Source organism: Podarcis gaigeae (genome assembly GCF_964106915.1).
Source record: "Podarcis gaigeae genome assembly, chromosome: 11".
NCBI classification, from domain to species: domain Eukaryota; kingdom Metazoa; phylum Chordata; class Lepidosauria; order Squamata; family Lacertidae; genus Podarcis; species Podarcis gaigeae.
Window position 1 is genome coordinate 46,539,359 of NC_139687.1, and position 128,675 is coordinate 46,668,033.

Below are 128,675 nucleotides of genomic sequence, written 5' to 3' on the forward strand. Positions count from 1 at the left end.
ACAAGTTGGCTCCATCTTTCATTTGACAGCCCTTTGGATAGTTGAAGATGGCTATCATATCACCTCCCGGTCTTCTCATGTCACTGCTGTCCCTCTTATCTATAAAGTAATTCTAGCAGTGTGGACCTATCAGTTGGTTTAATATTTCACCAGATATACTCCTACCACTTCATTGCTATGAACCAAGGTGACCCACCTGAGTTCAGGTTTCTGAGTTCGGTTCATTCCAGGAGATGTGGCATTCTCCATTGCTTACTGCCCTCCCCCCAAAACTCCTCCCACAGGCTACAGGTACAGTAGTTCTCATTTTCTTTTCTTTTCTTTTCTTTAGATGATCATTATTGAATTTTTAGTTACATACTATACATACACATACATTATATTTCACATTTATTCTTGCTCTCTCGAGCTGACTTCCCTCCTTCCTTCTTCCGGCTTTTTTATGTTGCCTTTAACTTTTTGCATTGTCTCTGTCCATTTTATATACAATTGTTCTTCTTCAATCAGTAGTTCTCATTTTCATTACTTATTAAACAAGCCTTCATCTTCTTTTTTAATCCTCCCAATTTGCTATAATTATCTTAATGCATCTGCCTTAAATGCTCTTAAAAGACATGTATCTTTGAAGTGCATGTATCCCATGCCATATATCACTGAATAATGCTAAACCTGTATCATATATTCTTCATAACAGGTGATGGGCACAATCCTGTAACATATTGTTGTTGTTGTTTAGTCGCTTAGTCATGTCCGACTCTTCGTGACCCCATGGACAAGAGCATGCCAGGCACTTCTGTCTTCCACTGCCTCCTGCAGTTTGGTCAAATTCATGTTGGTAGCTTCAAGAACACTGTCCAACCATCTCGTCCTCTGTCATTCCCTTCTCCTTGCCCCCTCCATCTTTCCCAACATCAGGGTCTTTTCCAGGCCAAAATATTGCAGCCTCAGCTTCAGGATCTGTCCTTCCAGAAAGCACTCAGGGCTGATTTCCTTCCGAATGGATAGGTTTGATCTTCTTGCAGTCCATGGGACTCTCAAGAGTTTCCTCCAGCACCACAATTCAAAAGCATCAATTCTTCGGTGATCAGCCTTCTTTATGGTCCAGCTCTCATTTCCATACATCACTACGGGGAAAACCATAGCTTTAACTATCAGTGTTTAATTCCGACAGAATTCAGTGGCTCTACAAGTCTGAAAAAGATTAAGTCTGAGGTGACTTGTTAATATTTAGCCAAAAAAACTAAAAACTAAAAGGGTTTCAAAGCTCCAAACCATTCCAAAGGAGTTATCCCACTGCTGGATCAAAACAGTGGCACACATTATGAGAATGATATTGTTACTAACCCTGGAGAGACTGTATAGAGACAGCATATATATATGATAGATATCATACAGGCATATCATAGTGTTATGCCTGGATAGCTCATTTGGTTAGAGTGTGGTGCTAGCAATGCCAAGGTTGCAGGTTTGATCCCCATATGGAACAGCTGCATATTCCTGCACTGCGGGGATAGGACTAGAGATGATAATCAGGGTCCCATGCAACTCTACAGTTCTATGATTCTATGAAAATGGTGCTGCTCATAATCCTGGAGATAACATACAGACTTCATGATTAGCAGCCCCCATTTGTCCTTTAAAGCCTTCTAAGTTGGTGTCCACCACCGGATCTCATGGCAGGAAATTTCACAATCTGATTACACACAGCGTGTAGGACTACTTCCTCTTTGTCAGTCCCGGATGAACCCAATCACCAGATGAACCCAAGTTCTAGTATTCTGAGAAAAGAGTGATACAGGCTGCTTTGCAAAGAAGGAAGGTGGGGTTCGAGAGTTTATGGTCCTTCAGATGTTGTTGGGCTGCAACTTTCATCCACTCCAGCCAGCATGGCCAATGGTCAAGGATGATGAGGGGTTGTTGTCCAACAACATCTGGAGGGTCACAGTTTCCTCATAACTGGGATAAGGGATACTGAATCTGGGGTGGGGGCTGACCAGGGCTTAGCATCAGAACTTTCTGTTTCATGGCTCATGGGAGTGCCTCTGAGCATGTGTAGAATGTCTTTCATTTTCAGAAGCAGTGAGGGATTTGTGGCCTTCTAGATACTGCTGGTTTTCCCAGTAGTGATGTATGGAAGTGAGAGCTGGACCATAAAGGAGGCTGATCGCCGAAGAATTGATGCTTTTGAATTATGGTGCTGGAGAAGACTCTTGAGAGTCCCATGGACTGCAAGAAGATCAAAGCTATCCATTCTGAAGGAAATCAGCCCTGAGTGCTCACTGGAAGGACAAATCCTAAAGCTGAGACTCCAATACTTTGGCCAACTCATGGGAAGAGAAGACTCCCTGGAAAAGACCCTGATGTTGGGAAAGATGGAGGGCACGAGGAGAAGGGGACGACAGAGGACGAGATGGTTGGATAGTGTTCTCGAAGCTACCAGCATGAGTTTGACCAAACTGCAGGAGGCAGTGGAAGACAGGAGTGTCTGGTGTGCTCTGGTCCATGGGGTCACGAAGAGTCGGACACGACTAAACGACTAAACAACAACAAGATACTGCTGGAGTTCAACTCCCATCATCCCCAATCATTGGCTATGTTGGCTGGGATTGATGGGAACTGGAGTCCAGCAGCACCCAAAGGGTTGCAGATTCCCCACCTCTGCCTACATATATTTCTAGTGCTGGGGGCAGAGCAAGAGTTTCTTGTTTAGCCCTGGCTCAGCTCTGGAGGACATCAGCCTATACCTATTGTTTTGGCTGCTTTGTTAGGAAGATTACTGGATAATAGCCCAGAAAAGCTGATTAATGTTGCATCATTGAGCATAAATTGGTTAGGCAATTGTGCCCTGATAGCTGGCAATCTCTGTGTTTTTGAATGAGACACCCATCAAGAGTTTGTAGGAGGCAGCATCCCTGCAGCGGAGGAGGAGGTCCAGAGGCAAGGTGTGAAAAAGGTGTTTGCAGTTTGGAAGAGAGAGTTAGACACAATGAAAGAAAGAGAGGGGGGGGAACCCAAGTTTCCAACTGCAGGTATTGGAGTTAGCCAGAAGTGAGGGTGCAGTCTTGGAGAGCTGCCCAGGTTCCTCTCTGGGGGATCTCCTGCCTCAAAGGAGTGCCAGTTGCCTCCACTTGTGTTGTACCTGTAGATTAGTTAATAAGACACCATGAGTCTACAGTGCTCTCTCATCCAAAGAAAACTAATCCCTGCCCGGACCACTGCTCAGAGATGTGGGGAACATGTAACACTTATAGTAACAGTAGTAGTAGTAGTAATAGTAATGAGACAGCTAATTGATGCTTTTGAATTATGGTGCTGGAGGAGACTCTTGAGAGTCCCATGGACTGCAAGAAGATCAAACCTATCCATTCTTAAGGAAATCAGCCCTGAGTGCTCACTGGAAGGACAGATCATGAAGCTGAGGTTCCAATACTTTGGCCACCTCATGAGAAGAGAATACTCCCTGGGAAAGCCCCTGATGTTGGGAAAGATGGAGGGCACAAGGAGAAGGGGACAACAGAGGACGAGATGGTTGGATAGTGTTTTCGAAGTTACCAGCATGAGTTTGACCAAACTGCGGGAGGCAGTGGAAGACTGGAGGGCCTGGCGTGTTCTGGTCCATGGGGTCATGAAGAGTCGGACACGACTAAACGACTGAACGACAACAAGATACTGCTGGAGTTCAACTCCCATCATCCCCAATCATTGGCTATTTTGGCTGGGATTGATGGGAACTGGAGTCCAGCAGCACCCAAAGGGTTGCAGAGTGCTCTGGTCCATGGGGTCACGAAGAGTCGGACATGACCAAACGACTAAACAACAACAACCACCACCACTCTTGAGACAGTTGAAACCTCTATGCACATGGCACTATTTTGAGGGGGTTTGACTTAACCGGGTGTGTAGGAAAAAATGCCAGCAAGGTGGTTCTGATTACTTCTTCCCTCCCCCATAGAACCAAAGAAAGAATGGACATTTTTGCAATTTCCAGTGCACAGAACCTAGTGCGAATCAAATCCTATTACACAATCTGTATCCGCGGTTGAATTCCGATGCTATTTTATTTTTATTTGATTAATTGAAACACTGTACTTTTATTATATATTTCATTTGTATTAATGTATATTGTTGTTCGCTGCTTTGGGAACCTTGAGTTAAAATATAAATAAACCACACCATAATGACGATACACAACATTTGTATGGCACTTTTAAGTATTCAGAGTGTTTTACATGCATTTTCTAATAATCCTCAAAACAAGTAAATGCACACAAAGAGGAATTAGATGTGTGTTAGAAAATGCATGCAATTTAAATGCAAATTTTCCACCTTTAAAAATCCACAAAAAACCAGGACGGAATGGACCAATGACTGAGCATATGACAGGCACGGAACAGAAGCAAGCTGAAAAAACAGCCTTGTAAGGCAGGGATGGGAAAGGCACAGTTGGTGTCAGATCTTTTATCTCTCCCCCTTGCCAATGATCCCATGGGGCAACTTTGACAGGTGGGTGATGCCAAACTTGAATAAACTATTGGGAGGGCCCAGGTAAGCCCCTCTCCCACATAATCAATCAGAAGACCTGGCTGCACCCACCATTTGAATGACAATGTCCATTAACTTTGTAGAGGGCTGGTCCCCTCAAATGTTTTATGGGGAGCGAAGGGACCTTGGCCCCTAGGAGTTGGCTCCTAGCAATCACTTGCACGCAAACACACACACACACACACACACACACCAAATATCCCAAACTACGAATGACTTTTAACATTATGACCACAATCCTCAAGCCTTTTAGACTACAATCCTACACTCACCTATATGGGAGCAAGAATCACTGAACTCCTTTGAGAAGCCATTAATAGGATCGAGCTGTTACTCATCTACAGGCCCTTTTAAATCCCATTGAATTTTATGGAATACAATGAAGGATGCAGGGACACAGGTGGCAGACTTGCTGATCAGAAGGTTGGCGGTTCAAATCCCCGCGATGGGGTGAGCTCCTGTTGCTTGGTCCCTGCTCCTGCCAACCTAGCAGTTCGAAAGCACATCAAAGTGCAAGTAGATAAATAGGTACCACTCTGGCAGGAAGGTAAACGGCGTTTCTGTGTGCTGCTCTGGTTCTCCAGAAGCGGCTTAGTCATGCTGGCCACATGACCCAGAAGCTGTACGCTGGCTCCCTCAGCCAATAAAGCGAGATGAGTGCAGCAACCCCAGAGTCGTCCGGGGTCAGGAGTCCCTTTACCTTTAATGAAGGATGCTAGGTTGAAGAGTGCAAAGGAAAGAAAGCAAAGTGATTGGGGCCCTGATCCTGAACAGAGCATCTCAAAGAGCCAGGTTTTTTTGAAACCATTGAGGCTCCTAGCCTGTTTGTGTGAGCAAATGCACGTGGGGAGGGTGTCAAACTGGGTCTTTGACCCAGGTGAAATAAAGTCTAGTTCTGCCCCTGCATCTTCTCAAATGCATCTGCCCCCCCACCCTCCCTCTAGATTTCAAGGAAATGGCAGAAAGCCTGCCATACTAGGGAGGGGCCATAGCTCCGCGGTGGAGCACGTGGAATGTCCCAGGTTCAATCCCTGGTGCATCTGGGTAGGGCTGCCCTCTGCCTGAAACCCTGCAGAGCCACTGGCAGTTAGTGAAAATGATACAGAGCCAGATGGGCAATACTTAGAATCATAGAAATGTAGAGTTGAAGGGACCTTGAGGGGTCATCTAATCCAGCCCCGTGCAATGCAAGACTCTCAACCCACACCCCACCCATCCAATCTGAAACCAAACTGGATGGACCCTGCTTAGCTTTGCAAACCTGCTGGCAGTTTTATTGCTGCACCATTGGGGACTTGGTTTGGGCAGTTCCGTGGGCTCCTATGAATTTGTCCCATTCATAACGTCCAGATCCTAAACTCTGCCAAACGCTTCTACCCCCACCAGCCTCAGCCCCAGCTCCAGCTCCCCCTCCCCGCTTGCTCTAACCACTGACCCCTCCAGCCAGGACCGGATTTAGGTTTGATGAGGCCCTAAGCTACTGGAGGTATTGGGCCCTTTATATGTCCAGCTGTCCTTTGTGTGTTGAATATATGCTATATGGTAATTTATGGACCTAATATCTAAAGCCATTTGCACATGTTGCCATGCAACCAGTCCATGCAGAATGTAGGCACCCTATATATAGAAATTAGCAAACCAGTGATATTTTAGGGAGCAGGCAGGGCCCATTACTGACATCACAGGAGCCTACACAACACAAAACACTGTAGGTTTTATTTCATTTGTTTTTTATATTATATGTTGGAAATGTACATCAAGGGTTTCTTTTCCTTTAATTTTTTTTTGGGGGGGCCCAAGAGTGTGGGGCCCTAAGCTATAGCTTGTTTAGCTTATACGTAAATCCAGCACTGCCTCTAACCACTGACCCCTCCAGCGCGCGCGGCGCCGGACTGTTTCCCACCCCCACTCCCCATCTCCTTCCTCTCCGGGACGGAAGGAGTTAAGTTTGGGAGCGCAAGACACGTTGAGGGGGAGTCGCCCGAGCCGAGGCAGCAAAAACATCGGCGCGCATTCCTGGGCAGTGCTCAGCTGCCAGCAGCTGATTAAAACCATCTCTCTCGCTGTGAGTGGCTCAGGCCGCCGAAGGCTCGCGCGGGGCTCAATATTTAAGCGGAGCCGCCGCTGCGTCAGGGCGCTTGCCGGCTTCCCGTGGCGGGATCATGTGGGGAGAGGCGCGGCGCTGAGGCTGGTAAGGAACGCGCTTTCGGTAGGGGAGGCAGGCAGGGAGGCTCCGCTTTGCAGCGTCTGTTTGCAGCCACGACAGCGGCTTTTCGGAGGCGTCCGAGTGACATGTCCGCGTTTTGCCTTCCCCACTCCAAGAGGGAGGCACGACGAGACCGGCGGAGCTTCGGGATCGACCGGACGAGCTGCCTCGCAGCCAGGGAGCCTCCGAGGGGTGGCTGCTGTCGGCTCGAGGGGGCCTGTTCTGAACAGGGTTCACACGCACACGCAAACGCACACGCGCAAAAAACATACCCTACACACACGCTGGGTCTCGGTCGGTCCCCAAGGCAGCTGCGCCTCCAAAGGTCTCCAGGTGGCCTTGCCAGACTTGGGAGGCAGGAAACAATGGCTATATTTTGGCCTCTTGAATTGGGAATTTGCATTCCACTCTCTAATGCTGGGTTGCTTTCTGTAAAATAACTACAGTGTTTCCTTAGCTTGCTTTTTTTTAAAAAAAAAAAAAATCACCTTGCAGCCAAGAGTGCTGGGAGCTGCTATTATTATTATTATTATTATTATTATTATTATTATTATTATTACTACTACTACTACTACTACTACTACTACTATTTGAGTTTAATCTTGCCGCAATTGTATGGTGGAGTAATGGAATGAGTGGGGAGGGCGACAAAGTAGCCAGTTCTAAATGTGGTGTTTTGCCTGTAGTGTAAATGTAGCAATCCGGTTTGAGGATAATGTCCCTGCCACAGCTACCCCTTTAAGAGACCAGGACTCCCGGCATTTCTTAGGAAGGGGTGCGGGGAGAGCAGAATCCTAGGAAAATAAACAAGCAATGGAAAGGGGCTAGGTCAAGGCAGGCAAATGTATACAAAACAATAAATCTTGCCATTGAAATGGTCGTGCTGGAGAGCTTGGTTTGAGCAAGCTGAATAAAATAAGGGAGCAATTAAGCCGCGGAAAGTCGGAGGAAGCATCCCTTGAGACATTGCTATTCAGTTGGCACAAGGGCATCCTCCAGTCTGCACAGCACTATTCAGGGATGAGTGGAGCTAGAGTGCATCTGTTGTCCCATGTTGGCTATCTCTTGTTTGCATCTGCAGTGCTTCGCTGATTGGTTAGACTTGAACTGGGCCCTGGAAAATGTCATGGGTAATGGTTTTTGTGATCCCTGGCTTGTGTACTAAACGTGGCAGCTTTCCCTAGAGTAGGGCACCTTCCCAGGTGTCAAATGCTCCTGTAACTTCTTCCTTACCCAGGTGGAAACAGTGGTCCATTTAAAAGCAAGTGGGGAGACAATAGAAAGTAATAAGTCCCCAAACCCTGGCTGAATGGGTGGTTTAGTGTGTGACTTAACAGCTAACCCAAGGGCTTATCCCAGGAGTTCGTTGGTATAGGGTGGTTTGGAAAGGCAAGTTAATATTTTTAAACCTCTGGAGTTCTGGGATTGTGTTGCCTTTCTTCTCTCCCTCTCCCAGAGGTGGTAGGAAAAATAATTTCCTAGAGGATAAAATATTGGATTTAATACACATGCACCTGGAAGAGAATTTGTAGGGCAAGAAAATATGTACAGCAAAAATTTTTTTTAAAAAAATTACAGCACTCTGGAAAGCTGAATGAAATAATACTTGAAGCCATTATGGTTTCAGGGGAAAGGGGTTGATTCTTGTCAACTATGGTTGCGGGGAGGGAGATATTGAAAAGTATCTGAAGAACATAGGATTAATGTGGCCAACAGGTTCATGTCTTGTGTATGAAGAAAGGTTTGCCACTTTCTTGGCCTCCAGGATCAGCAGAGCATATACAAGCTTAGTTCCATACCAAGAAATCTCACCTTTCATGTCCAAAGCCTTGGCTGACTTGTTGAGGCACAAGACCAGTAAAACATGGCAACTCTAGAAGCATGCAGCCTCAAAACCCTTATTTATATCAATTTGCTTCACTGAGTTCCTTCAACTCGATTAGCAGTCATTCAGTCAGGCTATAGAAGGTGGATCTGCCAGACTTCCCCATCTGCTTTGCTGATAGACTAGTGACTTTTGGCAGTTCCTCCTTGAAATCTTTCTAGTGCCAGAGTTGGTTTCCTTCCTCCCAATCCCTTTCCCTTTTTGTAAGCATGGAGAGGGATTGTCATATGCTTGACCTTTGACTAAAGAGCAGGATCAATGTGCTGTAAAGAAATAAAATGGTTGGCCCCAGAAAGCCCTTGATGGAATGCCATCAGTATCGGCATGTAGACATCTTTCCAGCACTTGGTTTGAAACAGGGTGGTGGTGCTGCCAAACAATTATTGCCCTAAAATAGAAATGCATGTTTCTGCAGAAAAGGAACTAATGGAAGATGAGGAGCAGGTGAGTTGTATTCACAGGTGTAAGGAGGAGAGGTGTGGTAGGCTAATCACCAAATAGCCAAAAGCCATGGCTTCTGTTAATGGGATCAAGTGTAGATGGGCTGAAAGGAGGGTTTCATGTTCCACTTCTAGTAGTTTTAGTATAACTAATTGGCTGGACTGCCTATTTTTTAATTTTTTATTATTTTTTTTTGCTATACAGCTGCTTGTTTGAATGAAAGTAGAGTTTGCAGAGGTAGAAGCATTTCAGGAAAAGCTACTGCGACTTGCTTTTTTCCTCCTCCCTTCCAATCCCTATTCCTTTTCTGCTGTATCATTCTTAGATAGCAAATAGGTCAAACACTTATCATGGAGGCTTAAAAAAACAAAAATCTGCTTTGCAAGCAGAAAAAGTGAGAATGCCTAGACCTTTCTCTCTGCAGGTGTAATGCTTAACTGTGGTTAATAAACATTATGTCTTAACAGGACTGTAGAACTTGCAAGCAAGCCTCTGATCTAGGAGTCCAACTTGACTGAAATCCAGAACTTTTATTACCCCTTTAAGCTTAGGGGTGGGCTTAAAATTTCTGTGGCAGATAAAGCAAAGCCATTTTATTAATCAGCTGCACCTTTTGAGGAGCCATCTGAGATCTTGTGGAGTCACAGCATTCTTTAAGGCGGGGAAATGCCTAGTCATTCCTTAGGCCACAGCAAGAAGATGAAATGTCAAATGGGAATGCTTAACCTAATGAGTTATCTTATCACACTCTGTGCATCTGGGATAAGCAGAGTTCATCACCAGGCCAATCTTCTCTTGGAAAAAAACCACCCCAGCTCTTACTAAATGTATATGTGGATGTTGGAAGCATATGCATTAATCAACAGACACCTTCCGAAAGCATGAGGTTTTTAACCTGGTAGTATGCATGTTCATTACCCTAGCCACTGGGGGGGGGGGGTGTAGAATTCACTGACTGGTTGGCTAGATTGGTGCTCCCTGAGAAGGAAAAGAGCCCCTAATTAAATGTTCTCGAAAAATCCTTGCTTGAGGTTGTTTGTTCCAAGTGGGGCATGTCACTCAGCAGTGTTCTAATGGAATTATTTCAGATGGCTGAGGCAGAAGTTGCCTTTGGCAGAAATCTCATTTTATGGAAGTAAGGGGACCTCTGTAACGTGGCATGATGCCCCTAATCCTTCTGAGAAGTTGCCTTAACTGGAAATGAGGGTTTTGATGGGATGGCAGCTTGGATTAAGGGTGGGGAGGAGGAACAGAGACTTGCGCTGGGCTGAGACGACTTCCCGGAAAGTATTGAACTGCCCCATATTAATGACAAGAAGCTCTACAGAAATATTGTTACTTGATGGGAGAAGGTAGCAGATTGTGTGCTGTGTAGGCCTTGTGCTGCTCCTCTTTAAATATTTCAGAAAACTTGAAATTCTCAGAACTTTACTACTAACCTTGTAACAGGGCCAGCTAAGGACAAAACATTGGCAGTCAACTATCCATCACTGCCTGCTCAGCGGTTCAGAATGCAACTGAGTAATAAAATGGGGGGAGCTATTGAAGCATAGGTCTCAGTCAAAGGATGGTGCTCCTTACCCTGACTTGGAAGGAAAGGCATGTATGTTTTGCTGTATGCTCCAGGATGCACCAGCTGATAACCTCAGATGTTCTGTAAAGCTGTCTGGTGGCCACAGAAGTGGTCTTTGCCAGTGGGGTAGCGTGGGGGGTGCAGGGGGCCCGGCCGCACCAGGTGCAACATCTGGGGGGCGTGCTCGCACTCGCAGCTCTCTGCCCCTACTAAAATCCACGGGTTAGGGGGCGCAAATTACTTGCCTTGCCCCGGGTGCTGACAACCCACGCTACGCCACTGGTCTTTGTAAGGAACTGTGTGCGAGAGAATGCACCAGTTAGATCCTGTTATGTTAAAGCCAGCTTCTAAGTCCAGCCAGTTCCTCTTGCTTGGCAGGATAATCGTTGAAATGAAAGCTAACCGCAGTACCTACAAATTCCACTTGCAGTTGCAGAGCAGTTAACTTACAGGGGTGCTAATACACTGTTGCTTGGCTGCTGCTAATACTGTATACTCTTGATTGGCTACTGCCACGATCATCCTGAGATCTGCAAATTCTGTAATGCATTTGGTTCACACAACAATGTTATAATTCTGGGGCCCACATGCCAGCAATGAATAGACCTTGCATTATTTGATTCAAGGCCAAAAGCAAGAACTTTCTGGCGCTGACATAGCAGGCCATGTGACAAAGGCATAACAGAATTCCAGTGATGCATTCCTTCTGGATTAATACAGGCAAATCCTCCAATTTGGTCAAACTTCATTATGGCGTTCTAAACATAGCTGCTCACCCCAATCTGGAAACCACCCAGGGTATATTCCCTGGCTCTTGCTGCATAATCCTTATGTTTCTTCCCCATTAACCTGCCATAGCTGGGCTTGCAGCTATTGAGGGCTAGGGAGAATAGTCCCAGGCATAGGTCCTCCTTTTGAGAGAATCCTCTGTTTGAAGGGCTGTGGTCAACATCTAAAAGATGAAGAGCCATTGGAAGGGATAGCAAGGAACTTGGAAGTTTAGCAGCAGCAGTTAGTACCTGGACAGCAGACTGAGCACATATGCTAGTCTCCCGGTCTCTTTCCTAAGGCTGTAAATATATATTATAGTTCTAAGCTTGTGTGTTATAAACTGACTTTACTTCAATCATTTAACCCTAAACATTTTTTTCCAGGGGGACCATTTTATTAAGGGAAATACATGGCTATATACTGTTGAACTCCCTGATTGCTGAGCTTTCTCCATATATAACCTAGAAGGTTTGTGTTACTCTGTCACTGATGTTGTTGGCTGTGACAGCTAAAAATGTGGAACACTTGATAGGAAGCGCTAGCCGCATAATCACCCCATGGAAGTGAAAGCAGGACGTGGGAGGAGACCCAAATGGGATTCATCTAAGTGGTTGGCTAGTTCTTAGTGTTCTTACAACAGAGGAAAGATCTCTTGGTGTCAGGGTGGTTTTTGCAGCCAACACTGTCACAACAGCTTAGCCTTTTTAATGAAATGACTTGACTCTCTTCCACTGGAGTTTTTTACTTGCTAAAAGACTCTCTAGGCAGCTGTACTTCCAAGAATGTCTGTCCCATGATTTTGACTGGGATGCTTGACTCAAGCTGTGCACACAGCTTACACTTAAAGAACATGACTTCTCCAAAGAAATCTGGGAAGTTTGGTTTGCTAAGGGTGCTGGGAATTGTAGTGCTGTGAGAGGTAAAATTTCCAGGATTCTTTGGGGGGCGCCATGTGCTTTAAATGTGTGGGTGCTTAAGCCGCCTTAGTGTCTAGCAACCTGGGAGCCAGTTCACAGAAGTGCCTTAAAACTGTTAAACCATTGGCATCTTTCAATGAGAGATGACTCCCAGTCACCCAAGTCATTCTCATGGTAGCGTGATCAGAATTTCCTCTGCGTTTGGTGGGATTCTAGGCCTCAAGTTAAAAACCTTTTTTACAGGCAGCTGGAACTGAGTGCAAAATCCAGAGCTGTGCCAGTTGCAACAGACCTTGCCAAGTATAGTTTTGTGAAAGTGCTATGGGATGACTAAACAGTGTGGTAAGTGTGAAGCAACCTAGAACAGCAGCATCTGGGTTTAGTTGTACAGGTCTGCATGTAATATATAGCCGGGTGTTAATTCAGCCTTTTCTAGTGCAAAAAAGAAAGATAATGGCCCACCTGGAGCATTGTTGAGCATGTACATCATCAATGTTTCCCTGCCAATATTTCAGATCAAATATAGGCAAGTACCCATGACCGGGGCCCCTCCCACAATGAGCAGGAGGACCACAAAATGGGCATCAGTTTCAGGGCTGACTTATAATTATATTGTGATGTAGCTTGCAATGCCCTCTACAGAGGGGTCCCCCAGGAAGACCATTAAATCCAGAGTCTGAAATTGTCCAGCTGAGGCCCCAATTACAGTGCAATGCTGAAAGCTGCCCTTTGCACCCTCTGTTCTTTATCCCTGTACTGTGCCCTAGATCATCCTGCCCTGGTTCCTGAAGCAAGGAGTGTTGCAAAATGTACCCATAAACCTAACTTCAGTGGATCTGGTTGTCTCCAACAGAGAAGCTGCACCATGCTGTTGGATTTAAATAGGCTGTTGAAGTGAGTGGCTGGGAAACACCTAACCCATGTAATGGGGCCTTCTTGGTGGTGGAGCCCACCCTGTGGAATGCCCTCCCACCAGATGTCAAGGAAATAAACAACTATTTGACTTTTAGGAGACATCTGAAGGGAGTCCTGTTCAGGGGTGTAGGGGGAGTGTAGGGGGGTGGTGTCATCCTTGAGGGGGGTGACAAAATGGCACACTGAGGGGAGCAGCACTTACTGCGAGGCCTGGCCTGTAGCACACCTGAGGCACACGTCTCTCCTGGGAGTGACACGGTGGCTCAGGACCCCCGCTGCCTGAAACAGCAGTGTGGGGCTTGCGTCTGCCAGGTGGACTCCGTGGGAGCCTTGCCGTGGTGCCCCCATGCGCGGATCACCACAGTGCCCCCATGTGGCACCCCCATGTGCAGATTGCCATGGCACCCTCATGTGGTGCCCCCATGCATGAATCACTGCGGTACCCTGCCCCCACCGCTCTGGGTGTCAGAGCAGCTAGCTATGCCCCTGGACCTGTTTAGGGAAATTTTTAATGTTTAATGTTTTATTGTTTTTAATATTCTGCTGGAAGCCGCCCACAGTGGCTGGGGAGGCCCAGCCAGATGGGCGGGGTATAAGTAATTATTATTATTATTATTATTATTTATTATTATTATTATTTACATACATACAGGCATGCACCGCAATATGGCATTCCTGGTGTGTGCATATGTTGTTGTGTAGAACATTAATAGTCAAGAAACGCTTAACATCTTGAAAAATAGGAACAGTTACCAGAAAATAAGCATTTGGAACATATGGTATCTGTGCACTACAGACCTAAAATTTCCTCTGCCCAGGGGATTCCCATTAGCTGTAGTCTCACGGCTTCTAGAGAATCACTTGCATTAACTTTAGGTATAGGATGAGGAAGTTTGTGGCAGTCCAAATGTGCTGCAAGGAGGTTGCATTTGGTAATGATAAACTCGACATAATTTGGTAGGTGCCTTCTAAACCTTTTTTAGATCAGTCTTGGCTTTTAACTACTAGAAAGAACAAAGATGGCAGCAGAAGTTACCTGAATAATCCTGGTTTTATGTGGACACCGTGTAATCACCGTACCACAGATGTGGACAGCATGGGGTGCTCTCAACATAAGAAGCTGCCCTTGCACAGAATCAAACCATTGTTTCATCTAGCCCATTCTTGTCTATATTGACTTGCAGTAGTTCTCCAGGATTTCATAGTTTTCCCTCCCAGCCCTGTTTGGAGATGTCAGGGGTTGAATCTGGGAGCTTCTACATGCAAAGCAGATGCTTTGTCACTGAGCTCTTGCCCACGCACGGGTTTATCACCTCATCTGCTGTTTGAGGAAACAGTGTCATTCAGTTACATAGTGCTTTTTAAGAATACATGTATTCTAACGCGCCTTACAAAAAACAAAATGCAGTAAACAGCACTTAAAAGTAAAGCTAAGCTGGTATAACAGCCTTTCTCAACCTTGGGTCCTCAGATGTCATTGCATTACAATTCACATCATCCCTAGCTAGCAGGACCAGTGGTCAGGGATGATGGGAGTTGTAGTCCAACATCTGGGGACCCAAGGTTGAGAGAGGCTCTGGTATAGTGCACTGCCTTAGATCAGTGTTTCCCAACCTTGTGCCTCCAGATGTTTTTGGCCTACAACTCCCATCATCCCTAGCTAGCAAGACCAGTGGTCAGGGATGATGGGAGTTGTAGGCCAAAAACATCTGGAGGCACAAGGTTGGGAAACACTGCCTTAGATGATATCTTAAGTCATACTTGGAGTAAAGTAAAGGTAAAGGGACCCCTGACCATTAGGTCCAGTCGTGACCGACTCTGGGGTTGTGGCGCTCATCTCGCTTTATTGGCCGAGGGAGCTGGCGTACAGCTTCTGGGTCATGTGGCCAGCATGACTAAGCCACTTCTGGCAAACCAGAGCAGTGCACGGAAACGCCATTTACCTTCCCACGGGAGTGGTACCTATTTATCTACTTGCACTTTGACGTGCTTTCAAACTGCTAGTTTGGCAGGAGCAGGGACCGAACAACGGGAGCTCACCCTGTCGCGGGGATTCGAACTGCCAACGTTCTGATCCGCAAGTCCTAGGCTCTGTGGTTTAACCCACAGGGCCACCCACGTCTCAATACTCAATAGGAGTAGACCTATTGAAATAAATGAGCTTAAGTTATTCATGAATGAATGTTTAAGTCCACTGATCTAATGGGTCTACTGGTATTACTTGATTGGATACCATCCTGAGCTATGAATCAAGAATAATGTGGCTGATATCTTGCCTCTTCTGGGAACTTGCTAAGTAGACTTAGGAAAGCTGTTCTCTTTTGGCCTAAGTCTCCCCACCTGCAATTTAGGGGATAATAAGGTAGGTGTGCCTTACAGCAGCCTTTCCCAACCTGATGCCTCCAACTCATAGGATTCCCAACCAACTTGTGGTGAGCAGCAGGTTAGTCAAGGCTGCCTTACAGGATGGCTATAACTAGATTATAAAGTGTTTCTGAACACTTGAAAGCACTCAGAACAAATGTTTTTCAGTATTAAATATTGCATATACTAACTAAAAATTAAATCAATTTTTGGATCGGAATTTGGAGGAAGGTTTCATTTAAGCTCCCCACCCCCTCCAAAAAAAGTAATAAGCAGCTTGTATATTAAACTTACTCTATGCACCAATAATGGGAATCCTTTGACCCCACTCTTTCAGAGGATGTATGCTAATCGGCATTCAGGAATAGTGTACAAGAAATGCCTTGTGACTTCAGCATCAGCTTTGCAACTTGCCTCCCCCTTCCCCTTGAAATAGGTAGCTTCAGGAATGACTGTTCCCCCTCTCTTTGTCTTGCCTGGACCTATGCATACCATGACACTTAGTAGAATAGGCACAATAGATAATGCTGTCTTTGCAAATACTTGACATAATTGCTAGTGCTATATTCTACTCAAGTGGAATGCAACCAAGTAATACTGAATTCATGCACATGGCTGAGCAAAGGATAAAACTGTCAGTGTTATCTCTAGTGGGAGGTGCAGTTATTCCTTTCTATTCCGGATCACACTCCTTAGTTGCTGTTTCCAGGACATTGCAGGCCAGATGAAAAAAATGTTCCTTTGTAAAGTACAGTGAATCTATCTTAATACTGAAAGCCAGACCCTATGTGGGGATGGGTAAAGGAGAAATGTAGTTTCCCCCTGGTTGTTGGCAAATAATAACCTATTTTCTAATAGGTAGTAAAGTGCAGGTCTCCCCTTGTTGCTTGATGAAGGGAAAGTCTAACTGGCCTCAGGAAGTAGGGGTAGAGCAGATCCAGAAAATACTTGTTTTTAGAGGTCTTTCCTGTAGTACACATGAAAAGGATCTAGGGGTCTTAGTGGAGTGCAAGCTTAACATGAGTCAACAGCTGCAAAAAATGCTAATAGTCCCATGCTATTCTGCCTGGTCAGACCACGCCTGAAATACTGTGTCCAGTTCTGGGCACCACAATTTAAGAAGGATATTGACAAGTTGGAACATGTCTGGAAGGGTCTGGAAACCAAGACTTCTGAGGAACTGTTGAGAGAATTGAGAACGTTTAGCTTGGAAAAGAGGAGACTGAGAGGAGGGAGATGTGATAACCATCTTCAAATATCTCAAGGGCTGTCACATGGCAGAGGGAGCATGCTTGTTTTCTCCTGCTCTGAAAGGTAAGACCCAAACCAATGGCTTCAAATTGCAAGAAGGAGATTCCAACTAAACACCAGGAAGAACTTTCTGACAGTAAGAGCAGTTTGACAGTGGAACGAATTCCCTCCAAAGTTGGTGGACTCTCCTTGGAGGTTTTTAAGCAAAGGTTGGATGGCCATCTGTCAACTATGCATTTCAAGTGGTTGGACCAGATGACCCTCACACTACAATTCTATGATTCTATGAAATTGTGTACCCATGAAGTCAACTTTGGAAGTCCCAAGTAAAAGCCAGCTGAATAGCATGGGTTATTTAAAAGGTGATAGCATACTTCTTAGATCAGTCTTTCTCAACCTGTGGGTCCCCAGATGATGCTGAACTACAACTCCCATCACCCCTAGCAAGCAAGGCCAGAGCTCAGGGATGATGGGAGTTGTAGTCCAACATCTGGGGACCCACAGGTTGAGAGCCACTGCCTTAGATTGTGGCTTACTGCCCTCCTGCTTGCGGCTACTTTGCCATCTTTTAGGTAATACGTAGTTACTTAAAAACCCAGCTTGTGTATCTCAGATACATTTCTTGCCATCCACGAGTATCCAAAATAGCAACACTTAATCTCTTACCTTTTTAAAAGTCTCTAATGCTTTAAATGTAGTAATATAAAAGATTTTTAAGATCCTGTTCTGGATAAATGTATGGAAAGCAGATGTGTCTCTGAAAGTGCTTTTGGTTCTTGGAACTTAAAACCTCCTACCCTGTAGTACTTCATGAATTACAAGTGAGGCCTAGGATAAGGGCAACTCTATTGAGACCCTTACAATTTTCTGCAAGTATAAGGCTGTAAGCCTGGAATTGGGCACAGTGAGGCAGTGTCCTTGGGTAGAAGATAGCTGGGATGCTATGGTAAGGTTTTGAGGGAGAATTGTGTGGCATATGGCCTAGCTTGCACTGGAGGAGGATGCTGTTCCATTGCTATCGCTGAGGGTAAGGTAAGGACTGCCAGTCTATCCATAGAATGAGGAAGGACATCTTGTCCTTCACCAGTGGTGGCTGGCATCCATTGATTAGAACACAAAGGAGCCCAACAGTAAGCAGAGCCACACAAAGGAGCCCAACAGTAAGCAGAGGCGGACACAACGATTCTTTTCTCCCATTTTCCTCTACACAGCGTTCTACAAGGGCAACATTGAGGCTTGGGAGGAGGAAGTCACGGCCAGCTCCTGGACTGGTTGGGGTAGGAAAGAAGGCAGGTGGGGGCTGGCTGAGGTTGGTGGGCAGTGCCCCATTTGCCCAAATGGACAACCCACCACCCTCCTTCACATTTAGCAGTGAAACGCCTTGGGTTTGATCACCTGTGCTGGGGGAAACCAATGATGGTAACTTGCATAAGACATTTTCCCATCTGTCTAACATAACTTGTGATGGTAAACAACAAGTGCTGATATGAAGGCAGTGGGCAGATGGTTCATAGGGCTGTTGCTTGGTTAAAGGACACTTAATCAGCTGGCATGTTATTGACACAGTACATCTAAAAAGAAGGCTGCTCTTCTAGAAGCTGTGTGTGCATGATGGGCTGATGCCAGGGGTTAGCATTGTTGGGCACTTGCAGCCAGAGCAGCATAGCCCTCTTGGCAGTTTCTGCCCACTGTTCGTGTCTTCTCTCTTTATACACTGGCTTTGCTTAGTCAATTGTTACCAGGATTTATTTTCTCTCTGGAAGAAGAGTTTGGATTTGATATCCTGCTTTATCACTACCCGAAGGAGTCTCAAAGCAGCCAACATTCTCCTTTCCCTTCCTCCCCCACAACAAACACACTGTCAGGTGAGTGAGGCTGAGAGACTTCAGAGAAGTGTGACTAGCCCACTAGCAGCTGCATGTGGAGGAGCGGAGACGCAATCCCAGTTCACCAGATTACGAGACTACCACTCTTATCCACTACACCACACCGGCTCCCAGGACACCACCTGCATTATTTAAGTGGCTTTGCTAACAGTAGCAAGGTTAATACAGCCTAGTTATGTGGAGCCTCTGGCCCAGGAATAGCAAACATGGCATTCTCCAGAAGTCTACAACTTCCATTGACCCCTGCCAGTTTGGCCAGTGCTCAGAGTCGTAGTCCACAGCATCTGGAGGGCATCTCATCAGCTACCCCCAGCTCCAGCCTAAAGCCAAATACAGACCTCAGTCTAATCCCTGGCACTCACTACAGACCCACACCAAGCTTCCTTTCTTCAACTCACTGTTCTTGTTCCATTCCTTCCATGTTTGTACTGGCATCTGTGGTCACTTGTGCAGCATTGGTGAGAGGCAAAGGGGACTCCAGAGGAATGGGGCTGAACTGGCAATGGAAGATACTGCTCTTCCTCTGCCACTGGCAGCTTGCTGTATTTTCCTGCTGTGCACTGTGAAAGGGGGTTTGCCCGACTCAAGGCTGAGTTTTCAGCAGAATTTGTATTTGTAAGTGTCCTAGCAGGTCAAGGCACATGAATGTGCTATTCTGCTGCAGATCCAACTTGGCTAGGCTTCATACAAAATTGCAGCTCTTTGGGCATGGTTTTGCAACGTGGTGCTTCAGCCCTACTCCAAATACAACCCTGTGGGAAACTAAGCTTTGTGCAGACTTTTCAAGGGCCAAACAAGCCCCTGCAGTTACAGCTTGCTCAAAGTGGTATAGAATGGAGGTGAGGTGAGTCATCTTTGTCCTGTCAGGTTCAGCTGCTCATTCTTCAGTGAAGGATCTCCTGGCTCAGTGGCAGAGCACATGCTTTCCATATGTGAAAAGGCCACTATTTCAACCTCTGGTATCTCAGGATACCACAGTATTGGTATAGGCAGGTTCATGGATTGACTTTGTATTTGGCAAGATCCTCTGTGTGCTTGTGTATTAAGCTTCTTTGAGTGTTTGAAATATGGGGTATGCATCTAAAATGAATAAATAACACTTTCAGGAATGCCACCTTCTGGATCCAGTTTTTTCCAGACATTGGAGTGCTTATACTGTACATATGTGTCTGTTCCCTTTAGCTGACTGGTGTACTTGCAATGATAAATTCAGAAGTGCAAATTTTGCAGGACAGCTGTGTGTCTTTTTTGCATATTGCTTCACTTTGGGAAGTGTCAGCTGGGAAAGTCCACCTTTCCAAATGCAGACTGAAATACAAACAGAATCGAATTTCTCCCCCTCCCTAGGAAGAACATTAGGCTTCTCTCTTTTCTCCAAAAGGGTTTTGAGAAATGTGGGGTTGGTATATAACTGCATCTCTAAATCCCAGTGTATTGAAACCTATTGATCATCTGTGTCTCGGGCAAAAGAGGCTCCTTAGGACATAGAAACCTACTTGTCCTAGACTCGGGATAGTTTTGCATCTGGAAACTGGCAAGAAACTACCTGAAAGCTGGTGACTGACCTGCCCAGATAAAACTGGAAAAACATACTTTGGCACTCAGCTATTGGTTGGCGCTGGTGCGTTTTCTTGATCTGCTCACCAAAGGAAGTGCCAAGGCAAATCTTGCATGGCTTTATTTTCCAATGCTGGTGCAGCCCATAAGCAATTTGTGCTTGGGATTTATTGGGGGATTCCCGAAAAGTCTTGTGCCTCTTCAAAAAGTGTGACAGGCTTGCAGTGTGCTGGGTGAGCTGCGAGCATGCAGGCTGCAGACATGAGCAGGCCTGCTGGTTGTAATTGTACCAAGAAAGGGGAAGCAAAACAGACAGACCTAGCAATCATGGCTTTAAGACTACCTTTGGAGTCTGAATCTACAAAATGTTGTCCTGGAAGATCAGTCTTGCTTCTATTCTGCTTCACTTCTCCAGTCATATGAGCATTTGCTCAAATGCCGGTGGGCATGCCTTCAAAAGAGGAGATCCTTTGGGACCTTGAGGGAGATGTTGGGTAGAACTAGACAGAACACTGACTTTGGGTAGTTTATCACCTAGGCATCCATAGTCGTTTAAAACTGCTAAACGGATGACAGTGTTTTAAATGAGCACGCTTAACATAGCTGCATCTGTTTTGAGAAGAAAACAGTCACAAGACACTGATCTAGAACATGTTATGGCTCTAGGCCATGGACCCATGTGATGCCCCCCTGCAACCTACTGAAAGTAGCTGGCAGCCTTCTGGCTGCTTCTCCCAGTAGTGTTTACTCCAACTGAGAAGCAGTTGGGGGGGGAGAGAAAGTTGTGGGGGCCCTTCTCCTGCTATTCCTCCAAATGTAGAAACAACCAGTTGAATAACATCTGTGTTCTTTCCTTGACTCATACAACCGTTGGCATGCATGTGGTCATGAGACAACAGATCAGAATTTGTGCTTAATAGAAGAATGGAGAGTAACAGGATTGAGAACTTGCTCAGGTACAGCTACATTCTAAGGAGTGGTCACATGATGTCAAATCACCTTTTGAACCTCTGCCTTGTGCCTTGTTAACACATGGCACAAAGCAGAATTGCTTATTGTTATTATTATTTAAAAAAAAACACTGTTAAGGTACACCCCAAGTGGATTTAAGCCCATTTTGTGAACTCCATACCACCACACCTTAAAAAACAAAACAAAAACAGGCTCTCTCACCTTGGCAATTGTAGTATTTACAAAGGTGTTAAGACAGGTAGTAGTTTTACATCCTTGCAACATTTCAGTTGCAAAGATGATGAGGGACTTGGGTGCCATGGCCAAGCAAAAGAGTGCAAAGGTATGGACCATATTTGTGCCACCTCAACACAGATCTTCAGGCTGCCTGGCCTCTGACCATTCCCCCCTAATCTCATGGTGCCTGCTGGTGCAATGAGTTCCTTCAGCTGAAATTAAAGGAGCCTGAGAGCTCTACCTAGGAGGGAAACTGTGTTTCTTGGCCTCTGTCTACTTGGCTGAAGAGTATCAAAGGAATCTCAATCACTAAAATATTAACTTTGTGAAACGGCAACCTTTGTACCCCTAAACAACCTGGTCAGCATTCCGCTTGCTTCAGTTGAGTGATAACAAAGAGCAAGCAAGAAAGCATTCCATCTTGAAGAGAAAACGGGTCTCTAGAAAAATAAATGAAGCTGTTCATTTAATTTTATTTGTTTCTACAAATATTTATAGGTGGCTCCCTCATATAAAATATTCACATGGCACGCAACAAAAATTGCACACATAATAAAATGCTGTAACATACCTAATTATAAAACTGGCAGTGCATCTTGAAGATTTAAAACAAATTGAATAGGCTTGTTTTTCTAGATTAAAATGGGGGCTGTGGGAAGTAGACTATGGGGCAGATGGAAGTGTAGCCTTTGTGGTATTCTGGAGCAAGGAGGGGCTTGTGCAGATACTGACAAGTTCAGAATCCCTTCCAAATCCCACACTTAGGCTTGGAATTGGTCCACATCTGCTACACACCTCTGTGCAAAAGCATGTGGATGGCGCTGCTGCTGCCATTGCTTGTCCTAACCTGAGCATGCAGCTGTCTGGTGCTTAAAACAACTGTGTGTCTTACTCAGTATAGCTATGTTGATAGGGTACCTGCCTTGCATCCAATTCCCAGCGCTGTGTAGTAAGAATAGACTGCATAGTAAAACACTGAATTATATTCTCCGTAACGCTTGAATCTTAAGGTGCAGGGCTTGAAGTGTCTTGTGAAGGCTTTGGATTGTTTGAGGCTGTATGTTATCTGTTGAAACATCTTCCACAAATGGCTGAACCAGTGACTCACTGGTCCACTGATGCAGTGCTGTATTGCAACTTCAAGTCTGCAAAGCAGGGCTACTCAAAAGTAAACTCATACCCCAAGACCACAAGCATTTGATGCCTGCATCCCATGCCCTAAATACTTTGAAATACAGCCTCAACTAGAATTTCTAGGAGGTCAAGTTCAGCAAAAGCAACTCTGCCAACACCAGCCGGCATTTCAAAGCTGCACCAAATACCTGCAACAGGAATGAAGGCAGGGTCTCGTGCATATGGATATTGCATAGCTAGTAGTGACCTTCCTGGCCTGAAAACTGTAGGTGTCCAAAGGCTTGCAGCTGATCAATGCCTGTAGAACTAGTGGAGCCTTTCTGGTGCTGTACCACTGAAAGCCCAACCCACCTACCACATTCAAATAACACTCCCATAGTGTAAGAAACAGTGGGGGTGGTAGCTAGGGGATAAGAGTTCTCAAGGAGTGTACAGATGACCATTCCATGTTTTAAAATGGTGTAGCTATCCTAGGACTGCGTAATATTATTTCCCGTCCATGACTTCTAAGGAATTGGGATCTGCTGCATTTGTGTACCATAACTTACAAAGTTTCCCTAAACTAATGGCTAAAGGTAGCATTCTGAAGAGCCCTAGGGAAGCTTAATTAACTCCCTTGCACAAACCAGAATGAGTTCCCGATGTGCAGGAATGTGCAACCTCAGTAGCTACTTGAAGCATGTGTCTTGGTGACTGGTTTACTGCTGTTTGATCTCTCCTCTGCAACAGACCCCTGTCTTCAATTCACTTGGAGAAAGCCCCCCCCCCCCGCCTCAAAACCAGCGGAGTCTCAAAAGTGAATGAAAGACAGGATTATAGCTTGCAATGTTTGTGCCTTGGGTAGGTTAGTTGCTTGCTAGCAAATCTGTTAGCATGATGTTATTCTGCTAACAGATGGCAACGAACAGGAGATGGAAGGCCCAGCATCACTGATTCTACCCACGTTCATTCCTATGCAAGCTAATACTAGGCAAAGGCACATGCTTCGTTTGTGCAGCAGAATGTCTGGAGTATCTCCCTTCAGCATATCGGCTGCAGACTGTGATCTATAGTCAAATGAAGTGATTGGTGGATGTGTTTCATAAGGAATACATTTGAGAACCTCTATTTACCCAGCGGCAGGATGGCGGGGAGTGTGCAAGAGTCCTTGGTCCATGTGTGATGGTCTTAAAGTGCCTTGTCCTTTCGTATTGGTGGGGCTAGATTGTACACACATTCCCAGCCTCAACAGGTGTCCCCACTTAATCTAAATTCTACCACTACTGTAAATTCTGAATGGGGCCTGCTAAGCTCCCCAGGTTTGTACCCATATCGTGGATGCAACCATCATTCTGCAAAATGAAGGCGTTTGTTATACAGCATGCCAGGATCTTTGTAACTGAATCACATCAAGTCTTCATGAGTAATTCTTCACAGCGTCCTAAACTTATTGTTGAAGGAACATAAGCTCAGTGGCAGAGAACAGAATAATAAAAAAATTATATGTTGCCCTTCTGACTGGGTGGCTTTCAGAAAAAATATATAAAAGCAAAAAAAACAATTTTTAATTTATGTATATGTGTTGCATATATGTATATGTTTTGCATATAATAGGTCCAGTTTCAGTCACTGTGCAACTCCAGTTCAAAAGGCTCAAGTAACAGATAAGGACCGCCTTCTGTAGTGCTGTGCTGAATAAACAAATAGTCCTGATATAAAGTATCATTTTATTCTTGAAAATTATGCCTTGTAACTCTTCAATGCAACACAGTGGCAACACTGAATTTAATCCCGATTTTTGTCTCCTGAAGGTCAGAGTAGTATGCCTGTCCGCTGCTAGCTGGATTTCAGTCACGTTACCAAGTGCCGCATTTGCTCCTGGAGTTGAGACTGGCCTCTCTCACCATGTCAAACGAAGTGGAAGCAACTAGTGGAAACAGTCCGCCTGCCCAGCAACAGGCACCACCAAAAACACAGCCTTTCAAAAAGGAGAAGAAGAAAGGTAAGGCAGGAGTGGCGCCAGGAGGCAGGACAGCTCTCCAGCTCCTAAGGCAGAGGTTGGCAAACTAAGGTCCGTGGGCCAGATACGGCCCACTGGGCTCGTTAATCCTGCCCGCGAACCTTGCAGTCAGTCCTCACACTAAACAGGCATGGCACAGAGGCCAATCAGAAGCCACAGACTCCTCAGGGTGCCGCCCCTTCCTTCCCACTGAGGCGGCCAAGCAGGAGGAAGCAGCTGAGTGGGAAGGAAGCAGCAGTGGCGTGAGGCTGCCTCTGCCACCCAGGCCAGCAGCATGGCCTCTGTGCCCCGCTGAGACAGAGGACGCCAACATCGCCGAAGACTAGGCAGTGTCGGCGGCTGCAGCGTGAGTGGCATAGGTGGGCAGGCCTTTCAGGAGGGGAGTGCTTTCAGGAGGCGGTGGGTCCAGCCCCCCACAAGGTCTGACGGACAGTGGACCCACCCCCTCCTGGAAAAGTTTGCTGCACCCTGTCCTAAGGAGTTGCCAATAATTAAGAGTTGCTGAAAACAAGCAGCAGTTTGCTGTGGTAAATACTCGATGACAGGCAATTTAGTCAATTAGTTCTCAACATTGCAACCTTACGTTCACAAAGCCTGTCCATCATTAGTCCTTTTGATGGGTTAGTACACAAAATCGTGGAGACTCCCACCTGCCCAACTGGTTTTTGATTTAAAAGGAGTCATAAACCAGAGCGTTGAAATAAGCTGACAAGCAGGAGTTTGGCAGAAGGCTGCCACCTAGGGGCTTTGCCTTGGATTGCAAAGTCACAGATGGATCCGTGAGTAAGCAGACAGTGGGCAAGGAATCTGCCGCTAACTCTGGCTCTTTACACCTAAAATGTTTGTGAGTGACCCTACTCTTACCCAAGAGCATTCCACTGCCAGTGTGGGGATGAAACGGTGGCTACACACTGAATGTTGGTATAGCTGATGGTGAAACATACCACTATATTAAATTGCATTGTTAGGAATGAACAGAGATGCAGGTTCTGATTTTTTTATAGCCTGTGCAGGTCAAACAAAAGCACATGACCATAAAACTGGTTTTTCAGGACCGGAAAAGACAGAAGAATTCCTCTTGGCCAGATTTCAAGGTGATGGTGTAAGATACAAGGCCAAATTGATTGGTATTGATGATGTCCCAGAAGCAAGGGGAGACAAGATGAGTCAGGATTCAATGATGAAGCTGAAGGTGAGTCTGTCGTATTTCCTGCTTCTTCATTTTTTTATGGTGCCAGATGATGACTGTAGCTTCATGGGGGCTAGGGATTACTAATGGCATCCTTGCAAAACTGCAGTTCCTAGAAGTTATTTTAGCAATGACAACCTTTCCTCAGGTATCTTAAACTAGTGGAGAATGGATCCAAGCACATACCTGCAGGTTGCTTATAGTGCCGATTTAGATAACAATATCTATAAAGTGGCAAAGTCGAAAATTTCAGGTTATGTGGAAACATTGCTAGAACATTGTGCTGTAGATGGAACTTGCATGCTGTTTTGGGGCTCAGGTTTGTTCCATTTAGCTTCTTAGGTGGAATGTCACCACCTCATGTCAGAATTTTGTTCATTTCCTCCTGCAGAACAACTTCATTAAGACAAATGAGTTCTTGCTTATGTATTGAAACAGTGCTGGTAAATTCCTCCGAGACAGGACTTTTCATAACATTGTCCTCTCACAGTGTTGTCTGAAGGCCACACATGATGTCTTCATGTACTGAATGACCCTCTGAATAACCTCTAGGTGTGGTGGTAATGCCTGGAGGCTGCTTGTCAACAAACACTTTTGAGTTTCTAAGTTTTACTGACCTGGAATGCAAGACAACAGTTGCAAGACAATCCCCCACCGACCCAATCATGCAGTAAATCCTAAAATGTGAGGGAACTGGGGAGCAGTATATAGCTGGTATTCGACTTGGCATTTTCATAACTCAGATATAGGGAAATTCAGATATGCTGAAATGAAGATTGCATTATCCACTGGTCAGTGGCCATGTTGGCTAATGGAGAGTTGGAGTCAAACATCTGGGAGGGAAATGGATTCTCCATCCCTTACCCTAAGTGATAGCCGTAAGCTGCAATAAGTTTATATTGACAGTACGACTTGAATACCAAAGTGTCTTTGCTGTTCCAATTGTAGGGAATGGCGGTAGCAGCCCGTTCTCAAGGACAGCACAAACAGAAAGTATGGGTGAACATCTCTCTTGCTGGCATCAAAGTCATAGATGAGAAGACAGGGGTAAGTTCAGAGGAGGTCAAGCTTGAATCCATTAGTAGAAACTGTCCATTCTCTCTAAGCAAAAAAAAAAAAAAAAAAGGGGTGCCAATCTAACCTAAAACTTGTTGGGGTGAAGAAATTTCTAAAAACACACTGAATCAAACAGCAGCTTTCCCACTGGAAACATTTCAAAGAAATGCAGAAACTGGCCCAGGCCAGTTAAGTTATCCATTTAGTTAATTACCCATCCAGGTGAAGTATCGCATAATGGACCAAGCTCTAGTGCCAAACCTCTAGTGTGGGGACTGCTGTAGCTTTTCTAGCAAACCTTGACTCATCTCACAGGTCATTTCAGCCCTATCTAGGAAATTCTGGCTGATGAACACCAAGTGAAAATGTTAATTGGGGCATTCTGTTTTTCTTGGGCTAAAGGCTATGTAAGAAACAGGCAGCTTCCAATCCCTACTGGAGTGTATTTGTTTGTGTGTGTGTCAATGACTTACTTCAGATACTGTCCAGAGTTGCACGCCTCACACAGAGAGCCTAAAATATTTGAGCTCTATTGATGCTGACTACTTGGTTGAATGGGGAGTGCTGAAACAAAAGCGATCTGGACTGGCAGCAATCTTTATGGGGAAGTCAAATTTAAAACATGAACAAATTGTTCTCATATCAGTGCTCTCTGCTGCACCATAGAACAGGACTAGAATCATGGGCTTGGAAGGTTGACTTTGGACTTGGGGTAGAGGATTCTTGACTTGTGTAAGAGCAGTTCAGTGGGACCAATGACATAAAAGGGTAGTGATCTCTGTTGTAGATCTTCAAACAGAAGAAGAATAGGCACCTGCCGGGGGATGCTCTGCCTCTGGGTTGAGTAAAGAGTGGCCTACAAGACTACCAGTGCAAGGTTTACACATTTTCAAGAGTTAAAAATCTGGTACCATGTCATCCATTTTGATTCCAGGTTATTGAGCATGAACATCCAGTCAACAAAATATCCTTTATAGCCCGGGATGTGACTGACAACCGTGCCTTTGGCTACGTTTGTGGAGGAGAAGGGCAGCACCAGTTCTTCGCCATCAAAACAGCACAGCAGGTAAAACTTTACATCGTGGGACCAGGGGTGCCAATGTGCTGCTCTTCAAAGTAGCATTCTGGGTGCATGTTCAATGCTGCACAGTACAAAATTGCAAATGGAAGCTGTCGCTCTCTACTTAAATTGCAGGATTGACAAAATTTTCAAGGGTGCTTAAAACTGGGGAATCGGTTGCCACAAGTGTTTTGGCCACCAACTTGGAAGCTTAGATGTACTGTTAAATTGCTTATCTCTGAGGCTTGGCATTTGCTACATATCTAATAGGTTGCAGGGATTGGAGAAATGTTGAGCAAGACCAGTGTGGTGTAGTGGTTAGGGACTAAGACCTGGGAGACCAGGGTTTAAATCCCCACTCGGTCATGAAGCTCATTGGGGAGCCATGGGCCAATCACCAACTCTTAGCCTGTTTGGGCATTTGTTGTTGTTTAGTCATTTAGTCGTGTCCGACTATTCATGACCCCATGGACCAGAGCACGCCAGGCACTCCTGTCTTCCACTGCCTCCCGCAGTTTGGTCAGACTCATGCTGGTAGCTTCGAGAACAGTGTCCAACCACCTCGTCCTCTGTCGTCCCCTTCTCCTTGTGTCTTTCCCAACATCAGGGTCTTTTCCAGGGAGTCTTCTCTTCTCATGAGGTGGCCAAAGTATTGGAGCCTCAGCTTCAGGATCTGTCCTTCCAGTGAGCACTCAGGGCTGATTTCCTTCAGAATGGATGCATTTGATCTTCTTGCATTCCATGGGACTCTCAAGAGTCTCCTCCAGCACCATAATTCAAAAGCATCAATTCTTTGGTGATCAGCCTTCTTTATGGTTCAGCTCTCATTGCCATACATCACTACAGGGCGAACCATAGCTTTAACTATATGGATCTTTGTCAGCAAGGTGATGTCTCTGCTTTTTAAGGTGCTATCTAGGTTTGTCATTGCTTTTCTCCCAAGAAGAAGGCATCTTTTAATTTTGTGACTGCTGTCACCACCTGCAGTGATCATGGAGCCCAAGAAAGTAAAATCTAGGGAACTCTAATCACAGCAGGGAAATGGAACACTGGGAGAAAATGCCACTAGTATAGGCCTTGAATTCTGTTCCTTGAATTCTATTCCACTCCATTTGGAAATGAGCTGAATTGTGAATTCTGCCACAAAGTGGAAATCTAAGTCCTGTCCATTCACTCACTCACTGCCTGTTACTCTCTTCTAGGCTGAACCTCTAGTAGTAGATTTGAAGGATCTATTCCAAGTAATCTATAACATGAAGAAAAAAGAAGAGGGTGACAAGCGAAAGGTAATGCTGCCTCTTGTTAAGTTTTCAGATTTTTATGCTGCTCAGTAGCCATACCTAAGATAAATGAAACCTGCTATTGATCTAAAGTGGCAGTGACTGAACCATGAACTTGGTTGATCTAAGATAAATCTGACACAGCTGGAAGGAGTCTGTCTAAACTTGGCAATACTACTTACTCCCAGATAAGTCCACTCTTCAAGTACAAAAGATCAGTCAACAAGGTAATGGGGTAAAAAGGAAAATGAATTCATCTATTTGGGTTGGAAGATCTGTTCCAGGGTGAGGGTGTGAAAAGGAAGTAGGAAACAAGGTCAGCAACCCTAAAAGTATCAGTCTAGCCTGAAGGAAATTGAGCACAGGTTAAAGGACAGACTAGGAAGCTTGGAGGTTCCTCAGTCTGCTCCTTCCCATGCAGACAGAGCTGTAGAACATACCTTGCACTAAGCAGATCCCATCCATAAGTTGTGCATGCTCTAGTTCAGGTAGCAGGTGATGGGGCAAACATTGGCCTTGGACAGTGTCTGGGCAACTGCTGCCCATCAGAGTAAGGTAAAGGTAAAGGTACCCCTGCCCGTACGGGCCAGTCGTGTCTGACTCTAGGGTTGTGCGCTCATCTCACTTAAGAGGTCGGGAGCCAGCGCTGTCCGGAGACACTTCCGGGTCACGTGGCCAGCGTGACGAAGCTGCTCTGGCGAGCCAGCACCAGCGCAGCACACGGAACCGCCGTTTACCTTCCCGCTATAAAGCGGTACCTATTTATCTACTTGCACTTAAGGGTGCTTTCGAACTGCTAGGTGGGCAGGAGCTGGGACTGAAAGATGGGAGCTCACCCTGCCGTGGGGATTCGAACTGCGGACCATACGATCAGCAAGTCCTAGGCACTGAGGTTTTACCCACAGCGCCACCCGCGTCCCACCCATCAGAGTAGACATGGACAAATATACAAAGCTTTCTATAAATGTTGATGGCGTGATGTCTTCTTCTTTTTTTTCAGAACGAAGAGGCCAATAAACCTTTTGAGGTAATAAACAAATAAGTCTTTAGGCCTGAAAATCAAATGCAATTGCCTGTTAGACTTTTAAGTACATTTGCTGCTTAATGTGTGAAAATGGGGAAAGCTTATTCTTATTGAGTATCTGAGACCAAAACACACACTCACTCACTCTCTCTCTCTCTCTCTCCCCCCCCCCCCCATCTCCTTTGTTCCAGAATGGCAGTGATGAAACAGCTACTGAACGAGCCGACAAGATAAAGATGGTATATGATTCCTTTTTTCTTCTGTATCATGCCTCCCCCTCCCCCCCAGGCACTGACCAGCCCTGGTTGACTTCAAAATAGTGGCCTCTTCTGCTTTGAGACCACACCCAAGGTTTCAAGAGAGGTTTCACAGATGAGCAGCCAGTTGATTGACTGAGCAAACTGAACTACAGAGAAGTAGACCACAGAGACTTAGGCTTCCAAGCATGCTCTTGGTTAGACTCAAATGACCTTGCAGGCTGAGGTGTATGATAGATTTTAATTTTCTGACCATTTTGTTCTTAAAGGGTGTGGAGCAGATGGATCTGTTTGGAGACATGTCTACTCCACCTGACCTGAACAGCCCCTCAGTGAGTAGAATTGGCTTTGTACTGTTGCTAGCTTTTTAAATGACTTGATGGTAGGAGGAATCTTCTAAGAACTGGCCTGTCTTGGATGCTTAGGGGTGGTTTCAGATGAGCAGTTGACTACCTACCCATATGATTGAACTTTTCCATATAGAAATGTGAACACAGTCCCACCCCCAAGAGTAAGGTGCTTGAAATTAGGCCCATTGGCCGTTTGTACCTATTAGGAATTGCCATGTTGGCAAGATGGCATTGGCTTAGGAGAGGGGTACCTAAAATGGTGACCTTCAACTCCCATCATCCCTGACCATTGGCCATGCTCACTGCAACTGGTGGGGAGTATCTGGAGGGCACCATACATGTTATCTTAGCTTAGTGGAAGAGAATATGCTTTAGAGATTGGCTCAGCCATACTAAATGCACTATTCAGGGATTCGAACACTGCCACCAGAATCAAAGCTGTGAATCAGTATTTTCAAATCCCTACATACATGTAGCTGGATGCATTGGGACAGGGAATGTATGCAAAAGTACAATGTGCTTCTCTATGATATTCCGAGCAAGGGTTGAGAAGGAAACTAGAAGTAGTGACGCACTGAGAATCCTGGTTGGATTTCTGTGCCCACAATTTCCGCCATGTTCAGGCTTCCTAGTCAAATGCCTTTGGGAAGATTGCAGCTCTTGGGAGCAAGTACTTGTGGTTTTGGGGTCCTATCCATGAGGAGGAGGAAGTTGATATCTGGGGCTACCCCCTGGGCTGAACCTAAATACAAAGGTAGGCCCATGGGGATTGGCCAAGAGCAGACTGAGGTTAGTGGTTTCCATTTGCCCTAATGAACCAGACTCCACTCAACATTGTGTAAGCATTCTTCCTTTACCACAATTTCAAAATTGATGCTCCTGATCTTCAAATCTCCTGGTTGATTGTCCAATAAGTGCACAAAATTCACTATAGGGTTACCTATCAAATGCGAGGGCACGGGAGTGTGTAGGTCATAGGTTTCTTATTTTAAGAATTGCTGGAGTCCATTGCCATTCTGCTTGCTCTGTGATTTTTAATAAGCACATGAGACTCTCTTGCACATTGTCTACAGTGTCTCTTCTGCTAATCAGTCTTCTCTCTCAAACCTAATAGGAGGAGGATAAAGAGATCCTGTTAGTGGATTTAAATTCTGAAATTGAGGCCCCTCCGACTTCTCTCAAAGAGGAGGATATTTTCTTGAATGACATCGCGCCTCCCCTACCACTGTCCAAGCTGCAGCCACCTTTCTTGCCTGACAATGCTTTCTCTGCAAATCTCAGCTTCTTCCCCACCCCAAATCCCGACCCTTTCAGGGATGACCCTTTCACGCAACCCGACCAATTGGCGCAGCCCCCAATCGATTCTTCTCTGAAGCCTCCCAGCCAGAAGATGGGAAGTGTTGTGACTAGCCCCATGGGGAGCAGTGGTATGAATGGGGATGTAGACTACTTTGGGCAAGAGTTTGACCAGATCTCCAACCGAACTGGCAAGCAGGAAATGCCAGCCAGCCAGTGGCTGCTTGAGAGTAAGCCTGCCCAACTAGCCGCGAGGACTCCAAATGGGGTGCCGGAGAGACAACAGAACGGCTTCCCTGCCACATCCCCAGTAAATGTCTTTCTGGAGAGCTCTTCCAAAGGATTACCGGTGCAAAATGGATTACGGCTAGACTCCGATAGCAACGGCCAATTGATGTCGCATGACTCTATCACGATTAGCCCACCTCCCCAAAGCACCAAGCCAGGAAGAGGAAGGAGGACTGTTAAGGTGAACAATGGTGCATGCACAGAGTGGTGACATGCATGTTTTCCTACTTGGACTAGGTGAAGGGATTTCCCTCCCCCTTCCTCAACAAAACCTCTGCTGGCAGAGAACTAGCTTGCCTTCGGTCCTCTTATAAGCTGTCGGTCATAGCCATAGCAAACCTTACACTCTGTGGCTTGGCTTTCTGTGTACATCAATCATTCTTTCTAATCCTAACTTTCCTCTCTCCTCCTAATGCTGCCATGTCTCTGTAGCTCTGGTAAGTAAGATGCTTAAACTCCTAATGCATGTGTTGAATGTAGTTTTGGGGAGATCATTGGTGTAGTTCAGTAACAAGGTGTCAAGGTATTGCATCAGCCTTGCATAAAATATCTCTATTTGGCTGCAGCCCTTCTTGGTTGCTACCATACAGAATTGACAAGAGAATATTGTTGATCAAAGGTGGGTAACTTGCTGCCCTCCAGAAGTCGCTGGACTACAAAACCCATTGTCCCTGACCGTTGACCATGCTGGCTGGGCCTGATGGGTACTGGAGTCTAAAACGTCAGGTTCTCCATCTCTGCTGTAGATGGGAGCCCACACTCACCTTTAATAATAATTGATTTAACTTAGATGCACGCTATAGGATTCTTCAGCCATTCAGCCTATAGGACAGTTTGGTGGGGTTGTAGTGCTTGTAAGAGCAACCTGGGCAATGTTTAACTTCCTGTACATATATAACCATTATGCCTGATGTGTCTTCCCCACCAACACATTTCCAGGGTTCAGCCAGTAGTGACCTGTTTGGCTCAGGCATCTTTGCTCCTGCAACAAGCACTCTGACAACTGCACTGCCGCCTCCACCTGCACAGACCAATCCTCTAGACCTCTTCAACACTAGTGCTCCTGTAGCAGCACCCATGCCTGCACTAGGTTAGTGAAGTCTGTTCTTTCCTTGAGGCAGGGATGGGGAATCCTGTTCTCGGACTACAAGTCCCATGAGCACCAGTCAGTGTGGCCAATGGGTTGTGGGGTTGTGCTCCCAACATCTGGAAGGCCATGTTGATGGATCTGTGTGTACCTGCATTGCCAAGCAATTTAATGTCTACAGTTTTCTGGGAATTTCAAGTGGGGAGAACACTGTAGCTGCTCAGACGCTAATAATAATAATAATAATAATAATAATAATAATAATAATTTATTTATACCCCGCCCATCTGGCTGGGCTTCCCCAGCCACTCTGGGTGGCTTCCAAAAAAATATATTAAAATACTGTAATACATCAAACAGGTTTGCAGGTTTCCCATCTGATTGGCCACTGTGAGAAGTATGCTGGCCTAGATAGGCCTATGCCCTGATCTAGCGGGGCTCTTGTGTCTTTAATACAGATAGATATAAACTTTGTGCTGGTATGTACAATAATAATAATTTATTACTTATACCCTGCCCATCTGGCCAGGTATCCCAGACACTCTGGATGGCTCCAAACAGAATATTAAAAACACAATAAAACATCAAACATTTTAAACTTCCCTAAGCTTCAGATCCTGAAGCTGAGGCTCCAATACTTTGGCCACCTCTTGAGAAGAGAAGACTCCCTGGAAAAGACCCTGATGTTGGGAAAGATGGAGGGCATAAGGAGAAGGGGACAACAGAGGACGAGATGCTTGGATAGTGTTCTTGAAGCTACGAACATGAGTTTGACCAAGCTGCGGGAGGCAGTGGAAGACAGGAGTGCCTGGCGTGCTCTGGTCCATGGGGTCACAAAGAGGCAGACACAGCTAAACCAACAACAAAGCAGAGCTGCCTTCAGATGTCTTATAAAAGTCATGTAGTTGTTTATTTACTTGACATCTGATGGGAGGGCCTTCCACAGGTTAGGCACCACCACCGAGAAGGCCCTCTGCATGGTTCCCTGTAACCTCACTTCTCTCAGGTAGAGAACCAACAGAAGGCCCTCAGAGCTGGACCTCAGTGTCTGGGCTGAACGATGGGGATGGAGATGCTCCTTCAGGTATACTGGGCCGAGGCTGTTTAGGGCTTTAAAGGTCAGCACCAACACTTTGAATTGTGCTTGGAAACGTACTTTTTTTTTCCCAACTAAGGTGTTTGTGGAGTTGCCTGATGAGAGAGCAGCATAACTTAATCGATGTGTGGGCTTTTTCTCCTCAGGTGGCCTTCCCACAACTGCTTCTCCAACACCAGCCTGGGGTCCCCAACCTGCAATCTTCAACCAGCCTTCTTCAGCCTTTCCTGGATCTGTTCTGGGTGTTCAGCCAGCAAGCTTCCCTCAGCCTCTTGGCTTTGACGCTGCTCCACAAGCTCCCAGCTGGAGTCAGCCACCATTGTCCTTGGGAGCCCCGATCCAGGCTCCAGCTCCCGATCTCTGGGGTCAGCCTGTACGGGGTCCTCCTCCTAATGCATGGGTCCAGCCCTCCAGCACTGGCAACCCTTTCCAGCCCACCATATTCCCACCTCCGCTCGCATCCCAGGGCCCCTCTCTGTTGCCTGCTAGAAGCCCTCCTCAGTTGCCTCCCAGAACTGCACCTCAGAAGGAGTTGCCCAAGAAGGAAAGCGACGCCTTCACTGCTTTGGATCCACTCGGTGATAAGGAATTAAAGGATGTAAAAGCCATGTTCAAAGACTTCCAGCTGGCGAAACTGCCCGCCGTGCCTGCGAGGAGGGCAGAGCAGCAGCAACAACAAGGTCTGTCGGAAGCTTCTGGAGCCTTTGCCAGTTATTTCAGTAACAAAGTGGGGGTTCCTCAAGAGTTGGCTGACCACGATGACTTTGAAGCTAGCTGGCTGGCTACAAAAACTGGTGGTAAATCTGCTATATTCCTTGAGGGAACCTTAAAGTTCTGACCTTTCTCCTCCCCCTCACAGAAGATGCATACAGTGGAACCTCTGTTGTCGAACGTAATCCGTTCCGGAAGACCGTTCTACTTCTGAAACGTCTGACAACCGAGGTGCAAAGGGCTGTTGGGAATTTCCATTGAGAAAATTGAAAAACATGCAGCGGAAGCTGTTTGGCTTCCAAGGCATGTTCGAAAACGGAAGCATTTACTTCCGGATTTTCGGCATTCGGCCTTCCAAACATTTGGCTTCTGAGGTGCTCAAAAACCAAGGTTCCACTGTATTTTAGTGGACATGATGCATATTTTTAAGTAGTCTCTGGAGCAGGTGGATGTGTGCTTTAACCTGGGATGGGCAGATGGTTAGCATCTTCTTTTTAGGCTTGTGGGCATGTTTGAAAACTGGAGGAACAATTGTGGGTGCCATGATACACCACAACTGAAGTAGAAAGCTTGCTTCAGTGACTAATTTCAGGGTGATGATGGTAAGAGGACTTTATAGGCCCCAGAGAAGGCCTCTGTGGGCACAGTCCGTCCGTCCCCAGGTGCCATATTGGCTGTGTAAACTAAATAGTGATGTACACTGATACACCTGCAATGTGTGCCCTGAGCAGAAAAACACAGCACTTGGTGCCAAGTGTGGCTGTGTTTGCTGTATTATGTGAAATGGGTGGCTTACAGTGTCTGGTGGTTTAAAAATAATTCTCTTCTACATTGCAGTGCCACCAAATCCTGTTCTCAGGCCAAACAATGTGCCAACTGCCAAGCCTGCTGAAGACCTATTTGAAAACCCTTTCAAGACAGACCCTTTCGCTGTTCCATCGCTAAACTCGGTAAGTGGCAGAGCAAACTCCACTTCTATCTATCCATGGCTGTACTTCTGTTGGCTGTAAATTATGGACCACTTCTTTCTCCAGAGTTGAAGCACCCCTGGGGTCCTATTGCCTTCTAACAAAAGCTGGCATTGTCCCCAGTTAACCCAAGTGCAGGTGGCAGGATAACTGTAAAATTATCTGTCTTGGCCCTTGCTATTCGACCATGACAGCATGATCAAAGGTGTTTATAGTGTAGCTTAAAGCTGGCAGTCTGTACAGATAACAGTGTATTAACAGCAACCGCTATGGCTTATTCATTGAAGGCTCCATGCATATATTTTTTTTTAAAAAAAGAGGGTAGATGTAAGAATAATCAAGCACCCTTCGACCCGTGGTTAGAATGGAAGGCATACTCAAGCAACGTGCTTGTTAGCCAACAGCCTGCAGACTGCACTGATCCTTGACCAACATAATTGGCAGGGGTTGTATGTTTGCATAATTCAGTGGCATGAGCAACACTTTGCTGTAAGACCAAACCACCATAGTATATGGTGTCATATTGGAAGCACTGTGCATTCTTTTTCCTCCTCCACCTCCCCTATCTCTCTCTGTCTGTATACACACACAAAATAACACAATACCCAACAGGCCCTTCACCTTGGAGGGTGTGGGCTCTCTCTCTCTCTCTGTGTGTGTGTGTGTGTGTGTGTGTGTGTGTGTGTGTGTGTGTGTACACACACACACAGAGAGAGAGAGAGAGAGAGAGAGAGAGAGAGAATAACACAATACCCAACACCCAGTTTCTGAAGGTGCCTTGAACGGAACTGTTGCTTGCATCGCCCGTCACCTGCAAGAGATCTGTACTCTAGATATTGCAGCTGGTGATGGGGGTTGATGTCCCAAGCACAACTCTCACTTAAGAAGCATGAACTGCCTCTGAACAAGCTGCTGCAACCTTGCTGGATGTGAGAAGCTTAGATCCTGCAGATCAAACAAGATATTTGCCAACTCAACACAACTGGCAAGCATAGGGTATTCAAGTATTTGCAACTTGCCTGCAAAAAGACTTCCCAATTGTGCATAAATAAAGCAGTCTCCTCCTTTCTAGACTGCCGTGCCACACCAGCTGGCTTCTGCTCCATTTGGCGATCCTTTTGGAAACCCGTTTGCGTAAGCTTGATAGGTAAGTGTCTCTTAGAGGGGTGGCTGTTGATCCTGAACCTGACACGATCTTAAAAAAAGGCAAAACGGGGGTCAGGCTCGGAGGTAAAAGAGGCAACTGTGTGGAGAGTCAGTGTGGGTTAGCGCTTAGTGTTGAGCTGGGATCTGGGAGACCAGGATTCAAACCACCACTCAAGCCGTAAAGTCATCTCCAGGGTGACCTTGGGCCAGTCACTATCTGTTAACCTGACCTACTTCACAAGGTTGCTGTGAGGATAAAATGGAGAGTGGGATGATGCCTGCATGCCACCTTGAGCTCCTTGGACGAAAGGTGGGATCTTAATGTACTAATAAATAAAACTTGTTCCGACTGGCTTGAGCTGAAGGGCCAAACTACAGTTACACTAATGCAGCCTTCCCAAACCTATTACCTACATTCCAGTTGTGTTGGACTATAACTCCCATCAGCCCAGGGAAGCACAGATGGGAGTTGTAGTCCAAAATACATTTTTTGCAAAGTGTGGGGTGCTATATAAGCACTCTTCCACCAGATGCTGCCAATCTGGATTGTGGCTCCCATGCCTGGGAGTTTCTCACACTGGAACAAATTACAGCTTGCCCCTGCAAAAGCAGCTACAGGGGTCCCAATTAAAAGCAAAGGCTTAAAGCCCCTTACCCTTACACCAGGGTCTATCCAGAATGTGGTTCTCATCCTGGCTATTTATGAAAGCAACCTTTTTTATCTAAATTCTATTAAGCTGCCCTTCAGCAAGAGTTATGGAGTAGTGTAGAAAAGTATGAAAAATAGTAATTCACACAATGTATTGATAGCTTAAAGCTGGCAGACTTAAACATGGTGAATTACTACAATAAAAAATAAAATAAAACCAAAACAACTAAAGGAAGACTAGAACAAACAAAAAAGAATCTAAACCTAAAATTCCAAGAATACCTGAGCCAAATAGACACTGCTTTGTAAAGGCCTTTTCTGTTGCAAGAAACAGAAGCTGATGTTTTCTAGAAAGTGTTCTCAGAGCAGGGATTCTCCAGAAGATCTTAAAACACAGGCAGGCTAGTGTGAACAGCTGCTCCTTCAGTAATTTGGTGTCGTGTCATTTAGGGCTTTATAAATGTTGGGACCTTGAGCTCCTTACATTGCACACAGATGTGAACAGGCTACCAAAGTCACAACTCTGGCTGTACCAATGGACATTCTAGTGGTTGAGTCCTGCACTAAGGGGCAGTCCCAAAGCATTATAGAAAACCAGCTGTGAGGTCATCGGAGTATGGAGCTATGGTTTAGGTTACGCCATCCACAAATGGTGGTAGCAGGCAAGCCAGGTCAGCTGGTAAAGGATCAAGAAGCACAAAAGATGCATACCGCATTGGTGGGGAGTAAGCCTTGCCCAGAGCAGGATGGACACCAGTTTTGGCCCTTAATATTGCTCAGTAGGGATATGGTGCTAAGTAAGGAGATGGCTATTAGCTCAGAAGATCTGCTTCACATGTGAATGGTCTTTGGTTCAGTCCCCAGCATCTTTAGGTAGGCCTGGAAAAGATTCCTTCCTGGAAATCTTCCTGGCAGCTGCCAGACTGTGTAGAATATACTGCACTATCTGGACCAATGGAGGAGGAGGAGGAGGAAGAAGAAGAAGAAGAAGAAGAAGAAGAAGAAGAAGAAGAAGAAGAAGAAGAAGAAGAAATAATTTATTTATACCCTGCCCATATGGCTGGGTTTCCCCAGCCACTCTGGGGAACAGAATATTAAAAACATGATAAAACATCAAACGTCAAAAAACGTACCTAAACAGGGCTGTCTTCAGATGTCTTCTAAAAGTCAGATAGTTGTTTATTTCCTTGAAATCTGGTGAGAGGGCGTTCCACAGGGCGGGTGCCAGTACCGAGAAGGCCCTCTGCCTGGTTCCCCGTAACCTCACTTCTCGCAGTGAGGGAACCGCCAGAAGGCCCTTGGCACTGGACCTTTGTGTCCTGGCAGAACGATGGGGGTGGAGACGCTCCTTCAGGTATACTGAGCCGAGGCCATTTAGGGCTTTAAAGGTCAGCATCAGCACTTTGAATTGTGCTCGGAAACGTACTGGGAGCCAGTCCAGCTGCTTAAGTAGCTACCTACATACCAGGTACAATTACAACAACATTCAGTGCTATCTTCATAGCAGCCATTTACAGGACTACTATATTCTGAGCCACATAATCCAAAAGCACCCCAACAAAAAATAAAGTGATGGTAAAGATTGACTTTTTGCATGCTGCTGCTGCTATATCTACTCCCATTTGCACATCCCATTCTTAACACATTACTTTTCAGTAGTTCCACATAGCAAACCCCAAGAGAGCAAGTTTCATGTGACTCAGCCCAGTGGTGCTAACCATCTCCCTCTCGTTCTCTTGACCCAGGAATGAGTGCAAACCAGCAGAGGAATAACTGGACTGCTCATGGTGCAAGGATGTGATGAATAACTGGATACCCTCCCCTGTTACTGTCTTCACTCTGCATGCATTATCTGCCTCATTCTTCGCCATCCACTTTTGGATTGAAGTACGGTGCAATGAATCCTTGGATTGTAGCCATCGGAAGCCAAGGAAGGAATCTGCTAGAGACCAAACTGGAATTGGGTGGCGAACTTCAGCCCAAGTGGATTTAAGTAACTGAACACTGTGGTGTCTCCTAGGCCTTCAGCCAACTTCACATTTTGTCAAGGCTTGGATGAACCTTGGCTGTCAATGGGGCTTTTATTGAACTTCCTTCTAGGATGAGAAACTGCACAGACTAATATTCACCTCCACACAAGGGGAAAGAAACAAGATATGAATTCGCAGCACTGAGTCACCTAGAACATAAAATGGTCTCTTGTACGTCTCCCAGCCTTAATTGCAAGCTTTAAAACCGGACAGAACTCATTTTCACACCCTATCTGCCTCCAGCAATGTCAAAGTGAAAACATGTTTGAATTGTTATGAAGATCATTCAATACAATCTTTGACTTGTAATGGGGAGGTTCCAAAAGTGTAATGACTGACTCTTAATGTTCATGCAGGCTGGCTGTTGTCATAGTCAAGAAACACACAAGCAACACCTTGGAAGTAATTTTTTTAAAAAAAAAATGCATCTAGTGTGTTGACTATTGACCCTCTAGCAAGATTCTTCAAACCAGGGTTGAAAAAGGATGGATGCAGAAATAGATGGGTGTCCTTTAAAGAAGGGGGTGGGTCCTGTGAATGTACTATCACTTGTAAAAATTGAAAAGCAACTGTACTTGGAGCAAGCAAAAATTGCAATCATGGCAATCAAGGTTTAGTATAGCTAGAACTCTATGCAGAGTGACAATGCATTAAAACAAGGGGCTTAATAACAAACTGAGCAGAACTGATGCAAGAGCATTGTGTCTCCTTTACAGCGTTTATCAGCACAAACTTGAAAATGGTATCCATGTTTAAATGGCTAGGTAAATGCATAATGGGAGATCTGCTTTCTAGTAAACACTTTGTCTGTAGTGACCTGTTCTGCCGGTGAGTTATGCAATCTGCTCTGTACATATTCTACTGCACTTTTCCTGTAATGCAAAACAAAGCTATCAATTTATATGTATTTGTCTCTGACTGGAAATGTAGGAATTTTTGGATTGTGTTACATTGTAAAAAGTAGTCAAATACTCTGACAATTAAATGTAACTTCATTTCAAAAGCGGCCTCTTCCTCTAGGAGTTTGGTGAAAACTTTTAACGTGGTTTTCCAGAAGCAGGGCACTTTGCTTTCATATGATAGTAGTTTTACTTGGGTAACCTAAGTCATTGAACAGGTGTGTAAAAGCATTTGTAACTAGAAGCTTATAAAAGCCCTGGGTCCTTGAATCACCTAGAATGTACACCCACATTGATAGAGTACTGCTTCCCTCAGTGCGCTGGTATGCAACTTAAGTGGGTACAGGGTGTCAAATCATAAGCCAACTTTTTGGGACCAGGGCACATTTGGAACTCTGAAAAATTGTGGGTGCCAGTCATAAAATGGCTGCCATAGTGAAATGCCACAACACAAAATGGCCGTCCCACTTTGGGACATGCATCTTCTGGGATGCGCTCCCGGGTGAGTCACATAACCTGCGCCGCGATCTCACTCCCCCCAAAAGCACTTTCTCGGGCAAGAGCGTGGCACCAAAAATGGCCTTTGTGATCTTGTGAGAAAAAGGGGAAGTCCTGTTTTTCCATGACATTTGGTTGGTATGTGCTCCCCACTAGCCACCTGCCCAGTTGGGGTGGGAGTGCACCTACATCAGCCACTGCCATTCATGGGGGAAGCTCCTTGCATCTCTCTGTTGCTAAAGAATGGATGGGATAGTGAGCTAAGCCTCCTAGAGCAAAATATACATAGGAGGCCTAGTTTGGTCAGAATTGAATATACACTTCTAGAGTTAACACTAAATACACTACTTCTGGTAAATGAGTCACCATAGCTGCTAGAGGGCTGTGAAAATTTGTGTCCTGGGCTTTTTAGATTTCTCTCCCCATGTGCTATCTGAAACCAAAGGAGCGAATTAGTTGCCAGATGTGAAATATATTGGCACTATTTTTAGCTCTCCTACCCCGCTATTGGGGTCCAAAGAACATTGGATTCAGTCCACAGGATGCGGGCTTAACTGACAACAGCAGTATGCCGCTATTGAAAATACGGCTCTCAGCTAGGTTCTCACTGCTGCCTCAAACTTGGCGTAAAGGCTTGCAACATAGCTGGTGGTACAACAATTAATATTTGGCTTAGACATCCATATTGCTGTGGGAATCACAAGGTTCTCTTTTTGAAGCATGTTTCCTGAGTACTCTGCACTGCTGGGGATTCCCTCCTCACCTTCCCTTTTGGCCCCAAAAGCTTCGCTCTAAGCTACAAAAAAAATTGTTCGAAGTTGCTTCCCCAGCTACCGAGTTCAGGATGAAGTAAGTGCCATAAACAACCAGCTAGTAAATGTTTAATTTTTCTTTTGATTGGACGTGATTGCTGAAGAATTGAATGTCCCTCTGTATCTCTGAAAAGTAAACAATCTTACTCCAAACAAGGGCATATTTAAAAGGGACTTTGTCAAACCTTCTGTACAATCAAGTTAAGCTTAAGATTAAAAAGGTAAAGGGACCCCTGACCATTAGGTCCAGTCGTGACCGACTCTGGGGTTGCGGCACTCATCTCGCTTTATTGGCTGAGGGAGCCAGCGTACAGCTTCCAGGTCATGTGGCCAGCATGACTAAGCCACTTCTGGAAATGCCGTTTACCTTCCCGCCAGAGCGGTACCTATTTATCTACTTGCACTTTGACATGCTTTTGAACAGCTAGGTTGGCAGGAGCAAGGACCGAGCAACGGGAGCTCACCCCGTCGTGGGGATTCGAACCGCCGACCTTCTGATCGGCAAGTCCTACGCTCTGTGGTTTAACGAACAGTGCCACCCGCGTCCCTTAATCTTAAGATTAGTACAGAACTATTCCTGCAGAAGTATGCAGGTATGGCACAGTGGCTCAGAAGGGAAGCCAGATCTTGCAGTGCCTTGAACTCACTCTAATCTCTGCTGACTGATACTCTGTGGTGGATTTATGGCAGGCTTCCTCAGACTTGGCCCTCCAGATGTTTTTGGACTACAACTCCCATGATCCCTAGCTAGCCGGACCAGTGGTCAGGGATGATGGGAATTGTAGTCTCAAAACATCTGGAGGGCCGAGGTTGAGGAAGCCTGATTTATAGCATCTCAAATGTGTTTTCATTGGCCTCTGTGCCACGTACAACTCCCTCTTGAATCAAGCAACTGCATGGATCCTGGTCAGCGATGCTCCAAGCCCCACCAATCTAACCTGCCCACCCTCTTTGGGGGGTGGTGAATATTCTACTAACCGTGGCACATTCTGATGTCTGGTTTCAGCATTTGTGTAACTCTGGAAGTGTATGCTCAATTTTGACCATACTATACCTCCTGATACTGTATGTATTTTCTCTAGGAGACTGACTTTGGTTAGAATCAAGTATACACTTCCAGAGTTAAATATATTACTTCTGATAAGTGAGCCTCCATGGTAGCTAGAGGGCTGTGAAAATTTGCATCCCCGGCTTTTTAGACTCTTCTCCCCATGTATTAAAGGTAAAGGACCCCTGGATGGTTAAGTCCAGTCAAAGGCGACTATGGGGTTGCAGTGCTCATCTCACTTTCAGGCTGAGGGAGCTGGCGTTTGTCCACAGACAGGCTTCCGGGTCATGTGGCCAGCATGACTAAACCGTTTCTGGTGCAACAGAACACCATGACGGAAACCAGAGCACACGGAAACGCCTTTTACCTTCCCGCCGCAGCGGTACCTATTTATCTACTTGCACTGGCATGCTTTCGAACTGCTAGGTTGGCGCGAGCTGGGACAGAGCAATGGGCGTTCACGCCGTTGTGGGGATTTGAACTGCCAACCTTCTGATCGGCAAGTCCAAGAGGCTCAGTGGTTTAGACCACAGCGCTACCTGCGTCCCCATGTACTGTCTGAAACCAAAGGGGTGCATTGGTTGCCAGGTGTGATTCCCGCCCTCCTCCCCAGCTTTATTACCCCACTATAACTAGCAAAAGGTTTTGGGCTGGCTCATAGAAGACCCTCTCCTTGTTTTGTCTTAGGTGGTCAGCACTTAACGGTAACTGATAATCCTGGTGCCGCACTAGGGACTTGTGAAATGCTCCAGTTAAGTGGTCTAACTTGTTTTTGGGTGTGCCTACTGTGTTCTTTTTTCCGCATTCTTGCAGAGGTTCCTGATGTGCTTTGCTTTTACAATAAAACAGTGCTGCTTTGTTCTCTCCCCCCCCCACCTTGTGCATAAGAACATAGGGTTCTGCCTTACATCAAGGCAAACCATTAGTTCCCCCCAGCTCCAAATTGTCCAGGCTGACTTACAGGCAGTGGGTCTGCAGGTTTTCGGATGCAGGGGATTCCCAGCCCTACCTGGAGATGGCAGGAACTGAACCCAGGACCCTCTGTATGCAAAGCACACACTCTGACCCTGAGCTACCACCCTATTGTGTAATGCGTGGAATTGGAGAGAGGAAGGGCAGGTGCCTGGGCTTTCTCTTCTACCCTTCTCTCTGCCTGGGGAATGCCCAGACCAGCTGATTTTCCAAATTCTTCACTGTCAACAAACTCCAGGGTGCTTCCCGAAAGTCAGCAGCAGGCTCTGCCTCCTTTTGGCAGGGGTTTTTGTTTGTTTTTCTGCTAATCAATAACAAAAAGGAAAGGACAAAAAGCTTCCCGTTTGGGTGCTACGGTTTTGGTGTCACAGTCGACAGCAGCACCATGAAAACTTTACTGCCTCTTATAGCGGCACTGTGCATCTTAGGAACAAATAGCTTTGTCTCACCAGGGAGGAAAAGGTAAGTGGACTTTAAAATGAATACGTAAATAAAATAAACCTGTGTCGCATTTCCCACAGCAAATGTAGAATTTGCTCTGATTACTCTTTGGAGCCTGAAGTTAGCGAATCTGAATGATTTCCAATTTCAGCATCAAGGTAGTATATGAGACTGCAGTTCTGCATATGCTTAGATTGTAATCAGCACCAATGAATTTAGTGGGAGTGGCTTCCAGTTCGAACATGAAAGGAAGATCCACTGTAAGGTTTCCCAGGAAGGAAACCTTTTATCATCTTGGGATGATAAAAAAGTCCTGTATTTTCAACTGCCCAGTCTAGTTTTGAAGACAGAAGCATCATAAGAAAGGAGAGCAATGACCTTAAAGTTCTCCATCAGCGGTGAGTGCAAACTGAGAAGGCACCAAGTCAAGTCACCTCATGGTCGCAGGCTTCCCACTATAGCAAGATAGGCTGTAAATTTTTCTGCCTTTGCCTCTGTGTCCATAAAAATCAGCATATGCAAATATATGTCCCTTTTCTCTTCTCTTTTGGGGCTTATTTTCCCCCCTTCCCCAATAACATTGCTTCTGATTTTTAGTTTACTGAATAGTACTGCATAAAAGCATCTTCTTGTTCTATACTAAGAGAGCGAAGAGAAGTGGACGTCAGGCCCATCGATTGCTTGCTGAGCCGCTGGAGCGAATGGGGACCGTGCAATGCATGTGCAAAGGAAAGAGTAAGTCATGGGTTTGTGATTGATAGCTCAGGAGGCTTTTGTTTGAAACAACAACGTGTTTTAGAGATGAGAATGTAAGATTAGCCTGAGGATCAGTGGCTTACCCAGTCCGGCATCCTATTCTCACAGTGGCCACTCAGATGCCTGCAGGAAACCCCCAAGCAGCACCCCAGCACAAGAGCAATTTCCCCTCCTGCAATTTCCAGCCCCTGGGATTCAGTATCAATGTCCGGACTTCTGGCAATGGCACACTTTGTAGAGCTCCAGTTTATATTGTTGTTGTTGTTGTTTAGTCGTTTAGTCATGTCCGACTCTTCGTGACCCCATGGACCAGAGCACGCCAGGCACTCCTGTCTTCCACTGCCTCCCGCAGTTTGGTCAAACTCATGCTGGTAGCTTCGAGAACACTGTCCAACCATCTGACCCCACTCGGTCATGAAGCTCATTGGGGAGCCATGGGCCAATCACCAACTCTCAGCCTGTTTGGGCATTTGTTGTTGTTTAGTCATTTAGTCGTGTCAGACTCTTCCTGACCCCATGGATCAGAGCATGCCAGGCACTCCTGTCTTCCACTGCCTCCCACAGTTTGGTCAAACTCATGTTGGTAGCTTGGAGAACACTGCCCAACCAACTCGTCCGCTGTCGTCCCCTTCTCCTTGTGCCTTCCATCTTTCCCAACATCAGGGTCTTTTCCAGGGAGTCTTCTCTTCTCATGAGGTGGCCAAAGTATTGGAGCCTCAGCTTTTGATCTTCTTGCAGTCCATGGGACTCTCAAGAGTCTCCTCCAGCACCATAATTCAAAAGCATCAATTCTTTGGTGATCAGCCTTCTTTATGGTCCAGCTCTCACTTCCATACATCACTACTGGGGAAACCATGGCTTTAACTATAAGGACCTTTGTTGGCAAGGCGATGTCTTTGCTTTTTTGTTTTTCCTTTGCTTTATATTGTGGTCTATCCTAATTGGTGATGGCTCTACATACTTCAACCCAGAAGTGACTCAGTAACTCCAAACTCCTGAATAAAATCTGTGTTGAATTTCCCGCAGCAAATGTAGAATTTGCTCTGATTACTCTTTGGAGCCTGAAGTTAGCGAATCTGAATGATTTCCAATTTCAGCATCAAGGCAGTATATGAGACTGCAGTTCTGCATATGCTTAGATTGTAATCAGCACCAATGAATTTAGTGGGAGTGGCTTCCAGTTCAAACATGAAAGGAAGATCCACTGTAAGGTTTCCCAGGAAGGAAACCTTTTATCATCTTGGGATGATAAAAAAGTCCTGTATTTTCAACTGCCCAGTCTAGTTTTAAAGACACAAGCATCATAAGAAAGGAGAGCAATGACCTTAAAGTTCTCCATCAGCGGTGAGTGCAAACTGAGAAGGCACCAAGTCAAGTCACCTCATGGTCGCAGGCTTCCCACTATAGCAAGATAGGCTGTAAATTTTTCTGCCTTTGCCTCTGTGTCCATAAAAATCAGCATTTTGCAAGAGTAAAGAGTAAAGTAAATGTTCATGACTTTGGGGGGACGGGACAGGGGGTAGCTTGTTTTGTTTTCTGACTTTGTAGAGCCACTGGATGATAATGAACTTAGTGGCACCATCCATAATCCGAATCAGAACAACAGTAAGGTACAAATTATTAGGGCTGTTGATATTTTTACCTCAGCGCAGGGGTTAGACTCTGTGTGGCATGTGCCTTTTCCAAACCCGATGTTTCAGTCCTATCCTCAAATCATCTGGCAATGTAGTCAACGTATATTTGGAGGATTGTAGCACAAAGAGTGCCACCTACTGGTGCACTGCACTATACTTTTAGAAGGTTTCTGTGTACAACAGTCTGCATACTGGATGTTCCTACAGCCCTACCGTTAGGCGAGGTGAGGCAGCAAATACTGGGTGACAGGTAGTGGTAGGAAGTTTGCCTTGTGCTCCTTGAGCTGGTCTGCTGCCCTCAAGTATGCCAAAGGACACTGTCCCTTTGCCACTGTTGAAGTAAAATTCAACTCCTAGTCTAGTAACAATAATAATTTTTATTTTATTTTATTTTATTTATTTTATATTATTTTATTTTTTATTACTCTACCCATCTGGCTGGGTTTTCCCAGCCACTCTGGGTGGCTCCCAACAGAATATTAAAAAAACAATAAAACATCAAACCATAGGGGTGGAGACGCTCCTTCAGGTATACTGGGCCACGGCCGTTTAGGGCTGTAAAGATCAGCACCAGTGGCGTAGCGTGGGTTGTCAGCACCCGGGGCAAGGCAAGTAATTTGCACCCCCTAACCCGTGGATTTGCGCCCCCTAACCCTAACCACCAGATGTTGCGCCCGGTGTGGCCGGGCCCCCCCTGCACCCCCCCACGCTACGCCACTGGTCAGCACCAACACTTTGAATTGTGCTCAGAAATGTAGTGGGCTTCTGAATGTGGAATATGAGGGCAGGGTTCCATCTTGTCCTTTGCTTTAAGCAGCAAAATGTCTTCAGGCATTCCTGGATGTATTAACATTGTAGAGAAAGTAGTCATTGGTATTTTCTAACCAGGCATGCCTTTTGATCAGTACACAACAAATGGCTTTAAAATAAGAAAAGCATCTACCACCACTCTCCCCAATTGTTGTTTGTGCCTTAGAAGTAGCAGGCTTTATTCTTTGTTTTACGTTTTTCAACCATAAAACTAAAACATTTTCATTGTCTGGGAGCTCAAAGCACAAAAGAATGGAGACTCCATTGTGGAAGTGCGATGAGTAGGCCTCCCTTTAATCTTGTGCATTATTCTCCCCCCCCCCCCAACCTCCCGTTTAGTTTCCATCAAAGTTATTTGGCATGTGCAAAGAAGGTACATCATTTTATGGCTGCATAGCCACACCAGTCCTTTTGAGCACCTGTAATTCTTCTTCCTTTCTTTTCTAAAGTATCGCTCGAGGAGTGTTGTGAGATTTGGACAATATGGAGGGAAGCCGTGTATTGAAGCTCTGGGAGACAGACAGTTCTGCCAGCCAGACACCCCCTGCCCTGAAGAGCTACCAGATTGTGGCAATGACTTCATGTGTGAAAATGGTATGCAGTTCCTTTGCATTGTTCTTTGAAACTGATTCCCACGGTGGATTATATTGGAGATCAAAACAAAAAAAATTCCTTCCAGTAGCACCTTAAAGACCAACTAAGTTAGTTCTTGGTATGAGCTTTCGTGTGCATGCACACTTCTTCAGATACATATTTTTTTTGTTTTGACTATGGCAGACCAACACAGCTACCTATCTATATTGGAGATCGTTAGTTGCTTAACGCAAGGCACCATCTTGTCATGATTTAGCAGCTCTCTGAAATACTCTTACGGAAGTCCCTTCTCATACGCATTCACCTGGTGCATATTTCACCTGGAAATGTTGTGCTCATTTTCCTGATTATAATGCCAGCGCTTCTGTTCTGTTTTCTAACATTCCTCTCACCCCTAGTATGTTGTGTAATTGTGGCTTTTTGGCCAATGTTGCCCTAATTTTCATTCGCACCAGAGGACATGGTGCCACACAACAGTCTATGTTTTTATTGATTTTTCAAATTTTAGCAAATCCACCCCAAATGATCCCCACCCCCATGCAAACAGCAGGAAAGAATTGTTTGCTGGTATACTACGCCAAATGTTGTCACTTCACTACCAGAAACAGTTGGTTTTTTCCCTGGAATCAAGTAACATGAAAATTAGCTCATAGTTACCTGAATTGGTATTGTACATTTTTGCTGGTTTGGTTGTCACTCCTAATCAAGATATTGTCTTTTATCATCATCGTCGTCGTCGTCGTCGTCGTCATCATCATCATCTATACCACCCCTCATCCTCAAAGGACAATTATACGTATGTGTGTGTGGTTGTATTTGTTTAATGTCTACATTTTCACAGTGACAATTTTTTAAACGTCGAAAGGGTAAAGCAGGTTTCCATTTCCTTTATGGTCAAAAAATCCACCAGTGGCACTGGGGGGAAACCCAACTTAGGTTTGGTTCAAGCCAAAAGACTGAGAGCAATAAGAACTGTTTAACAGCTAGAGATACTGTTCCTCATTCTACACTTAGGACACTGCATAAAAAAAAGGTTGGTGTGTAATACGGAAGACGATTGTGGAGACTTCTCCGACGAAGACAATTGCGAAGGTAATCCTCGTGCACCCTGTCGTGACCGTATAATTGATGTATCAGAGGTTGGAAGAACAGCTGGTCGTGGGTAAGTTCTGGGAAGTTATTGGGAGAATGATGGGAGATGTAGCAAATCTATTGGCAGGGCCGACCCTACCGTTAGGCAATTTGAGATGCCTACCTCTGGTGTTAGCTTATGAGGAGCAGTGGCAGCAGGTCCCTTGCCTGTTCCTCATGAGTTCCGTGGTCATTCTGCTCTGTTAGAGGGCAGGTCTCTGTGTGCCATGTGACGTGCCCAGCACTCCCTATGATAGCTAGCTTGCCCTCAGTTGTGATAAGGATGAATTACAGCTGTACCTCAGAAGTTGAACGGAATTCACTCCAGAAGTCCGTTCGACTTCCAAAACGTTCAGAAACCAAGGCACGGCTTCCGATTGGCTGCAGGAAGCTCCTGAAGCCAATTGGAAGCCACGTCAGGCATTTGGGTTCCAAAGAACGTTCACAAACTGGAGCAGTCACTTCTGGGTTTGCGGCGTTTGGGAGTCAAAACGTTCAAGTTGCAAGGCGTTTGTCAACCAAGGTGCAGCTGTATATTTGAATGGTATAGCAGGTTTTAAGTGACCAAGATCCTGGAAGACCCTAGTTTGTTGTGCGATGTTGTTACAGTGTCAACATTCTGGGCATGGAACCGAAGGAAAGCCCGTTTTACAATGAGTTTTACAACGGAGTCTGCGACAGAGTCCGCGATGGGAATACTGGAATATACTATCGCAAGCCATGGAATGTTGCTGTGCTCAATTATGATGTAAGCCCCTTTGTGCAAAGTGGAGAGTGTGCATTTGACTCCACGCTCATGTAGCTTTATCCAAAATGCATGCGCCTCCTGTACGTTGTTGTAAAATGCTACAGCCTGATGCTTCGCACTGACTGGAGTCCTACAGGCAATGCTAATTTGTCTCCAGCCAAGGTTTTTATTTTTAAAAAAGTTGTTGCTGTTTACCAATAATATTGCTGCTTTATTGTTTTAGTAAACCGCTTTGAGGTTTTCCATAATCAAGCGGTAAACGTACATTTAATGAAATGAAATTTAAACAAAGGGGTGAGCACCTTTGCATAAGGTAAAGACATCCCTGCCCCGTCAACCACCCTCCTGGTGCATACACAAACAGAAATGAATCTGACACTAATGGAGCTGTGCTGATGTGAACAGCTGGGGGAAAGAGCTGTGCAACACACCCAGGGGGCGGGAACAAATTTGCCGAGCTCTAAGGCTGTGATAGGGACGCAGGTGGTGCTGTGGGTTAAACCACAGAGCCTAGGACTTGCTGATCAGAAGGGTGGCAGTTCGAATCACCTCGACGGGGTGAGCTCCCATTGCTTGGTCCCTGCTCCTGCCAACCTAGCAGTTCGAAAGCACGTCAAAGTGCAATAGATAAATAGGTACCGCTCTGACAGGAAGGTAAACAGCGTTTCCGTGCACTGCTCTGGTGCACGGAACTGGTCTAAGAAGCGGCTTAGTCATGCTGTCCACATGACCCAGAAGCTGTATGCTGGCTCCCTTGGCCAATAAAGTGAGATGAGCGCCGCAACCCCAGAGTCGGTCACGACTGGACCTAATGGTCAGGGGTCCCTTTACCTTTACCTTTTAAGGCTGTGATAACCACACTCTTGCACACACAACTCTGCAATGGTATCAAAACGGTTTACAAACTCTGAAGGGTCGCTTTCACATGAAATGAGACCTCCAAACATCATTAATTCTTTTGTGTTTTGAGTTGATACCTAATCTCCAATCACTGCCACACTAATAATGATAATAATATTTTTTTATTTATACCCCGCCCTTCCTGGTTCAGAAAACCGGGCTCAGGGCGGCTAACAACAAATTTAAAACACTTAATTGATGCTACAAAAAAAACAGCATAAAATACGGTATAAAGCGTAAATAACAATAAAATCAAAAATCAATTTGGGGGGAGATCCATCCAATAAACGTTACCAGGGCTAGCTGGCTAAATTAGTGCTACTTGCCAGTGAGGAGACCAGGGGAGAACCAGCTGTGGGATCCCAGAGCGGGCAATCTTCACAAAAAGGGGAGGGAAGGAAGGGGAACAAAAGATCTGGATACTAAAGCTCTGGATAGGTGTATTATTTTCTGTGAGGCTTCTCCAGAACAGAAAAGCAGCACAAAAGGCTTAAAAGCGAATCAAAACGTTGTAGACAATGGGTGTTTCGCTCTCGTCTTCTTTTGGTCCAATGAGCTAGACGTCAGTCATTGCTATGGCTAAAAGGTAAAGCACTGAAGGAGGCTAGTTTCTCACAAAACAATTGAGAATAGCATCTGCACATTTTGTATTATATCTCAGGTATTGCAGATGCTGGAATCTAGGGGGTTATGGCTGATCTGAGGGCAACCAACATATTATTCCCACCACTGGGGGGATGCCCATGATTGTACAGATATATTTTAGTTTTAAATATTTTGTTAAAACTCGTACAGACTGATAACTCATGTTTTTAACGTGTCGGTGGCAGGAATTGTTTATTTGTTTATTTATCAGTTCTCCCCCACTCTGCCCCATCTTCCCCCCCTGTTTTGTTTTGGATCTTCTATGTTTTTGTTTTTACTTTGGGAATGTGCTGGCCTTTGCTTATATTTGCTTTTGCAGCCAGATAAATGGGTCATTACAACAAGTGTCCACTTGTTAGGGTTTAAGCCTCGTTTTAAATGTATTTGGCTTTTCAGTGTGCTTTAAACTGTTTTTAACTATTCTATGTGCAAACTGCCTTGAGAGAGTGGTTTAGAAAGCTATTAATAAATTAATAAGAATAACAAATAAGCAATAAAGTTGGTGTGAAATAATATAGATAGATAGGTATAGTTAGATTAGAGATAGATGATAGATGATGATAGATAGATGATAGATTAGATAGATAGATAGATAGATAATAGATAGATAGATAGATAATAGATAGATAGATAGATAGATAGATAGATAGATAGATAGATAGATATAGATATAGATAGATGATAGATAGAGATAGAATGAACTTTCAGAGGAAATGTAGGGACAAAATGAACAAATGAATGCACTTTATTTTAATTAATGCGCTTTTCTCTCTGTCCTGCCATACATTTTCAATTATTGGCTCTAAGTTTCTAATGTTATAACAGAGAGTGAAAACCATTCCTTCCATTGGGCTGCATATATTCCAGGCATATTGCCTACTAAATTGCCTGCTATATTTTTTTTTCCTCTTTCTAAGACAAAAGGAGACAAAAGATTTAGAAATGAAGTCTACGAGGACCAGGTGTCGGCAGTAAAGGAAATGTTCAGCGAAAGGCATAGGTCTGCTCACTCTAGCTTTTCTCTCAAATTGACGCCTACAGAGGTAGAAAATGCCACATCCGTCAGCTTCAGTTTGAGCATGAACACAGATTCATCCTCCAATGAAACTGTACATACATTCTTAAAGGATTCTAAAGGAAAGGTAAGCTATCCTAAACAAACAAACCCAAAATGGAGAGCCCTTCTGTGTTATTTGGGGGACTTGATATTAGCTGTTAGGAGTGTTTTATTTATTTATTTAGCAAAACTTGTGCAGTGGTACCTCAGTTTTTGAATGTAATCCATTCCGGAAGACCGTTCGAGTTCTGAAATGTTCGAAAACTGAAAACTCAATAACCGACAGGATCTTGCACTCAGCGGAAGCCACATGGCATGTTCGACTTCCGAGGCATGTTCGAAAACTGAAGCATTTACTTCCAGGTTTATGGCATTTGAAAACCGAAATGTTCGTCAACTGAGACGTTCGAAAACTGTGGTACCACTGTATATGGCTTAAGATACGTTTGTGCGTGTTTTCCTTAACAGTATAAAATATTTATTTAAAAAGCAATAAAAAACAGACTTTCTTTAAAAAGGAGACACAATGAAACAATCAAAATATAGATGAAATCAACAGGTTTTTTGAAGGGATACATGTGAAACTGACCACAGATCTATCCCTAGCTTAAAAAGTCCCAGGAAACAGAGCTGGGTAGAATATAGTACCTACATTTTGCCATTAAAATGTTACTGGTGGCCTTGCCCCTTGTCCTACTTTTTAATACAGATTTTATATTAAACTTTTATATAAAATTAATATTCTTTTTTTTAAAAAAAAAGTTTGTTTTAGGTTACTGTGTGACCTATTTACTTTACTATCTCATTCCTCCCGATCAGAGAGAGTAGGTTTCATAGGAGACAACTCCTCGGAGCCGAGGTACCTTCAAGCTCCTCCATTAAAATATTTGAAGGGGCTGGGCACCCCCAAAGTTGATGGGCACTGCCATTCAAAGGCACTGCATCTTGTGATCAATTATGTGCACAGGGCTTGCCTGGGCTCTCCCAATATTTTATTCAAGTTAGTATTTCAGTAGGTTCCAAGTCCCTCCAACCTATGGTGTGGCTGCTAATCTCCCCTAATAGTTTGAGGGGCCCAAAAAGGTTTCAAGGGGTGAGCTGTTTCCACATTCATTTTTGTTTCATCCTCCTTGGATATGTATGCAGAGTTTTTTTAGTCAGTCCATGTGGTTCCTAATCCCCTAGTTGAGGGGGTCCATTGAAACTAAGTTTTGTTTTGGGGAGTGTAAGACCGTCCCTTCCACCCTGATGCTTAGGAATATGTTTGGAGCCCTTTCCAGAAGCATGTTTGTATATATACCAATGAATCTTGAATGAGGAATGTGAAAGCTGTGGAGGTTTCCATCAACCTCAGCAAAATTGTCTAATGAAAACAAATTCCCTGCCACTTTGGGCCTTTGATAACTGTAAAGCAGGTGGGAATTCACCGGTGAAGCTTCACCAGGCAATATTTAATTTCCATAAAACCCTTCATCCAAAGATCACAGGGTGATTTACAATATAAAAATACAAACCATAATAAGAAATGAAAACAATAACCCATACCAGGGGTCAGCAAATTTTTTCAGCAGGGGTCTGGTCAACTGTCCCTCAGACCTTGTGGGGGGCCGGACTATATTTTGAAGGAAAAAAATGAACGAATTCCTATGCCCCAGAGAATTACCCAGAGATGCATTTTAAATAAAAGGAAACATTGTACTCATGTAAAAACACAGTGATTCCTGGACTGTCCATGGGCTGGATTGAGAAGGCAATTGGGCTGGATCTGGCCCCCAGGCCTTAGTTTGCCTACCCATGTCATACACGCATAGTTTAAAGGACCATAGTTTATTTAATTGGCCAAAGGCCTGGGGAAAAAAGAACGTTTTCACTTGGCACCTAAAGATATGTAAAGAAGGCACCAGGTGAGCCTCCCTGGGGAGAACATTCCACAAGTGGGAAGCCACCACAGAAAAGGCCTGCTCTCGTGTTGCTGTGCTCTGGACCTCTCACAGAGGAGGCACATGAAGAAGGGCCTCAGATGGTGATTGCAGGGTCCAGGTCAGTTTATATGGGGAGGCAGTAGAAGCTTCAACCATTCTGCTTTAAAGAGGAAAGTCGAAGAGGGATGGTTGGTAGATGTGACTTCTGGGGCAGCATTCTAACATGCTACCCTTATTGAGCACTGCAGGTTTTAATTTTGACAAGGAGTCAAGCCCCCAACAAGTTAACCCACTTGCGGAACAATAGTGCTTGAAATCCTTTCCAAAGGGAGGGTGCCATCAAACGGAAGACTTCCCTCCATAATGTCGGACACATTGTCACCCTAGAGATGGGAGAACATCTGGTCCTCTCGTTTTCCCAATGTCAGAAGGTTAACCCCATCGTTCTGCATTACAGCATCAAATATTTTTTCACGTGAAAGGAAACATCGAACTGGGAACCTTTCAAATGCGAAGGCGTGACGTCCGCCTGACCGACACATTCCTTGAAGATGTAAAATATCTGCCCAGTGCATATGACAAGGGAGAATATTTTAAATTTTTGGAAATGCACGGAACTCATTTTGCACAGAAGGGAACAGTTGGTGGGAAATATGAACTACTATATGTACTGGACAACCAAACAATGAATAGTGAAGGTAGGAACTGTTTCATTAATTTCAGAGGCTATACTCCAATCCAATTCAGGCTGGGTGCTACCCTATCTGATAATAATACTGAACTATGGACAAAAAAACCAAACAAACTAGCAAACATACTTTGACATAACCAATATCTATGGCAATAAACTATCACAAAAGGAATAATCCAAAACTGATAAGTGATTATTGGTCTGTTTGTGCAGCCTAAAGCAATGTCACTTCTTGTAGAGAAACCAGCAAACCAATCAGCTGGTGTTACCTTTGATGTATTAGCAAAGCTGGAATTTCCATCACAAGAGCTGAAAACTCTTATATTAGACTAGTCCTTAATTGCAAAATTGTGACTAATGTAATATAAAGACAGGAGGCGAGAAAAACAAAAAATGTGGCATTAGTCATTATGACAGGGACGCGGGTGGCACTGTGGGTTAAACCACAGAGCCTAGGGCTTGCCAATCAGAAGGTTGGCAGTTCGAATCCCCATGATGGGGTGAGCTCCTGTTGCTCTGCCCCGGCGGGAAGGTAAATGGTGTTTCCCTGCGCTGCTCTGGTTCGCCAGAAGCGGCTTAGTCATGCTGGCCACATGACCTGGAAGCTGTACGCCGGCTCCCTCGGCCAATAAAGCGAGATGAGCACTGCAACCCCAGAGTCGGCCGCGACTGGACCTAATGGTCAGGGGTCCCTTTACCTTTACCTTTAGTCATTATGACATGACTGGATATCACCCATAAATGAAAACTAAAAAGTCTTTGCTGCTTTTTCTTATGGGTACAACTTGATTGCCTTTCCGAATATAATTTCATGGTTCAAGAAATTTGTTAATGAGCCTTTCCCTCCTTCCATCTTTTATTGAATGTCTTTTTTAACTCTGTTTGCAGGAGTCACCGTCGAAGACGTAAAAGCTTGCCTGGGTTACAATACAGATTTTGGTTTAACAGCTGGCACATTTGACGTCAAGCATCGCGACAAAGGGAAAGACTGCAAAAGTAGCAAGATTAGAAATAGTAAATATATCTATATATTTAAAGATTTATGTTCAAAATACACAAAAAAGGGGACTATATATTTGGGGACACCCACTTCTGAAAATTTCATGTCCAAGCTGGCAGTGGTGGTGGCAAATGTGGCCCTGTTGCAAAGGTGGCCCTGTAGCAAGGAGGTGCACTTTCAACACTCATTTATCTTTACATCATCCATTCCAAAAGAAATTTAAAAGATGAGTAAGTAAAGTGATGGACTATGCTGAATCAGCAAAGTTAACAGCTAAAATAAGAGAACCTAACAATGACTGTTTTATGGAACAATGGAAGCCTTTTTTGGATTATTTAAAGAAATAATATAATATGATGAATTCACGAGCAGGATTTGAACTATTTATTGCATTATGGTTATGATATAAAAGAGGGAAGAAAGGGCGCAGCAAAGGAGGGGAATAGAAAAAAACAACACCATGGAAAATGGGATGGCAAGTCAATAAAACCAAATAAAAATTTATAATGTAGTGAAACAATGTGAAATTTGTGGAAATTTAATCAAATACATTTTTTAAAAGACATTTTAAAAAGGAGATTGCACAGTAGCACAGATTTGAGTGTCCCACAGTACATATGTTGTCATGAATTTGGCAAAAAGGGGGGGATTTGTTTGCTGTTCTGGGCCCTTCCAGATGTTTGTCTGCATAAGAAAGTCAGAATGATGGTGAGACAACATCCCGAGGGACCTTCGTTCATCCTTGTCCTGTTTCTTTCCTCTGCAGAGGACAACACCGATAACAACGGAATTATCCACAATGTGATATCTCTCGTTCATGGAGGGAAGGCTGAAGTTCTGGTTAGGCTGAAGGAAAAGCTGTCGCGAGGTCACAGCGTCGTTGATGTGGAAGACTATGTCCAGTGGGCAGTGACGCTCCCTGATGCTCCCACAGTGATACAATACGAAGTAAGTGGGTTTTCCTCCTAAACTGATGCGCATATTGGTATGTGGGAGAGCAGACATGGCTCATCCCTGGTGAGGATGCGCATCGCCCTTCCCTTCTCCTCAGATCTATTATTTTATGAGCAGGGAGGAGTAATAAACGCCATTCCTCCTCAGCTTGACTCTGCTGCAGTTGGTGACCAAGTGCCTTGGTTTGTGTGCAATGTGCTGGGTGCACATGTAAGAGTGTGTGTGTGGCAACATCTGCTTTTGACCACAAGCACCACTGGCATGCGCATCTTCAGACGGTTGGCCAAGAGCGGCTAAGGTCCTTAGGCCAAAATATCAGTCACCCCTGCTGTAAATGCTGCTCCCTTGAAATAATAATAATAATATAAAATTTATTTGTATCCCGCTCTCCCCAGCCAAAGCCAGGCTCAGAGCGGCTAACATCATATAAATAAGACAATATGCATAATACAATATACAATATGCAAATAAAATAACATTCAGCATTCATTAAAACAATATAGAATAATATTAAATATCAGCATTTCAAAATTAAACAGAAATCCACTCAACAGTTACAATAAGTAATTTCTAAACTCCAATCAATAAAACAACAGCAAACCACAGTGCACAACATAATATAATACAAAATGAGAAGCAGAGATTGGAGGGTGGGGCAAGGCAGGTGGAAAGAGGCCTTGCCTGGTGGAGTCTCTCCCCTCACAGTTATTCCTCCAGGAACAGCTTCCTTATAAGGAGACCCAGGGCCAGAGGGTGGGGCAAGGCAGGTGGAAATAATAATAATAATAATAATAGTAATTTATTATTTGTACCCCACCCATCTGGCTGGGTTTCCCCAGCCAGTCTGGGCGACTTCCAACAAAGATTAAAAATACATTAAAATGTATGACCTTTACTTATTGCTGAACCATGGCGAGTGAATAGGCACGTGTTATGTTTCCAAGGTAAGCACAATTTTCACTTGAATATAAGAGCTAAGGAATTTTAGGTACTTTCCGTGCTAGGGTATTGTGAAGGAATTGGACTTTGCTGTCCGAGACTCTGTTTTACCTGAGAACACCCTTTCCTCACATGGTAGAGAACTCAGAGTAGCTAAGAGGAGGCTATCACAAATGTCAGGGAAGCTTTGATCATGCTTGTGCAAAGAGTACCACTGCTGTAACAAGTTGGATTAAGGTATTTGCATTTCTTTGCAGCCGTACCCAATTTCTACTCTCATACCAGTGACGATACCCAACTCCACCGTAAAGAAGCAGAATCTCGACAGAGCTGTGGAGGACTACGTTGCTGAATATAGTGTTTGCAAATGCCAGCCCTGTCAAAATGGTGGCACTGTCATGCTATTGAACGGAAGGTGTGAATGCGGATGCACCCCTTACTTCAAGGGAGAAGCCTGCCAGATACCCGCAGCGTTTTTTTCACCAGGTCAGCAGTAGATCAAGAATTGAGGGTTCATTTCCGTATTCTATTCAGGACAAGTGAGCTGCGAAGATAAAGCCATTATCCCACCTAACCCTGTACTAGGCTTCTGCTCATACAAACAGTGATAGAATTTTTCCTGGACAATGCCACTTAAAATGCGGGGTAGTGGAATTGCATAGTTTAATACACCTGCAAAAACCCCTTTGCACAGAAAAGCAATATCCTCAAGATATTCTCTGGGCCTTCACATCTCTAAACCTGGAACCAAGAAACTCTACCAAACTGGTGGAAAGCAGCAGGGTTGGGACACAAGGCTTAGGGCCCTCGTATTTACGGGACCACCTCTCCTTGTATGCCCCGCAGAGGACCTTAAGGTCCATGAACAACCATAGTTTAGAGGTCCCGGGCCCTAAGGAAGCCAGACTATCCTTCACCAGGGCCAGGGCCTTTTCAGTGATGGCTCCGACCTGGTGGAATGCTCTGTCTCATGAGACTAGGGTCCCCTGGCCTCCTCGCTGGCCCAAGTAGGACCAATTCAGCCAGCTAGCTCTGGGGATTATCTAATGCTTATTTTCCCTAAATTGATTTCTGAATTTTGAATTTGTTATCCATGTTTTTATACTGTATTTTATGCTGCTTTTACAATTAAGTGTTTTAAATTTATTGTTAGCTGCCTGAGCCCGGTTTTTGAACCGGGAAGGGCAGGGTATAAATAAATTATTATTATTATTATTATTATTATTATTATTATTATTATTATAGCGGAGAAGTTGGGATTCCAGAGGCACTGGCCATTGTGTCACGTAGAAAAGTGCCCTGGGGGAGGAGTTGTGAGGGAAAGTTGTGAGGTGGGAAGGGTGCAGCACTCCTCTCCTGCCCAGCCCTTCACTTAAAACGACACCCTGTCCTATTGCTTTGTAGCTGTTCTGTGGAAGCAGAGATCCCTTATCCGCCTAAGAAACACCCCTGTCCCAAATTGCACCCTGACTGACCATTTGGGCTTACAGACACGAAGGCAGTTACTTCAATGTCGAAGTAACTGCCATGCAAGTTTGTTTGTTTTTTGTTTTGATGTTAAGACTCAAAATATTTTCCACTCCAATCTTTAATTCAGTCCCGACTGGCACCGATGGGGGCTGGAGCTGCTGGTCTACCTGGTCGGCGTGTGCGCAAGGAGAACGCACTCGGAGAAGGCAGTGTAATAACCCTGAGGCTCATGGGGGCAAGGACTGCGCAGGAGCTGACTTGGAATCAGGCTACTGCGCTGCTGACATTAAATAATGGTGTAGAAGACGCCAAGCAGGTTTGTAGTTACTCAGTGGGTGTAATAAATAGAAGTCCGACTTGGGTGGGGCAGGAAAATCCCCCAGATCAGTATGCAAGAGGAGAGGTGAGATTGTTCCACTGGGCAAGCAGAAATGCTTGTCTTGACAGAACATCTGTTGAATTTTTATTCTTGTTATTACAGGGCAACCGCAAATTACATTCTAGGTCATGAGTGTGGTACCTTGAGCCCATAGGCCTCCCTCATGAAGCCAGGGGCAGACTTGGGTCTTTCACATTTCAGCAGAGTTCCATGAAAGGCCATAGTTGCAATGCCCTGCCCTCAGCTCTGTGCTCAGTGTGGAGAAACTGGTAAAAGGTAGAGGTAAAGGGACCCCGACCATTAGGTCCAGTCGTGACCGGCTCTGGGGTTGTGGCGCTCATCTCGCTCTATTGGCCGAGGGAGCCGACGTACAGCTTCCGGGTCATGTGGCTAGCATGACTAAGCCGCTTCTGGCGAACCAGAGCAGCGCACGGAAACACCATTTACCTTCCTGCTGGAGCGGTACCTATTTATCTACTTGCAGGGACCGAGCAACGGGAGCTCACCCCATCGCAGGGATTCAAACCGCTGACCTTCTGATCAGCAAGTCCTAGGCTCTGTGGTTTAACCCACAGCGCCACCCACGTCACTGCGGAGAAACTGGTAGCACTGCCCTAAACCTGCCTCTAGCGAAACCTCCCAAGCGTTCCCATTTGGCTCTCAAAGCCATTTCAGCCAAGCCACCTGCCCCTTACCTGATATCATGTAATGTAGGCTTTTAAAAATAAAATACCACATGCAGGAGGGAGGGATGGCAGCCAACAGCACCCCCTTTTGGAGCCAGCCACTCTGCACACAAAGAGCCCTTACAAGTTTTGCCCATTGACTACATAGGTTGCATCGAAACCATACATTTAAAGCACATTCAACACACATGGTTTCCCCAAAATTCTGGAAACTGTAGATTTCACTTTGTGGAGCCGTAATTCCCAGCACCTGTACCAAGCTACAGTTCCCGGGGTTCTTTGGGGAAAGTCGTGTATTTAAAATGTGCACTGAATGTATTTTAAATGTGTGGAGTGGATGTGACCTTTGCAGCAACTTACATGTGTAGAATTTTGACTATGGTGTCAAACTCAAGTTATCTGGAAGCCACCAGCCTGCTTTGACATTGCAAACGTAGGGGATCTCTGTGCATTATACCGGCCGCTCCTGCACTGAAGATTCTCCGGTTAGTTGATCTAGCTGACTGTGTGTCTTTTCACAGGTGTTTGATAGGAACACAACACAACTGGAATGACCCTTGGATCTCCACAGCAAAGTTCAAGCTGCCAAACAGATTTGAAAGATAAGCCAGAAAATCTTGGAACCTGGTGTTAATTTGTTTCCTTCCTTCCTTCCTTCCTTCCTTCCTTCCTTCCTTCCTTCCTTCCTTCCTTTCTTCCTTCTTTCTTTCTTTCTTTCTTTCTTTCTTTCTTTAAAGAGTTGAAAATAAATTTCAGCTGATGACTGGCTCAGCACAATACATTTGTATTATTTATTGCTGACACTTTTGTATTAAATTTGTGTGCCACCCTTTCTCCAAGTTGCTCAGTGCAGGGCTTTGATACATTTGTAAAATCATTTATATTCTACTTTTGGGGGCCCTCAAACAGCTCACATCCAAGCAAAAAAGTAATACAACAGTAACCAATGAAAATACAATAAAACTGAGAACAGAATAAAACAGCGAAGCATAATCACCAAGGAGAGACCATGGATTTAATTGTTATTACTATTCTTTTTTGCTGACTAAATACTAGGTGGAAGTCTGAACAGCTCATTTAAAAGGAGGGAAGCCTGACAAACCTCCTTAGTAGGGGTAGGGAAGCTTTTCCAAATTGAGGGCCACATTCCTTTCCTGGACACCTCTTGAGGGCCACATACTAGTGGTGAGAGTGGTCAGAAGCAAAAACGAGTGCAGCAATAAATGCCAGTTTTACCTTTTTGGTGCTCTTTCGCACACCCCTTTCTATCCTCCATCAGCCCAAGCAAGAGACATTACCAGAGTGCAAGGACACATTCCAGCAAGGCAAAAACACTGGGGTACAAAGCAGGAGAGTTCCATGGGCCTGACTGAGTGTTCTGTAGGGCTACATTGCTTTCCCGGTCCTGTTCCCCACTCCTGCTCTTTAGAGAGGGAGTCCTATAACCTGAGTGCTGCAGTAGAGAAGTCCTACCTCGTGTCCCAACCAAGTGTGCCTGCAAGTGAAGTGTTTTCTTCCTCAAACGTCTGCAAACTTTGGGGTTCTTTCAACCCTTCTGTTGCCTCCCTCTCTTGTCTGAGCAGCACCTTTTTTGCCATATAAGGACAGGCACTCAAAGAACAAATTTGCTATTGGTATATAAGATGCTATCTAGTTGGGCCTTTGAAATAGTTCGTTGTTGGGAGGAAGAGGAAATAAGAACCTCTCAGCCTGCCTGAGAAATTGCAGTGGAGGATGTTTAGGAGAGAAGTTTTAGGTCAGGGAGGAACGGAGAACCTGTGGCTCTTTTGATGTTGATGGACCACAACTCCCATCACCCTTGACCATTGGCCATGGTGACTGCAGGTGATGGGAGCTGGAGTCCAGCAACCTCTGGAAGGGCAACAGCTTAACTATCCCTGCTTTAACATAGCAAAAGCCAACTTTCAGTTGCTTCGTTTTTATCCAACTTCTGTGTTTTTTCCCATCGCTAAGTTTAGGCAGGCATTTTGCCAGCATGGAAGATGTTTTCTGCCCACTTCCTGGTGCCATACAGACGGCGGCTCATTAAAACACCATTCCCACCAATGAAGTCCCTGAAAAATCCCACTGAAATTTGCAAAGTTATTTAACAGTAATGGGTTTGTGAATTGTTCAGCTGAGTTGAACAATGCTGACATTGGGCAAACTGGGGAGGGGGGAGTAGGGTGGGGAAGCAACCATTCTGTAAGAAGACTGTAGCATCATCTAAATCAAACGTTGGACATGAGTCACACTCACTGACATGCTTGTTGAATGTCTTTCTTATTTTATTTGGCTTTTGTTTCCTTAAAAAAGCCTTAGTGGCCAGAATTACTGTCCAGCTGGGATTAAAAATCCGGCATTTTCTTTCTCTTAACAAAGTAGCACTTTGTTTTTCAAATACACTTGTGAGGGTGTGGGTCTCTTAGGACGAGTCAGTGCGTTGAATGACTTTGCAGAGTTAGAATTTAAATTAAAAGTTGGCTGCCTATGAAAAAAACACAACATTGACAGGGTTTTGTTTGTTTTGTTGCCGGCTTCCAACTCTCCAGAGTTCCAGAGGTGGTGCTAGGCAAATATGGCTTCCATTGGAAAAGAGAATCCCACAGAAGACTTAAGGATTTTTAAAAATCTGCCTGATTTGCAAATTTTTACAGATGGTGCACAAATGCAAACATAGGCAGCTGCCTTATAGTGAGAAGGGATGTAAGACGGCAGTGATTTTCATTGTGATATGTATTCATCACAATGAGTGCTGCTTCCTTTTTGCTGCAGTTTGGTTCACCAAATACAGACACAGCCAGTCAGTCCCTTCTCCCTCCTCGGGGAAAAGCCCCCCAAGAGCCGCACACACACTAGGCACGGCTCTAAAGAACACACGGCTCTTGCGGGCTTTTCTACGAGGTGGGAGAAGGACAGCCCATCAGTGATGGGCTGCCCTGCTCCCTCCTCAGGGAAAAGCCTGTAAGAGCCGCGTGGAGCGTGTGTCAGTGGCGTAGCGTGGGTTGTCAGCACCCGGGGCAAGGCAAGTAATTTGCGCCCCCTAACCCGTGGGTTTTAGTAGGGGAGAGAGCTGTGAGTGTGAGCGCGCCCCCCCCCGATGTTGCACCCGGTGCGGCCACCCCCCTGCACCCCCCACGCTACGCCTCTGGCGTGTGTGTGGCTCTTGGGGGCTTTTCCCGCCTGCCTCCTGCCTGCATTTGTTCCATAAGATGCACACACATTTCCCCTATCTTTTTAGGAGGGAAAAAGTGTATCTTATGGAGCGAAAAATACAGTACTACGTTATCTACAATCCAAGCTTAGGGTATTCAGGAGCAGGTTTTGGACAGCAAACTGGATATCGGAGATTTTATTACTCTCCTGTTTGTTCTATGTAATATTTATTTGAAGAATTCAGAAATAACACTTGTTTGCACGTATACTTTCTTAAGAACTGTCAGGGAGCCCAGGTCCCCCAGCCTCACTTTGTATTAAACACTGCTTTAAGTATCTGAGCCACCAGATACAATCAAAATTGCTTCAAAATCACGTTAATGTCCAAATGCCAGGAAAAATGAAAATGTATTTGCTTGGCAAAGAAATTTGTCAAATCAGGTGACATTCTGTGGGAACAGTGCTCCATAAACGGGGGGCTGGCACTAAAAAAAAGTAACTCTCTTTATTTAATTTGATTCGATTACAGGTAACTAGTAACACATTTAACTTCTGCACATTCAGATTTACACACTTGGCCAAAAAAAAGAGTGTGTGGAAAGGGGGGAACATGCACCCAGAAAAAAAAGACTTTGGCATTCCCACCTGCCCTTGAAAAATGTGTTATCTGCAAAGCTGTGTTAATTATATATATGTTGCAGATCTTTTCCTGCCCTAGGACTAGCAATTGCTTAAGGAACATAGACCCTGTCCATAAGATAAGCTTTTCCCAGCTTTCGGAGTCACCACACATTCCTCAGTGGAAAGATGCTACCCCAGCTATTCCCCCATAGAACCTTCAGGCAATAAATAAATACATCACAGCGATGTGCATAGTGTTAAACTTTGTGCAATGCATTGTGAGATTTTTGCTCCATAGTGCACTCGCGGCAGGTGTCAAAGAGAGAGTGAGGAACACTTGAGGAATGTGATCTTGTGAATTCTGATAAGAAATGATCTGATCCAAACCTCCCAGACTAACATGTGGGTCTGGACTTAAGCTGTCACACTTTCTGAATGTTTTGACACCAGTCTTCGGCTCAAAAGAAACACCAGAATACATTTAAAGTCTGTGTGCATCTAGAAATGCATCTAAGAACTGCATATTTTTGAGAGCAAAGATTTGTGTGCATTTTTTTAAAGTGTAGATTAATTAATAAACGGGACTAATGAAAGTGTGTCAAGCCCTGGAAATAAAACTGATTTGCCATCTTCCAAGGTTTTGAGCCCCTCTACCTAGATCTTCTAACCCATAGCTTAGTAAGAACCCACTTGAAAAATGGGGCTGGGGAGATGTTAGAACAGCTAAATTGGGAAAGCAGAAGCTTGTAGAAAGAAGGGAAGGTACCGGTATCTGAGATGCATTTGTGGTCTGGGGAGGAAGAGGGAGGAGAAAGGGGAGCTGCCTTCAACAAGAAGCTCTGGTTCAGCAAAATGCTTATAAATTTTCATGATCACTTAAAAAACAACAACACATGCACAGACTGATGTAGAAATGTAGAGAACTAACTTAAGGTTAGGGTGGGAAGCTGGGAGAAACCAAAATTAACAGATCCACCCATTCCTCCATCAGGATACTATGGACTAGTTAGAAAAGACTTTATTTTTATCTTAATGCAACCTCTTGTTTATTTTACTTCCTCTGTCTTGAAAACCCCCCAAAGAAGTCTTGAACTAGAGACTCTGAAGGTGGCTCTGTATTTTGCTAAGGAAGGATAACCACTTCTGCATGCCCCGAGCTTAAAGGGGAAGTAAGCGGGAAGTTCAGATTTTGGTCCCTTTGCTAGCAAGACCAGAGGGCTTGGTAATAGTATGTCCCAACCCTCAGTTTAATATCTGAAGCTCTTAGCCAAGGGTCAGTGTTAAGTTGTAAGTGAACATATCAGACGACACAGCGATTCTTCAAACAGCTCTTGTTTATTCACAGGCCAGGACAGAACTGAACTGAAGAGTTCAGTCAGCCTGCTTATATAGAGCTCCAGTACAATGTAGCTGTAACAATTTTCTAAAACTATCCAATCATTGAACATTACTTTCGATCCCTTATTTGCATAACTATCTACAGTATTCCCCTGCTGGCCAGGGTGAGAACTTCAGAACATAACAGTCAGCAAACTTTTTCAGCAGGGGCCCGGTCCATTGTCCCTCAAACCTTGTGGGGGCTGAACTACATTTTGGGGGAAAAATATGAACAAATTCCTATGCCCCACAAATAACCCAGAGATGCATTTTAAATAAAAGCACACATTCTATTCATGTAAAAGCACCAGGCAGGCCCCACAAATAAGGGAGATGCATTTTAAATAAAAGGACACATTCTACTCATGTCAAAACATGGTCTGCATTTAGAAGGCAATTGGGCTAGATCCGGCCCCCGGGCCTTAGTTTGCCTACCAATGCATCTTAGCCATCTAGCAGATGGGGAGCAAGGGAATTAAATGGGAGGTGATGGAAGTCTGTTAATGAAGTCTGTTAATTGAGGAAGTGTGGGGCTCCCAGCCTCTTTACCTTGCAGGGAAGAGATGGGAGTGAAAGCCCCTTTTGTTACAAGGTGTGTATCAAACAGATGGAGAAAGCACCTACTCCCAAGATTACCTTTGCAGGAGCTCCTGGGTGTGTTCAGTTCACAGCAAGTGTGTTCCTCCCTGCTTTGTCAGTTATCCATCTTCCTGACCAACATGGAAGATTCAGACAGGACAGCAGCATAGCTGTCAAGCGTCCCTTATTTGGCGGGACAGTCCCTTATCCCAGGGCCATGTCCCGCTGCTGTCCCTTATTGATGATGTCCCTTAAATAAGCTACTGAATGTACAGTGGTGCCCCGCAAGACGAATGCCTCACAAGACGGAAAACCCGCAAGACGAAAGGGTTTTCCGTTTGCGAGTTGCTTCGCAAGACGAATTTCCCTATGGGCTTGCTTCGCAAGAAGAAAGCCCATAGGGAAATCTCCGGGGACCTCTTTTAAATGCTGGCGGTGGGGAGCAAAGCCTTTCCCCCCCTCCGGCCTTCAGAAGAGGTCCAGGAAGGCCGGCGGGGGCTGAAAGGCTTTGCTCCCCACTGCCAGCATTTTAAAAGCAGTCCGGGATAGCAGGGAAGCGCTTCCTGCTATCCCGGATGGCTTTTGAAGGCAGGCGGGGGGGAGCAAAGACTTTTGCCCCCCGCCCGCCTTCAGAAGAGGTCCTGGACCTCTTCTGAAGGCAGGTGGGGGGCAAAAGTCTTTGCTCCCCCCTGCCTGCCTTCCCGGGAGAGCGGAGAAACGCAGTGCGTTTCTCCGCTGTCCCGGACGGCTTTTGAAGGCAGGCGGGGGGGAGCAAAGACTTTTGCCCCCCGCCCACCTTCAGAAGAGGTCCTGGACCTCTTCTGAAGGCTGGCAGGGGGCAAAAGTCTTTGTCCCCCCTGCCTGCCTTCCCGGGGGCTTTTAAATCGCCCCGGGACAGCGGAGAAGTCCTCTGCTGTCCCGGGGTTTTTTTAAAATGCTGGGGGTGGGAAGAAAAGCCTTTGTCCTCCCCCCAGCCTTCAGAAGAGGTCGGGGGACAGACTGTCCCCGGACCTGGTCTGAAGGTGGTTTCCATAGGAACGCATTGATTGATTTTCAATGCATTTCTATGGGAAACCATGCTTCGCAAGACGAAAAACTCGCAGCAACAACTGAAGGGCCCAAAGTTCCCCACTCCCACAACAGAAGACGCCTCAAATAGATGATCTTTGAGAATCTAGGGCATTATAATTTTTTTTTACCTCTATCTGTTCATCTTAAAACGAACCAGCATACAAAAACCTTCTCAGTCACTCAGCCACCAGTTCTTCCTGGAATTGCTTGCAAACGCAGGTGGTTATGTTTCTTTCTAAAACTTTTCCCTTTGATACTAAACTAAAATAGCAGCTGCTGCTTTCCTCTCAGAATTCAGACTCTGGCTCACTACAGAGACCTGTTTCTGTAGCTGTCTGATAAATCTGCAGTATTTACCCGCATGCATACAAATCAAACTGTTAGGCCGTGATTTACCTCACTTAGAAGTCCCCGAACTGAATGCAAAATATGATGCATTTCCACTTTGAAGTCCAGAGATCTTGACTAAATATGAAGTGAAATCCAAATCACGGTAAGCTTGGCAGGGAGAGGGGATGTTTGCGCCACACAGCAAAATGCTACTGAAGTGGGAAATAACTTTGCGGGGGGAAAGCATTTTAAGACTGCTTTTCCAGGAAAGAAAAACCTCCAAAAGAAATCTCACAATCTTGTGATATCTGGCCTAAAGGGAGTTCTCTTGCACCTCTTTTATTCCAAGTGAGCGCTTGCAGAGAAACGTCTTCGGGATCCTCCAGATTGGAAAAGTGGTGTGTGTGTGTGTGTGTGTGTGTGTGTGTGTGTGTGTGTGTGGATGTTCTCTGCAGCATGTCTCGACAAATCATACCTTAATTGTAAATTTATACTGGACCATATACAAGGGATGGGGAGTGGGGGTGGGGAATGAGTCAGTTCACATTTAAGTGCGAACTGACCTGATTCCCACTTTTCAAAACAATATGCAAATTTTTCTTTTCTTTTCTTTTCTTTTCTTTTCTTTTAGTTTTTATTGTTAAAATAATTCAGCATTAATACACACATATTGCAAATATACAAGCATACAAACATACATTTTATGCAATCCTTAAAATGTTCAAACATACCTACACTCAATCCCACAGATAATTCCTTTTCCCATCACCATCCACCACCCCTCACCCTTTGTGTTAGACTTCCAATCTACTCAATCTACTCAATTGCAATTTCTTTCCACTTCTTTTACTTTCTTTCACACACCTTTAACCTAATTTCATGCTTCTTTTTCTATTACACATTGTTATCCATCTTATTTAGTATTTCAGTATTTAAAACGGAACTTGTTTATTCTAATAAGAGTTCTGATTTTTCGATATGGTTTTGCAAGTATTGTTTAAACACCTTCCAGTCCCTGTCTATCCTCTCTTTTGAGATCCTTCCAATTTCTCCCATTGTTTTGGATATATTGTAGTACTCCAATAATTTGGCAAGCCACTCTATTTTTGTTGGTATAATACCACTTTTCCAATTTTTCACAACTGATAGCCTTGTGGTTACTGTTGCATATAAATATAATGTCTTGTCTTCCCCATATACAAGGGATGGGGAGTGGGGGTGGGAAATGAGTCAGTTCACATTTAAGTGAAAACCAACCTGATTCTCACTTTACAAAACAATATGCGAAATTTTCACTTCTCCAGATTTTGCAGTGCAAATAATGTGTACAAAATTGCATATACTGATGTGCATAGATTAGTGAAAATATCATAAAAGATGCATTATGCTATAGGAAATTGCTTTGCAGAAAAGTATATACAGTGGTACCTCGTGTTACATACTTAATCCATTCCGGAGGTCTGTTCGTAACCGGAAACTGCTCATAACATGAGGTGCGCTTTTGCTAATGACGCCTCCTACTGCTGCCAGAGCGTGACTTCCGCTCGCATCCCGGGTCAAAGTTCGCAACAAGGGGCATCTACTTCCGAGTTGGCGGAGCGCATTACCTGAAGTATTCGTAAAGGGGGTGGTACGTAACACAAGGTACCACTGTATTAGGCAAAGACAAATGTGTATATTAGGAGAAATGCACATTAAAATGTGGATGAATTTTCATAAGATTTTTTTAAAAAAAAACAAATGCAAATTGATGTGGAAATGTGGAGAACCAAGCTTACAGTAAGCCTGGAAAAATGAGAAACTGAGAGCAATCACAAATGCCAGACTGTCCACACATCATTCTGCTTCATTAGTTGCTCTATTGGGCTGGTGATTGACAGCTGCTGGTGGTGAGTGGCAGATGATTTTCAGTAATCCCCCCCAAAAAAGCTCAACAACTCTGGGCCATCTCCCCCCTGTTTTCTGCATTTGGAGTCCCCCAAAATAGGGGTTGTCTTATACACGAGGGGGGGTTGTTATACACGGGAAAATATGGTAAATCAACTATCCTGTTGCAACTCCTAGAAAAGCAAGACAGAATAAACAAAAAAAGGGAAACATGTGCATTAATATAGTGCTAGAGATTTTCTAGTTATTCGTGTATTCTCCCACCCATCATGGCTGGGGCAACCCAGTCAGATGGACAGGGTACAAATAAAATAAAATAATTATTATTACAGTGATACTTCGGGTTAAGAACTTAATTTGTTCTGGAGGTCTGTTCTTAACCTGAAACTGTTCTTAACCTGAAGCACCACTTTAGCTAATGGGGTCTCCTTCTGCCGCCGTGCTGCCGGAGCACGATTTCTGTTCTCATCCTGAAGCAAAGTTCTCAACCTGAGGTAATATTTCTGGGTTAGCGGAGTCTGTAACCTGAAGTGTATGTAACCTGAAGTGTATGTAACCCGAGGTACCACTGTATTTGTTTGTTTATTTATTTCCCAGTTCCTTTGCCCCTCCAGCACTACAGGGCATTTTCAGGTTACTGCTACAAGTCGTGCTAGTTGCCAGATCAAAATATGCAAACTAAGGATTGCACTTGTTTGGTTTTTCCTATGAAGGCTGGATTAGAAAAGAAAAAAACAAGCCCACTTCCTATTTTCAAAGTGTTACCCGTTCCAGGCAAAAGGACAAAGAAAAATTTCCTCTTCTAACACTACGTTCTTCAGCAGGCTTGTGATCCCACAAAGAACTTTGTTGTCATGGTAAGTGCAGACTTTTCTAATTTTCATTGGTTTCGCTGAAATAGTTATTAAAAACTAAAGTGATAAGACAGCTGTAAGACTGTTTTGCAGCAGCGGTCATGAGTGGCTGATGTATGCGTTTTCGTTTCATATCTTTGAAAGGGCAACTGTGTAGCATTCTAAGAAACTCTTTTAGCAAGACCAGCCGATCAGGCTGCATACAGCTTGTGATCTACTGAGCCAAATGCCGCCCGTCAGCCACAACCTGGTGCCTCACCTGCAGAAGGTCCATGGCCCAGTGGCGGAGTGCATGTTTTTCATTCAAAAGGTCTGAGTTACAGCGTCCAGTATCTATAGGCAGGGCGGACAGAGGCTGCTGTCTCTGAAACCCTGGAGAGCTGTCGCCGTTCAGGGTAGAAAATACTGAACTAGGTGGACCAACGGTCAGAGTTACTGCATGGCAGTTTCCTATGTTCCTGTGACAATGCCTTTCCTTTTCTTTCTGCAGTTTGAGACAGGCTGCACAAATGCATTTCTCAAGAGCCTGGTGGTCCACCATGCTTACGTAGCTGGTGAGCTGCACTCGTCTCCATAGATCACAAGTTGTAGATAAAACTGAGTTGTGTTGTGGTTGGAGGAGGGGCGGTAAATTTGCCCTGCAGATGTCCTGGACTGGAACTCCCATCAGCTCCAGTCAGGATGGCCAATGGTCAGGGACGATGGGAGATAAGGTCTACAACATCTGCAAGACACCACGTAGGCTACCAATGGGTTAGTGTTGGGCTAGGAGTATGGAGTTCCAGGTTCAAATTCCTACCTAACCATGAAGCTCATGGGGCAATCCATATCCTCCAATTGTCCCTATTTTCCAGGGCCAGTCTCGGAATTACAAGAGCCTTCCCAGCTTCTGATTCGATCCTGGAATGTCCCTATTTCCCCCACCAGTGCTGCCGCTGCTGAGCTCAGGGCGGAAGATGTCCTGGGCAGTGGCAGCTGCGAGGGAGCACCCTGTTGCCTCTCCTTGGCCTCCCCATGACTGCCACTGTCAGCCTCCTCCCTTGCGCATCTCGTAGCAGCTGCTGGAGAGCAGGCGAGGAGGAGGAAAGGCTATGGTTGCTGAGGCCTCATATGATGCACTTGCCCCGAGGTGCAGGTAGAGGACAGGGTCTGGGTGGGAAGAAAGAGGGAGCAGAGCAAAGTACAAGGAGTCTAGATTTTTTTTATTTAAAAAAATGCTTTGTGCGTCTGCATCTAATCTTGCCCCTTTCTAAAATGAACTTATTAGTGTGCATGGTTTTTTCTTTTCTTTTTGCAAATCTACCAAATAATTAAATAAAATAAAATTGGGATCAAGAGGTTTTCTCAGGCTGGTAGAAGGTGTGTGTGCCCGTGTAGTGGTGAAAGAAACGCTCTGCAGGGGTTGGGACGACAAAACTGGGAGGTCGAGGAGGGTCAGTTGTGAGGAATGCTGGAGGGTATGGGTCATCGTGGACTAGGATCTCTCTTCCAGCCTAACTCACCTCCCAGGGTTGATGCTGAGGTAAATGATCTAGAGCAGGCATGTCCAAAGTCTGGTTCCGCCCGCCCCGCCCCCCATTGATTTAATCCGGCCCCCATGGCCCTAGGGTAAAATCACAACAACTTTGGTCAGCCCTCCCACATGTTCACTTCATCAAATCTTGCTCTCTTTGGAAAAGGTTTGGGCACCCCTGAATTCTAGGGGGTGGAGGAGAAACAACTTACACTGGTACCTCAGGTTAAGAACTTAATTTGTTCCAGAGGTCTGCTCTTAACCTGAAACTGTTCTTAACCTGAGGTACCACTTTAGCTAATGGGGCCTCCCGCTGCTGCCGTGCCACCACCACACCGCCGCCACACGATTTCTGTTCTCATCCTGAAGCAAAGTTCTCAACCGAGGTACTATTTCTGGGTTAGCGGAGTCTGTAACCTGAAGCGTCTGTAACCTGAAGCGTCTGTAATCCCATGTACCACTTTACAACTCTTTGATATCCATGGAGGAAAGATGAGATCTAAGTATAATTCTCAGAAACGTGATATGTTACTGAAGAATATCAATTAGAGAAATACCTTAAAATTGGTTGCAAATGGCGTGACTAACATTGCATTACTTCTCTGCATAGTTTTTATGTGATTTCCCTTGACAGAGCAGACGTAAGGGGTTTGCAGATAAAATGATTAATCAGCCTGTCTTTTTGTACGATGAGACCAAATGTAAATGTAAGATAAAAGCCGTCTCCAGTACGGTACTGTTTTATGTACACATTGTTCTTTTCTGGGGCTGAGGCTTTGACTGGATCGAGAAATTGTTGGTGGACCTGAGGTCTTCAGACCTTCCCTGAAGATCCTAATCAGCTCTACACCTCTTCCACCTAACTCTGGGAGTTGCGAAAGAGTGACGTAACTTCATGCAGTGACTTCATGCAGTGATTCCCTCTGTGTGTGTGTGTCCTTGAGTGTGTGAGAGAGACTCTTATCAGTGTCCCCCATAGTCTGTGCTTAGCAGAGCATTATAGAGAACCGCCAACGGCCAACCATTGAACCAGCATATTGTAGGAAGGATTGTAACATGGGCACGCATCTTGCTCATGGCCAAAGTGGCCTGCTTATGCACCATACATTCAAAGCACATTCCCAGCTCCTCCCTCCAAACCCTGGGCACTGTAAAGGATGCTGAGAATTATAGTTCTGCAAGTGGTGAACCATAGTTCCCATGTTTCTTCCCAACGTGCTAGAAATGTGCTTTAAACATATGGTGTGTGTACACCTGTGGACATTAGGTAGGAGATGCATGAACATCTCTTTTAAGGAATCAAACTGCAATTTATGTCTCCCCTTCCCTAGGAAGGGGAGAATGCTCTTCCCTCATCCACAAGAATAGCCAGCTTTGATAAGTAGGGAAATACTTAAAAAAAAATAATGATAAGGACTTTCTTGCCAAAATTGTTGTATTTGATCTCTACTGGCCCTTGAACTTCAGCAGCAATCCTGCTTTTACGGTGAAATAGCATCAGATAAGAACAGCCAGGGAGATCTCAGGTGTGGCAAAGCCCCTGTTTCCAGGTTATTTGCAACCTGCAGTTGGGTTTCATCAGGTTCTCAGAGCCCCCTCCTGCCTATCAGCTGCGCAGCAGGGAGCAATTAAGAGGTAAAGGGGGCCTTGATATTCTGCAGTGTGTGCAGTTTAGACATCTTCCTCTGCAAGTTTTTAAACCTTGCTTCAGAAGAAGATCAAAGCAGGAGGGAAAGCGTTTCAGCAGAGAGGTAGTCTTGGGTTCCTGACAAATATGCAAAAAGTGCTCTTGCATTTTGCAATCGTATGCATGCAATTTTCAGGACGAAATTGCACTTTGAAACGTGAGGCTTTCTATAGGTCAAAGGAGAGTGTCTTTTGCACTCTGCTGCTGGGATCCCTGAGCTCTTTTTGCATTCATTCATTCATTCATTTATTTATTTATGGGCAGGGAAAGAGTATTGGAAAACATTTTTGACCAACTTTGCTTTAAAAGAAAAATTACTTTCACATTTTTTAAAAACTCCATTAATTCAATTCTGATCCCTTTCCACATTAATCTATGACATTTAAAGCAAGACTCCTCTAAAGATATGCATTTAAATATGTATTTAATACATATATTTAAATACATCTTTAAACGAATATTTTCTCTAAAATACTATTTAAATGCTTGCGGTACTTCAGAAGGCATATTTAAATATGTGTTCAAATATGTACTTGTTCTAAAAATAAAATAAAAAATTAGATTGTTTTTGTAAACCACTTGAAGTTATTCTTACAATCAATGGGCACATACATTTCGTTAAATAAATTAATACATAAGTATTTTCTCTCAAAATACACGTGCATAGTTTGGGATATTTAAACTGCTAAGGATTCTTAACCATATGTAGATTTGTCCCTTAACCTGAAAGGTGAGGGTGAGGTCATATCACAGAGGAAATCAGAGACAAAATTACCCATGTATCCCTGTGAGTCACCACATTTGAAAAGATGCCTTTTTAATGGGAAGGGGCATTTTTGTTAATATTTACTGAGGTTGAAAGTTGAAAGATAACACTTAAACCAATAGGAAGATCAAGCAGGTGGCACTACCACAGCACATTAATCAGTTTGCATCATTGGGTAGAATAGACTCCTAAAACATTCAACTCAATAGGTTGTATCCAACTCAATTGTACTCAGAGCAGACCTTTTGAAACTAATGGACCTAATTTCAGTTCTGTCCATTCATTTCAATGGGTACTCTTGAGTAGGGCTAACATTTCACACAACCTTCTGCATTGTAAACCGGTATGGCATAGTGGTTCAGAGTGCCAGACTAGGATTTGTGAAACCAGGGTTCAAATTCCCACTCAGCCATGATGCTTATGTGATATAGAAGTGCCCCACTGGAGGTTTACGTGATACTTCAGGCAGTTTGTTTAAATCTACTTTGCATTTGCTCAGAGCAGGAAGCAGATTAGCTGTGTGAATTCATGGCCATGGGCAAATGTGTTGCACAAATGTGTTGCACAGATATTTTACATATGCAAATTTAAGATGGAATAGAAGGTACAGCCTTGTTCTGGGATGAATGGGCTTCTTAACAACATGTCAGGCAGAGGACTCTGGAGGTAATAATACTTAATATCTGTGTAGCACTTTTTCCCTTGAGTGATCAAAATAATGCACATGCATAATCTCAGGAATCATTACAACCGTTCAGCAATGCAGGCCAGCTCTGTTTCCTCTGGAGATTACAGATGGAGAACTGAGGTGAAGGCCATCATCGCTTACCTAAGGCCACCTGGTTACGTAATTCATGACTGAGGAGAGTTCATGTACACTGGTTAATCCTACATAAGTTCCGCTGTGTATTATTCTCCTCAATTTCTTTTACATCTTGATATCCAGCTAAATTAAAGGTGATAAAGTAGAGAGTGATCACATTACATTAGTACCTGCTATCCATCTATCCCTATCCTGTAGCAACAGGTCCTATTTTCTGGAAGCTCTTTCAGACAAATCATAGTTCTGGGTTTTACCTTCGTGGTGCAGGGAATGCCTTCTTAAAAAAAAAAGTTAGCATGTTAGAGAAAAGGTGGGATGTATATAACGTAAAGGGACCCCTGACCGTTAGGTCCAATCGTGGCCGACTCTGGGGTTGCGGCACTCATCTCGCTTTACTGGCTGAGGGAGCCGGCGTACAGCTTCCGGGTCATGTGGCCAGCATGACTAAGCCGCTTCTGGTGAACCAGAGCAGCTCATGGAAACGCCGTTTACCTTCCCGCCAGAGCGGTACCTATTTATCTACTTGCCCTGGCGTGCTCTCAAATTGCTAGGTTGGGAGGAGCAGGGACCAAACAACGGGAGCTCACCCCATCGCAGGGATTTGAACCGCCAACCTTCTGATCGGCAAGTCCTAGGCTCTGTGGTTTAACCCACAGTGCCACCCGCGTCCCTTGGGATGTATATAAACCACCTTTATATATGGACAGTAACTAAAGATTCTGCCGTTTTTCACTCCTTGGGATGGGTGCCCCTTGGATTCCGCTGCCTGAGGTAGCTGCTTCCGTTTGCCTCATGGACGGGCCGGCCCTGCCCCCAGGCCACATCACTCGCCAGCCCTGCTTCACACCCTCCTTGAACTCTGATTTACATTTGTTGCTCTCCTCACTTTGGTCTCTGACCCCACCCACCACTGGCATGTGGCCCTTGGAAGGTTGCCAGAAAAGAATGTGGCCCTTGAGCTAAAATGGATTCCCCACCCCTTCCTAACAGTAGGGTTAGCCCTGGTTGCAGCACATAATAGGGAGGGGGGCTTGAGACTGGAAGTGGGTAGGGGGAAGCCAGTCCCTAAGTGTGTAGCCTTTTGAAAGTTTAGGCAATGAATGCTAATAAAAATTTAACTTCTTCTGTTGGGTATCTCCTAGGGTCAAGCTATACCACACTCCTAATCTAGATTTAGGCCCTTCAGTTACTCCTCAGCAAATAAAAAATACAGAGCTGTAGAAACATATCACATTTAATTTGACCCCTACTATGTGGGAGAAAATGGCAACTATCATTTGCCAAGCTCTTTTCCATTCATACAGTTTGTTGTAGTCAGTAACAGAAACATCTCAAGAAGTTCAAGGCAAGGTGAGGAGAAGGTTGTCCCAACAGTTCTCTCCTGCCATCTCCAGGAGCTGATGGTTACTGTGCTCTTTGGTCTGGGACTCCTTGCCTCTTCCTTCTCTCAAGGTGCCCCAAGAATTGTCTCGTGAGTAGACCTGGTGGCAAAAGTAGACTTGCTTCAGCCAAGCTTCATCCAATTGTCCTTGAAAGCTACGAGGATGTATAGCCTTGGGACATCCCAGTTTGAAGGCTGGAGGCCCAAATCACACACTTTAGAGTCCTTTACAAGTGTTAGCTCCAGAACTTTAGCTGGTTTGTAAATAAATGTACCCCTAGTCCTCCTGGCAAGGAAACCGCAAGGCTTGCTTAACTGTTAGCACACACTGAATATTTTTGTATGTTCTCCTTCTGTGACAGTAAAACAGAGGTTGAGAAAAGAGAGAGAAGTTCGGCAGTGTTGGCTAATGTTTCTTCCTCTTTCCTTGCCCTTTATTCTCTCTCTTTCATGTCAGCTGATGTAGGGCTTGAAGGGGAAATAACAGTGTTTGAAAAGCCTTAACTTGACTAGTAAAGGACAAAGAGAATGATTCAGGGTGGCAGAAAGTATTGCAACAGCTTCGCATTCTTTGGAGAATGGAGTGGTCTAGGGTAGCTTTTGCCAAGCGGGTGCCCTTCTGTATGATCTTGTCCTTAGGTTATTTTACAAAGAAATGGTTTATTTGGAAACTGAATGTGGGAACTCCTCTCCAACTGTCTTGTGTTTGGTCTGTAGCTTTTTAGTAATCTGTTGATTCCATTTGTCTGAATCATACACACAGAGAGAAAAGGACCTTAGTTTTATCCAAAGGCAAACAGCTCTTATTTCTCTTTTCAGGCCATCATAGCCAAATAATGAAACCACATGCAAAACCCAGCACTGAAGTTTATCAGTAGCAAGACAATGGTGTGTTGTCTTAGCTGTAAAGCAAGCCAAGGCATGCAAAGTAGAGAAGGAAAGAAACATCTCAGAAGATATCTGTACATAGTGGTAGAAATGACAAAATTTCTCATAACTGGAAAAAGAATGAAGAGCATGCAGATCTATTATTATTATTATTATTATTATTATTATTATTATTATTATTGAGCCCCATCTGGAAGCAGTTAAGCTAATATCTGGCACTAGTACTGGGCAACTATATAGGTTCTTCCATTCAAAGGGCAGACAGTTAATCAACCCAGCTATTAAGATATTTGCTTCTTAAAAAATCGCCCAAATGCTCTACGGGGCTGAGATATGTGGAATTGGCTTCAAATCTGAACTAGAGGTTCTACAAAATAATTTTCTGAGGCAAATTTTGGGGCTTTCCTTGTGGGACACCAGTTGCCCACCTCAAAGCTGAGTTGGGCCTTGCGTTGCTAGCAGCCAGAATTGATTTAGCCCATCTGAGATACGGGCACAGGCTAAATGCCTTCGAGGATCATACTTTTACTAAACTCTGCTTCCAAGGAACCCTGAACAGAAGTATTCCATGCTGCAACATTTTGTTGCAGGCCTCCCTTGGTTGTCCCTACTGCAGGAACAGTGTGTGTGCTAAACAGGAACAGTGTGTGTGCTAAACAGGAACAGTGTGTGTGCTAAGCAGTCCTGCGGGGACATATCTCTACCACCCTGAAATGCTCAAAATTAACTCGTGGCTCTAAAAATACCAACACATTATGAAATAAATAAATAATCCTAGGATCTAGCCCTAAATGAAGCCCTAAATACTGTAAATGAAGAACTGCAGCCTTTTCTTGTTCCAGAAATCACATGGACTTCGCCTTTCTTTCTGAAGGCACATGAATTCACATATCAGTTCCTTCTTCTGTTCCCACTTAAATATCATGCTCAGCACTCTGCCTCAGTTCAGAGACATTTTTTTAAAGCTTTTTTCATGAAAACTCACCAGTATTTAAGTATGCATTTATTTTAATATATGCATATGGGTATGCAGTTTTGCATAATAGAATGCATTTGATGTTATTTTCACTAATACATGCATTTGTGTGTGTATTTTCCCCCAAATATATGCATTTTTGCAAGCATTTCGATTGGTTGGAGAACTGCATCGCAAAATTCAGAGAACTGCAAATGTTGAAGATGGCTGTGTTTCAGTTCATGCACTGCTTTGGGAAGTGCGAATTAAGTAAAACCAAACCGAATTCTCCCCCAGTACAGTGGTACCTCGGGTTACATACGCTTCAGGTTACAGACTCCGCTAACCGAGAAATAGTGCTTCAGGTTAAGAACTTTGCTTCAGGATGAGAACAGAAATCGTGCTCCGGTGGCGCGGCAGCAGCAGGAGGCCCCATTAGCTAAAGTGGTGCTTCAGGTTAAGAACAGTTTCAGGTTAAGAATGGACCTCCGGAACGAATTAAGTATGTAACCAGAGGTAACACTGTACTTGCTGCTGCTGCTGCTGCTACTTTTACTGCAAACAAGAGCCAGTGTGGTGCAGTGCTTAGAGTATCGGATTATGACCTCACTCAACCATGAAGCTCACTGCCAGTCACTGCCTCTCAGCCTAACACTGTGAGGATAAAATAGGGAGAAGGATAAGTATGTATGCCACCTTGAGTCCTTGGACTTAAAGTGGAATTTAAAAAAAATTATAATCAGAATAATAATCTAGCAAACAAAGCTATAGCTATACTTACCTGGCAAGGGAGATAATCACGAAGGTTGGTTTTCCCAGGGTGACGCTCACTCAGTGCAATCCAGGTATGCTCACCTCTCCAATGCAGGAAACCTGATGGCATAATCTGCAAATAAAAACAGAAAGTAATGTAAAATCCTAAAGTAGGAAAGACATTGCGTCAGAAAGTGCCAGTAAAAGTGTTGCAGGGCAGAGCTGGTTATGGTGGTGATGACGATGGTGATGGTTGGAGGGATGCCAGCAGTTTCCAAGGTGAGAAATGAAAATGCAACAAGAATGCCCCTTAACACCATAGCTATAGATTGTTGCATGCTCCCCACTTCCCCTAGTGTTGAGGAGGTCCAATTGCAGCACTGTTGAGTTCAGTGTTCCTCCCTTCGGATGAGGGAGTCCTTGAGGTTAACAGCATGTTTGTAATGTAGGCTTTTTTCGCTCACAGATATACAGGTAGAGCAGGTTTGGTCTGCTACTCAGTTCCTCTGCTCTGCCATACTGTACTTTGCTGCTGCTTACAGACAGACATCCATCTGCCCACCACCTGGTAACTCCTCTTCTTGTCACTTTAAAATTTCCTATAAATCCAGTACCATTTCCTCAGTCTGTCTGAAATTTCAGAGCTCTGATACCTTTGAGGAACAGGAGACTGTTCAGATAGAAAACACCAATGTTACAAGCAACAGAAGCCTACCTGGGTCACCTATCAGTGGCATGGGATTTATGGAAATAAATGAACTAGCTCCAAAATAATAATAAAATGAGCGCAATTGTGATAAAGAAGGGCAGCATTCAGCTAGGTTTCAGAGTGGACCTGTTGAGACTAATGGACCTTAGCTAGCCATGTTCATTAATTTCAATTGGTATGCTATGAGTAAAAAATTAGTTGAATAAATTAAATGATTTAAACTTTTAATAGTAGAAATGAAAGGAGTAGTGAAATGATTTCTTTCCCCCTCGCAAACTCCTGTTTACTTTCTCATAAATAAGTGAATGGTTGTGGCAAAAGTAAATCGCCCATGTCAGGACTGCCGCTAGGTCCCAGCTCACAGAGGACCAACGCCCGGTGGATGTTATATACAAAAGTCTTTATTAAAGTTTAGTTTCCATTTCCAAGCTCTGGGCGCGCAGACCCACGTCTTGATGCTAGACCGGCTAAGTCCCCTCTGACTCACTGCTCCACCCACACCAGTTTAAGATTCTAGCCCGGCTCCACCTCTTACGCTGTTCTTTCCTTCGCTGGGTCCTTCTGCCCTCTGGGGTTTCCTCCTTCCTGGACTCCTCTGACGCTGAACCTCCTGAGTCTTGCCCCTCCCTCCGGCGGGCTTTAGGACCTGGCTCCCTTCCCGGGCTCCCCGCTGTGCCGCACTCCTGTACATTTGAACTTGGCGCGCGCGCCCAGCCAGTGACTTTCCTTCTGACCGTTTCCCCGCTTCCTGATGTGGGCGTTGCCAAACCTGACTCCTCTCCTCCCTCTGGTGGTGAGGACACTGGTCCCGACTCCTGGGACTCCCCCTCCCCACTGCGCTCTGGTGGAGAAGCTGGTCCTGATTTCCAACTGCTGCTCAGGGACTCCCCGCTAGCCCCTTCCTCCTGGGGCTTCCCCCCTGGAGCCCCCCTCGCTCTGGCCACCGGTGCTCCCTTCTGTGAGTCCTCCGATTCGCTAGAGAGGCTTGTGGAATAACTCTGGCCACTGTCACTGCCTGCGCCCCCCTCATACTCCTCCTCCTCACTCTCCATTTGCTCCCCCTCCTGTGTCTCTCCTTCTGAACCCCTGACAGCCCATGATTCATTGTCATGTTCCAACATGTACATGATTTCTAGACTGGTATAAATAGAAACCTCGCAGATCTTAATGTCTCATCCTTATGAGGTCAGCCTGATTTGATAACTTTTCAGTTGGCACATTCTATAGTGCTTCATGGACCACTCTGCCTTGAAAATCGACAGGTCCGTGTTTCAAAACGGGATGAGTGTGTGGCACATGCTGACCTGCACATTCATTGCCCCACAGGGCTTTTATGCCAAGCCTCTGACTTCATGCTTCTTAGACTGGTTCATGTTACAGTCCACAGTGCCAGTTTACAGCTTGCGACAACCTACAAGCCTAAGAAAGTCAAAAACTCTCTGCTGCAGTCAGCATGTGTGCAGGGTTCATGTTGGTGGGTAGAATGAAATGTGAGGTAAGGAAGGCTTGAACTCACCTCACAAGGCTGTAAGGATGCCACCAACACATGCACCATGAGAGGACAGAACTGCTGGGTTTAGCAGTATCACTTGCTACATACATTTTAGGTCATAATATCACTTCTTTGTTCCGCAAATACGTTGGGAAGGGAGAAATTTCAGCAGACATAGCAAGGCCAGATCCAGTCAGCAAAACTGCTCGTCTGCAGTAAACGCCTTGAAATAATACTTTAACCACAACGAGTATGTAGCAAAATGTTGAACGTCTTTAGCCATACAGGAAGTTGAATGCTGAGATATCTCTAACCAATCAGGAGCCTCACAAGCCTCAGACCAGGAAACCCTTTCCAAGTACAGTATATGCGAACGTTGCTGCAAAGAACTTCTCACTCGGCTTCTTCATCTTTATTTTTTTTTAAATCTTCTTTGTGCATTTGTAGGATGGCAAGACGAATGTGAAGTCCATCATGGCCAAGTTTAGCAACAACCCAGCCGGGGAGGTTGACAGCCGGCAAAGCAGAGCAGCAGGACAGCCGTCTTTGGTGGCGAGGGCTGCATTTGAGAAATTTAACCACCTGGAAAATGCCGCTGCACCTCCCAGACCCAGCAACATCCACAAATCTCCATCTTTTAAACCACCTTTGGGCAGCAAACCTTCTGTTCCTGACACATCGGACAAAGACCCAAAGCCACCCCATTTGAAGAGCAATGCAGTGGCCAGCAAGGTTGCTGCCCTGGCACAGGCAGCTAACAGGGAAACGAATGAAAAACCTGGATTTCCTAGGCCTTTGGGTCCCAAACCTACCGACGGACTGAAAGCTGAATCCAAGCCATTGTTCCCAAAGCCTCCTGACAACAGATTGCCTGGTTCCACAGCACCAAAAAATGAACTCAGGCCGCCGGGGCTACCCAGGTCGAATTTTAAACCTGAACCTCAAGGAAACGAGACAAAGCCTGTGTCTCAAATGGCGGCTGGATTTAAAGAAAAAATAATCGCGGCCTCGCAGGAGAATGACCCCAAACCTCCTTTTCTGAAGCCAGCCCTTGGGAAGAAACCAGGTCTACATCCTATCCCCAATGAAGAGGCTCCCAAGAAATACCCCTCCTTGAATCCGACTTCTCCAAGCCCACTAGGCCTCAAACCCAAACCCAACTCATTTCTAATGGCCAAGGATGCCGAAGGAAAGAGAGACAATGGGGTGGATTCCACAGCCAGCCCTTTCCCTGGTGTAGCCTTGAGACACGTCGCTGACAAGAGCAGCCTGTCTCCGGCCCTCCCAAAATCTTATGAGCAGCCGGGCAACGAAGAAGCAAGGCCAAGTGTGGCCAAGAATATTTTCAAAGTCTCTCAAGAGGATTCTGGGTCAACTTCTGGAGCACCTAAATTCACTGGTCTGCCCAGGGCGACCACGACAGGACCTTGGGATAGTAACTCTGAAAAAGAAGAGAAGGACAAGAATTTGCCGAGACGGAAGACAATCCCTCCACCAGTCAAATTAGGTCTGGCCCCGCAGAAACCCAGCAGACCTCCAACGGTGAACCTTGAAAAATTCAGGAAATACACCGAAGAAAGTGAGTTATTCACCCCCTGTTTGCTGTTGGTTTTATGCAAGGTGGGATAAAAGCTCCTCTATGCCTGGGGGGCATAATAATAATAATGAGCCATGTAAAAATATTTCCCCAATACATCTTGTACTCAATTGTGTTTTATTACGTAGTAGGGAATGTTTCATTGTCACTGATTCTCTCACTCTGTTGATTACCTGGAGCTTTTGACTGGGCCATGCTAGATGTTTATTTCATTTATTTACCAAAATGCATATACTGCTTGAATTGTAGTAAAAGAGATCGGTGCAATTCTACCCTGATTGCACTTTTTAAACAGGGAAAACGGCATCCACAGAGCTAATTGGGAGAGGAATGTGTTACCCTTTCCCCATTTGCCCTTTCCCACTCCAAACTGCCCCTAGGGACTCTCTCACCTTGTGAAATTCCCTTCTTAATGTGTGTTCGCCTGCACTGGGAACTTCGTGAGGGAGGAGACCCTGCTAAGACATGGCGATTTGGAAGGATGGAAGAGTAACAAGAGAAAAGGTTAAGCACCTGCTCACTTTATGCCAACACCCCCTCTGACTTTCTGATGCCAAATCATCACTCTGGATATTGCTTTTCCTGATTAGAAAGCAGTTTTGAGGAAAAGTTATATACATTCAATGATATTTTTTTTTCCAGGTGGAGAGAGGCTAAGTAGAACAGTGAAAGGTGGGGGACACAGCCTAGTTTCTCACCAAAAAATGGAGAAGAATAGTGTGCATACATTTTGTCTCATATCTCAAGTTCTACGAACGCAAAAAAACTCTGAAAAATGGGGCTTCTGGTCCATGTGGGGGTGGAGGGTGCAATTGTCCCTCTCCCGCTCTTGTGGATGCCCATGTATGCCTCTGCGTGTAATATATAGCCTAGACCACCAGCAGGAAGGCTAGAGGTAGATATGGGGTTGAAAAGTCCAGTTATGTTCATTCATCCTAAGGGTCAGCAGGGTGGGGGCAGAGGGGAAATCAGTATACAGTGGTACCTCTGGTTATGTACTTAATTCGTTCTGGAGGTCCGTACTTAACCTGAAACTGTTCTTAACCTGAAGCACCACTTTAGCTAATAGGGCCTCCCACTGCTGCCACGCTGCCACCGTGCGATTTCTGTTCTCATCCTGAGGTAAAGTTCTTAACCCGAGATACTATTTCTGGGTTAGCGGAGTCCGTAACCTGAAGCGGATGTAACCTGAAGCATATGTAACCCGAGGTACCACTGTACAGCCTTTCTGAACCTGTCCCTTTTTGGAATTAAAACAGGAAAGTCTCAAAGCTTTCTCATGTAGAAAGCTTCCTTCATGTTGAAAACAAAAGTAAACTAGCACATCAGAAAGAATTTTAGGGAAGGTTGCTACAGGGGATTTTGGATGTGTGGAAACATTTAAATAATGCCATCCCCCATCTATGTTCTGAACTGGTGCAGTTCCAGAAGGATCAACCATCTGCCTTTTCCAAATTTGTGAACCCCCATTTTACTGCTTCGGACTTACAGCAGTCTAGGTGACCACAATATTAGAACTGAGACCAGGACAGAGCTCCTGTGCCTGCGATAGCTGAATGGCAAGTAGAAAGCTGGCCAGTTTAACATTCCCCCATCATTGCACCTCCATAATCAGGATCACCTGTTGAATGCTGTATAAATGCAAGCTACTCCTTATGCTAACTATTACTTTAAACTTCCTATTATTTTATGCTGCATCATTATCTCAAATTAAATGCACGGAACTTGTTGTGTTCCTCCCTAAACTTTCACTTTCAACTTCTTGTTCTTAGTTTTATTTTATTTTTACTTTTTTCGGACACTTATTGCATAACTTGCTAGGCTTGCTGTTGAATTGCTTTCTATAATATTTCTTAAAGATTGTTCTTTTTGTCTATTGAGGGGGAAACATACAAATTCACTTTACCAAAAGGTGTGTTCCTGGATGCTATTCGCCCCAGGAAGGGGGGGGGGGAATGGGCACTATAATTATTTTTAAACATCCATCACCATGAAAGATGCATAGCCACACTTTTGTTTTCACCATTATAACAGTTTTGTGCTGCTTTTATTGCATGTGCTGTATAAGTCACTTTTGAGTTAAGAAAAAAAAGCAACATATACATGCAATTATGAATAATTTAAATATCTATTTATAAGTGTATTTCTACATGTGTAGCGTATATATGTTGCTGGGTTGCTATTTTTCTTTTTTTAAAAAAAAAATTGCTAGAACTAAGTCTTCCTGTATTTAAATAATTTTCATTAACTATTTGTAAGAATTTGTTTTTAAAATGTGGTTATTAATTGATTGGAGTTAACTTTGTATGCACATTAATTTTGCAGGTAAATATATTTAAATAAAAGATGAGGGAAGAGGGTGGATTTTGTGTTTTAATTGTGTGAGACGACTGCTCTTCCCTTGCTTCTTCTGTTGTCATGTATTAAGTTTGAACTTGTTTTAACTTTACTGTTTGTCTTGCCCCTGTCTCTTATGTATCTCTATTGCTTTCTCTCAGCTCTCCACCTTAGTCTTACCACACATTAAATACCGTATTTTACGCCCTATAGGACGCACCGTCCCATAAGGCGCACCTAGTTTTTTGGGGGGGAAATAAAGGGGAAAAAATTATTTCCCCCCCAGGCGCGGGGCTGGGGCGGGGGAGGCCCGCCCGAGCTTCCCCCGACCCCAGCCCCCAAACAGGCAGCTCTCTGCAAGCCGTGGGAGCCCAGTGCTGGCTCCCGCTGCTTGCTGAGAGGTCCGCGAAGCCTGGACGCGCTGAGCTCAGCGCGCGCAGGCTTCGGCATGCAGGCAACTCTCCGCTAGCAGCGGGAGCGCTCCCACTGCTGGCGGAGAGATCCGTGAAGCCTGGAGAGTGAGAGGGGTCAGTGCACACCGACCCCTCTCGCTCTCCAGGCTTCAGCGAAAGCCTGCATTCGCCCCATACGACGCACACACATTTTCCCTTCATTTTGGAGGGGGAAAAGTGCGTCCTATAGGGCAAAAAATACAGTACTAATCTCACTTACTAAACCCCTTATGTATGGATCTTTGGCACTTTAAATACTCAGCTGTCTCCTTTTCGTCCAGTTTTAAGGAAAGCTTATCTCTGTCCCTTGGCATTTCCTCCTTGATGTACGATTTGATTGCTTTTCATTTTACATTGATACTGTAAAAGTCTTGATATAGTCTTTGCCGTGCTCCATCCCAGACAGCAGGTCTGACAACAGCTTATGGGATCAAGCTGAAAAAGAACAGGGAAAGGTTGAACGTCATTGTGTGTCGAGGTCCCCAAAACACCCCAAATAAGAACACAATGACACTTGATATTTGTTTAAGGTTTTGGGCATAATTTTGTCCACAACTTTATTAAAAATACAGCAATGTGAGTGGTTGCTTAGGCATTGGTAGCGACTAACTGATCCCGCACGGGGAAGGCTCTGACATTCGCACCCACCGTGAAGTCAGAAAGGGAAAGTCACCTGGGGAGAGAGACGAGACTGGGAACCATGCCCTCACCTCTCCCCAAATGCTCCCAGGGGCTCTTGTGTGGCCCTAGCCCCTTGCCAGGGGGTTCGGACAAAAGCATGGCGAGCCCCTGGGTTCCTTTAACGGAAAACCCTTGCAGCAGCAGCAGCATTTTGGAGGGGCAGGCACAGCCAAATCCATACCCCTCCACCAACCAATTCCCAAACCAATGCCTAACCACAACCTTACGAGTTGTGACGATTTGCTATGCAGCAGGCAAAAACCAAATGGCCCCAGCCAATCAGCCAAATGGACAAAATTCCTACCAGGCCCCTGCCCCAAAGCAGACGACCCCATGACAGGTCATGCAAACAGCCTAACATTAGGGAGGGAGGGCGGGTGATCCGAAGCACGCAGCGAAAGAGGAAGCTTGTCACTGCGTGCAGTGTATTTAACAAACAGGGCTGTCAATCAATTTTTTTTAAAATGATATTTATTGAGATTTCAAAAAAGGTTACAAAAATAAGAAAAAAATAGGAAAAAGAGGCAAGCAAAAAGAAAATACAAAATACAGAAAAAATAAAAACAATTAAAAAATAAATCCATCTTTCTATAGTTTATCCTTCATTTGCTTATTTCCCTGACCTCCCCACACCTCCCTTTTTTGTATTCCAGTTCAATTGGTTAATTCAGCAAATCCTTTCCCTCTTCATTTTTATCTTAATCCTTTATCTTAATATATTATAACTTTACTTTCTCGCCTATTAACGATCCATTTTCACATGCTCCTTAGCATTACTGCTAAAAACCACTTAATTTCATTCCAACAACATTCTAACATTCTTTAATTTTACAATATTTCTGTAAGTAGTCTTTAAATTTCTTCCAGTCTTCTTCCACCGACTCTTCTCCCTGGTCTCGGATTCTGCCAGTCATTTCCGCCAGTTCCATATAGTCCATCAGGGCTGTCAATCAATAAATGGCAACATATAAATCTCCCCAGTAACAGCCCACCCCTGCTTAAAGATGGCCAAAATCTTTTGCCCAGCAACAGTGAGGTGTCTTGTCAGCCCCCACCACAACACGTGCTCTCCATGAGGGAAAACACGCTTTGCTCTATTCAAAGTTCCCTACAACTGCATTAAAGTAAAAAATAAAAATGCAGGGAGATCCAAATCATTGCTCTTTCTATGGCACACGCTCACACTTATATATAAGAGGCACAACAGATCCCAGTTACCAGCACTGAAAGACTTACATCTAGCAAGATGGCAACAAAATACAAGCGTCTGTAGCATGCAAGAAAAAGGAAACTTCTGCAGATGCAGTAGGAAGTGGATGTTGTTACAATTAAGCAATTTGGGAACTTTTTTATTTTTTAAGAAACACCAATGTCAAACATGCACCTACTAAATTTCCCATGGTAAGCTGCTGTTGTTTTAAAATCAAACTGCAAATCGCTGTGGGAATGAGTAGACAACTGGAAGAAAAAGAGAAAGCGGGAGAAACTGAAATGGATAGATTCAACCTTCCCTATCTATCCTTCATGCAAATTGCAATGCTAGGTTCCTCCTGTGTTTAAAAATGGAGCTCCCTGTGATTTCCCCCTTAAATATTACAATGTTAATTCGGGTTAAGAACTTAATTCGTTCCGGAGGTCTGCTCTTAACATGAAACTGTTCTTAACCTGAGGTACCACTTTAGCTAATGGGGCCACCCGTTGCCTCTGCACGATTTCTGTTCTCATCCTGAAACAAAGTTCTTAACCTGAGGTACTGTTTCTGGGTTAGTGGAGTCTGTAACCTGAAGCATCTGTAACCCGAGGTACCACTGCATAGTGGTACCTCGGCTTAAGTACTTAATTCGTTCCAGAGGTCCGTTCTTAACCTGAAGCACCACTTTAGCTTATGGAGCCACCCGCTGCTGCCGTGCCGCCGGAGCATGATTTTTGTTCTCATCCTGAAGCAAAGTTCTTAACCTGAGGTACTATTTCTGGGTTAGTGGAGTCTGTAACCTGAAGTGTCTGTAACCCAAGGTACCACTGTATAACTTTTTCTTCCCTTGCAGGCTCCAGCAAACCCAATGCAGCAGGTTTACCCCCTGTACTTCCACTGCCTGTTTCGACCCTGCATACCGCCACACAGCTGCCTCCACCGCCTCCTCCATCAGCTTCCCATCCATCAGCACAAGCTCCAGTTCTTCCCCCACGAAACATCAAGCCCAGGTATGTCTCTGTGTAAATGAATGTGAAATCAGGGTGTGTGTGTGTGCGTGTGTTACATTCTGCTCTCATTTCACAGGGAACGAGGGAGCTTCTGATCTCACATCTATCAAAGTGTCTTCCCCATACAGTCATCCTGAACTACCTTGTCTATGGCCCTCATCATGCCCCTTGTTTTCTTTCGCTGCTTTGTGATGAGGTTGCTATCCTTGACACAGTCAAGGGACATGGATGGCGCTCTTGGGCTTGCCGATCAGAAGGTCGGCAGTTCGAATCCCCGTGAGGGGGTGAGCTCCCATTGCTGTGTCCCAGCTCCTGTCAACCTAGCAGTTTGAAAGCACACCAGTGCAAGTAGATAAATAGGTATCACTGTGGCAGTAAGGTAAACAGCATATCCTTGAACCCTAGAGGCCATGCAAAAGCCAAACTAGACATAATGTAGCAGTAGCCACCACATTTCTTTAACCATCCACCTCGAGACCCCAGGTGTTCTTGGACTACAACTCCCATTATCCTCAGCCAGCTAATGTATTTGTGACTATATATTTTTTTTAAATGGGCATAAGTGATTTTTATGCAAATGATCACCCTCTTTCCCCTCTTCTATAGTGATGCTTAAGCAGCCCCCCTATTCATGCCAAAGATGGGTGTGTGTGTCTTTTTCCCCCCACATGAAAATGTAAAGCTAAACATTTCTCTGCCTTATCTCCCCATAGTTTGTCACCTGAATTTACTGGCAGTGAGCAAGGCCAGGAGAAAAATAAATTCACTGGGCAAGTGAGGACAGTGCACAGAGGAAGGAGAAAGTGTTCTGCCCCCTCGTTGACATCACATTTTGTGTTAATATACTAAGAATGGAGTCAGGTGCAGAGTAATGATGGCTTTGTAGCCAAAACATGGCTACTGGAAAACAAAAGGGAAAGATCAGCATGATCAGCATAATGCCAAGGTTTGCAGAAGTGAAAAGGGTTAGGGAGGGGGAACACTAGGAGGCAAAAACCTTTAAAAATCAGCCCAGAGCACTTCAAACTGCAACATTTTATTGCAGGTCTCCCTTTGGTTAAAATAAGAACCACAACCCCCTCTCCTTTATATGTGAATATGTGATTCTAGAAGAAACACATGATCAAATAAAGGTGGGCACCATTTTTGTCTAGTTTGGCCCTAGGGCGAGATGTTCTCAGTCGGTATTCTAAGTACAGTGGTACCTCGGGTTAAGTACTTAATTCTTTCCAGAGGTCCATACTTAACCTGATACTGTTCTTAACCTGAAGCACACTTTAGCTGCCGTGCCGCCGGAGCCCGATTCTTGTTCTCATCCTGAAGCAAAGTTCTTAACCTGAAGCACTATTTCTGGGTGAGCGGAGTCTGTAACCTGAAGCGTATGTAACCTGAGGTACCACTGTAAGGGTCAAAGATAAGTCTATGAGGCCAAAGTTTTCTCCAATCGCAGCAAAACATCCGGCCAGGAAATATGAGTTTTGAGAAGGCATTTGAAGGGAGAGAGAGAGACTGAGAGAGACACAATCTAGTACCTGGCTTTTTATCAATAATCCTCATGCCTGCTTCACGCATGCGAGATCTGAAATGGTAGCTACTTGAGAATGCAGATGTGCATACTTTATGGCAAGCAAGTCCTGTGATATATAGCTGCTGATCAGGTGATTTTTACTTTGCAATAGCAAATTAGAAAAAGGAAGGGCTGCGATGACGTTGCAGAACATTTCTGAAAACGCATGAAAAGCTTCTCTCATAGACACATACATCATTTTATTTGCTTGCTGTCTTTCCATAGTTCAAACCATGCTCAAGGCGACTTACAACATGGAAAAATGCATAATTGCAAACATCTTTTGTTATGCAAACATAACAAAAGTAGTCATAAACCATAAATAAAACATAAAGAAATACACAACCAAACGGACAATTTCTGCATAAATTATGATAAGATCTTAAATAAAGATACAAAAATATAATATAAATAATATAATATAAATAACAGCAACAACCCCCTCCCCCCCCAAAAAAAACCCATAATTGGTTATCCAGCCTAAGAATCTTTTCAGCAATTTCAGCTTTTGTAGCTGGAGTCAGTCCGGACCACGCCATACCATGCCAAGTCTGCAAGACAGGGAGCGAATCTTCCTGGACTCACAGCCAAGGACTCTCACACATTTTGACTGCAGGGGAGCACAACTGGGGAGAATGCTATTGCACTTGTAGGCTTCCCACTGTCATCTGGTTGGCCACTGTGGAACAAGATGCTAGACTTGGTGGACCTTTGGCCTGATCCACCAGGCTCTTATTATATACTTACACACATGCAGTCACTCACATATGCCTTGCTATATGAAGCTGTCTGGATGCATGGAAGAGCAGGATTGCATGTTGCTGAATGGCCTCAATGGATATGGACAGTATATGAAGTCCAGCACCAAGGACCTTCCGGCGGTTCCCTCCCTGCGAGAAGTGAGGTTACAGGGAACCAAGCAGAGGGCCTTCTCGGTAGTGGCGCCTGCCCTGTGGAATGCCCTCCCATCAGATGTCAAGGAAGTAAACAACTACAGTGGTACCGCGATCTAAGAACAGTCCTGTTAATGAAGGATTCGGGCAACGCACTCCGCAAAACTGGAAGTAGGTGTTCTGGCTAGCCAACTTTGTCCCAGAAGAGAAATGGAAGCCAGAATAGGCCAGAAGGAGCCTGGGTTTCACTTTCTGTTCCTCCTTCTGGTGTGGTGGTCAGTACAGTGGCACCTTGGTTCTCAAACGTAATCTTTTCCAGAAACCGATTCAACTCCCAAAACTGTTCAAAAACCAAGGCATAGCTTCCAATTGGCTGCAGGAGTTTCCTGCACCCAAGTGGAAGCCGTGTTGGATGTTCGGCTTCTGAAAAACATTCACAAACTGGATTTCTTGTGGACTGTACCAATCCTGAAGATGTTGGATAGTGACTGTAAAACTCATTTGCCTTCAGTAGTAAAACAAAAAAACAAAAAAAAAAAAACAATCTGCTGAATGAAGTTAATTGCTGAATGAAGTTATTATTGGGAATCCTGCATCATGTTTTATGTTTTTACTTGCTAACAATATGTTGGGGTCTGCTCTGGATCAATATGGAGCAGAATTCATTGCATGGAGGAATGGGGAAACCTAATTTCATTAGAGGGTGTTCTTGTCCCAGCTTCTGTCAACTGAACCAGCTGAATCTGGCCCATAGGCTTCATAAACCTTCCCTGATGGGTTGGCTTTCAGTCAAAAGAGTGTTACAGGAATTGCAGCTGCATCTTTTTTCTCTTTCAACCTGTTCACCTTTTTCTTTCCATAGGGACAATGAAGAAAGCTATGATGATGTTGAGTTCGGAGGTAAGGCTAATCCATTTTTGTTAAGACGGGCATTAGAAAAATTGTAAGTGGGAATTGCAAGAAAGCATTAGAATGTGGAGTGCTCCTGTTCGGGTGCCAGCCACCCCCATTTCCACTATACTCCATTTCCCTTCCACTGTTTTCCATTACCACCTCCCCCTTACAGGCAGCCCATTCTTATTTCATGCCCTCCATCCATGCTCAGTCCTTATCAGACTGGTTTTTGGGAGAGGCTTTTCCCCTAGTACTTCTGAGAACCTAGGGGTTCTTGGCCAATACCTCCTGTTTGTGTGTGGATGGTGCCATTTTGGCTATATAAGGATAACTTATCTCCCTCAGCCCCCACCCACCTGTCAATCCCCTGGTGATGTCAGGTGACCCAATTTTGCCTGCATGGCATGAAATTAAACCATGTGAACAAAGCCACAGCCCACAAAGTGCCAACAAACAGCTGGTTGTTGGGGCTGGCAAACTCTAGTACACAGACATTGGCACAGGGCTTTGCTGGCACCACTGATTGGCAGTCATATATGACATGAGGTGCAGTGAAGGTGGGCATAACTGACCTAAATGACCTTATGGCCCAAATGCCACAAGATGGGCCTGGTTTTCCCACTGCTGCTATATAGGATGACGGTGATGGCTGCTGCAATATGGCCTTATGAATCAGGATGTCCTATAAACCTATATCATTACTCCTTCCTCCCAGGTAACCCTAATAACACTGTATTTCTGTGAGGAAGAGCTGGGGATCTCCCAACAGAAAATCCTGAATATTCATGCACCTTGCCCAACTACAATACCTAGAATTCCTTGCAAGAAGCCATAGCTGTTAAAGTCTAATAATAATAATAATAATAATAATAATAATAATAATAATAATAATAATAAAAAAAAAATAGCAGTCTAAGTGATATAAATGTATTGATAAAATACAGATATTGAGAAAGTTAAACAAATAGTATTTATACAGAGTATAATTTATAATGGTATATCATCTATATATAAACCTTATGTCATGTATTTATAGCAGGTAATACATAACATAATATATAGTTGGTTTTCAGTATGTAGTCAGAAGGGGGGGATTAAAATCAAGTTGTGGTGCTTGAGGTGCATACTATAGCACAGGCTTCCTCAACCTCGGCCCTCCAGATGTTTTTGGCCTACAACTCCCATGATCCCTAGCTAGCAGGACCAGTGATCAGGGATGATGGGAATTGTAGTCTCAAAACATCTGGAGGGCCAAGGCTGAGGAAGCCTGTGCTATAGCAGATAAGCAGCTGGCACAAAGTATATTTATCTGCTACAATTTCATTTCAGTTTTGATCAAATATAGATTATGCCATATATTTAGTTTTATGTGGAAAGATACTGAGCACTATAAATATATGGCATAATCTGTATTTGAATTAGACAAAAATTCTCACAAGTCAAAATACCCAACTTTGTCCTAGGCAACGCTATCCTTTGCCCAACATGTTTTGTTTAGAGGGCAATCTATAGATTTTCTACCCTCTTATTATATACAGATATGATTATATTATATACAAAATCTTCCCTGCAACAGAAAATTAACAATCAATGTTTGCCTTTTGATTCTTCAGGAAATGGGGATGCAGATGAGGTCAGTATCACCATTCACAACATATATACATGGAGCACAAGTCTCTTTCATTAACACCCACTTTCATGAATGCAGTGGGGTGCCGTGGGAGGTTCTGTTACCGGTGTGTCTGTGGAAAGGAGGGAAAGGGAGAGAGATTGTTTCATTTGGATATCTGCATTGGGTTTTAATATTTTAATGTTTTGCATTATTTAATTATTATTTTTATTTGGATGTTTCATGCCCTGGGACCTTGATGTCGAAGGTGGGTGTGGCAATCACACAGGGTCCCTGGACGTTTGATGGTCTATTGATCCCTGTGCCACCACTGTGATTGCTTTCCCGCTGCCACCAACCCATTTCTCTCGGGTACACACGGAGTCCAGACTGTTGTTAACATTAAATCAAATAAGCAAGTTTATTTTATAAGCATTAACAAGGTTATGGTTTCAGGTAATTTTTCTTGTCAGTGTCTTAATCTTAGTTTCTTTACTGACCTATACCTTCCTAATAACTTCTAACTGATTATCCTATCTGTCTATCTGACTCCTCTTAACAGATTCTCTCACATCAAACTATCCCAACCCACAGACTTATCCTCCTTCTCTCTCCTCTAACACCTGACTGACTCCTTAACAACACTAACTCTAACTCTAACTCTAACTCTAACTCTAACTCTAACTCTAACTCTAACTCTAACTCTAACTCTAACTAAAAAAAATTCCTTCCAGTAGCACCTTAAAGACCAACTAAGTTAGTTCTTGGTATAAAGCTTTCGTGTGCATGCACACTTCTTCAGATACACTGAAACAGAATTTTCCAGACCCTTCTATATAGTGAGAAGGTGGGGAGGGGTATTAGAAGGGTGGTGGGAATGGGTGATTGGCAGATAGCTGTGATGAGCCTGTTGACGACTCTTAACGACTGCAATAGGTCTTACAGGAAAAAGCAAGGGGTGAGAAGGTGAAAAATGGCTTTGTCATGTATAATGAGATAAGAATCCAATGTCTTTGTTCAGACCAGGTATCTCCATGGTTTTAAGTTTGGTGATAAGTTGCAATTCAGCAGCTTCTCTTTCCAGTCTATGGAATTTCAGAAATAGACTGGAAAGAGAAGAAATATACTGGAAAGAGAAGAAATAGACTGGAAAGAGAAGAAATAGACTGGAAAGAGAAGCTGCTGAATTGCAACTTATCACCAAACTTAAAACCATGGAGATACCTGGTCTGAACAAAGACATTGGATTCTTATCTCATTATACATGACAAAGCCATTTTTCACCTTCTCACCCCGTGCTTTTTCCTGTAAGACCTATTGCAGTCGTTAAGAGTCATCAACAAGCTCATCACAGCTATCTGCCAATCACCCATTCCCACCATCCTTCTGAGTAATACCCCTCCCCACCTTCTCACTATATAGAAGGGTCTGGAAACTTCTGTTTCAGTGTATCTGAAGAAGTGTGCGTGCACACGAAAGCTCATACCAAGAACTAACTTAGTTGGTCTTTAAGGTGCTACTGGAAGGAATTTTTTTTGTTTTGACTATGGCAGACCAACATGGCTACCTATCTGTAACTCTAACTCTAACTCTAACTCTAACTCTAACTCTAACTCTAACTCTAACTCTAACTAACTCTAACTCTAACTCCTCCCCTTGGGTTCCCACTTGCCAATCACTCCATGTTAACATTAAATCAAATAAGTTTATTTTATAAGCATTAACAAGGTTATGGTTTCAGATAATTTTTCTTGTCAGTTTCTTAATCTTAGTTTCTTTACTGACCTATACCTTCCTAATAACTTCTAACTGATTATCCCATCTGTCTATCTGACTCCTAACAGTTTCACTCACTCTCACATCAAAACTAGACCAACCCACAGACTTATCCTCCCTCTTCCTTCTCCAACTCCCAACTAACTTCCAAATAACACAACTCTAACTCTAACTCCTCCCCTTGGGTTCCCACTCATTTAACCCTTTCCTTATGACCCACCTAGGAGGGCAAACACCACAGTGGGTTAAAAATCAAAGAAGTGATCATTAATAGTAATAAGCAGTGGGAACATTCATTTGTCACTGGATCAACACATCTTAATTTGGGTACACAACTTGTGACCCATAAGCCAAGCAAGGGCCGCAGAACATGTGTTGTGGTCTTCCACAGGGTTGAGGAACCTGTAGTTCTCCAGATGTTACTGGACGGCAACTCCCATCAGCCACAGCCAGCATTGCCAGTGGCCGGAGATGATGGGACTTGTAGTCCAGCAACATTTGGAGGGCCACAGGTTCTCCCTAACCCCTACCCCAGTCTACAAAGAGTGCTTGATGGCCTTGCTCTGTTTGTAGTCTCTGGAAGGGCTTAGCTGAAAGGAGATTGTAAAGGACTACAATGAATGGCTCAGGGTGAGTGAGAAGTTGTTGTGGCAGTAGATGCAACTCAGTGACATTCATGTGTTCATTATACCCAGAATGAACACCTGGAAATGGCTACGGTCTGGGCAATATTTGATATTCTTAAATAGCTAAATGGTCAAGCTCTAAAGAAGACCTTATTTCATACAACAAATTGGATTTGAAATAACGAAATGCCACATACAATTTGCTGTCCTAGTACTAGTCTTAAAAAGAAATTGTGGCACTTGAACTACGTTATAATTTCCCCTTTCTCATTCATTTCTTGTCGCTTTTTTCTTTGTAGAGTCTCAACAGTGAAGGGGAGACATATGAAGATATAAACGAAATGAGGTAAGAAATATGCAGCTCTCCAGATATGGCGGTTCTCTGATTCTTGGGATCCCACAACTGAAGTGATAGAGAGACAAAACAAACAGAGTAAGAGGACCTGAGAGTAAATGGCAGACACCATTGCAAAACCGTGGACAAAAGAGCCAAAACCTGAATTTGCAACTTTATCATTTTCTAGGCCAGGGCAGGGCTAGCCAACATGTTGTCCATCAGAGGTTTTGACCACAGTTCCCATCAGCCAATATCGTCAATCAGGGATGATGGAAGCGTCTGTCCTGCAACATCTGGGCTAGGTTGAGAAGGTATTGGCTTGGATCCAGACTTTGCTTCCAGCAGCAGAAGAGGGAAGAGGAAAAGTGGCTTTGGCTTTATCTTCCTTGTAGCTTCTAAAACACTTCTCCTAAGGGTTTGTGGGCACTCTGGAACGGTGTAGGAGGGCACCAGCAAAAATTGATCTTCCTATGCTGGGCAAAAGATTCCTGCATTGCAGAGGGGCTGGTGGACTAGGTGACCCTCACCGTCCCTTCCAACTCTACCATTCTATGATTCCAGCAGGCTCTAAAGGTTGGGTCAAAGGCCTTCTGCACATGGAAGGAGCTCTTCCATTTGTGGACAGCTAAGCTAAGATCCAACCCAACAGCAACCATTGAGCACATGGCTCCTGATATGGTCATCTTTCAAGAGAAGTGAAAGAGGCCCAGATGTTTGTCCTCTGCCGTTTCTTGAGTTAAGTATCAATCACTTTTTATTTCACAGACCTACATCTAGAGAGGATGAAAGGAAAAAGGAGAAGGAAGAAAGGAAGAAATCTGAGAAAGAACAAAAGGAGAAAGAGAAAAAAGAGCAGGACATCAGGAAGAAGTTCAAAGTAAGGCTTAAACTAGCAATTTATTTTTTAAAAAAACTTTAATGAAAACAAATGCATTATCCTTTAGCATTGTTAAAGATACTCAGTTTGTAGAGATGGGGGATAAATTTACAGGTGAACCTATTTAATTTGCACTTCCTGAAACAGCAAGCAAACAGACAGCCTCCCTTCAAAATTTGCACTTCTCTAAATCTTGCAGTGTAATTCTCCAGGAGACTAATGTGTGAAAAAAATCTATATACTATAGTAAAGAGTGCATATAAATCCATGCACTAGTGAAATGAACATTAAAAATGCATTTTATTAGGGAAAATTACTTTGCAAAAATGCATACATTAGGGCAAAATTACATACAAAAAGGTGAGCATTAGGATAAATTTGTACTAAAATGCTGGTGAACTTCCATGGGACTATAATAATAATAATTGCAAACTGATATAGAAATGTGGAAAACTGAATTTAATATTAGAAAAAATAAACAGATTTGCCCATCCCTATCTATTTGACCCTTTTGCTATTTTATTTGAGTGCAAACCTTAAATAATAATAATAATAATAATAATAATAATAATTATTATTATTATTATTATTATTATTTATTGTTTATACCCCACCCATCTGGCGGGGATTCCCCAGCCACTCGGGGCGGCTTCCAACAAAATATTAAAATACAGTAATCCATCAAACATTAAAAGCTTCGCTAAACAGGGCTGCCTTCAGATATCTTCTAAAAGTCTGGTAATTGTTGTTCTCTTTGACATCTGATGGGCAGGCCTTCCACAGGGCGGGCGCCACCACCGAGAAGGCCCTCTGCCTGGTTCCCTGTAACTTGGCTTCTTGCAGTGAGGGAACCGCCAGGAGGCCCTCAGCGCTGGACCTCAGTGTCCCGGCTGAATGATGGGGGTGGAGACGCTCCTTCACGTATACTGGACCAAGGCCGTTTAGGGCTTTAAAGGTCAGCACCAACACTTTGAATTGTGCTCGGAAACATCTGAATGAAGGATTTGGAGCTGAGCATTCATGTCAAGAAATTTAAAGCATGTAGTTGGAACTAGCAATCCTGAATTGCAACCCACTTCAGTGGCAAACAAGTTGTAACTGGTGCCTGTGAAGGCACTCACACACCCTGATACTTTGCAGTTCTGCTCAGATGTAAAGCTCATTGACGTCAACAGTAGTCTTAATTGATAAAAGGTAAAGGTAAAGGACCCTGGGATGGTTAAGTCCCTTCAAAGGTGACTATGGGGTTGCGGCACTCATCTCACTTTCAGTCCAAGGGAGCCGGCGTTTGTCCACAGACAGCTTTCCGGGTTATGTGGCCAGCATGACTAAACTGCTTCTGGTGCAACTGAACACCGTGACGGAAACCAGAGCGCACAGAAATGCCGTTTATCTTCCCGTCACAGCGGTACCTATTTTTCTCCTTGCCCTGGCATGCTTTTGAATTGCTAGGTAGGCAGGAGCTGGGACAGAGCAACAAGAGCTCACCCCGTTGTGTGGATTTGAACCACCTACCTTCTGATCTGCAAGCCCAAGAGACTCAGTGGTTTAGACCACAGCAACACCCACATCCCCTCGTCTTAATAAGCAAGTGTGTCTAGGAGCTATGCTTTGACTGCTGTTTATTTTAAGTTCTGTGTCTATAACAATCAAATGTGTATTGAAAGCTTAACAATTAGCTACAAGCAAATTATCAATGACTGGTTAGACAATTCTCAGAAAATTAATTCAGATGCATATAAGTTCTGTAGCTTCTTAAAGAGGTCTTACATGGGAAATATTGGCATCACCAATTCAATTAGTAGAACTCATAGTACAAAACCCCTAAGTAGAACTTGCCATAGCATTGATCTGATGTGTTCCCTTCTCCATTGCAAGTTGATTTCAGATATCTTTCATACCATTTCTCATTAATGATCAATGAGGAACACTTCCGTTTTCCAGCCAAGGTTGTTTTTGCAGACTTGTGTAACAAGAGGATAATGCTATGCATTAAAAATAATAGACAATTGCCAATCTTTAATTTTAAAGAATCAAATACTGAGTCCTTAAAGGTAAAGGGACCCCTGACCATTAGGTCCAGTCGCAGACAACTCTGGGGTTGCGGTGCTCATCTCACTTTATTGGCTGAGGGAGCCGGCGTACAGCTTCCAGGTCATGTGGCCAGCATGACTAAGCGAACCAGAGCAGTGCACAGAAATGCCGTTTACCTTCCCGCCGGAGTGGTACCTATTTATCTACTTGCACTTTGATGTGCTTTCGAACTGCTAGGTGGGCAGGAGCAGGGACCGAGCAACGGGAGCTCACCCCGTCACAGGGATTGGAACCGCCAACCTTCTGATTGGCAAGCCCTAGGCTCTGTGGTTTAGACCACAGCACCACCTGGGTCCCACTGAGTCCTTAGTGTCTTTATAATTCCATTGCAAAAATGTCTGAAACAGTGATGGGGAATAGCAGAGGTTGAATGTGGATCTCCAGTCCTCTCTACTTAGCATCAAGACTCAAATCTGCTCAGGATACATGTTGTTTCCCTGACTGACACTTCTTTGTGCCCTCAAGTAGACGCAATTGTGATAATGCCTCTTGCTTGCCTGTACACACCTCTGACTTCTGTGCATCTGGAATCAAATCTAGAATTGTGTATAAGAATCACATTGTGTCTCTGGCCATAACCACTATTTGATTCTGGTCCTGCCCACCACGGATACATGGGAACCAGAATGTTGGCAGTGAGGAAATGCAACCCTCAGGCTGAAAAAGGTCCCTCCCCCCTAGGTCCCGACTCCAATTTGTCAGTTGTGGTTTGTCCATGCCTGTTTCTCTCTCCCCCCCTCTTTTTCTTGTACAGTATTAATCCTGACCATATGTGTAATGCTGATTTACACCCATTTCTTATCCTACTTCTGTGTAGCTCGTGGGCCCCATTGAAGTCATTCACCAGGCCCGAGCTTGCACAGACTTCAAAGGAGGGAAGAATGACCTGACGTTCAAGCAAGGAGATAAAATTGAAATCATCCGCATCACTGACAATCCAGAGGGGAAGTGGCTTGGAAGGTCAAGAGGCTCCTGTAGGTATAAATTATGCAAATTTAAGTGAACTTATTTTAATATGTTTAATCAGAGTGATTTATTCTGATCAGAAAATTTGGGTTCACTCACCATTTGGAGTATTTGAAATGTCGCTAGTCTACAATTCTTGGCCCTTGAAGACGTATCAGTATATTCGTTAAAATACTTGAAACCTGCACAACAAAGAAACGAATGGCAATTTGATTTTAAAAAATTGCACACCATGCAATGAACACCATTCTATATTGCACAGTGGTTTTTAAAGGGGGTGTGTGTGTTGTTGTTGTTGTTTTAATGCAGCCCTTATGATGTCTTGTTACAAAGTTTAAAAGAAAACAGCTGCATCTTAGTCATGAAATGTGTTGGGCTTTTGCTTTCTAGATGGCTACATTAAAACAACCATGGTGGAAATTGACTATGATTCGTTAAAGCGAAAGCCACGGCCTTCTGTCAACATTCAAGTGAGGCAACCAGACAGTGACCAGGAAGTGTATGATGATGTCGGGGAACAGGATAGCGTCAGCAGGTATGCCAAAAGGGATGGCCACACCTGTGTCCAGTTCTAGTGTGGCTTGCAGTGCAATCTAGCCCACCCTTCATCAGAACAGGAAGTGATGAGGAAATGGTTGTTTAGCATTAGTAAGGTGGACATTTATTGTAATTTTTAAAAACCAAGTTATGGTTACATTATTTTTAGATTAGTAGTGGTCTGCAGGGCAAGGTAGTACAGGGAAAGGAACCCTGAACAGTTAAGTTCAGTCCTCGAAATATTTCTGGACTACAACTCCCATCAGCCCCAGTCCGCATAGCTAACTGGAAAGGATGGTGCGAGTCCCAGCAAGAGCTGGAGGACACCATATTGGCTGCCCCTGACAACAGGCCTGATCCAGCAAAGCAAGTGTTACCTCATTCATTCATTCATTCATTCACGGATTACCAGTTTGAATCACATTTGCCATTTTCTAGGCAATTACCTGGCTTTATGTGGGTTATAGAATATTGGAGACATTTGGGTGTGGGGGGAAAACATGGACTTTTCAGTGCATTCCTATATGTATGTGTGTTCTTTGGCTGTAAGTCCCACCATGTTCAATGGCTTACTCCCAAGCAAGTATGTTAAGAACTGCATTATTTATTGCACTGTCTTCTCCTTTGACTTCAACCATTTCCCCTCCTCTTGTTTTCTCATGGCCAAAGTGGAAGTCAAAGTACTGCAGGAGGTAAGTTCTGCTGTTCTTATCTATCCAAATTTTGAGGTTTGTGGGTCATGGGGCCCATCTTTTAGCTACTTCCCAAGGTATCATTTGGGGTATGACCAGGGTTTGTGATATCTACCAGCAATCAGCAGACAAGCCATATATAGTCAAAGAAAAATAACAGTCCCCAAGCCTTCATACTTCCTCCTTCAATATTCATTTCTAAACCAATCCTGTAAGCACCAAGGTCAATGCCACTTTCAATATTAGCAAATCAAAGATACAACTTTTTGAGAATCTTCCCCTCCATCCCTGGTCCCTCATCAGCACCAAGATGATCCAGAAAGGCTTGTCCTCCTGATAAAGCAAGAATGGGAAAGCCATGCTCTCCAGAGGTTGTTGGACTCCAAATCCCATCAGCACCAACCAGCATGGTCAATTCTCAGAGATTAAGGAAGCTGTAATTGAAATAGTGCAAACAATATCTCCTGGTTTTTTTCAGTAGAAGCAGTACATACCGTTGAGGGTTGTTGTTATTATTATTGACATAGCTGTCAGCGTTTCCCTTTTTTTAAGGGAAATTCCCTTATTCCGAATAGGATTCCTCGCAAGAAAAGGGAAAAGTTGACAGCTATGATTATTGATAATTTCAGTATTAATGTTTTATTTTACTTTATGTGCATTTTGGAGGTAAGTAGCCTAGAGACAGTTTGCATTAGGCGACATAAACTGAAAGAATAATAATCGAAGTAGTAGTGATAATACTGCCCTGCTTTTGCCTTTTAAAAATTTTTAAACAGGATTCCCTCCTCCTCCTCCCTCTGATGACGTTTATGATGGGATTGAGGGTGATGATGATGCACAAACAAGGTAAGCATTAAAAGCCAACAAAATAATGAAAAGCAGATGGAGAAATCTTGTTTAGTTCTTGTTTAAAAGATTATCTCATGATAAAAATATTAGCCCTCGATTAATGCATGATAAAATGGTATCAGCTGGGTAAGGAGTGTGTCTTAGAAGGGTGTGGAGATAATGTTTTTACCATGGAATTAATTGCTTTGGGTGTTGTTTTAATGAGTCTTTACTGTTTTCATCTCCTTCACATGGATTCTATTAAGGCATAGCCTTTTTCAACTTCTTTAATTCTCAAGTAGAAGCCTGTAAACCAGAGTCTGAAGCATGGACAGATGTTTGTGTGGCATCAAAACAACGGCACATCCGATTCTTTAGACCCTAGTTATCCATTCATTATATATTCGCCCTCCATAGAAATCCACACTGATGCTGGTGAATTGCTCTGATCCTGGGATCACATATTAGAGCCACAGGACAGATCGGGAGGTCCATGTACTAAGAACTTGGTCCAGCTGTGTTTGTATGAGGCTCACACTTCATGCTGTTGCAAAATTCGGGTGCCTCCCCCTCTCTCTGCTGAGTGGTGACAAAGAGCCCATGGGGTTCCATGCACTCACCCAGGGTCTGTGGCCCTTTGGAGAATTGAGACACGGTGGAGACAGTCGTAGCTTTAATAAATATTATTTATTCGCCTATTTACACCTTCGGAAGGGGAAGGGTGTGTTGCGTTTTAAACCACAGAGCCTAGGACTTGCCGATCAGAAGGTTGGTGGTTCGAATCCCCGCGACGGGGTGAGCTCCCATTGCTCGGTCCCTGCTCCTCCCAACCTAGCAGTTCGAAAGCATGTCAAAGAGCAAGTAGATAAATAGGTACCACTCCGGCGGGAGGGTAAACAGTGTTTCCGTGCGCTGCTCTGATTTGCCAGAAGCGACTTAGTCATGCTGGCCACATGACCTGGAAGCTGTACGCCGGCTCCCTCGGCCAATAAAGCGAGATGAGTGCCGCAACCCCAGAGTCAGCCACGACTGGACCTAATGGTCAGGGGTCCCTTTACCTTACCTTTATTTACACCTTCAGTCTGCAAGGAGGAATTCCAGATCTTACAGCATTTTCCTTTCAAGAGGGGGTTGTACCCCACAACAGTGCTTGTACCCCATAGCCAACCACCCTCCTTCCTCCTCCCATCAGCCCTTGCTCCCAGACTCCCTTTTCCTGTCACCTCAAGCGTACAGTTTCCTGGCAACCTTTCAAATCCCTGTATCCTTCACACCTCAAGGCAGGGGGAAGGAGTTCTCTTGTATTGCAAATGGACCTCTATTGTTCTTTGATGGCCCCAGCTCAGTCAGGTTGTTCTGCATAAGCTAGCTCAGGAATTCCTCTGCAGCTTGTTTTCTCCCTCCATATCCCAAACAATCAAAATCCTAGCCTTTATCAGTATCTAGGATTTAGGGGGCTTAGCATTTAAATTTATAACAATACGTTTGTTGCAGCAAATACTGGTGTGGTTGTGTGTGCTGTGGTGGTGGTGCCCTGAGATGTTCTCCTAAAGAACATCTTTGCCATCCTGGTGTTTTCTGGACATTTGGGACTACACTCCCCATCAGTCCCAGCCAGCACTGGCATACTGGCTGGGACTGATGGGATTTGTAGTCCAAACCAGTCAGAGGGCACCCGATTGGCAAAGGCTGTCCTAAAGAATGCAAGTATGAATGGACTTGAAGGTCCTTTTTAATTTTTTGGGCTGTTGTTGTTGCTGCTGATGTGAATCCAATGCCCCAACCCAAAGTCATTTCAAATATCGTGTTTCAATCTGCAATGTGATAATTGCGTGCATACTCCAAAGGTCTGTGCCACATGGTGAAGATAAGAGTGATTCCTGGCCCCGTGGGCTTTTGAAGAATCTGTTGAAGGGAAAAGATTTCCCCAAGAGAAGTATACGAGAGGCAGCAACTAAAATCAATGTGACAGAAGATAATGGAGGTTCCTCGTAAGAGACTGCTGTGAAAGAAAGAAAAATAACCGGTTCACTAAAACTAATAGCTAATATACGTGTTGATCATGCGCTACTAACAGCTTCTCACAGCAGCCTAACCAGCCACATAATCGTACCACACGGCAAATAACCAAAGCTATGAAACCACCACATCCCTTTTCAAAATTGGGCCATGCTCTGTCCTTGAATACCTCTTAGCTTAAGTCATAGGTACCTTTTTGCAGAAACAGCTTCACCATGAGGCGAGTTAAGATGGCCAACTCAGGTGGCATTAGGGGTGGCAGAGTTGGAAGTAGGCAGATCTGGCCCATGGAACAAAATCTGTTGGCTTTGTGCGTCTCCTATTTATTTCAGTGGGATCTGCAGAAAGAAACTTTCTGGTAGAGCATGACGCATGATCAGCAATGGAAAGTGGGGATTTCTCAGGATTCTACCTCAGGGACCTAAATGTCTTCGGCTGAAGCTATGTCTGAAAAACTAGGTCATGGCCCAACTTCTGTTCCATTGCCGGCAATTTTGTTGATGTGATCCAGTCTTACCCAGGACGAACAGTTTATAATTTCACATATTTAAGGGACAACAAATTAGTTGCAGTTGAATATGTGAAGGAAAGCACACCCACACCCCCTTTCCTTTTGTTATCCAAGATAAAGTGGCCTCAACAATTCTTCCTTTTGTCATGATGTACACAGCCATATCCCATAATCATTTATATCCTGGGATAGGAACTGATCATCTGATTGCAGTGCTTAATAAAAGTTATTATTTGTTTGTTTCTAGCAGGACTTCTTCAGCAAAGCAAATAGGAAAGGGTAAGTAATAAGATCAAAAACATGAAGCAATTATTAAACTGTGTTTGAGTTCCTATAATCCTCAAACAGAAGCTTCCTTCTACACAAAGGCCTGTTTCACACATGTTGTGGTAAACCAGAATATAGAACAAACGCGAAGATTAGGATTAGGATCATGAACCATGATCCTATGTTTGGATGACAAAACAAGTCAAACCTTGGTTTAGCTGCTAAGGATGCAGGAAACATTTGATCCAGTTTGCATTTGAAGACAAACCTACCCAAAGTGTACTTTCCAAAACAATATGTAAACTGAACTACGGCCATCTTTGAAATCTGCATTCTCCTGAGCTTTGCAATGCATTTTTGCACCCAAGTAATGAAAAATGCAATTTCCGAGGTAAAGTATGAAAAAAATGCATATATTGAGGGAGATGACATACACAAATGCATTATATAGGCAACATTATTATTAATGTTGTTGTTAATGCCTTTCATCCTAAAGTCCTAGGGCGGATTACAACCATTTAAAAAACTGCTTGAAAGAGTTAAAAAAACTTAGAATAAAAAATACACTCACAAAAATAGGGCGGCCTTAAACATATTCATCGCAGGTATCAAAGGACAGGGTAAAGAGGTGAGTCTTTAACGTTCGCCAAAAACTGTATACAGTGGTACCTCGGGTTAAGTACTTAATTCGTTCTGGAGGTCCGTTCTTAACCTGAAACTGTTCTTAATCTGAAGCACCACTTTAGCTAATGGGGCCTCCTGCTGCCACTGCGCCACCAGAGCACAATTTGTGTTCTCATCCTGAAGCAAAGTTCTTAACCTGAAGCACTATTTCTGGGTTAGCGGGGTCTGTAACCTGAAGCGTATGTAACCTGAAATGTATGTAACCCAAGGTACCACTCTAATGAAGTTGGCCAGATGCACCTCTGTGATGAATAGGAGTTCCACAACTTAGGGGCTGCTGCAAAAAAATGCTTTGGGAGCCATCCGTCTGAGGGTGGAAGACAAATCAAGAGGCTCTCCTATTCTAATCCAGATCCTGAGAGGCTATGTAGGGAAGGAAGTTTTATTTGGTGGTTTATATATTTGGGGCTTACCAGCTGGACCATAAAGGAGGCTGATCGCAAAAGTATTGATGCTTTTGAATTATGGTGCTGAAGGAGACTCTTGAGAGTCCCATGGACTGCAAGAAGATCAAACCTATGTATTCTGAAGGAAATCAGCCCTGAGTGCTCACTGGAAGGACAGATCCTGCAGCTGAGGCTCCAGTACTTTGGCCACCTCGTGAGAAGAGAAGACTCCCTGGAAAAGACCCTGATGTTGGGAAAGATGGAGGGCACAAGGAGAAGGGGACGACAGAGGACGAGATGGTTGGATAGTGTTCTCGAAGCTACCAGCATGAGTTTGACCAAACTGCGGGAGGCAGTGGAAGACAGGAGTGCCTGGCATGCTCTGGTCCATGGGGTCATGAAACGACTAAACAACAACAATATTTGGGGCCTGAGTTGCAATGATTATATATTATTTTTCATTTTTTAAAAAACAAACAAACAACCCACTGCTTTCTGATTTCAGATTCTGGAGACAGTGATGTCTATGATGATGTAGAGCCAACTGACTTCCCTCCCCCGCCAAAAGAACTTAGGTGAGTAAACGTATAAAACAAGGATGTGTGCAATGGCCTACTGAGGGATGGGTAGACGCTGATCTGTTTGCTGTTACTCAAGGGCTTCATGACACGTGTTATAAGTGACAGGCTTCACAGCTATGGTGCGGGTTTCTAGAACGGGTCAGCAAACTTTTTCACCAGGGGGCTGGTCCACTGTCCCTGAGAATATATTTTGAAAAGGAAAAAAATGAACCAATTCCTATGCCCCACAAATAACCCAGAGATGCATTTTAAATGAAAGCACACCTTCTACTCATGTAAAAACACCAGGCAGGCCCCACAAATCACCCAGAGACGCATTTTAAATAAAAGGACACATTCTACTCATGTAAAAATACGTTGATTCCCAGACTGTCTGCGGGCCGGATTTAGAAGGCGATTGGGCTGGATCCGGCCCCCAGACCTTAGTTTGCCTACCCATGTTCTAGAACTTAAAATACTAGACACAGCCTAGGATGAAGAGAGGAGATTGAAACTTCTCTTTGCAACTCTGCAACCCCTGACGCTTAGAAAGTTTAATTTGCTTTAGTTTATCCTATTGTGATTTTACCTTTTTTTGTACGCTTTAAATTGTAATTGTGGATTTTTAGTGATGATTTTATTGTCTTGTAGTTTTTTGGAAAGCACACTGAGGTTCTCCCCCCCCCCCCTTACAATCAAGCAGCATGTAAATTTTATGAAATAAACAAACAAATAAACAAATTTTATGAAACAAATAAATAAACAATACAAAGTATTAACCGCTCTCAATCTTAACCTGATAACTGCCATTTGTCCAGATTTTAATTTGTCTGAATTAATTTTAAGATGTATTTTAATTAATAGATGCCTGTTTTTATGTATACTGTGTTGTTTATATGATCTTAGCTGCACTGAGCCTGGCTCCGGTCAGGGAAAAAATAAAATTCATTATTATTATTAAACTGCGATCTTGGTAAAACATGCCCTCTGCCACTTCGCTGTGATTTATCATTAGAAAATCGCCTTCTGTTGGGTCAGTGAATGTTCCTGGCCCGTAATACTAATTGCCTTGAAGGGGAGGGAAAATTCAAATATCTGTTCCATGCATACTGCATTCTTGATGAAATCCTCCGCCACATTTGGTGCATAATTTTTTTTTTCAAAAAACCTAACCATGTCATTAACAAAAGGCTAATTAATTATTTAATTAATTAGCTTGTCCTTTGGCTAGGCTTTAATTGACAACCAGTAAAATAAAAACGTACCTAATCTTTATATTGGCGATCTTGATTTTTCTTCTTCTTCTCCTTCTGTTTTGCAACCTCACGCTTTAGCATAGCGAAGTCCCTGAGCATTGCGAGAGCCAGATCAGATGACCGTGATTCGCAGAAACTCAAGAAGATGGAGAAAGAAGAGAAAGAGTTCCGAAAGAAGTTTAAAGTAAGACCTTGTTTTCGTAAAATTGTTTCTTAAGGCAGCGGAGCTAATGGCATAAACCAGAGCAATAAAACTATGCGAAACACTAAAACAGCATAAAACACCAATCAAAATGAGAAACATGTCCAATTTTGTGAAATTGCCAAAGCCACAAATCACATTACAAGCCTTAATGAGGTTTACCAAATAAAAAATAATAAAAATTCTAAGTTTTAGCTCACCTGCCTAAAATTAATTTGGCAGCTGCCTGTCTTGATAGACAAGGGAATTGCGCCTCTGGGGGTGAAGTCAAACTGGACCGAAGTGACCTCCCCGGGGTGCAAGCCTGGGCGGTGTATACGGAGGTGTATGTAAACAACAAAAAGTAAACAACAACAAAACCAAGGCGTCATCCAGATGACCTGTTTATATAGCATTTATCCTGACTTTAAATTCTGGATTTTTAACTCTTTTAAATTCTGGATTTTAAACTGCTGTAACCCGCTTTGGGACCTGCTAGTATAATAAATCCAACGAAAACAAAAGCAACGCCAAATGAGGAGGTTTTCTGAATTTAAAAAGGTTGAGCTTCTGCCATTAGGTTATGGCCATAAATATTCAGTGTGCACCCCGTCAAACTCAGTGTGTTTTACTTCCTTGTGGACTAGATTTTTAATTTAAAATGTTGCACAATGACAAGAAAGCTTTTATGAAAATCTGTTTGAGAGAATGAGCATTTATCTTCACTTCCCCTGGGGGGAAATGTGTGAAAGTGGTGCACTTCCCCATTCTAAATACTATCAATGAAGCTCATTATGACTACGAGGGGAAGTTATTGGTTGTCTCAGGAGAGCATTTGAGGGCTGGATCCAGAGGAAGTGCAAACCGTACTGTTTAGATGGTTGCATGTCATTCATGTAGCACCCTCCTGTGAACAAAACCAAGTACAGTATCCGTAACTGTAGGCCTTGCATTCCTGTAGGCCATACCTTTTCACTGGGTGACCACTTGTGGACCTAAAATGGGCATAGCTGTGTAAAATCCAATGCATGTGGGACTGTATTGTGGGGTCAATTGAAGACCCTCACTGGATTTAGCCTCCTCTTTCCACAGTAGCCAACTAGGGGATTCCACAAGCTGGGTGAGTGGGCAATAACCCTCTCCCAGGAACTGCTATCCCAGAGACAAAACACCTCTGGCATAACCTCCAACATTTCTCTGATGAAAATAGGGACGTCCCATCCACAATGATAATGTTAATATTTATACGCCACACATCTTACTGGGTTTCCCCAGTGTGGCGATCACACAGGGTCCCTGGACGTTTGACGGTCTATTGATCCCTGTGCCACCACTGTAATTGCTTCCCCGCTGCCACCAACCCATTTCTCTCGGGTACACACGGAGTCCAGACAGTTGTTAACATTAAACCAAATAAACAAGTTTATTTTATAAGGATTAACAAGTTTATGGTTTCCGATAATTTTTCTTGTCAGTTTCTTAATCTTAGTTGCCTTACCAGCCTATACCTTCCTAATAACTTCTAACTGATTATTCCAACTGTCAATCTGACTCCTCTTAACAGATTCTCTCACATCAAACTATCCCAACCCACAGACTTCTTCTTTATTTCTCCTCTAACACCTGACTGACTCCTTAACAACACTAACTCTAACTCTAACTCCTCCCCTTGGGTTCCCACTTGCCTATCACTCCACACTCATTTAACCCTTTCCTTAGGACCCAGCATGATGTCACCTAGGAGGGCAAATGCCACACCCAGCCACTCTGGGCAGCTCCCAACAGAACACTAAGATTAAATCTTCAAACATTAAAAAACTTCCCTAAACAGGGCTGCCTTCAGATGTCTTCTAAAAGTCAGCTTTCAACATATATAAAAGCACAATAAAGCATTAAACCTTAAAGAAAACTTCCCTGTACAGGATTGCCTTCAGACTGGGTTGGATAACTCCATACCCTCCAACATTTCTCCAGTGAAAATAGGAACATCCTAAGGAAAAGTGGGACATTCCAGTATCAAATCAGAAACCAGGACAGTTTCTCTAAATCAGAGAAGTCCCTGGAAAATGAGGATGTTTGGAGTGTCTGCTCTGGTCCTGGAGGCAGTACATAACCATCATGATTCATGGGTGTTGCTAGCCTTATCCACCATAAATTTGTCTAATCCCTGTCTAAAACCAGCTAAGTTGGTCGTCATCCCTACCTGTTTTGGTAGTGAGTTTCCATAGCTTAACTATGCACTGTGTGAAGTAGTATTTCCTTTTGCCTGTCCTGAATCTCTTCACCATTCGGCTTCCTTTGATGGCCCTGAGTTCTATTACGATGAGACAAATGGGGAAACTTATCTCCATGCACTTTCTTGGCACCATGCATAACTTTCCACCCCTTTGCCATTTTTCTAAGCTAAACAGTCCTAAACCTCGAGGTGTTGCTCCATCTCCATGTTCATTTCGGTTGCCCTTTTCTGTACTCCCCTCCCCCAGCTGTTCCACATGCTATTTAATATGTGGCAAACCCCTTGCTATTTTGTGACTGTTAAACACTTGCACTTTTAAGAGCATTATGACCCAACGATGGGACAGGCCTGCTTTGTGAATGAGGACAGAAGTCATATTCTTTCGCTTCCTACCAGGCATAAGGGCATTAACAACCATGGAATCCTCTCTTAAAGGCATCCAGGTTGTCTTCTTTCCCAGCTCTGTCCTTTGAGCATCAGATTTCTATAGACTCCATGCCAGCCCACTGGGTTTTGTTCTGGCTCACCTACAACAACAATGCCAATGAGCTCAGTATCCTTGAGATTTAAAACATAGCTTGAGCGTGTCTTGTGGGAGCCAATGTGGTGTAGTGGTTAAGAGCGGTAGACTCGTAATCTGGTGAACAGGGTTTGCGCCTCTGCTCCTCCACATGCAGCTGCTGGGTGACCTTGGGCCAGTCACACTTCTTTGAAGTCTCTCAGCCCCACTCACCTCACAGAGTGTTTGTTGTGGGGGAGGAAGGGAAAGGAGAATGTTAGCCGCTTTGAGACTCCTTCAGGTAGTGATAAAGCGGGATATCAAATCCAAACTCTTCTTGTTTGTAAGAAGAAAGTGTGGTTTTAACTTTGCGCGTAATGCTTCTTTTTGTGTGCAATCAAATTTTATTTTGATTTTCACAGTATGAAGGTGATATCCGAGTTCTGTATACTACAACCATATCCCGAGCACCATCTGCTAAGAAGAGAGGTTCAAAAGACTTACAAGTGAAACCAGGAGATTCGGTTGAGGTTATAAAGAATGTGGATGATACTAAAGTCCTGTGTAGGAACGAAGAGGGGAAATGTAAGTACCAAAACATAAGGACAACCTGCTTTATGGTACACAGATAGCAAGGTGCAGGGGCTCTTTATGTGTCCCAGAACACTGGGATCTAGATAAACATTACAAGCGATTGCCCCAAATCATGTTCAGATTAGTCATAGAACTTACTCTGAGCAACTGCTAACAGAACCCTAATTTCCCCTATTATTTTTTAATATATCCTTGCAAAAATCCTGCATATTTTCTTCTATCTAGGGCAAGCCTTTGAAAGCAGTTTCAAGTAATTCACTGTAGAATTAAATAAAACACTAGCTTCTGAAATTAAAGCCACAAAATACTGTTTAATGCACTTTAGTGCTGTTGATTTTACTCAGTCCACCTTGACTGAAACCATGTTGCCTAAGTGACCTGCTAATAGTTTCAGTGGGTGCATAAATAACTGCACAATTAATATATCATGCATGTGCATCATAGTTGAGGGAGTAAGCAAGAAGAGACAAATATAAGCTTTCTCTAATTAGAGATTATTTCTGGGCTGCAAGGCTGGAAAACCATTGGATTCTAGAGGGCTGCAACCAGCCTTAATATGGCTCTGATCTGATCGTTGTGTTAGCAATAGTAGTTGTGTTGCTGGCTAGATCACATCCAGAACTATCAATAAAGACAGTTTGCCAGCATCTTTGTGCATAGAAAAGCCAGGTTCCAACATTTTGTCAGGTTTCAGTGTGTCTAAGAAATGACCGTATGAGTGATGCTGTGTGCAGGTGAGAAGGAGCAGGACTACAGATAAAGGCTTATACTTAACTCTCAGTGGATGGGGTCACTAAGAGCAGAGAATAGGCTTGGTCTCCAATGTCAATGTCCAATGTAGGGATGCGGGTAGCACTGTGGGTTAAACCACAGAGCCTAGGACTTGCCGATCAAAAGGTCGGCAGTTTGAATCCCCGCGACGGGGTGAGCTTCCGTTTCTTGGTCCCTGCTCCTGCCAACCTAGCAGTTCGAAAGCACATCAAAGTGCAAGTAGATAAATAGGTACCACTCTGGCGGGAAGGTAAACGGCGTTTCCATGCACTGCTCTGGTTCACCAGAAGCGGCTTAGTCATGCTGGCCACATGACCCGGAAGCTGTACGACAGCTCTCTTGGCCAATAAAGCAAGATGAGCGCCACAACCCCAGAGTGGTCCACGACTGGACCTAATGGTCAGGGGTCCCTTTACCTTTACCAGTGTCATTAAATGCCAAATTAAAGTGCTAATCTGTTGCAGTGGAAAGTGTTGGATAGCATTTGCTTGATGCAACACAAGTTGCACCCGCACTATACATTTAAAGCTTATTTATACCCCTTTAACCGTCATGCCCCCACACCCCAAAAAATCCTACAGTTCTCAGGTGCCTTAAACTATGTTTCCCAGGATCCTTTGATAGAAGCCACAACTGTTGGAAGTGGTATAAGGCACATAAATAAGAATGAGTTATCAATAAATACCTAACGTTTTCTAACTTTCCAGCAAACCTTGTGCAAACATGTCTGAATGAATAATCAATAAACAGCTCACAAGACCTCTTCTTCTCTCTCCCCCCTCTCCTCAGTGAGAGTATGGGTTGTGGAATGACAGGAATGTGGAGTGGGGCTTCTGACCTTTCACTTTATCTGCCTACAAATGTCTTAGAAAGGGGGAAGAGGTAGCATTCCCCTGAGGACTCACAAAGGATGTCCGGTCGCTTCTGCCAACAACAGGATATTTTGTGAAGAAGGATAAGGAGTTCCTCCCAGTGTCTTCCTGGGCAAAGATTCCTCTAATGCAGATTATAAAATAAAGGCAAATTTCCTTTATTTTTCTATATATCCAAGAATATATATATTCAGGCACGTTCAATTTCCATGCAAATTATTGAGACTCTCTTCCCGCAATGCACAAACCCCACATTTATGTCCAAATGTGTATAATGAAACTGTGGCAGTTCTCATAATTGCTGTAACCTAGATTTTTAAGAATTTATATATATTTAAAATATGAGGTGCTGCTATTGGATTTTGCCCTTCTTTTCGTTCCCCTCAAAGCAGAGCAGCCATACGAGAGCAGAAAACTATTTAAAATCCCCCCCCCCCACAACCAGACATTCTTCGCATTTTTTTTTTTGATAGTGAAACTAATGACAGATGATGTGGCTTGGCTATCTTCAGAACAACTGAGCAAACTCCACCCTCTCTCACAAGGCCTGAACATCTGCCTTGTCAGCTTCCACGGAAATTGTCAGCAGCTGAGGGGGTTCGTGATTATTTCTGGTTTCGTATCCCACCCTTTCCCAGAGGCTCAGGGTAAAATACAGCATTTGAAATCTTTTAAAAAATAGTAATGATAACCATAACCAATCCCTGAGCCATCGCTCAGCCAGGAAAATAGCTAGGAAATAAGGTTGCAATTTCCAGCTTTTTTGCCCGGCCCTATTGTTAGGCAGTGTGTAGTGGCTAAGATACAGTGGCTCAGGCCACAGATACTGGGAGATGGAGAACAGCAGGGACGTGATGGAGGGCAGAGCTGGGTGTGCAACATGTGGCCTGCCCTGTGACTCCTAAAATCCCCTCCAAGCCCGCTGCACCCAAATGTAACCAAGGATGTTGTCCTGTTACCTGTGTGTCGAAGTAAGACCCAGCTTCTGTCCATGAAATTCCGAGGGAGGTCGCCATTTTGTTCCTTCCTCTTGGGTAGCAAAATGCCTTGGGAGCAGCTGTGCTGAAATATACTCAGAGTCGAGTGTGGATTTCATGGTCTTTATTCAGCTCATAGTAGTGATGAATGAAAGTTTCCCCAAAATATCTGCTTTATATACATTAGTTACACAATGAGCCGCACATGATTGGCTAATTCCGGGATTCTCCTGTAGGCCAATCAGGTTGCGGATTCACTTCCACCTGGAGCTGGATTGGGTGGCTCCTGCAGACCAATCATACTGCTGCATTGTTCTAGGACCAATCGGACTGCTGCATTCTGAATCCTATTGTTCTAGGACCAATCAGACTGCTGCATTTTGGATCCTATTCAACTCAGTACATAACATGTGCTTTGCTTGGGCCAAACTAAACCTCATGTTAAATGTGCACTTGCATTTAATGTGAGCTTCTCCTTCTAACTAATAGGCATGAGGCAATCAGGATTTGGACAACAACACCCAGAGAAGGAGGTTTAACCTTTTTTAAAAAATATTTTATTTTTTACCAACCACCAAAACACAAACAGTGAACACCCCCCCCCCAGGCAGCTGATACATTGGGTATACAATATTCAATAATACACATATTCAATAACATTCAATAATAACATATTCAAATCAACCATATGTACACTTCTATATATCTTAACACTCCTCCTTCCCCATGTTTTATTTAACTTTTAACATTTTAATTGCCTCAAATTGTTCACACCTTCTCAAATAATTCAATATCTTCTCAAACCAATCCTCCTCTTTCTCACTGACCTTAAACCCTTTCATTCTATGTAGCTTCACAGTTAGGTATTCTAAAATTATAATATTATTCAGTTTTTTCCTCCATTGGTTCACCCCTAGCTCTTCTGCATTTTTCCAGTTACTCACTATAACCTGTCTGGCTGCAGTTACCATCAATTTTACCCATTTGCATTCCTCTTTAGTTTTTAACGTGGTACTACTCAGGGTAATAAGAACCATTAATTTAGTTATTTCCACGTTCCTTTCCACAATTCCCGATATTTCTATACCAATCTGTTTCCAAAATTCATTAACTAACGAACAATCCCACCACATATGACTGTACGTTCCCAGGAGATTTAACCTTTTATCACAGCTCTTTCCCCGGTGAAATATTCCACACAAACGGAAGCAGTTTATAAGCTGTGGGAGAGAAGTTGCCAAATCCTGAGGCTAATAGCAGAGTTGGGGAGGTGGACCATTGCAGGGATGGAAGGAGACACCCTCTCCCCACATCACTTCATCGCATTGGGAAGACCCAGGGCCTTAATTTGGAAGGAGGAAAGAAAACTGGACAAGTTAAGCTGTGTACATAAAGCAAATTCCTCCTCCCCCCCAGTCCTAGGAACTGCAGTGTGTTAGAACGGCTAAGGGAGCTGGGCATGTTTAGCCTGGAGAAGAGGAGGTTAAGGGGTGATATGATAGCCATGTTCAAATATATAAAAGGATGTCACATAGAGGAGGGAGAAAGGTTGTTTTCTGCTGCTCCAGAGAAGCGGACACGGAGCAATGGATCCAAACTACAAGAAAGAAGATTCCACCTAAACATTAGGAAGAACTTCCTGACAGTAAGAGCTGTTTGACAGTGGAATTTGCTGCCAAGGAGTGTGGTGGAGTCTCCTTCTTTGGAGGTCTTTAAGCAGAGGCTTGACAACCATATGTCAGAAGTGCTCTGATGGTGTTTCCTGCTTGGCAGGGGGTTGGACTCGATGGCCCTTGTGGTCTCTTCCAACTCTATGATTCTATGATCCCAGTGGCTTTTGGTTCTTTGGGTAGTGACAATATTGCAATAACCACTTCACACAAAAAAACAAACTAACATGGGTTGTCTTTCAGGGACTTGCCAGCTCACACTCAAGAAAGACATCCTCTCTAAACAACACAATTTGATTTATATATTTTGTGCGGCCTTGACACTAAAAATCGATGATTTGCTCTGAAAGGCTTGCTAATGGCAAAGATTATCTTGATGCAAGACCGGAAAGGGGACTAGAATACATTCGTTATGAGCTCATTTCCCCAAGGGAGTTGTCCTGAAGTTGTGGTATTGTCCCTCCTTTAAGGGGAAGTCTTCCTGTCTTGAAATGAATGACAGGAACTCAGGTTTCAAAGGCCACCGAGGGAGTTCCATTATCAGGTTCAGAATGTTTGCCTTGCTGCTTTCAACTGCTGCTGTGGAGGAAAGAAAGTACAGTATCATTCATTCTTCCTATTTTTCCAGATGGGAAACTGAGTCACAAAGGCTGCAATGTGCAAGGCAAGCATAGTCCTTTGAAAAGTCACTCTGAAAGTTCTGAAGGAAACGGGCCATGGAATTCTGCCAAGGCCCTTAGCACAGTAGGAACATGACAGACAGATTTTATTTTTGTACCACAGCAGTGACAGCAGTGCAATTGCTGATTCTCACTTCCATGCAGGAGAAAGCAGCCTTGCTGCAGGGCACAGAATCCTATCCCCTGTTTTTAAAAATCATTCTAGTGCTGTGGATGACGAGAACGCAGCCTGCAGAGCAACCAAAGATTGGGAAGGAGAAGGGTTTTTTAAAAAAATTACTCAGCGTTTATTAAGGTTTATGACAGCAAGTTGAAATATTTCCAAGCTCAGTAGGTGATGGTATAGAATACCCTTGATGTACATTTCTAAAAATGCCTGTCGCATCCATTCAAACTTGTCCTGTTCTAGACAGTTTTTGCTCTGGCAGACAGATGCATGAGTCTTCAGTACACTTATCTGCACTGAATGTGCATTTTCCTTTCCAAGTTTGCAAAACCATCAAAAGAAAGAGGTCAAAGAAAGTGCAATGCATTGCTGTGGGGATGGAGGAACATCTTCTGTTCCTTTTTGCAATGAGAATCGTTGCGCAGCATCACTTTTTCACTTTGAAGGGCTGCATCCGGGGCTTTAGGCTGTTTGCATGTAGAATTGTGAGTTGTCAGTTACGAAATGCAGCGGAGGCTAGTCCATCAGGTTGCTGCCCCACCAACCTTGGTCTGCTTGCCTCTTGCCTGGGTGGCTATGCCTGTCATTAGCGCCACCTACTGTTGGCCTCCCTGCCTTCCACCCTATCAGAGAGCCAGTGTGGTGTAGTGGTTAAGAGCGGTAGTCTCGTAATCCTGGGTAACCGGGTTCGCGTCTCCGCTCCTCCACATGCAGCTGCTGGGTGACCTTGGGCCAGTCACACTTCCTTAAAGTCTCTCAGCCCCACTCACCTCACAGAGTGTTTGTTGTGGGGGAGGAAGGGAAAGGAGAATGTTAGCCGCTTTGAGACTCCTTAAAGGGAGTGAAAGGCGGGATATCAAATCCAAACTCTCTTCTTCTCTTCTGCCTTCCACCCTATCAGTCCCGATGGCAGCAGCCATCACTGAGAACAGCCCTTTGCGTGATCTCTGGACAACGATGGTAAAATATAGAAACAAGCTTCTGAATGGGTGGTGGTGAGGTATTCGCCAATTTTTATTTCACAAACCAGTGCTTTATACCTCCTATAATATGCACCTACGATCTTCCTTTCAGATAGCAGGGTGTCAGTTCCAGCTAAATGACAACACATTTCACAGGGTAGGGGTAAAATCCTAGATGGCACATGTCCTTTCTGCATTATCGTTTTCACCTTCCTGCCTCGTGGTTTTCTTTCAGCTCAGAAGAGTGATACCAGCTTCAGCTGATGATAACTATGTACCTATAATTTGATTTTACAGATGGTTATGTCCGGAGAAGTTGCATAGTGGATGAGTAAGTGCAATGTTTTCATCTTGAAACTTTTTATAATACAGTATTGTCAAAGCTAGTGAAACAGTTTTGCTTCCCAAACAAGGTACACACACACACCCCGGCAACACTATGTAAATGAAGACATTCCCATAGAATATTGCTAAGTTGTTCTTCTGGAAAATTTCACAGAAACAAAAGAAATTATCAGAATTGAAAGCCAGGTGTTTTTCCTGTTGATTTTTTTTTAAAATAGGGATAGTGTTAATCACCACTTTCATTGTTTATTGGCATAATATATTGGGTAAAATCCACTCAGAATTTATCCTGTATTGAAATGAACAGCATATTCAATGCAATAGCTCAGTTGGTAGAGCATGAGGCTCTTAATCTCAAGGTTGTGGGTTTGAGCCCCACGTTGGGCGAAAGATTCCTGCATTGAGGAGGCTTGGGCCTTGTGGTCCCTTCCAATTCTACATTTCAATATTCAGTATGTCTTGCCCTGCACCTGTTGACCTGTTGCCCAATTTCTTCTTCTTCTTCTTCTTCTTCTTCTTCTTCTTCTTTATCTTAAAAACATTTAAATGGTTTCTAAAACAAATTAATACCTTTTTAATATATACCGTACTTTTCCGTGTATATGACTAGGTTTTTTACTCTAAAATAATGTTAAAAAATGGGGGTTGTCTTATACACAGGAGTTATCTTCCCCCATTTTTATAAATTTGCGTCCTCCAAAATAGTTGTCATGTTATACACAGGGGCATGTTATACACAGAAAAATATGGTAAGTTGAGTTGCAGTGGGATCTGATTCTAAGGGTTCATCCTTTTTGAGGTTTAATGTTTAACTATGTTTTTATACATGCTGGAAGTTGCCCAGAGTGGCTAGGGCAACCCAGACAGATGGGCGGGGTGCAAATATTATTATTATTATTATTATTATTTATCCACACTTCCACTTGACCTGCATTTTGATTCTTTTGTGTACCAATTAATTTCCCCCTGGATCCTAGAGCTTTCCTCATTGTTCCATGGCTGTGCCTTTTGAAAATATGATCTTACCCATTGCGTAGGATCTTATCAGATGCACAGAAAAGCCAGAAAAGAGAGGCTTTGCTTACCTGAGCTTCAATTCAGGTAAGCTTAGATTTTCTCAAGGCTCAGCCATGGAACAACAAGAGAATGGACCGTGGTCAAATGGTCCAGTCTCCATGAAATATGGTCAAATGGGCCATGCTTTTCTATAAGGCAGCTTCCTCTGTTCCTAGTATATGTGAAAGTGACTAAACCATTTCCTTTTTTCTTTCTAAACTTACAGTGATGAAGAAATATATGATGATATCGCTGATGAGGGTACGTTACACATGTCCAAAAGAATTGTAATGATTTGGGATTGAGTAAACAGAAGTATTTTATTTTGGTTGTGTTATTTTTATAACAAGGGTAGGCATTTTTCATACTGTATTTACATTTACATTTCCCCCTCCCCCCAGGTTGCATATATGACAACGATTAGCTGTGGATTTCCCTTCAGCCTGAGCTTCATCTACTCTGAATCACCAAGTGGTTGATGCAAGAGTGAAATGTATTCCTCACATTGGTTGTTGTCTGCATAGGTACAAAGATTTGGTTAGGCTATCTCGCCAGCTTCTGAACTGTAAAGCAGGTCTCATAATGAAGGCATTGCAATGTTGGTGGGACTATTTTCCTTGATCAGGTTGAGAAAGCAAATCTCCAAACCACTTCCCTCTTCCACCAGCATGGTGAATATTAAATTATTCAGGCAACCACCCAGTTCTCATTTTGCAAACTTATTTTGTTTGTTTCCTCAAAGCATACACTTCTAAAACATTTCACAGATGAAATTAGTCACACTTCTGTGTACTTGCTATACCCTGTTCTCACACCTGAAGCATCCTGGGCCTATTACAGCTCTTCTCTATCACTTATACATTGTGTTCATTTGCTCACCAGTACCGTACTTTTCCGTGTATAAGACAAGGATGTTTTTACTTGAAAGTAATGTCCCTGCAGCTGATGACAGCGGTCACAAAATTAAAAGACACCTGTTTCTTAGGAGAAAAGCGATGGCAAACCTAGACAGCATCTTAAAAAGCAGAGACATTACCTTGCCAACAAAGGTCCGTATAGTTAAAACTATGGTTTTCCCAGTAGGGATGTGTGGAATTGAGAGCTGGACCATAAAAAAGGCTAATCGCCAAAGAATTGATGCTTTTGAATTATGGTGCTGGAGGAGACTCTTGAGAGTCCCATGGACTGCAAAAAGATCAAACCTATGCATTCTGAAGGAAATCAGCCCTGAGCGCTTACTGGAAGGACAGATCGTGAAGCTGAGGCTCCAATACTTTGGCCACCTCATGAGAAGAAAAGACTCCCTGGAAAAGACCCTGATGCTGGGAAAGATTGAGGGCACAAGGAGAAGGAGACTACAGAGGACGAGATGGTTGGACAGTGTTCTCGAAGCTACTAACATGAGTTTGACCAAGCTGCGGGAGGCAGTGGAAGACAGGAGTGCCTGGCATGCTCTGGTCCATGGGGTCAGGAAGAGTCAGACAAGACTAAACGACTAACCAACAACAATGTTTAAAAATTGGGCTTGTCTTATACACGGGTAGTGCTGAGGGGGGATGAGTGATTGTTTGGTGCCACAAGCCGAAGATTGTCAACGGTGGTAGTGCGAGTGATTGGTGGCTGTGGAAATGGCTTTTTTTTATTTGCTGTTGCAGTGGCAATTGGGTGGGCGATAGGCGGCTGTCACCGGCGAGCGTTTGGTGACATTTGGTGACTTTTGTGTTGCATGTGATAGGAAGCATTGTTCAGACAGGTGAGTGATTCTCAGCAATCCCCCCCAAAAAAGAAGCTCAACAGCTCTGGACAATCTTCCCCCATTTTCTTAATTTTGAGGCCCCCAAAATAGTCTTTTTGAGTCTTATACACAGGGCGTGTTATACACGGAAAAATACAGTAAGTTCTGTCTTTAGAAGCGGGCTGCATTAGGAAACTGTCCATAGAATCATAGACTTGTAGTGTTGGAAGGGACCACGAGTTCCATCTAGTCCAACCCCTTGCAATCCAGGAACCTATCGCCCAACATGAGGCTTGAACCCACAATCCTGAGATTAAGAGTCTCACGCTGTACCAGCTAAGCTATCCTGCCTGTAATGGTTATAGGGGTTGCTTGTGCGTAAGTTGCCGCCACTCCTGGCTAGGTTGCCTGGTTAAACCTTTCCTGGCTGGACAGCCCTTCACTTCGTGGCTGTTTCAGTCGCTAGCAGAATCCGTCAGTGGGCGTTTCTTGAACCTCTTCCAGCAAAGAAGTTCTTTGACGCCAAGTCTCCGCCTACTCTCCCTGCGCGGAAGTCTTCTGCGCAGGGTGGGTGTGGGCAGCGGAGGACCCATGCTCTCCCCGCTGGTCTCCGGCGAGGAGTCCTGGAGCCCCCTCGCCGATTCCCCCATCTGCCCCCCTTTATCCCTGGTGTTACGCTGATTTCCTTCCCCAGCCGATGAGCTGCCTCTCTCCCTGCTGGGCCCTTCTCCAGCATCGCTTTGGAGCCTTGCCTCCGCCTCTAGCTCCGATGGCAGTTCCCTGACACTGCCCATGATAATTTGGTTTGTAACAAGAACTGAACAATCTTGCAACAAGTTCTCTTCGAGTGCATTTAACCCCCACCCACTCTTGCCTTGCTAGCTGTCTTGTCGCATGAAACAAAGCAGCGTGATGGCTTTTTCCATGCATGCATATTAATTTGCATCACACACATAAAATGCTCCGACATTCTAGGCTCTAGAGATAGGGACTAAAGCCTGAAGAATTTTAATGCAGTTCAAACTGATACAAATCTTAAAACACATCCCCAATATCTCTCCAAAAGGCAAAATAAGGACAAAATAGAGACAGTTTTTTTCACCTCCTCCCACAAGAGCAGACAGGTAGTGGAGAAGTAGGGGCTGTTCTGCTAAATATTGTTGGAGAATATGCAAATATTCCTCTGTGAAGGTCTGCATGGCCCCACGTCCTCTTACTTGCTTTGATCTACCTCTCCTTCCCCAAAAAATGAACACTTTGAGATGGACCATGGGCTTTTTCAACTTCTAATGCACTTTGCGGGGTGGGTGGGATGGAGGAAGGACCTGGGCACTGTATTGTTTATTTGAACTGTTTATATCAGTCGTGCTGCAGAATATGTGAGAAAACACTTCATACACAGTTCAGTCTCCATCATAAGAGATTAGTCTCATATCAAAACATGCCTGTGGCTTTGCTAGTTGACAGAAAAGACTGGGCGCAAATGGTTCCTCATGCAGCAATACTTGTTCAGCAGACAAAGACCACACTACTATGAGTGACAATGAACGTCAAAGTCTGCACAACGGAAATTACAGGTTTTTAGTAGTAAAGGTTGCAAGATGATAGGGGTGCGTTTGCATCCATATGCATAAGTGAGTGCCATAATTAGCACTAATGCTGATCAGGAGAGAAGGGAACAGGGGGGGAGTAGGCATCATGTATTTAGCCCACAGCTTCCCTACCGACAGCTGATAAACCGTTTTGCCTTTCATGGGACTGGGAATACCTGTTCAGAACTGGCGTCTGGGTCAGATGAGAAACCACACAACATGCAAACACACACGGAACACAACTGCATGCAATTTTTCAGTGTAGAGATACATGCGCTGAAGTTCCTTGCTGACTCAGAGTGACAGAGGAAATGTGCCACCCTCACAGATAACCAAGGAATATATTTTCTAAAATTAACTTATTGTGCTTGGTACAAAACAAAACTTCTGTGGAGTGTTTTCATTGAACAATCATGAATGTAATTTATGTCGTTTTCAATCCTTTATTTTATGCTGCGTTCTGAGATTCCAGCCTTGGCACCCATCACTTAATTATAGTAGCATCTTGTTATGCTAATATATATTAACCTTCTGTTTTTATTCTCTACATATTTTGTTTTACATTTTCTCATGCTTTGGGAAACATTAAAGATTTTATGGCTTTTCTAAACTGCAGCATTCTCCTTGTGCATTTCTTCACTCCAAGCTCACCCATAGTTAAGGCATCTTATTTGTTTGTTTTGATTATGAAACGTATTTCTAACCCGTCCTCCTTCTGCACAGATGCTAGGGTGCGGCACTACACATAATATCAACAAGCTGCACAATTAAAATTATGACACAGAAAAGAAAAACCCCACATCACAATAAACAGAGATAGCTAAAAACAAAACAGCCGCAGAGTGGGTCGAACAGTAAAACCCTTCCAATAGTTTAGCCATACAGTGGTACCTCGGGTTAAGTACTTAATTTGTTCCGGAGGTCTGTTCTTAACCTGAAGCACCACTTTAGCTAATGGGGCCTCCTGCTGCCGCCGCGCCACTGGAGCACAATTTCTGTTCTCATCCTGAAGCAAAGTTCTTAACCTGAAGCACTATTTCTGAGTTAGCTGAGTCTGTAAGCTGAATCGTATGTAACTTGAAGCGTATGTAACCCGAGGTACCACTGTATTTGTCAATACTTCTGGAATATCTGGCAAAGCCATCCTGAAGAAGAAAAAGTAGAAGACAGAAGTTCAATAAGTATGGCTGGCTTGCCCGCTAAAGGAAAGGACTATTTGGAATGGAAACATGGCCGGGAATGTGGAGTGATATTGCTGTCTTGTTCCATCGCAGCTTGAGGCTCACAAGGGGAAGGTGACAGCAGCAGAGCCATACTTAGTCCAGGCATAGCCTGTCAGAACCCTGGACAGAGCACAGTTGAAGGTGGTGCCTGGAGCATTCGCACCCACACAAGGGAGAGCTGCGCCCTTAGCACAGGGGAGGGGAACCTCGGACCCCGAGGGACAAATGCAGCCTACCTCTGCGCACCACTCACGTTCCTCCCCAGGTCACATTCACCCTCTCCCCGGGCTGCATCCCTCAATGGCCCAGTTTCATTGGGCCCAGTCCTGTTACATTAGCTATGGACGTTTTTAATACTCATCCGACTGCAAGTGCACCAGGATGCAAGAACCAGGCCAAGTCATCTCTCCTTCGATTTGGAATGGGGTTTGGTTTAACTCTGTGGGTTTTTCCAAACAGTTGAAAAAGAGCAGAGTTATTTCCAAGCCCAATTGTGAGCTCATAATGATGAAGATCCCATTGCATTTTCAGCAACATCACTGGGAATGCAACAGGGTCCCGCCCTCTGTGAAACCAGCTAATGTCACTGAGCTTTCTGGCTCCTGCAATTTCCTGGCCACTGTATTTTCGTACGTTGCAAGGTTGGAAAGGATTTTAAATGAAAGCCAGTCAACAAACAGCCTAACGACACTGTAATAGATTAATAAGAACATCAGTAATGTTAATGTTTATTGATGCAGAGAAAGCCTTTGATAATGTTTCTTGCAGTTTTATGAAACAGAACTTGTGTAATATGGGGGTCGGTCAAATTTTTTTTAATGGTATTCATGCAATTTACTTTGAGCAGAAAGCAAAACTTATAATTAACAATGTGGTCTCAGAAGAAACTAGGATTGAGAAGGGAACCAGGCAAGGTTGCCCACTTTCCCCCCTGCTTTTTATTTGCGTGGCAATACCCGCCCCCATTCCACAGATGGTTAAATAAAGACACGGACAACAGAATTTAGGTTAATGGGCGAAAATGGCCACAACTTTATTGATTACAGGTAAGAGCGGTATTGGCCTTAGGCATTGGCCCTAACAGACTATCTGGTTCTAACCGGGAAGGGTTAACACCAACAGGGGGAGCCCCCGAGATCCACATCCCTAGGCGCTCCCCGAGGGGTTACCGCTCGGGAGCGCGCTTTAGGCCCTAGCCTCTGTAGGTTTCGGACAAGGCGACGCTCCTCGGAATCCTTTAACGAACCACCCTTCAAGAATTGGGGGAGGCGATGGCGATCCTCCCACCCCCGACCTCATTTGCATAACAATACCCCGGCCAATGCCTAACCGCCAAAACCAAGGAGTTGTGACGTTTTGCTACGAGGTAGGCAAAAAAACCAAGTGGCTTCAAAACCAGCCAATTTAGCCAAATGGAAAAACTCCTACCAGGCCCCTTGCGGCGACCAGCCGAAGCCCATAGCAAAGTCCAGAATGCACGCCTAAAGGGAGGGTGGGTGGGAAACCGCGGCTGCTGCGAAGGGGAAAAGGGGCGAGCCCAGGCTAGCCTGACCTTAAGTGCCCTCAGGAAGGCCCACCCCTGAAGCCGTCCCATTGGATAGTGACGCTGCCACTGAATAATAATGAGATCTAGTTCCCGCGGGGCCTTGTTAGCCCCGCGAGATTGTGGGCGGGGTCGTGAGCCCGCAACCCCCCCCCTAAGATCGGGAGTGGCTTTCTGTCCTAGAGGTGCTGTTGAATGTGATAAGGAAAGATGAGGAAGTTAAAAAACACGAGAAGGGTCCTCCTGAATTGGGCCAAAGGCAAATCTAGTCCAACATCCTGTAGCCATCCAGATACTTATAGGAAGCCACAAAACAGGACCCTCAAAAGCATTCTCTCCACTTGCAGTACCCAGCAATTGGCATTCAGAAGCTATGGCAGTAGAAATTAGCCACAGATATACTTATCCTCCAGGGGACGCGGGTGGCGCTGTGGGTAAAACCTCAGCGCCTAGGACTTGCCGATCGCATGGTCGGCGGTTCGAATCCCCGCGGCAGGGTGAGCTCCTGTCTTTCGGTCCCAGCTCCTGCCCACCTAGCAGTTCGAAAGCACCCCTAAGTGCAAGTAGATAAATAGGTAAAGGTAAAGGTACCCCTGCCCATACGGGCCAGTCTTGACAGACTCTGGGGTTGTGCGCCCATCTCACTCAAGAGGCCAGGGGCCAGCGCTGTCCGGAGACACTTCCGGGTCACGTGGCCAGCGTGACAAAACTGCATCTGGCGAGCCAGAGCTGCACACGGAAACGCCGTTTACCTTCCCGCTGGTAAGCGGTCCCTATTTATCTACTTGCACCCGGAGGTGCTTTCGAACTGCTAGGTTGGCAGGCGCTGGGACTGAGCAGCGGGAGCGCACCCCGCCGCAGGGATTCGAACCGCCGACCTTTCAATCGGCAAGTCCTAGGCACTGAGGCTTTAACCCACAGCGCCACCTGCGTCCCTACTAAGTAGATAAATAGGTACCGCTTTATAGCGGGAAGGTAAACGGCGTTTCCGTGTGCTGCTCTGGTGCTGTTTCGCCGGAGCAGCTTCATCACGCTGGCCACGTGACCCGGAAGTGTCTGCGGACAGCGCTGGCTCCCGGCCTCTAGAGTGAGATGAGCGCACAACCCTAGAGTTGGACACGACTGGCCCGTACGGGCAGGGGTACCTTTACCTTTACCTATACTTATCCTCCATGAATTGCTCCAATCCTTTTGTCAAGCCATCCAAGAGAATGGTCATCTAGCAGAAGCAAACTGCATGGTTTAACTATGCTCTGTGTGAATGAATTCTTTCCATCTTTTTTCCAAAGTGGAAGATACAAGGCAGATCTCCGTGTCTGAACTAACTTCCATGGGAAGCGAGTCTGAGAAGCAGGCAAATAGTGGTGGGAAGAGACAAAGTTCTAGGACTAGGTCTTGTTGATAAAATAAAAATGGACAAATCAACAGGTCTAGATTGCATCCAGCGGAGAGTTTTTAACCCAATTATTTTTCCTGATCTAATAGAAAACATGTATGTTTTTTTTCCTTAAGATCAGTCTCCATACTTGAGACCTGGAAAGTGTAACAACATTTTTTAAAAAAGAGATCTAGAGGGTATCTGGGAAATTACAGATCAGTTATCTTAGCATTGCTCCAGGAAACCCAGTGGGATGCATCATTAAAGATAGGATGTAGACGAACAAGTCTTGCTGAAACAAAATCATTTGTAAGAACTCAAATCATTTAGGGTGGCACCACCTGAACTTTGGAACTGACTGCCTATTGAGGTCAAGCAGTCACCTTCACTGTACTCTTTTTGGGATCTGCTAAAAACATTTTTGTTTAGGCAAGCCTACGCAGATGCTTAGAAAGTTGAGGTAATTTTAATGTTTTAGTATTTTAACTTCTGTATGTTTTAAAGTACGCCTATGATTCCCCCCCCCCTTGATTTTCTTGTTGATTTCTGTGCCTTTTTGCAAACCACTTTGAGGTTTCTTACAATCAAGCAGTGTATAAATGTTATGAAACAAACAAGCAAACAAATGTGTTTACACAAACTGCACCAGTGGCATCAAATGGGTCAGGTATATGTTTCAGCCAATAATGTTTGGTGATGTTGAGAAGTCCAGATGGATTTTGCGAAAGCTTGAAAATTAGACCTGTTACCTGATTAGGGATTAAAGAAATGTTAGTTGATTATTTATACAAGCTGTATATTAATTTATCAGTTAAATTCACATATGCATCAAAACAATATTTCTGAAATGAGAAAGGTCCAAGCAAGTTAAGACTAAACTAATGATCTTAAACTAAACTTTTCCATTATTTTGTAGTGGCTCCTTCTTGTGTGGGTTTGGAGAAAGACTTAACTTTCCATGAGGGATCCACACAGTGCTTTTTTTTTCTGGGGGGATGCAGGGGGATGCATACCCTTAAACATTTTGTGAATCTTTGTACTTTTGTCCATTTATTGTATTTATTTCCCCCGATTTGAACTATAAAATGGTGTTCAGTCAAAATGAGAGTACCCCTAAACATTTTTTTCTTAAGAAAAAAAATTGCTGGATCCACTTATTTCCTTTGTCCAACTTTGTACACCATGTCTAAACATGCAAACACTTAGCAAAGCTGCTGTGGAAGTGCATTCACTGCAGTTCTCCCCAGAGTCCAATTTGCAGACAAGTGTCATGTGAGTTTGGGGCAGAAGCTGGCTATGCATTGCACTGCTTGGTTTGTGACATCGCAAGCCCACAGTGGTAAGTCTCCTCCCCACCCCCTGTTGAGTTTTGCAAATGCAACAAGCAAATGGTGAATTGGCTAAGCTTGCATGTGGTTTAAAGAAACAAAAAGACCGCCAACACATCTGACCTATGGGACAGATATGAGTTTTCATTCATTGACAGATACAGCTATCAAAACAGTGGTAAAGGACAACTAGGCATTAGGCTTTCTCCATGGGAAGTGGGATAGGGGTGGGGAATTCCCCCTTTTAAGTAACATCAGTATGGAAATGTATCACT

General features: G+C 44.3%; 3 protein-coding genes across 8 annotated transcripts; all 3 read left to right on the forward strand.

Annotated features, from left to right (window-relative positions):
* Window positions 1-6,510: 6,510 nt before the first annotated feature.
* Window positions 6,511-41,119, forward strand: DAB2 (DAB adaptor protein 2). 4 transcript variants are annotated; one of them, XM_083703516.1, is made up of 15 exons: window positions 6,537-6,733; window positions 24,421-24,611; window positions 25,682-25,821; window positions 26,767-26,865; window positions 27,809-27,940; window positions 29,137-29,220; window positions 30,215-30,241; window positions 30,430-30,477; window positions 30,765-30,827; window positions 31,960-32,610; window positions 33,369-33,519; window positions 34,759-35,409; window positions 36,161-36,273; window positions 37,364-37,438; window positions 39,832-41,119. In XM_083703516.1, the coding sequence occupies exons 2-14, from the start codon at window positions 24,515-24,517 to the stop codon at window positions 37,427-37,429; spliced, it is 2,322 nt and encodes a 773-aa protein (XP_083559642.1). In that variant the 5' UTR covers window positions 6,537-6,733; window positions 24,421-24,514; the 3' UTR covers window positions 37,430-37,438; window positions 39,832-41,119. The 4 variants fall into 4 exon arrangements, with proteins under 4 accessions (XP_083559644.1, XP_083559645.1, XP_083559642.1 ...); XM_083703517.1 differs by having other exon boundaries at window positions 34,759-35,292; XM_083703518.1 differs by lacking the exon at window positions 31,960-32,610 and having other exon boundaries at window positions 6,511-6,733.
* Window positions 41,120-44,655: 3,536 nt separating this feature from the next.
* On the forward strand, window positions 44,656-61,767 carry C9 (complement C9). The gene is made up of 12 exons (XM_083703565.1): window positions 44,656-44,807; window positions 45,431-45,521; window positions 48,436-48,580; window positions 49,595-49,742; window positions 50,321-50,459; window positions 52,922-53,146; window positions 55,441-55,681; window positions 56,563-56,688; window positions 57,441-57,622; window positions 58,825-59,053; window positions 60,165-60,353; window positions 61,624-61,767. The coding sequence occupies exons 1-11, from the start codon at window positions 44,731-44,733 to the stop codon at window positions 60,329-60,331; spliced, it is 1,770 nt and encodes a 589-aa protein (XP_083559691.1). The 5' UTR covers window positions 44,656-44,730; the 3' UTR covers window positions 60,332-60,353; window positions 61,624-61,767.
* Window positions 61,768-70,881: 9,114 nt separating this feature from the next.
* On the forward strand, window positions 70,882-120,299 carry FYB1 (FYN binding protein 1). Of its 3 annotated transcripts, none has more exons than XM_083703495.1 (19): window positions 70,882-70,980; window positions 82,392-83,523; window positions 89,057-89,213; window positions 92,536-92,573; window positions 94,181-94,200; window positions 96,878-96,924; window positions 97,681-97,792; window positions 100,704-100,860; window positions 101,243-101,387; window positions 102,059-102,081; window positions 102,858-102,927; window positions 104,757-104,900; window positions 105,687-105,718; window positions 107,282-107,351; window positions 108,671-108,776; window positions 111,931-112,093; window positions 118,498-118,531; window positions 119,828-119,862; window positions 120,003-120,299. In XM_083703495.1, exons 1-19 carry the CDS (start codon window positions 70,978-70,980, stop codon window positions 120,023-120,025), a joined length of 2,511 nt encoding a protein of 836 aa, XP_083559621.1. In that variant the 5' UTR covers window positions 70,882-70,977; the 3' UTR covers window positions 120,026-120,299. The 3 variants fall into 3 exon arrangements, with proteins under 3 accessions (XP_083559621.1, XP_083559622.1, XP_083559623.1); XM_083703496.1 differs by having other exon boundaries at window positions 105,690-105,718; XM_083703497.1 differs by lacking the exon at window positions 104,757-104,900.
* Window positions 120,300-128,675: the final 8,376 nt, after the last annotated feature.

Coding starts and splice junctions, on each gene's coding strand:
- FYB1 (XM_083703495.1), top strand. Junction 100,861..101,242: donor TGGAAGGTCAAGAGGCTCCT/GTAGGTATAAAT, acceptor TTTGCTTTCTAG/ATGGCTACATTAAAACAACC. Junction 101,388..102,058: donor GAACAGGATAGCGTCAGCAG/GTATGCCAAAAG, acceptor TCATGGCCAAAG/TGGAAGTCAAAGTACTGCAG.
- C9 (XM_083703565.1), top strand. CDS start 44,731: ATGAAAACTTTACTGCCTCTTATAGCGGCACTGTGCATCTTAGGAACA. Junction 44,808..45,430: donor GTCTCACCAGGGAGGAAAAG/GTAAGTGGACTT, acceptor TTCTATACTAAG/AGAGCGAAGAGAAGTGGACG. Junction 50,460..52,921: donor TTGCTGTGCTCAATTATGAT/GTAAGCCCCTTT, acceptor CCTCTTTCTAAG/ACAAAAGGAGACAAAAGATT.
- DAB2 (XM_083703516.1), top strand. CDS start 24,515: ATGTCAAACGAAGTGGAAGCAACTAGTGGAAACAGTCCGCCTGCCCAG. Junction 24,612..25,681: donor CAAAAAGGAGAAGAAGAAAG/GTAAGGCAGGAG, acceptor CTGGTTTTTCAG/GACCGGAAAAGACAGAAGAA. Junction 35,410..36,160: donor GCTGGCTACAAAAACTGGTG/GTAAATCTGCTA, acceptor TCTACATTGCAG/TGCCACCAAATCCTGTTCTC.